Below are 121,896 nucleotides of genomic sequence, written 5' to 3' on the forward strand. Positions count from 1 at the left end.
ACCGCCCGAGGGCTCTTGTCATTGGTTACTTCCGGCACGTGACCTCATCTGGCCAATCAGGTGCTGGGAAGTGTCACGACGCTTTGGCGGGGAAACAGAATATGGCCCGTCGCCATCTTGTGTCTCAAAAGGGGTTAATCCAGCTTGCATATTTAAACTTAAATGGCAATTTTACAGCCAGCCTGAGAATGCTCCACATTCTCACACATAACATAAGAACATAAGAACAAAGGTAACTGCAGAAGGCCTATTGGCCCATACGAGGCAGCTCCTATTCTATAACCACCCAATCCCACTCATATACTTGTCCAACCCGTGCTTGAAACAATCGAGGGACCCCACCTCCACAATGTTACGCGGCAATTGGTTCCACAAATCAACAACCCTGTTACTGAACCAGTATTTACCCAAGTCTTTCCTAAATCTAAACTTATCCAATTTATATCCATTGTTTCGTGTTCTGTCCTGTGTTGATACTTTTAATACCCTATTAATATCCCCCCGGTTATGTCCATTCATCCACTTGTAAACCTCTATCATGTCACCCCTAACTCTTCGCCTTTCCAGTGAATGCAACTTAAGCTTTGTTAATCTTTCTTCATATGAAAGATTTCTAATTTGGGGAATTAACTTAGTCATCCTACGCTGGACACGTTCAAGTGAATTTATATCCATTCTATAATATGGCGACCAAAACTGAACTGCATAATCTAAATGGGGCCTAACTAGAGCAAGATATAGCTTGAGAACCACACCAGGTGTCTTGTTACTAACGCTGCGATTAATAAATCCAAGTGTCCGATTTGCCTTATTACGAACATTTATGCATTGATCCTTTTGTTTTAAATTCTTACTAATCATAACTCCCAGATCCCTTTCGCAATCCGACTTCGCAATCACAACACCATCTAGCTCGTATCTTGTAACTCTATCATCATTACCTAACCTCAGAACTTTACATTTATCAGCATTAAACTGCATCTGCCAATCCTTTGACCATTTCAAAACCCTATCTAGATCAACTTGAAGTGATAGTGAGTCCTCCTCCGAATTAATTTCCCTACCGATTTTCGTATCATCGGCAAATTTGCAAATGTTGCTACTCAAACCTGAATCTAAATCATTTATATATATTATAAACAACAGAGGTCCCAGGACAGAGCCTTGAGGCACTCCACTTACAACATTTTCCCACTCTGACTTGATTCCATTTATACTAACTCTCTGTTTCCTTTGGTATAGCCATGCCCTAATCCAGCTTAATATAGCACCCCCAATACCATGAGACTCTATTTTTTTAATCAGTCTTTCATGTGGCACTGTATCAAAAGCTTTGCTAAAGTCAAGGTATACAACATCGCAATCCTTACCACTATCAACTGCCTCAACAATGCTAGAATAAAAAGATAACAAATTTGTTAAACATGAACGGCCATTTATAAAACCATGTTGCGACTCAATTATTAATTTATGTTTTTCAAGATGAAGACGAATTTTATTTGCTATTATAGATTCGAGTAACTTTCCCACAATAGACGTTAGGCTAATTGGTCGATAGTTAGACGCAAGTGATCTATCTCCTTTCTTAAAAACTGGTATCACATTAGCAACTTTCCAAAACTCTGGCACTCTGCCTGACTCTATTGATTTATTAAATATGGTTGACAGTGGGTCACAAAGCTCCTCTTTGCATTCTTTAAGCACCCTAGCAAACACTTCATCCGGCCCTGGGGATTTGTTTGGTTTGAGTTTTACTATTTGTTTAAGAACATCCTCCCTGGTAACTGCTAAACTCGTCAACCTGTCCTCGTCCCCACCCACATAGACTTGTTCGGCTGAAGGCATATTGTTAAGTTCCTCTTTAGTAAATACAGATACAAAATATTTATTAAAAATACTACTCATCTCTTCATCACTATCTGTTATTTGACCTGTCTCAGTTTTTAATGGACCTATCCTTTCCCTAGTCTTAGTACGATATAACTGAAAAAACCCTTTAGGATTTGTCTTTGCTTGCCCTGCTATGCGAACTTCATAGTTTCTTTTTGCTTTCCTTATCTCTTTTTTAACATTTCTAACCAGTTGTACGAATTCCTGTTCTAAAGTGACCTCCCCATTTTTAATCCTTTTGTACCAAGCTCTCTTTTTACCTATAAGGTTCTTCAAATTCTTTGTTATCCACTTTGGGTCATTAGTATACGATCTATTCAATTTGTATGGTATACTACGTTCCTGTGCTTTGTTTAGAATATTCTTAAATAAGTTATATATTGAATCCACATCGAAATCCCCATTTAAGTCACCTATCGCTGGGTTCATGTCTCGCTCCAAGACCGGCCCACACCCCATACCCAAGCCTTTCCAATCAATTTGACCCAAAAAATTTCTTAGGCTATTAAACATATGGAAATGTTCCCTGGATATCAGAGAACGCTCAGATTATGGAGATATGACTCTTTAAGCTGGGTTAGGAGAAATATAGGGTGGGACACCGTCACAGCTGATTGGCCCATAGTTTGACGCAAGTGATCTATTTCCTTTTTTGAAAATTTTTGGTACCATATTAGCATGACTGGCACACTATAATGATTTAGAGTTAGAGGCTCACCGTGAACCCTCATCACGGCCCTTGTGGATTTGTTCATTTGATGTATCACGCAATTGTGATTTCTGTGTGTACTAGTTACAAAATTCAACACACATCGTCACATCACATATTCCCAGAGTCAAACTAAATCTGCGCAAACACTCTAGTGTAGCGAGGAAATATTATACTCGCTCCAATCTCTCATTATCTTAATGGCATAACTAATTAGCACTAATTACAGAAGCTACAATCCTTTCCCCAATTACAGGTAATACTCGTTTCTTCCTGTTGGAGGGAGCTGAGGTGTAGTCACCAAATATAAGCAAGCTTGAAGTGAATAGACAACAACCACGGGAGACATCTCCCGTCACGCAGGGTGCAGTCGCACCTCCACAGATCTCCAGTATCAGCTCTTGATACTGGTAATGGCTCAAAAGGGCCACCACTTACGGGCTATCCATGCCCGTGCCACCTTTTTGGTGGCTTAATCTTCATCAATCAATCAATCGAATAGACAACAGTACAATTTCCACAGTCAAGAATGTAACACTCGGCGTATGCAGTTCTAGTCAACCCGAAGACACTACAGCTTCGACACAGCATACTAGGACCGCTTCGAGCTACAACGCTCTCCTCACATAGAGCTACGCGACTCTGGTCTCACTCAGCTCTCTGCTCTGCTCCAAGCTCCGTCTCAACGTCTACGGCACTGCTGTATCCAAGACTACTAAATAAATATGAAAACCCACTAAATACTGTGTATCTAATCCACTCAACAACGTAACAATCATACGTTACAACTCCATGCAAATAAAAAGACCCAGTCTATGGAACTCCCTAACAAATTAAAAAATTGTCCAATCTATGCCTTATTCAAAACTAAAACCAAAAACTACCTAATTTCATCCTCATTTTCCTACATTTTGTAACTAGCTCATCAAGATTGTAACTTGCTTAGCTAAATGAATTGTGGGGTTCAGACCCTGAGTCCATTATGTGCCTCTGTAACCCTTTCCACTACCGCCCACAAGATGGGTATGGGGTGCATAATAAATGAACTAAACTAAAAACATTTTCCTACCTTGTGTATCACACTCACACTGTTGTACTACCCACTACTCCCTGACCTGCAGGTGTGGGGTAAAAAACACTTAGGCTAAAACTTAATAGTAATCAGGATTAGGTATAAATTGTGTTGAAAGAAGGAATAACAAATAAAAAAGGGGGGGAACATAGCAGGAATCAGCAATTTTTACACGTTGGTGAACAAACAGCATTGTTTAAAAAATAGCAAGACATGGGTTGGCATTTAGGAGGTAAGGTAGGTTACAGGGAGTTAATTAGGTAGTACTTGGTTTTACTCTTAAACTGGTTGGCCAGTCTTGTTTTGTGCGTTCGATCATGTTGATGGGCCTCGTTAGTTTAGTTCATTTATTATGCACCTCATACCCATCTTGTGGGCGGTAGTGGAAATGGCACATAATGGGCTTAGGGACTGAACCCCACAATTCATTAGGTAAGCAAGATACACCTAAGAGTTGTAGTGTTCATGTTCCGGCTGGCATTCTTCTTACGAAGGCTGGATTATGAATATCACATCACTTTTCAAAAAAATAAAAATTCAAATTAAAAAAACTTAATTTAATTACAATATTGAACTTCAAATAGAATTGGTTGCCATAATTCTTGCACTCGAGCGCGTATATGAATCCAAAGTTGACACGCTAATTGTAAGTGACTCCTTGACTGCCCTCAGCTCCCCAAGGCATAACTGTGACGTGCTTATCTCTGAAGGTAGACACAGATATAATGAAATAATCAATGATGGAGTCAGAGTTTGTCTCCTGTGGATTCCTTCCCATATTGGTCTCCGAATGCATGATAGAACTGATGAGTTGGCCAAGACTTTTGCTCGTAAAGAAGGAATTGATTACCAACTTGGACTGCCTTTGAGCAGCCTGAGGGCAGCAATATCCCAGGAACATCAACTAAATTTCGGAGACTTGAGGCAAAGTGAAATTCACACCAGTTACTCCATCTATCATCATTCTATTATACAGAAAGAACCGCACGTCTATGGGTCATCCAATAATGTTAGCAGACTTCTAGATGTTACCACTGCTAGGCTTAGGCTCAGCTACAATTAAGTACCTCTGGGAATTTGTAACATCTACTGATGTAGATTTGACTAACAGTAAACTCTGTCAGCAGAACTACTCGCATACTTTGCGTCATTATATAATGGAATGTGAAAAAATCGCGGAATTTAGAGATAACACCATCAATAGTGTCCAAGAAATGTGTAAGTACTTCATTCATAATGATGTTGCTGCCCGAAATCTTAGCGAAGTATCCAAAATTTGCTTACTGTAAGTAATGCATGCACATGACTGCAAAGCTGCCGCCCAGTTGAGTGGGTGTGCAGCACATGACTGTAAAGCTGCCGCCCAGTTGGGTGGGTGTGCAGCACATGACTGTAAAGCTGCCGCCCAGTTGGGTGGGTGTGCAGCACATGACTGTAAAGCTGCCGCCCAGTTGGGTGGGTGTGCAGCAAGACTAGTAACTGTGACTCACCATAGATGTAAAGTGACTGTTGTGAGCCTCTTGTTGATCACTTGTGACACAAAAGATTATTGATGTGTGTATTTGTGTGGGTGATTAGATATGTATGTGTATGTATATATGTATACGTATATATATATATATATATATATATATATATATATATATATATATATATATATATATATATATATATATATATATATATATATGTCGTACCTAGTAGCCAGAACACACTTCTCAGCCTACTATGCAAGGCACGATTTGCCTAATAAGCCAAGTTTTCATGAATTAATTGTTTTTCGACTACCTAACCTACCTAACCTAACCTAACCTAACTTTTTCGGCTACCTAACCTAACCTATAAAGATAGGTTAGGTTAGGTTAGGTAGGGTTGGTTAGGTTCGATCATATATCTACGTTAATTTTAACTCCAATAAAAAAAAAATGACCTCATACATAATGAAATGGGTAGCTTTATCATTTCATAAGAATAAAAATAGAGAAAATATATTAATTCAGGAAAACTTGGCTTATTAGGCAAATCGGGCCTTGCATAGTAGGCTGAGAAGTATATATATATATATATATATATATATATATATATATATATATATATATATATATATATATATATATATATATATACATATATATATATACATATATATATATATATATATATATATATATATATATATATATATATATATATATATATATATACATATATATATATATATATATATATATATATATATATATATATATATATATATATATTCATATATATATATATATATATATATATGTAATATATATATATATATATATATATATATATACATATATATATATATATATATATGTATATATATATATATATATATATATATATATATATATATATATATATATATATATATATATATATATATATATATATATATATTAGTATATTTTGGTAGCAGTCTTTCCTGTAGACATATATTATTAAATATGACCGAAAAAGTAAGATTAATAATTCTAACACGAATTTTCTCAATCTTTCGTACATTACGCTTCACTGTTGGAGGTAAATCAAAAATCACTTCTCCAAAATTCATTTTTTATTTCTAGTCTGACGCGACACGGGCGCGTTTCGTAAAACTTATTACATTTTCAAAGACTTCACAAATACACAACTGATTAGAACTAACGTATCTCTGCTATTATATCTACATTTGAGTGAGGTGGGAAGGATGATGTGGCATATAATGATGTGGCATTAGGGGATATTAATAGGGTATTAAAAGTATCAACACAAGACAGAACAGAAACAATGGGTATTGAATAGAAGTGTTTGTAGAAAGCCTATTGGTCCATATTGGGTGCTGCAAGAAGCCTTTGACAAACTTTAAACAAATAAGTAAACAAAGAAATAAGCCTTAAGACAAACAATTGTTTGTTAAACAATTTATGCTTAACAATTGTCAAACAATTTATGCTTATGCATAAGCAACAGGGCTCCATTAAGGAACATATAATCTCTTCCCATAACCAAACCATCGCCAGAGAAATCCTAGTAAACAACACAGAAATCATCGATAGATACAGCGATAGCAGGCGGCTTGACGTTTGCGAGGCACTACACATCAAGAAGTCAACACCAGCAATCAACAGCCAATTATTGCACAACTATATTCTACCCACCTCAAGACTCCGCTCCAATATAGAAGCATCAAGAAATATGGACCAATAGGCTTTCTACAAACACTTCTATTCAATACCCATTGTTTCTGTTCTGTCTTGTGTTGATACTTTTAATACCCTATTAATATCCCCTAATGCCACATCATTATATGCCACATCATCCTTCCCACCTCACTCAAATGTAGATATAATAGCAGAGATACGTTAGTTCTAATCAGTTGTGTATTTGTGAAGTCTTTGAAAATGTAATAAGTTTTACGAAACGCGCCCGTGTCGCGTCAGACTAGAAATAAAAAATGAATTTTGGAGAAGTGATTTTTGATTTACCTCCAACAGTGAAGCGTAATGTACGAAAGATTGAGAAAATTCGTGTTAGAATTATTAATCTTACTTTTTCGGTCATATTTAATAATATATATATATATATATATATATATATATATATATATATATATATATATATATATATATATATATATATATATATATATATGTGTACATGTATGTATGAGAGTGTGTACATGTATATGTAACATTAATAATTTTGTAACTAGTGTCAAAAATTGTTATTAGCTAAACGAACTAAAGGGTTCAGTTCCTGAACCGATTATGTGCCTCTTTAATCCTTTACACCACCGCCCACGAGATGGGTATGGGGTGCATAATAAAGAAAGAAAATGAACTTCATTTAATAACTATATGCCTGTTAAGTAGAAGATTTTAACTGTTATAATCTGAATTTTTATAAATTTGTATAAATAGTTTATTTTATAAACTGATTTATAACTGAAGATTGTAACAAACACAATATATATTGTGGTTTTAATATTGACCAAGTTAGTTTAGTTCATTTCTTATGCACCCCATACCCATCTTGTGGGCGGTAGTGGAAAGGGTTACAGAGGCACATAATGGGCTCAGGGACTGAACCCCACAATTCATTTAGCTAAGCAAGTTACATTAGGGGGTTAGAAATAGCCTAAGCTACTCTATCCCTTTGAGATGTATTTATTGCTTATCTCAATAAACATACTTGAGCAAGTTACAATCTTGATGAGCTAGTTACAAAATTCAATATAAGTCGTCACATCAACAATGGGTTCGAGATCGACCTTAAGTACAGGTCACACGCTAACTTTTTAATTAAGCATATTGACCAATTATTTATTTTATTTATAATCAATTGACCAATTTGATTTGGATCACTTATAAACGTACAAATTTTGTGTGCGAAACGATAAAAAATGTATGTGTACGATCCGTCTTCTGTCCCAACTGACTAGTATCCCGTAAAAGACACAAAGTTATTAACTACAGCAGCAGCACCCTCGGCCAGCCAGTAGTGACCACACCACCACCCTCGGCCAGCCAGTAGTGACCATCTGACCAGGAGACACTGTGAGAGGTAGGATGGGTTGGTGTTGGGTGTTAATGGGTTGTGTTGGGGAGAGGAAGCGTGTGCATGAAGGTGTCCACCGCTACTGCTCCCTGGAGGCAATAGTCCCAAAACCACTATGCAATCACTGCTATTATCAACTCCCAGCCATGGTTAGGTTTCATTGCGTTTGGTTATGTTACCACTCTGTATGGGTCCGTCTAATTACCACAAGCTTCACAAAGCTTCCTGGCAATACGTTAGTAATGAATAAATATGATATGATAGGTTAGGCTGACCTAACCTAACCTAACCTAACTTACTTAATCAAACCAAACCAAACCTAACCTAACCGAAGCTTGGATCGTCGACCTGACTTGGCGTCGCCAGCTTTTTATTTTCAGCTAATTTCTTTATAAAAAGATATTTTTTCAGATTAAAATTATGTTTTTTCGTGTTGTACATTCAGCACCAACATTATGAGTAAATATATCATATTTATTCATTACTAACGTATTGCCAGGAAACTTTGTGAAGCTTGTGGTAGCTTGTGGTAATTAGACGGACCCCTGTGTATTATTCTCAAACACATGAAATGTGACATTCGAGAAGTGAGTACCCCTAAAAACTCTTTGTGTATATCCATAGGATATGATTTATTTTTATTTATTTATTTATTTATATATATACAAGAAGGTACATTGGGATTGTGAGGATACATAGCTTAGTAATTACGTTTTTGTAAAGCCACTAGTACGCGCAGCGTTTCGGGCAAGTCCTTAATCTATGAAAATTTTAAGTAGGTAAATACTTGCAAAATTTATAAAAATGATAAGTTACATAGCAAGAAAAAAATAAAAGATGAGAGAAAATTGTAGGTATATTAAAGCACATAGGTAGCTCAGATTGATTGCAATGACAGCTTGAATGGTAGTTTAACAAAAATTAGTAGGCACAATACAGCATATTGTGACAAAGCAAGAGTAACGCCAGTTCATAAAGAAGGTAATCCGCAGACATAAACAATTATAGACCAATATCAAACCTACCCATACTATCAAAAATATTTGAAAAAATTATCTACAAACAGCTCTACTCCTATCTCATAAAATTCAACATTCTTAGCCCCTGTCAGTTTGGCTTCCGCTCCCAAAAGAGTACCAACGATGCAATTATTAATCTCTTTGATATAATTTACTCAGCCCTTTACAAAAATGAGTTTCCGATTGGACTCTTAATTGACCTGAGAAAGGCCTTTGATACTGTTAATTACAATTACCTCTTACGTAAACTCCATCATTATGGAATCCGAGGCCATGCACTGGACTATATCCAATCCTATCTTAGTGATAGACACCAATGTGTAACCATCAATAATATAACCTCTCCCACTCTACCAATAACCATTGGAGTGCCACAGGGCAGCATCTTGGGACCTCTCCTATTTCTTACATACATCAATGATCTGCCTAATGTCTCTAACATTCTGAAACCTATTTTGTTCGCTGATGATACTACCCTCTTCTACTCTAACCCCAACCCACATACACTAAATAATGTTGGTAATAATGAACTAAAAAAGTCCACTTATGGATGTCAACCAACAAACTAACACTTAACATAGAAAAGACCTATTACATCTTATTTAGAGGCAAATCTACAAATGCAATTCAGCTTCAGATAGATAATGTAAACATTAGCAATAAAAATGATAGAAAGTTTCTTGGCCTATTATTTTATTTTATTTATTTTATTTTATTTTATTTATATATATACAAGAAGGTACATTGGGTTTGAGAGAATACATTGGATAGTACAGTAATTACATTCTTGTAAAGCCACTAGTACGCGCAGCGTTTCGAGCAGGTCCTTAATCTAGCAGATAATTTTAAATTAAGTAGGTAATTTCAATCAGAATTGATAAATGAAAGATACATTACAAGAGAAAAATGAGATGAGAGAGATAAGTATATTAAAGCACATTGTTATATTAAAGCTCTGATTGATTACATTGACAGCTTGATTAGTAATTTAAACAAGATTAATAGACACCATACAGCAGATTGACAGCACATATAAGACAGCAATGATCACAATGGTAAAGATGTTCAGAATGGGTACATAAAGATTGGGAGACTGGGTGGCAAAAGATACAGATAACAAGATTTATAAACACCATACAACAGATTGGCAGCACATATAAGAAAACAGCAATGATCTCAATGGTAAAGATGTTCAAATTGGGAACATAAAGGTTGGGAGATTGGGTAGCAATAGATACAGTGCAATTTTAAGGCAAAAAGTGAAAAACTATGAAGATGAAATTAGGTACTTTTTAGTATTGATTTTGAATGATGTAAAAGTTGGACAGGTTTTCAATTCAGTAGGGAGTGAGTTCCATAAACTGGGTCCCTTTATTTGCATAGAGTGTTTACACAGATTAAGTTTTACTCTGGGGATATCGAAGAGATATTTATTTCTGGTGTGGTGATAATGGGTCCTATTACATCTGTCCAGGAAGAGTTTCAGACAAGGATTTGCATTTAAGAACAGGGTTTTGTAAATGTAGTTGACACAGGAGAATTTGTGGAGTGAGATTATGTTTAGCATGTTTAGGGAGTTAAACAAGGGGGCTGTGTGTTGTCTGAAAGCAGAATTTGATATTATTCTGATAGCAGATTTTTGCTGGGTGATGATGGACTTGAGGTGGTTTGCAGTGGTTGAACCCCATGCACAGATACCATAGTTGAGATAGGGATAGATTAGTGCATAATATAGAGAGATGAGAGCAGAGTTAGGAACATAATATCTGATTTTGGAGAGTATACCAACTGTTTTAGAGACTTTCTTAGTTATGTGTTGTATGTGGGTACTGAAGTTGAGTCTCTTGTCTAGGAATATGCCAAGAAACTTTCCATCATTTTTATTGCTAATGTTTACATTGTCAATCTGAAGCTGAATTGCATTTGTAGATTTGCTTCCAAATAGGATGTAGTAGGTCTTTTCTATGTTAAGTGTTAGTTTGTTGGTTGACATCCAATAAGTGGACTTTTTTTAGTTCATTATTAACAACATCATTTAGTGTATGTGGGTTGGGGTTGGAGTAAATGAGGGTAGTATCATCAGCAAACAAAATAGGTTTCAGAATGTTAGAGACATTAGGCAGATCATTAATGTATATAAGAAATAGTAGGGTCCCAAGATGCTGCCCTGTGGCACTCCAACGGTTATTGGTAGAATGGGAGAGATTATATTATTGATGGCTACACATTGGTGTCTATCACTAAGATAGGATTGGATATAGTCCAGTGCATGGCCTCGGATTCCATAATGAAGGAGTTTACATAAGAGGTAATTGTGATTAACAGTATCAAAGGCCTTTCTCAGGTCAATGAAGAGTCCAATTGGAAACTCATTTTTGTCAAGGGCTGAGTAAATTATATCAAGGAGACTAATAATTGCATCGTTGGTACTCTTTTGAGAGCGGAAGCCAAACTGACAGGGGCTAAGAATGTCGAATTTTACGAGATAGGAGTAGAGCTGTTTGTAGATAATTTTTTCAAATATTTTTGATAGTATGGGTAGGTTCGATATTGGTCTGTAGTTGTTTATGTCTGACGGATTACCTCCTTTATGAACTGGCGTTACTCTTGCGCTTTTAAGGATATCAGGGAAGGTATGACACTCGAGGGATTTGTTGAACAGCAGAGCTATAGGTGGTGCAAGGGCATGGGAGGCGCTCTTGTATACAATGGATGGGATTTCACTGATGTTCCCAGCTTTGGTTTTTAGTGAGTGTATGATGGACACAACATCTGACGGGCTGACTGGTGAGAGGAGAAGAGAGTTTGGATAGCTGCCTGAGAGATATGTGTTGATATGTGTCCGAGTCTGTGGGATTTTACTTGCAAGGTTAGCACCAATCGATGAAAAGAAGCTATTAAATTCATTCGCCATTTCTAAGTCAGATGTTGCCTTTTGCTTCTTTGAATCTAGTCTCATAATATGAAAGTTTTGCTTTTCTTATGATACTGGTAAGCACTGATGAGTACCTTTTAACTACATCCATTGAAACTAGGCCACTCCTAAATTTCTTTTCGTATTCATGTTTTTTGTTGATTGATTTAATTATGCCACTTGTGAGCCACGGGTTATTTTTTCTTTTATCAGTTACTTGTTTGGTAAGGAGGGGACAGTGAGTGTTGTAGAGGCTTAGAGTTTTGGAGAGAAAGAGGTTAGTTGATGAGTTTATATCCTGTGAATTATTAAATTCAGATTCCCAGTTAATATTGTGAAGTGCATTAGAGAGATTGCCTAAAGCTGATTCACTATGTAGCCTGAATGAAAGTTTTTTGGTTTCTGGTGGTGATGTGTCAATGTTTGCTATGAGGAAGGTAGGATAGTGGTCAGTTGTTCTGTCATAAATTACCCCAGATGTAAGGGGAGCTGTTATATTAGTCCATAGGTGATCCAGGGTAGTGGCAGATGTTTGAGTGACTCGGGTGGGCTTGGTGATTGTGGGGATTAGCATACAGGAGTGCATGCTGTTACGGAAATAGTCAACTTGAGGGTTGTTTTGAAGACCCAGGTCAATATTGAAATCACCTCCCAGAATGATATGATTTTTGTTGAGATTGTTATTTATGATAAGATTCCTTACATTGTCAGAGAATAAAGCTATGTTGGTATTAGGAAATCTATAGATGGCACCGATTATCAGGGAGGATTTAAGGGATTTACTGGAGAACTTGGCAAAGGTATATTCACAATAGTCGTCTCTATCACTAATGACACTATTGCAAATGAAGGTATCTTTGTAATATATTGCTGTACCGCCACCTTTTTTTATTAGGCCTGCAGTTATGAATGGCTTTATAACCAGCTAAATTGTAGAGTTGGGTATAGTCATTACTTAGCCAAGTTTCTGTTAAAATGATGAAAGATAATTTAGTACCTAGTGCTGTAAGTAGTGCATTTATATCATCAAAATGTTTACCAAGTGACCTAACATTTTGGTTGAAAACTGATAAGCAGGTGCTGTTTAGGAGTTTGTTTTTTGCAAGATTTGCTGTGTAGTACCTGCAATAATGATGATCAATGTGCTGATTAGTGTGGATATGGGACAGAAGATTTCGATCAGGATCAATATCAGTAAGCATATAGATAAGAATGTCACGATACAATAAGATAAGCAATTACAGGAACAGATGAAAACTAAATCTGCTGTAAAATAGAAAGTAATTATAGCAAAACACAGCAATATAATAATATAACAATACAATAAGAGCTTTCAAAGTATTGAGTCTGCTAAAATTAGAGAATAATTATGGCAAAACACAACAATAAATGCAAGTAAACAAAAGAATTGAAACAATTAGAGGTAGAATTAAGGTCACTAGATAGCCATGGAGGATACACAAGTTTGGTGGAGAGAACAAAAAATCAGTAGAGACTGTCAAGATGAATATATAAAAAAAAATTTGACTGATAATTGTAAAGTAAAATAATCTTGAAGATAATAAATTTTATTTAGCTTTAGTTTTAATCTATAATTAGTATGAACTTAATTAAAAGAACAAAAATGAGATCAATAATTGATTTCAATAAATGACATAGATCAATACAATTAAATTTAGAATTTAAATGGAATAGGGTAAGATTAGATTTAAGAGTAAAATTTTACAATGAAACTGAGGTAGATGCTTGCATAAGTGCATGGAGACTTGATGGATTATTTAGGAAATTATATGAATGAGAGAACATTAGGTAAATGGTAAGGCAGAGACAGCACCTTAGACAAAGTTAGATTAAGTTAGGTTAGGCTCAGGCACTGAAAGAGTTATTTTAAGTACTGGCATTGGTCGGGTTCAGGTTTTCAGATATACCACAATCACTAAAGAAGGCCAGTAGTTGTTGGTCACATTTTACTTCATATCTTTTTCCTAGACAAGAGACTCAACTTCAGCACCCACATACAACACATAACTAAAAGTCTCTAAAACAGTTGGTATACTCTCTAAAATCAGATATTATGTACCTAACTCTGCTCTCATCTCTCTATATTATGCACTAATCTATCCCTATCTTTATTATTATTATTATTATTATTAATTATTAATTATGTTTATTCGGGTAAGGTACATACATACAAGAGATTTTACAAAATTGGATAGATTTATAGATAGAGCTAGTACATACAATGCCTAAAGCCACTATTACGCAAAGCGTTTCGGGCAGGAAAAACATTAATGACTAAAAACTTAATACTAATTGAGTATAAAGAATAAAATGTGTTGAGAACAAATAAAAATAAAAAAGGGGGGAACATGACTGAAAAAGCAGCACAATTACAATTAGGTCGACAAACAGAGTTGTTTAAAAAAAAACAGACATGGGTTGACAATAGAGGGTTACAGGGAATTTATTAGGTAGTGCTTCATTTTTATCTTAAACTGGTTGAGAGAGAGGTACAGTCTTTAACATGATTGGGAAGGTCATTCCACATTCTGAGTCCCTTGATCTGTAGAGCATTTCTAGTTTGATTAAGTCGTACTCTTGGAATATCAAAACTGTGTGTTTCTGGTGTGGTGCTCATGGGTTCTGTTACAACCTTCAATGAAGCTTTTGAGGTCAGGATTGGCATTACAGCTCAGCATTTTATATATGTATAATACACATGAGAGAATGTGCAGTGACTTAATATCTAACATATTCAGAGATTTGAGTAGGGGTACCGAGTGATGTCTGGGGCCAGAGTTGGATATTGTCCTAATATGGTATCTGTGCAAGGGGTTCAACCACTGCAAACCACCTCAAGTCCATCATCACCCAGCAAAAATCTGCTATCAGAATAATAACATTCTGCTTTCAAACAACACTCAGCCACATCTAGTATCGGGCCCCTGCGAAAGGGAGATGGAACTTTCACCGATGACAACAAAGAAATGAGCGAGCTACTGAGGACGCAGTACGACTCTGTTTTCAGCGAGCCATTAAACACACTAAAGATTGATAACCCAAATGAATTTTTCATGGATACGATACCAACATCAAATCATATATCAGACGTCACCCTATCCCCACTGGATTTTGAAGAAGCCATAAACAGTATGCCTATGCACTCTGCACCAGGCCCGGATTCTTGGAACAACATATTCATAAAGAACTGTAAAAAACCACTATCGCAGGCCCTCCACATTCTGTGGAGACAAAGCCTAGATACTGGCGTTATTCCTGATATACTAAAACAGCAGAGATAGCACCACTTCATAAAGGAGGAAATAAGGCAGAGGCAAAAAATTACAGACTGATAGCGCTAACATCGCACATCATAAAAATTTTTGAGAGAGTGCTAAGAAGTAAAATCACAAAATACATGGAATCACAGCAACTCCATAACCCCGGACAACATGGTTTCAGAACAGGGCGCTCTTGCCTGTCGCAGTTGCTGGACCACTATGATATGGCATTAGATTCTATGGAAGACAAACATAACGCTGATGTAATATACACAGATTTCGCAAAAGCTTTTGATAAATGTGACCATGGTGTTATTGCACATAAAATGCGTTCAAAAGGAATTACTGGAAAAATAGGCAGATGGATCTACAATTTCCTGACCAACAGAACCCAATGTGTAATAGTCAACAAAATAAAATCCAGCCCATCAACCGTGAAGAGCTCAGTCCCCCAGGGTACTGTGCTTGCTCCAGTACTTTTTCTCATCCTCATTTCGGACATAGACAAGAACACAACCTATAGCACTGTATCATCCTTTGCAGATGACACTAGGATCTTCATGAGAGTAGGCAACATAGAGGACACGGCGAACCTCCAGTTAGATGTAGATCAGGTCTTTCTATGGGCTACAGAAAGTAATATGGTGTTTAACGAAGATAAGTTCCAGCTCATGCGCTATGGAAAAAATGAAAATATAAAAACGGAAACCACGTACAAAACTCAGGCAAATCATAACATAGAACGAAAAGGCAATGTAAAGGATCTGGGTGTACTCATGTCGGAAGACCTTACCTTTTAAAGAACACAATAAAGTAGCCGTCACAACTGCAAGAAAAATTACAGGTTGGATAACAAGAACTTTTCACACTAGAGATGCTATACCGATGATGATACTTTTCAAAACGCTTGTGCTCTCTAGAGTTGAGTACTGCTGCACAATGACAGCACCTTTCAAAGCTGGAGAAATTACTGACCTGGAGAGCGTGCAGAGATCCTTTACTGCTAGAATCCACTCGGTAAAACATCTAAACTATTGGGACCGACTAAAGAGCCTAAAACTGTACTCCCTTGAGCGCAGGCGGGAGAGGTACATAATAATTTACACGTGGAAAATATTAGAGGGGCTGGTCCCAAACCTGCACACAGAAATAACATCACATGAGACCAGAAGACATGGCAGGATGTGCAGAATACCCCCGTTGAAAAAGAGGTGCAACTGGTACTCTGAGAGAGAACTCTATCAACATCAGAGGTCCGAGACTGTTCAACACGCTTCCACTACACATAAGGGGCATAACTGGCCGACCCCTCACAGTGTTCAAGAGAGAACTGGATAAGCACCTCCAAAGGATACCTGATCAACCAGGCTGTGACTCGTACGTCAGGCTGCGAGCAGCCGCGTCCAACAGCCTGGTTGATCAGTCCGGCAACCAGGAGGCCTGGTCGACGACCGGGCCGCGGGGACGCTAAGCCCCGGAAGCACCTCAAGGTAACCTCAAGGTAGCCCCCTTGTTTAACTCCCTAAACATGCTAAACATAATCTCACTCCACAAATTCTCTTGTGTCAATTACATTTACAAAACCCTGTTCTTAAATGCAAATCCTGCTCCGAAACTCTCCCTGGACAGATGCAATAGGACCCATTATCACCACATCGGAAATAAATATCTCTTTGATATCCCCAGAGTCAAACTTAATCTGTGTAAACACTATGCAAATAATGGGACCCAGTCTATGGAACTCGCTCCCTAATGAATTGAAAAGCTGTCCAACTTTTTCATCATTCAAAAACAAAACTAAAAAGTACCTAATTTTATCTTCATAGTCTTCTACCTAGAGCTTTATCTTCACACTGTTTTTAGTGCTACCCAATCTCCCATTATTTGTACCTAAAGCATATTCTTTACCATTGTAATCTTAGATCATCTGATATCATTCTTGTATTGAGAGCCTATTTTACTGAATTATTCCTTGTAATGATCCTCATATTGTGCTTCAGTGAACCAATGTATAACCCTGAGATGTTTTCCTAATTGTACCTAGTAGTCCTTGTTCATTATTGTGTATTGTTATTATTGTGTGTTATTCTAATCTGCTTTTGTGTCAAAATTTCTTGCAATGTACCTGTACACATTTTTTTTCAATTTTACTGTAATTATTCTACTTGACACTTTCGTGCCCCCGGCATGCGCACCGCCAATTTAGAAGTCATGCACCCAGCGTGCGGGCGATCGTGCTTCGATACCGAAATGTGTATACTCGTTTCAGTTTTCTCACCTTAATTCTCGTGCTGTCATTTGTTTTGGTATCATTGTGTTGCAATTAAATTCCTTGCAGGTGTAAATGCATATATTTTCAAAGTCTGTCATGATTCTCCACAGCAAAGCCTAAAGTTACCCATGAACGAGCACCAATTTGCACACCTCAGCCTAATGTGTATACTCGTTCAGTTTGATGACATCAATTTTTTTCGTGTTACGTCTTTCATTTTGGTATCAAATTGTTTGCAATCTAAAGGCGTGCATTTTAAAACTAGTCCCATAATAATAGCACAATAAATAGAATTTTAAGAAATATTTAAAAAAAATTTCCCAAAAATGCATTTATAATCTTTCAAGTGTTCTGACATAAAGTTTCGTGTTACATCTTTCATTTTGGTATCAAATTGTGCGCACTCTACAGGCACTCATTTTGAAACTAGCCCGTAGTCGATCGGATAAAAAATAAATTTTATACAAATATATTTGTATAGGATGCCAAATAGATATTATTGCACTTGCCAAAATGTGGATGAATGTAGAAAATAGAAAACTGTTAGCTGAATATCAAATAAATGAATTTAAACTATTTCACAAAAGCAAAAAAACTATGAAGTTCGCACAGCAGGGCAAGCAGAGACAAATCCTAAAGGGTATTTTCAGTTATATCGAACAAAGATTAGGGAAAGGATAGGTCCATTAAAACTGAGACGGGTCAGATAACGGATAATGACGAGATGAGTAGTATTTTTAATAAATATTTGATATCTGTATTTAGTAAAGAGGAACTTAACAATATGCCTTCAGCTGAACAAATCTATGTGGGTGGGGGCGAGGACAGGTTGACTAATTTAGCAGTTACCAGGGAGGATGTTATTAAACAAATAGTAAAACTCAAACCAAACAAATCCCCAGGGCTGGATGAAGTGTTTGCCAGGGTGCTTAAAGAATGCAAAGAGGAGCTTTGTGAGCCACTGTCTACTATATTTAATAAATCAGTAGTCAGAGTGCCAGAGTCATGGAAGGTTTCTAATATGGTACTAATTTTTAAGAAAGGAGATAGATCACTTGCGTTAAATTATTGGCCAATTAGCCTAACGTCTATTGTGGGAAAGTTACTTGAGTTGATAATTGCAAATAATATTCATCATCATCTTGAAAAACATAAATTAATAAATGATTCGCAACATGGTTTTACAAATGTCCTTTCATGTTTAACAAATTTGCTATCATTTTATTCAAGCATTGTTGAGGCAGTTGATAGGGGTAAGAATTGTGATGTTGTGTACCTTGACTTTAGCAAAGCTTTTGAAAGACTGATTAAAATTTGTGCCACATGAAAGACTGATTAAAAAGATAGAGGCTCATGGTATTGGGGGTGCTATATTAAGTTGGATTAGGGCATGGCTATACCAAAGGAAACAGAGTATAAATCGGGTTAAGTCAGAATGGAAGAATGTTGTTAGTGGAGGGGGGAGACTTTCCAATCTATTTGCCCCCCAAAATTTCTTAGGGTATTGAAATTAGCTTTACGAAAATCTGGCACTTTAACAGAATTTTCTCCTGCAGATCTATTCCACTCTATGCTAAATCTGATTTCTTTGTGATCACTGTTCCCTAGTTCACTCCCGATTTCTATGTCATTAATCTGTGTTTCCCTGTTAGTTAACACTAAATCTAAAATATTATTTTCCCTCGTTGGTTCCTTAATGTGTTGCATAAGAAAACAATCGTCAATTAATTCTATAAAAATCTGCTTCGTTATTCCCTGTTCTGTTAATCCAGTTTATTCCACTAAAGTTAAAGTCACCCATAACACAAATACTTTTAGACCTAGATGCTCTAGATATTTCATCCCATAGATGCTTTGCTTTCATTCTGTCTAAATTTGGTGGCCTATATATAACTCCTATTATAAGATTATTTGCTTTTTCATTTAAGTCTATCCAAATAGTTTGTGTGTGTGGCTCAGTTTTGATTCCCTCTTTGAGACTACATTTCAAATTGTCTCTAACATACTGTATGTGGCTACTCCCCCTCCTCGTCTAATATATCTGTGTGAAATAGTTTAAATCCATTTATTTGATATTCAGCTAATAGTTCTCTATTTTCTACATTCATCCACGTTTCGGTAAGTGCAATAATATCTATTTTTTCTGTACAGACAAGAACATTTAATTCGTTTATTTTGTTTCTTAGACTTGTACTGTCTGTGTAATATACCCTTAGTGTATTATTATTTTGAGGCCCTACTCTTTCCCTGATCATTTTGCCAATTTTTTTTCTCCCACAAACACATACTTTTATTACCTCCTTCCTCCATATCGATTCCCATACCACTATCTGCTAACAGTTTAAACCCAAACAAACGCCTCCAACCACTGGTTCCAACGACTTCGCAACAACAACCACCCCAACCCTCGATAGATGCACCCTATTTCGAGCATACATTTCATTTCTTCCATAGAAGTGTTCCCAGTTATCTATGAAAGATATTGCATTTGGTTTGCAGTATCTCTCCAGCCGGCAATTGACACCAAGTGCCCTTGACATCCATTCATTTCCAACTCCCTTTCTTGTAAGAATGCCACGTATGATCGGGATTCCTCCCTTGCTCCTAACTAGAACTGTAGGCTCCCAGAACAGAAGGTCAAGAGTTACGAGGAGAGGTTAGAGGCATTAAATATGCCAAAACTAGAAGACGGAAGAAAAAGAGGTGATATGATCACTACATACAAAATAGTAACAGGAATTGATAAAATCAATAGGGAAGATTTCCTGAGACCTGGAACTTTAAGAACAAGAGGTCATAGATTTAAACTAGTTAAACACAGATGCCGAAGAAATATAAGAAAATTCACTTTTGCAAACAGAGTGGTAGATGGTTGGAACAAGTTAGGTGAGAAGGTGGTGGAGGCCAAGACCGTCAGTAGTTTCAAAGCGTTATATGACAAAGAGTGCTGGGAAAACAGGACACCACGAGCGTAGCTCTCATCCTGTAACTACACTTAGGTAATTACAGACGAGGCGCGCTTCAGTTTGCCAGTGACTATCGCGCTTGAATTCTTTGTAAAGAATTTCATTTTTTTCTGCATTTTTTTGGTTTTTGAACAAAAAATAATTATTGTATATCATGCCAAGGGTCCCAAGAAAATCAGTGGAAAGGTTCAACCTAAGAAAACAAATGTGAGGATGACGATTGAGGAAAAACGAGATAATTCAATAGTGAATGAATGTGATGTCTCACTACAAACAAGTGTTAACATGTAGGGAAAAACAAGTGTCTTTAGACAGATTCTTAGTAAGACAAGCAAGCAGTGAGCCATAATCAGGCCCTAGTGGTATGCCTGTAAAATGTAGGAGAGCGCGCACTCCAGAAAAGTTATCACTGCCTGATGTTATAATGGAAAGGGACTCCCCTTCCAAACACCTACACCTCCTCCTCCTCCTCCCCCCCCCTCCTCACCGTTTTCCATACGCCAACAAGAGTCATCAATAAAGGTAAAATACAACTTGTACATACTGTAGTTCCATACTGTGGAATGGATTAATTCAATTTACATTATTTCTTATAAGAAATTTCATTTCTTTATACGACCTATTTCAAAGAACGGATTCAATTCTTAAATGAAGGTACCACTGTTCTAATAAAGTTGGTTGCAGCATTCCGCATCCCATACTGGGATCATTGAGGGCAGCGCATCATAGTCTTCTTACCTGATTGCTTTATAACAATCTGATTTTATGCAGAAATATTGGAATAAATTCACATATAAAAGCATACTTTTGCTCAATGGCAACATTCTAGTCTGTCAGGGGCACAGCTGAGGAGCTCGGTGACTGTCTCTCTCGTATCATATATCAGACATCACCCTATCCCCACTGGATTTTGAAGAAGCCATAAGCAGTATGCCTATGCACTCTGCACCAGGCCCAGATTCTTGGAACTCCACATTCATCAAGAACTGTAAAAAACCACTATCGCAGGCCCTCCACATTCTGTGGAGACAAAACCTAGATACTGGCGTTATCCCTGATATACTAAAAACAGCAGAGATAGCACCACTTCATAAAGGAGGAAATAAGGCAGAGGCAAAAAATTACAGACCGATATCACTAACATCGCACATCATAAAATTTTTTGAGAGAGTGCTAAGAAGCAAGATCGCAAAATACATGGAATCACAGCATCTCCATAACTCCGGACACCATGGTTTCAGAACAGGGCGCTCTTGCCTGTCGCAGTTGCTGGACCACTGATATGGCATTAGATGCTATGGATGACAAACAAAACGCTGATGTAATTTACACAGATTTCGCAAACGCTTTTGATAAATGTGACCATGGGGTTATTGCACATAAAATGCGTTCAAAAGGAATTACCGGAAAAATAGGCAGATGGATCTACAATTTTCTGACTAACAGAACCCAATGTGTAATAGTCAACAAAATAAAATCCAGCCCATCAACCGTGAAGAGCTCAGTCCCCCAGGTTACTGTGCTTGCTCCAGTACTTTTTCTCATCCTCATATCGGACATAGACAAGAACACAACCTATAGCACTGTATCATCCTTTGCAGATGACACTAGAATCTTCATGAGAGTAGGCAACATAGAGGACACGGCAAACCTCCAATCAGATGTAGTTCAGGTCTTTCTATGGGCTACAGAAAATAATATGGTGTTTAACGAAGATAAGTTCCAGCTCATGCACTATGGAAAAAATGAAAATATAAAAACGGAAACCACATACAAAACTCGGGCAAATCATAACATAGAACGAAAAGGCAATGTAAAGGATCTGGGTGTACTCGTGTCGGAAGACCTTACCTTTAAAGAACACAATAAAGTAGCAGTCACAACTGCAAGAAAAATGACAGGTTGGATAACAAGAACTTTACACACTAGAGATGCTATACCGATGATGATACTTTTCAAAACGCTTGTGCTCTCTAGAGTGGAGTGCTGCTGCACAATGACAGCCCCTTTCAAAGCTGGAGAAATTGCTGACCTGGAGAGCGTGCAGAGATCCTTTACTGCCAGAATCCACTCAGTAAAACATCTAAACTATTGGGACCGACTAAAGAGCCTAAATCTGTACTCCCTTGAGCGCAGGCGGAAGAGATACATAATAATTTACACGTGGAAAATATTAGAGGGGCTGGTCCCAAACCTGCACACAGAAATAACATCACATGAGACCAGAAGACATGGCAGGATGTGCAGAATACCCCCGTTGAAAAGCAGAGGTGCAACAGGTTATCTTGAGATGATTTCGGGGCTTTAGTGTCCCCGCGGCCCGGTCCTCGACCAGGCCTCCACCCCCAGGAAGCAGCCCGTGACAGCTGACTAACACCCAGGTACCTATTTACTGCTAGGTAACAGGGGCATTCAGGGTGAAAGAAACTTTGCCCATTTGTTTCTGCCTCGTGCGGGAATCGAACCCGCGCCACAGAATTACGAGTCCTGCGCGCTATCCACCAGGCTACGAGACCCCTTGCCCAGGTACTCTGAGAGAGAACTCTATCAACATCAGAGGCCCGAGACTGTTCAACACGCTTCTGCTACACATAAGGGGCATAACTGACAAACCCCTCACAGTGTTCAAGAGAGAACTGGATAAGCACCTCCAAAGGATACCTGATCAACCAGGCTGTGACTCATACATCAGGCTGCGAGCAGCCGCATCCAACAGCCTGGTTGATCAGTCCAGCAACCAGGAGGCCTGGTCGACGACCGGGCCGCGGGGACGCTAAGCCCTGGAAGCACCTCAAGGTAAGGTAGATGGAGTAAAGCTGGGCTGCAACACATTACTGTGTCGAAGTGCGTATCCCATGGGTTATTCGGCCCTTTCACGTTTGTTTCACGATACATTGCCTGTCGAAGAAAGCTAAACATAAGAGGCAAATAATGTTAGAGTGCTGTATAATACGGAGATTTGTGAGTGTACAGAGTGAGGGAGGGAGGGAGGAGGGAAGGCTGCCGTAGGGCTGCACACCGTAGCTGCCTCATGCAACACATCCTTACTTGCCCTGCCACATGCCACACTCTCTGACACTGTCTCAGTGCCACACTCCCTGACACTGTTTCAGTGCTACACAATGCCAACTATTATCACTTACCTATAGGCTATAAAAGTACTGAATGTTATTTGTATTGTACCTAACCCAATGTACTGCAATTTATGTTCACTTGTAATGCCTTTCATTACAACACGGGTAAATACACAATACAGGTGCTAATAAAGTCAGTGGACATCAAAATATACATGTGGAGTGTATTACATATATATAATAACAATTACAGTATATGTACAGTATATATTTAGTAAATACTGTACTTATATATCTACATATATAGATATATATCTATATACTTATATAGCAAATATTATATATTTGCTGCAGTCTCCGTGGCATAGTGGTAAGACGCTCACCTGGCGTTTCGCGAGCGCTTTGTCCTGGGTTCGTATCCTGGCCGGGGGAGGATTTACTGGGCGCAAATCCTTAACTGTAGCCTCTGTTTAACTCAACAGTAAAATGGGTACTAGGTTGTAAAAACGATTCTTTGCGGGGGTTGTATTCCAGGGAACATAGGATTAAGTACTTGCCCTAAATGCTACGCGTACTAGTGGCTGTACAAGGATGTAAGAACTGTTGTATACATAAAAAAAAAAAGTGTGTATAGGGTGTAATAACAGCAATAGGAGTATGTTGTGGGGCAGCCATTTTGCCATTGGGAGCAGGTGGCATTATCTGCATGGTATGTCATGCTGTGTACTGGTGGCCACTATGCTCTTTGGGCACCATACCAGCTTAGTTGTACAGTTATGGTGAATGAAATGTGTACTTGTATATATATATGTCTGTATATAGTGAATAAAAGCAAAAACAGTATGGTGGGAGGAGGGTGTTGGCAAGTGAGGTATTGTTGAGGGAGGGAGTGACAGAGTGGCTGGCTGTCTGGTGTGGCGGCCACTCCTCGTTGCTTTTTGATTCACCATACCAACTTAGTGGTTCGGTATGGTGAACAAAACATACAGAAACGTATACAGGCATACCTCAGAATAAGAGTTTAATCCGTTCCTGGAGACGCCTCGCCTTCCGAAAACTCGCATTCCGAAGTTAATTTCCCCATAAGAAATAAAGGGAAATGAATTAATCCGTTCCTGACTACCCCAAAAACCCCACATCAAACTAAATTTTTATACCTAATTTACCTAATTCATCTAAATAAACCTACAAAACTGTGTTCCAGTTATTACTTACCTTGCTGTCGAGTGCTGTAGGCGTATGGAAGATGGTGAGGAGGAGGGGGGGAGGAGGAGAGGAGTTACTGTTTGGAAGGGGAGTCCCCTTCCATAATCACATCACATAACCCCATGCCTTGTAACACTATGGATACCACTTCTCTTTCTAAATTTTTCAAACCAGCCCCTGCTTGCCTTAAACTCTTTCTTATCTGCATCACTCGTTGCAGGGGTATTCTTTAGAAGGTCTTCGTGCAACACCCTGGCTTTCTCACAAATAATGGCCTCCGAAACACTATCACCCCTCAACTCCTTGTCGTGTATCCAAATTAATAACAACTTTTCCACTTCTTCAAGTATTTGTGGTCTTTGTGCCGTTAATGTTCTTACTCCTTTTGCCACTTTAGCACCCATAATCTTATTTTTCTTCTTAAGTATAGTGCATATTGTTGATGTGGCTTTGTTGTACTGCCTACAAAGTTCAACAACACGTGTACCGTTCTCATGCTTCCGAATGATCTCTTGTTTCTCCTCTGTCATCCTCACATGAGCTTTCTGGCCTTTATCCTTACCACTGGCTTTCTTGGGACCCATGGTGAGATATATAATAACAAATTGTATAGACAAATCACCAAAAATCCAACAAAACACTGAAAATCCGCGAGAAGAATTGATGTGGGGGTAGTCACTGGGCGCGAGACAATAATAAACTGAGGGGCGGAGGGGCGACGATCGCCGAATCACCACGCGCTAGGTCGGCTGTACGCGTATCGACAAACTCGCGTCCAAACTCGCCTCCCGAAGTAACCATCGCCTTCCGAGACAAATTTTTGGAGTAAATACACCTCGCCTTCCGAAAACCTCGCATACAGGGACAATCGCATTCCGAGGTACCACTGTATATCGCCTGTGTATATAGTGTAATAATTGCAAAACTATTTATTTATTGTTTCATGAACATAATAATTGAATCACTAATATGATCAAAATACTTTTGAGTATAGCGAGTATAGCGATGATTCACACGTTTTATTATATAAATACTGTATATCACACTACACACTATTTGAATAATATTACTGCAAAAAAAAAATAGAAAAAATCAATCGGAGATGTTGAAATAATTAGGTAATAATATCTTTGTGGCAATTCCTGCCTGACAGCTCGGGCGAAGCTGACCGCCTCCAGCGCTTGCTCTGTCAACACCTTTGTTTTGCCAGACTTCCTTGTCCTATTGTCCTACTGTGTTTTGTCGCCTGTGGGTGTTGAACACCAAATTGCCCAGAGCAGCTTAGGGGCTAAATTGATTCCATAAATTTGCAAAAAATTCTAATTAGTATTTTTTAATGTACATAATCAATAATTTTTAATTGTCCAAGACCAGCCATTTTACCATAACATATTAATTGTCTTTTGTCTTAAATTAATTAATATTCTCTCCTGTGACATACTTATTGGAATCCTCTTGTATAAAGAATATGTTATCTAACCACAGTTTTCATAGATACTATAAATTGATGCTCTTCTTCCTCTCCCCCCCCCCCCTTTCCTCCTCTACTATCCCTAGCAATTTCAGAATGAAACCCAGCATGGTAGCTGACGAGATGTTTCCCGAGGGTGCTGGCCCATACATGGACTTGGATGAAGCTGGTGGCTCTGGGGGACTTCTAATGGACCTCACTGCAAATGAAAAGGCTGTTCATGCTGATTTTCATAATGACTTTGATGATCTCTTCGATGATGAGGATCTGAATTAAAATTAAATATATTGTGTAATTTATTTCAAAAGCTGCATTGTATCTACCATGAACAGTTGTATTTTTTTCTATTACAGGCCTAATAATAAGTACTGTACAGTTCTGTATTGCAGTACTGGTTATGAAATTTTGTTGTTATAATTCTCCAGGAAAAATTATATAATTTCATAAAGTTTATGGAAATATAAGTACTGTACTGTACATATAATTTTCATTTTTCACCTGGCTAATGACATGATCTTTAGCCCTTATAGTCCAGCCATGACCCATAGTTACCAGATGCCACCTAGAAAAAAAAATCGTGGACAACATTCACGGGTGTGAGAGCCTCAGTACTGAGTGAGCCACCAAGGCTGGCGCACGCAGCATGACCTGAACAGCACCGCTGTTCAGCTTGTGACCACAGCATCGCCTAAAAATGTCAAAATATATATGTACATGCTATTATTTAGCGATGATAGTATTACAGATGATCCCTGACTGATAAAACTGACCAGGATTCTGATAATAGCAGGAGTGTGGTGATATTTAGCACTGTGCTCCATGGTGGGAGGAGTAATGCTGAGGGAGGGAGGAAAGTGACGTCGTCTTCTGACTGTGTGTGTGTGGCCACCTTTTATTGACTGGACTCGCCATACCAACTTAGTGGTTCGCTATGGTGAACACAAATGTAGATACGTATATATAACGTGTGTATAGAGTGTAATAACAGCAAAAGGAGTATGTTGGGAGCTGCCATTTTGGTGAGGGAGGTGCGTCCTCTGCATGACATGTCATGTTGTTTACTGGTGGCCGCTATGGTCTTTGGGCACCATACCAGCTTATTTGTACAAGTATGGTGAATAAAATGTGTAGATACTTGTATATAATGTGTGTATATAGTGTAATAACACCACAAACAGTATTGTTAGAGGAGAAATATTAGTGCATCTGGCCTTGAACCAGTGAGGGCAGCAGCCAGCAGCTGACTGTGTGTGTAGCCATGTCTCTTATTGCCTGAACTTGCCATACAAGCTTAGATGTACAGTTATAGTGAACAAAACATGTAGATACTTATATATAACGTCTGTGTATAGTGAATAAAAGCAAAAACAGTATGGTGGGAGGAGTATGTGGGGTGTGAGGTGGTGAGTAAGGGAGTGGTGACGAGTGGCTGGAGGTCTAGTGAGTGGCGGCCACTCTTCGTTGCTTTTTGACTCGCAATACCAATTTAGTGTTTGTTATGGTGACCAAAACGTGCAGATACTTATAAATAACCTGTGTATATAGTGTAATAACAGCAAAACTATTTGTTTATTATTTTATGAACATAATAATTGAATCGCTAATTTGCACACCATAATTTTGAGTACAGTGATGTTTCACACATTTTATTATATAAATATACTGTATCACAATACACACTATTGAATAATATTACTGTAATGGAAAAAACAAAGGAAAAAGTCAGAGACATTGAAATAATTAGGTAATAATATCTTTGTGACAACTCCCGCCTGACAGCTGGGGCGGAGCAGATCTTGTCTGGCGCCTGCTTCGTTAATGCCTCTTTTTTTTTTTTTTTTTTTCGTACTTCCGAGTCCTATTGTGACCAAAATATGCCACCTACTATTTTTTTTTTATTTTTCCCATGATCAGGGAACACAAATGAACACTTTTTATAAGACGAAAGATTTTTTTGGATTTTTTGTTGTTGTTGCTCCTGTGGGGTGTTGAAGGTAAAAAGTCCTCCAAGGAGTGCCGGACCAACCGGGCTGTGGTGGGTATGTGGGCCTGTGGGCCGCTCCAAGCAACAGCCTAGTGGACCAAACTCTTACAAGTCAAGCCTGGCCTCGGGCCGGGCTTGGGGAGTAGAAGAACTCCCAGAACCCCATCAACCAGGTATCAACCAGGCCCTTAGCGGCCTAAGGGTTAATCTGGGAGTTGAGCCTACCCAGCGATTGTGGCCCCAGGGGGGGAAGCAACACGCTTCTTTGTTGAAGGGACAGTGGTTAAAAAGGGAAGTTCAGTGCAGCAAACATTAACCAATCAGCTTGTTTGGTTAGACCATCTAGTTAGACATTGGGTCAGGTGGGCATTGTAGGGTTGATAACCTTATTGGTCCCTGGGATACCATTCATCCCTGCAGAGGTGACGTGTATACTGTTCTGGCTACCCTTATGCTTGGGCTTCCCATGTGGGTTCTTTGGTTGGTGGGGATGTTGGGCATCAAAGTTTTTCTCTATTACATTATGTTAACTTCAGACTATTTTTCCTCTGACACATGAGGTGGGTGACCAGCCGCCACCACCCCCCCCCCCCCCCAATTAGACCGTGATGGAAGGATAGACTCCGTAGCCTGACTATGTTGGTCCTAGTCTAAGCATCATATCTGACTACCCCTATTGACTTTCTACATTCCTCTCCCACGTCTGTGGCTGGGTTGAGCCCCAAACCCTGCTAGTGACTATGTCATCCTGTGGTGTGGCTCCATTTTCCATTGTGACAAATGCACTATTTATTCCCCCTGCTTCATGGGGGTTTACCATCACCACACTCGCACGCATCCGTTTCCTGCTATCACTGCTACATTTTCAGGGTTTGTTTGGCCCCACACATGGCCTAAGTATTTTGATCTTTGTCACGATGAATATACCCACCCTGATGATGTACCCATTCATAAGCATTTAGTTTATCCTGTGGATTTCCAAGTTACCTTTAACCCAACCTGGACTGGTGCACATGTGGTTGTGGCCCCTTTTCATGAGGCAGCCACCTGCCTAGCTACTTTCTCCTGCATTAGTGAGACCTTGGTTCAGGTGTCCAAAAATACCCTGTGGAATGACAGTTTTAGCACTGTTGTTCTCTCGCATCATGTTGCAACTGGTGATAGAGACCTCAAAGACTATCATGAGGATAATAAATATATCCTCGTGGCCCAGGTCTTTTCTATCATTCAGACTGACTCGTTCACTCATAGTCAATCCCTTCATATTGTTAAGATCACTATTGATGGTAGGAACTCTTCCGACATTCTTGTCGGTACCCAATGCTCCATTCAGGAGTATATGCCTCTGCAATAGGTGTTGGAAATTTGGTCATTATTCTTCTAGGTGCAGTAGCAAGATGTCCCTTTGCCCATTGTATGGTGCTGCTGGATATTCTCACACTGGTTGCTCTTCTTCCCAAGCTCGCTGCATCAACTGTGGTGAAGCCCATCCTGTCTTTATTCTCACATGCTTCCATTATAAGTTCGAACAGAACGTCCTCGCCTTGGAGCATTGCGATCGTATATATTTCCCTGAGGATTGCGTCAGATCCGCCATCTTCACTTTTTCTCAAACATTACTTATTCTCGTGCATTGCGTCGGACTATTCTTCCCCACCTTTCTTCCCTTCCTTCATTCCAAAACTGTTTCCAAAACCTCTTCTAGCACTCCTCAATTATCTTTGGCCACAAGTGTTCCTCTTAGATCTTCGACAGTCGTTTCCAACCTTACCACTCTTCTACCCACTGGGTTAGCACTGCTTCTCTACTTCTCCTTCCTCTGTCTTCCTTCACTTTTCTATCCCATCTTTCTTCTCAGTCTTTCCCTCTGTTTTTTTTATCTTCCCCCACTCCTGTCCATCCTGGTCAATGTCCATCGTCTTCCCATTTAATCCTTAAACCGTGAGGGGTCCAAATGGCTTCAACACCCACAGGCGCAACAAAAAAAAAAATACAAAAAAATATTTTTCTTTTAATTTATTTGTGTTCCCTGAGCACGGGAAAAATAATAAAAAAATTTAACTTGGAACTTGTTCCGAGTAGCTGAATCTATAACAACAACAACAGTGGGTAAGAAACATTCATATTTCAGTAACTTTATTGGCAATATATACATGGTAAGGTCCACATCTGGTCCCCATTTAGCAAAACAATCTAAAAGACAAAGAAAAGAGAGCCAAAATTATAAATTTTCAAGAAAATTCAAACATTATCAATATTGTAATACAAATATGAATCAAATTCTTTATATTTCTCTAAACTATCACAATAGCATCTAATCTTAATGGTGATTACTTTTTTATCTAAAGTAGTTGCAGAAAAATGATCAAATTACCATTTTTGAATATTTATAACTAAAATTTTTTAAGATAATTAAAAACTATGTATGCATACTATAGACCTACAAACATTGAACATAATATGCAGGAATGATGATAATTGCTTTAAAACTTAAACTGTAAATAATTCACATAAAACATAGTCACAAGTTGTGCCACCTGTCGCTGACATACATGTTGACCAAATTTGTTCCAACTTCCCATACTTAGTGATGGGTATGCATATTCTAAGATCCAGAAGCTGCAACAAAATCGCCTGATAAACAAAGGTAAAAAAAGGTAATAAATACAAAAAAAAATGGTTGACAGCTTCTTGTACAAAGGGACATAATAAATATGGCCATATCAAAGTATTAATATGAAATACAGTACAATAAAATACAGCAAAATAACATACTCATTATAATTTGATATGTGAAATTTGTCCCTCTAGGTGGCACTCAGCAATGCTAGAAGGAACCAGCTGCATATCCATTTTGTGGACCCTCCTTACTAGCCCTCATCATCGTGCACCAGACAGGTTCCTGCATCTCTTTAATCCCGAGTTGCAGTAAATAGGTAGTGCTGTAGTTACGAGGAAGCATTCCAATAGCTTCATCCAGGTAAATAGGTAGTGCTGTAGTTACGAGGAAGCATTCCAATAGCTTCATCCAGGTATGCCTTCTCATACCCGCCATTGTATGCACCAGCTGTTGCATACATAACAAAGTCAAGCATTGGTTTTGACACAAATCTGTCTTTTTAAGGAGAGTCTCCAAACTCATTAGGGTTTTGAGTCTTACCCTTCATGCATTTACTCAATTTTTCTATTGTGGTAAGACCGTAGTAAATCTTGAGGACTTTGGTCATGTACTTTTCTGCGAGATGAGATTTAATTTGCATGAGCTCGTGAGACTGAACTGGTTTGTTCTTTGCAACATCGTCTTGATTAAAACACCAAGAATCTTTGCCTTTGGGGCAGTGAGTGTGGATGTGTTTTTCGTCTGTGGATGTTGCATGGAAAAGGTCTGACACACAGGCATTCCTCATAGACATCCAATCTGTATGTATATTGTCACGGTTGGCTTTCCCAAAGTAGCCTGTCAGTCTGTCAGTTTTCCTTTTCCTATGACTTGCGAGTAATGTCTGGTAACACCTCCTTTTATTGTTTTTTCTATAAAAAGTTTTGCCATATTTCTTAGCTGGGTGCCAAATCTCTTACTGTTGATTACCAAGTCTCTTGATTATACTGTTGGTCCAAGAGGTAGGAAGTTCCCCAGTAACATAGCTTACATAATACAGCTCAAGAAGGGGAGTCCCTGGTCCTAAAGGGAGCAGACGCAATATGTCATAAGTGATACCATCCTCTCCGGGGGATGTGGCTTTACCTTTGAGTTGTTTTCGACCCTAAACAAAGGTAAAGCCACATCCCCCGGTGAGGTTGGTATCACTTACGACATATTGCATCTGTTCCCTTTAGTACCAGGGACTCCCCTTCTTGAGCTGTATAATGTGAGCTATGTTACTGGGCATCTTCCTATCTCTTGGACCAACAGTATAATCATTCCAATTCCCAAGCCAAAACAAGAGAATGCTTTTCGCCCAATTTCCCTTACTAGCTGCATTTGCAAAACATTCGAGAGAATGGTCCTAAACCGTCTCCTCCATAGAATAAGAACCGTGATATCCCCCAGATATATGGCTTCATACATGGAAGGAGTGTGCATCATTGCATCACCACCTTTCTTACCCTGCACACTGAAAAGTCGTATACCATCTTCCTAAATCTCAAATCTGCCTTTGATATTACAAATCGACATGTTACCTTGAGTGAGCTTGCAAGAATGAATATTGGTGTTCGGCTTCTTTGTTGGATCAGAGGTTACTTATCCAACAGGAAGTCATCTGTATTGTTCCAGGGGGCATAGGAGTGTAACAAGAGACTTCGAACTAGGTACCTAACAGGGAGGTGTCCTCAGTCCTACCTCATTTAATATCTTTATAAACACGCTGTTAAACTCTGTACCGAGGAAACCCAACGTGCACATCATTAGCTATGCTGATGATATAATGATACCCACCACTGGGTATGCTAACATGCAGAACACTCTTAACTCTATATTATACTCATGTCAGGACCTAGGTTTAGTCATCTCAGCAGAGAAAGTAAAGATACTAAATCGGCGCCCACCCAGGCAGGGAGGAGCTGTTCGCAAGATGCAACTGTGATAGCTCCCAGCTTGACTATGTGAACAGATTCAAATACCTTCTTGGCCTTGAGGTACCACTGTATGGTCCTGTTGTATTCAGACTCTGTCGTCAGTATAGAGACTCGGAGCTCTCAAGGCACAGGAGCTTCACCCCTCCTGTGCCAGGTAAGTTCACTACGGGCTCACCATAGCCCGTGCTACTTGCCCCGCTCCTGTGCCAGGTAAGTTACGGGCTCACCATAGCCCGTGCTACTTGGAACTTGTCCCGAGTAGCTGAATCTATAACAACAACTCTCAAGGCCCGCGCACACAGCACCGCTCCTGTGCCAGGTAAGTCCACTACGGGCTCACCATAGCCCGTGCTAATTGTCCAGCTCCTGTGCCAGGTAAGTTACGGGCACACCATAGCCCGTGCTACTTTGAACTTGTTCCGAGTAGCTGAATCTATAACAACAACAACAACTCTCAAGGCTGTTGCAAGTCATCACTTTGGCTATTGTGCCAATGAAAGAATTGTCAAAATGATATACCTTATATACATCAGATCTTTAGTGGATTATGCTTCACTTCTGCTTGCTTGACTTGCACCATGCCTGCAGCATTTGTAACACAGACAAGGAGCAGCGTTTCAAGCTTAACAATCCACAATTTAGAACTGAAAACATGTTTTTTTCACCCACAGGGTTATAAACCCATAGAAACGCTTACTTGCCGAAGTCGTAAATGCCAAAACTGTTGAATTTTAAAATCCAACTGGAAAACTCATCGGGGTTAATGAGGGGGGGGGGAACCTTTGACAAGCCGCTGGCTTCCTGTCTTCGACGAGGCCACTAGTGTGCTAGTTGCCCTCGGGTAAATTCAGATATGATAAACCACGAACAAATCCACAAGGGCTGTGACGAGGGTTCGAACCTACGTCAGAGAGGACCCAGGCGCTGCCTTAATCGACTGAGCTACAACATGGTAAATGAAAAAGAAGTGCAATGAAGTAAGGGCGAAGAGGAACACCCTATTGACAGCTCAAGTGCATGGAGAAATTGCGTAAAACCCTGGTTTGTGTCTCGGAGTGATTGCAGGATCCGTTGGTCAATCAGGATGATTTCCCGGTTGCAATCTTTTTACCATGTCGTAGCTCAGTCGATTAAACAGCGTCTGGGATCCTCTCGGACATAGGTTCGAAGCCTCGTCACGGCCCTTGTGGATTTGTTCATTTGATGCATCATGCTACTATGATATGTGTGTGTAATGATAAGCATCCTGTGAGATGGAGATATTAGATGAACCTACAGCTTGTTTTTTATTTACACATTGTAATCATTCATATAGAATAGGGCAGCAGCACATTGCTGTGTATAATTAAGCCAGTTATTAAACAAAAACATGTGAGCGGGTGAAGCTTATAATACATTTCTTGATCATGGCTGATAACTTCTAATAGTTAATTGCCTAAATTTTTAGATTTTTCATTCGACTTTTGGCAACAAAGCCATCCAGTGACTAATTTTGTGATTCCCTTTGTAATATTTTGTAGTATTTGTTCTCCTGTTTATTTAATTCTTGTAAGCGATGAGAAAAAATAGTTAGTATGAAATTATCGTATCCCGGCCGTGTCGCCATCTGTTGGTGCATCCGCAGACTATTACAAGTGGGCCACTATCAGTGCTGGCACTGCTAATGATAACGCGTGTGCAGACTAATAAATTATAAATCATTGTCATTATAAGCTTTCATAATAATGGTAAATGCCGTAGGGAGAGCAGATATGAGTTGAGTGAGGTGGGCGGCCGTGGATGAAGCGGGCATCCCTCCTGCCTACGTAATCAGCCCAGCGGCGGCCCGGGCGGCCACAGGTTAACCAGTGTTGTGTTAGCCAGTGAGTGGAGTGTAGTGTACTGTGCTTCTGTGCTGCTATGTGTGCTTATCCATGGAGTTTTTAGCCCCACAAAGGTGCTTGGCGTGTGGAATATGTCAATTATGGATCCTCTAGTTGTGGACGAAGCCCTCAGCGCTTGTTTAGGTAAGTATATAAGGGAAGGGAGAGTAGTTAGGCAACTGGGCCAGGGAGGTCGGCTGCTCTTACCTGGGCAGCATCTTCTTATCGTTGTGAGATGCTGTTAATCTCCTGGGTCCTGTGAGCGGTCATAGACTCGTTAGCCATAAACAGGTGTTGGTATGTAACAGGATTTCTTAACGCTCAACACAGTTGGCTGCATCGTCTGTGCTTTGACACCTTGCCTCACACTGGGCATGGCGTGTTGGATTTTAGCTTCCATGTTTGAGTTAAATCCTGACCATTGTTATATTTAAAGAAAAACTTTCATTGTTGAATCAGTGTGAGGAATCTAGTGCTTAAAAGTGACCAACACAATTCTCATCGTTTTTGGCGAGCTGCCAATGTTAGTGTTTAAGGTACCAACACTATTTTGATGTGTTTATCTCAAGTAGTGCATTTATATTATTATCAACAGCAGTCACGTCAAAGACATGTATCACCTTCAATTTGGTGTGGATATTTTAACGACTGTTCCAAAAAAACTAACATTTTAAAATGTAACAGTTTTGTATCATCTTCCTCGTAATAAGAGTTCTTCCTAGGCTTTAATGACCTGTTTCTAATTAATAACGAGTTTCTTGATATGGCAGTAATATTAAATGACAATTTTTGCTTTTAAAAATTGTTTTCTTTAGAAATTTATTGTTTTTTTTAAAGACAAGGACATCTTCAAATGACCACTCTTCTCTATAAATTGTCTCCTCATAATTGGAAGTCTTCTTAAAATGAAAGCTGTCTTGTCAAAATAACAGTATTTCGTTTTGTAGTTTATTAAATTATAGAACAAAGTAATGGCAGCGTAGAAAGTCGTCTTAGGTTTTACTGACAATAGGAAAAATGTATCCAGTGGGTACATGCAGATGGGAAGGAATCATTCACCATCTCACCGTGAACAATCTAATAAAATCGACGTAATATGGGTTTGTTAAAAATAGAACCTGCCTTACAAACTTGCTCACATTTTTTTGAAAGGGTAACCGCAAACAGTTACTCGGATAAAGGACTTTCGGTAGGTATAGTGTACATGGACTATGTTAGATAAATTTATAGAGCGGCCCAATTTGGAATACTGTATTGGATACAGTGATCTCAAGATAACCTCTCAAGAAGAAGTCCATTATGATGTATGATATATCTTGTATACCCTAGACCAGTACACAACATAGCACTCACGGAATAACATAAACACAGCTAATAATAGCGACATAACTCATTTTGAACTGAAGCATGAAGACCTCGTCTTCAGAAGGACATAGCTGCTCTGGAGAAAGTGCAACAACGGGCTACAAGAATTATTCCAAAACCAAGTCAATTCTTGTACCAGGGATGACAGAGGGGCCGCAGGGCTAACAACACTGCAAACCAGACATGACAGGGCTGATCTCATCGAAACTTAAAATACTGAATAATTTGGAGGATACTGATCCAGGCAATTTCTTCTGAAGGTCAGATGTAACAAACAAAGAGCAACGATTTTAAGCTCAATAAGTCAATATTGGACAAAATATAAGAAACTGGTCGAAAAGAAACTTTTTTGACCGATGGAACTGCCTACCCGCCAAAGCCGTAAATGTCAAAACACTGGTGAATTTGAAAATCCAAGTCGATGATTCAACATTACTTGAGCATATTTGGCTCACCAGGTACCACCACCTGACCAATCCGTTCCTTTATAATGCCTGTCTATATTTGGATTTACATCATAAAGTAAATTACTAGATTAAAAAATATATATTTACTATTTCATTGACTGGATGAAAGGGGGGCCCATAGCCTCAGAGAAAAGTACACACAATGCATTAGAGGGAATTTTGGGTCTCCTCAAATACAGGTTCCTTGTTCTTTTATCCTATCATCCGCCTTTTTGCATTTGTTTTGCTTTATTAGATATTTAAAGGCTACAAGTTATACATTGGTGAAAAAATAGTGAAACAATGAAAGGTTAAAAGTTGTGGATCTCTTGGATCTATAAGTTAATATAATATAAACTTTGTTTATATGTCTATAATATAAACCGTGTTTAATATAAACTTTATATATTTACTTACTTTATATATTTGAAACTTTATATATTTACATGTTCTGCAGAATTTAATCTTCAATAAATTTAAAGCCCCATACTGCCAGTATCTTTCTCCCCCTGATCAGAAAAAGGTGTTTCCCTTCTGGAGCGCCACAATGATGCTCTGAGACAGGAAAATTACAGCTCCTGGCAAAGTCAAAACTTGTTTCAAAAGCTAACTTTGTGGGGACTTGAACAAATGAGTAAGTCCCCACAAAGTTAGTTTAGTTCATTTATTATGCACCCCATACCCATCTTGTGAGCGGTAGTGGAAAGGGTTACAGAGGCACATAATGGGCTCAGGGACTGAACCCCACAATTCATTTAGCTAAGCAAGTTACAATCTTGATGAACTAGTTACAAAATTCGGTATAAGTCGTCACATCAACAATGGGTTCGAGATCGACCAAGTACGGTTTCTAAATTAAGCATCTGCCATATGTAGAGAGCTAGTGTCACAATTGATATGTTTGTCCTGCACACCGCCCCCCATCCAGTGGGCAGCGGTGGATAGGTTACAATCACTTAGTTACTACCTATAGTTAGCAAACTGGGGATGTTTGGCTAAAAAATCTGGTAGCAGATCATTTTGAATGAAATATTTACACATCGTTGGAACATTGGTTATAGAATTGTCTATGAATTCACGTATCTTTTCGCACTCCATCACATAGTGACGGAGGGTGTGCGAATAATTTTGTTGACACAGTTTACATTTGGTCAGCTCTACATCAGCAGATAATGAGAATTCCCAGAGATACTTGTAACCGAGACTAAGCCGAGCAGTAGTAACATCTAGAAGTCTGCTGATTGTATTGGATGATCCATAGATGTGTGGCTCCTCTTGCATGATAGTATGATGATAGATGGAATTACTGGTGTCGATTTCACTTTGCCTCAGATCTACAAGACTTTGTTGAAGTTCTTGGTGTACTGCTGCTCTCAGATTGCTCATTGACAATCAAAGGTTACACTCAACGTCTCCTTTAAAGGCAGATTCTTTGGCTAACTCATCAGCTCTATCATGCATTAGGAGGCCAACATGAGATGGAGACCACATGGAATGGACTGTTACCATCCTTAATAATTTTGTTGTATTTGTGTCTAGCTTCGGACACGAGCATGTTACAATTATGTCTTAAAGAGTTGAGAGCATTTAAGGGAAGATATATAATACTTCACTTAACCACGCGATTTAGAAGTCAAAATATATAAAGATACACAGATAACTTTAAAGACAATCATCCACAAATAATCGTCTTACCTTACCCAGACAATTAATAAAACTGTACATTACAATGGTCTCATCAGAGCACAAGACATTGTGAGAGTCAACTACAACAACAAAGGTTGTTGTAGTTGACTCGACTCCAGTGCCTTCATGGCTCTGGAGTCTTTTAATCCTCTCAATCCTGTGGTCGTCAAAATTAAATATGGGCTGTATCTTATCTCCAGCAGATTTAAGACAGTCAAATTTGCTGGGTTCCCGGTCATATTAGTGTGTCCTTAAATGACGTGCGGATGCTGCCACGAAGGAGGCTATCCGCTCTTGTCCCATTTTCCCTAAAGGTGTTCCTCATTTTGACTTCTACCCTGTTATTCATTCCTCGAAACATGCCCCGCTGGCAGGCTCGCTGATCTTCTGCTACTGTAATAAGCTACATAATCTTAAGGGGTAGTGTGCCCCCATGGCCTTCCTCCTACCACCGTAACCGGCGTGCATATCCTTGTTGACTTGATGTCACTTGTAGGCACATCCTGACTTCCAGGATGTGCCTATGTCTTGCCTCCCGACTGTTCTTCGCGGTCACCTGTCCCTTGATAGTGTCCTTGGTGAATCGGATGCCTTTGATGTTGTTCTCCTGATGCGCTTTTGTTCTTAGTGATATTTAGCGCCTTTGGATATTCCGCACTTTTGACGGTGCCACGTGCATAGCCTCCCCAGCTTGGTGCCTTCTGTTGATAATAACTTATTTACCTCTCCCACACGACGGGTGTGGGGGACCACTACCTCCCACACGACGGGTGTGGGGACCACTATACCTCCCACACGACGGATATGGGATCAATAATAAACTAAAACAACAGAAAACCAAATATGTTTGTAAGGAGGTGGTGTTGATAGCCGGGGCATGAAGGTTGTGGTGGTCGCTGCCCACCTCCACCTCTCCTGCTGCCCGTGGAGGCTCTTGATAACGTCATCACTGAGAATGATGACCTTCCTCTCTCACTCCAGGCAATGTGGAATTTTCCTCTCATCATTACTGAGAAACTTGACAGTGATGCTTTTTTACTCTCCCTAAATTGGAATACCAATGGATAAAAGGGTGTAACGATGCAGATGTAAATGTTTTAAGTATGCCAACCCAAAATAGAACAGGAAAGAGGATATTAATGACTTTACAAATAGGAAGGAACTGGGCAGAACCGGTTTGGAAACTGGGGTGATAATTTCTGAAACTGATTACCGGGTAACATAATTAAGATTAATGATGTATCGCAAAACGGAATGGCCAAGAAATGAAATAAAAGGTGTGGGCAAGGGGTGAGGGAAGTAGTGGGGTGAGGGAAGTAGTGGGGTGAGGGAAGTAGAGGGGTGAGGTGCAAGGACTGTAGGTTTAGGTACAGAGCGTTCAGCTGTTCTTGGACTTGATTTTATGTGGTTGACTGCTATTCTTTGTGTTCTGTTCGACAGAAAACTGAGTATCTACCGTCCTACGTTACTGGTTATTCCCACTGACCTCATTTTGTGTGCTATCACTCCATGGTCACATTTATTGAATGCCTTTGCGAAGTCCATTTATACCACATCTGCGTTCTGTTTTTCTTCTTATGCCTCGGTGACTTTGTCATAGTGGTCAAGTAGCTGTGAGAGGCACGATCTTCCCGCTCTAAGTCCACGTTGACCTGGGTTGTGAAGGTCATTGGTCTCCATGAAACTAATGACCCCTCCTGACTGGCACTGTTGGGACCCCCTGACTGGCACTGTTGGGACCCCCTGACTGGCAGTGTTGGGACCCCCTGACTGGCAGTGTTGGGACCCCCTGACTGGCACTGTTGGGACCCCTGACTGGCAGTGTTGGGACCCCCCTGACTGGCACTGTTGGGACCCCCTGACTGGCACTGTTGGGACCCCCTGACTGGCACTGTTGGGACCCCTGACTGGCACTGTTGGGACCCCTGACTGGCACTGTTGGGACCCCCTGACTGGCACTGTTGGGACCCCTGACTGGCACTGTTGGGACTCCCTGACTGGTCAGCTTGAGGCCGTAGAGTCTGGTACAGACAAAAATGGCTGACAGCAGGTGGCCGGAGCTATGTTTACTGAGCAACTTTTAATGGTCTCATCAGTAGAGATATGAGAAGGGTGAACCATTGTTAGCTGGCCTGAGCGGCCTTGACTGACCTCACTACCTGCTACACAACAACACGGAGCGTGTCATGATTGAATGGGCGACAGCTGTGAACCTGGAGTGGCTGTGGTGGTCCTGGACGGGTGGCTGTGGTGGTCCTGGACGGGTGGCTGTGTTGGTCCTGGACGGGTGGCTGTGGTGGTCCTGGACGGGTGGCAGTGGTGGTCCTGGACGGGTGGCTGTGGTGGTCCTGGACGGGTGGCTGTGGTGGTCCTGGACGGGTGGCTGTGGTGGTCCTGGACGGGTGGCTGTGTTGGGCCTGGACGGGTGGCTGTGGTGGTCCTGGACGGGTGGCTGTGTTGGGCCTGGACGGGTGGCTGTGGTGGTTCTGGACGGGTGGCTGTGGTGGTCCTGGACGGGTGGCTGTGGTGGTCCTGGACGGGTGGCTGTGGTGGTCCTGGACGGGTGGCTGTGGTGGTTCTGGACGGGTGGCTGTGGTGGTCCTGGACGGGTGGCTGTGGTGGTCCTGGACGGGTGGCTGTGGTGGTCCTGGACGGGTGGCTGTGGTGGTTCTGGACGGGTGGCTGTGGTGGTCCTGGACGGGTGGCTGTGGTGGTCCTGGACGGGTGGCTGTGGTGGTCCTGGACGGGTGGCTGTGGTGGTCCTGGACGGGTGGCTGTGGTGGTCCTGGACGGGTGGCTGTGGTGGTCCTGAACGGGTGGCTGTGTTGGGCCTGGACGGGTGGCTGTGGTGGTCCTGGACGGGTGGCTGTGTTGGTCCTGGACGGGTGGCTGTGGTGGTCCTGGACGGGTGGCTGTGTTGGGCCTGGACGGGTGGCTGTGGTGGTCCTGGACGGGTGGCTGTGTTGGGCCTGGACGGGTGGCTGTGTTGGGCCTGGACGGGTGGCTGTGGTGGTCCTGGACGGGTGGCTGTGGTGGTCCTGGACGGGTGGCTGTGGTGGTCCTGGACGGGTGGCTGTGGTGGTCCTGGACGGGTGGCTGTGGTGGTCCTGGACGGGTGGCTGTGTTGGGCCTGGACGGGTGGCTGTGGTGGTCCTGGACGGGTGGCTGGGGTGGTCCTGGACGGGTGGCTGTGTTGGGCCTGGACGGGTGGCTGTGGTGGTCATGGACGGGTGGCTGTGTTGGGCCTGGACGGGTGGCTGTGGTGGTCCTGGACGGGTGGCTGTGGTGGTCCTGGACGGGTGGCTGTGGTGGTCCTGGACGGGTGGCTGTGGTGGTCCTGGACGGGTGGCTGTGGTGGGCCTGGACGGGTGGCTGTGGTGGTCCTGGACGGGTGGCTGTGGTGGTCCTGGACGGGTGGCTGTGTTGGGCCTGGACGGGTGGCTGTGTTGGGCCTGGACGGGTGGCTGTGTTGGGCCTGGACGGGTGGCTGTGGTGGTCCTGGACGGGTGGCTGTGGTGGTCCTGGACGGGTGGCTGTGGTGGGCCTGGACGGGTGGCTGTGGTGGTCCTGGACGGGTGGCTGTGGTGGTCCTGGACGGGTGGGAAGGGTGTGGGGAGAGGTGAGTTGTAGGGAAGGGTGGGTGGGTGGGGGGGGGGATGGAGGAGGAGGAATGGAAGACGGTGAAACACCACAATATTACTGGGTCAGCCGGACATTGGTCACTTGTTCCTGGTGGAGAATGATGGTGGGACGCCAGTTTTTGGTGGGGGTGAGAGTAACTCTTGGAGGGCGTGAGAGTAACTCTTGGAGGGCGTGAGAGTAACTCTTGGAGGGCGTTAGAGTAACTCTTGGAGGGAACCTATACTGTTTCTGATTTATGTAAATGATCTCCCAGAGGGAATAGACTCGTTCCTCTCAAAGTTTGCTGATGATGGAAAAAATTATGAGGAGGATTAAGACAGGAAGATAGCATGAGGCTAGAAGATGACCTAGACAAACCAAAGGAATGGTCCAACAAATGGCTACTAAAGTTCAACCGCAGTAAATGTAAAGTAATGAAACTAGGAGGAGGAAATAGGAGGCCAGACACTGAGTACCGAATGGGAGATGAAGTCCTTCACGAAACGGACGGAGAGAAAGATCTAGGAATTGATATCACGCCAAACCTGTCTCCTGGAGCCCACATGTAAAGAACAACATCAGCGGCGTATGGTGGGACATAGAGTTAAAGCTCACTCTCCCAGAGGCACTAATAGGTAAATAATGATAGGAAAGTTGTGAGAGACAAGTGCCGCCAGCGCCCCGGGCAACGCTGCCGTTACCCGCACTCACCTGCCACGCGTTGTTGTCCTCACTATACTGTTGTGGCATCAGATCCCAGACCCGGTACACTGCGGGTGCTGCACGGGGGTCACTATGGTACACTGTGGATGCTGCGAGGGGGTCACTATGGTACACTGCGGGTGCTGCACGGGGGTCACTATGGTACACTGTGGGTGCTGCGAGGGGGTCACTATGACACACTGCGGGTGCTGCACGGGGGTCACTATGGTACATTGCAGGTGCTGCAAGAGGGACCCTATGGTACACTGTGGGTGCTGCAAGAGGTACCCTATGGTACACTGCAGGTGCTGCAAGAGGTACCCTATGGTACACTGCAGGTGCTGCAAGAGGGACCCTATGGTACACTGCGGGTGCTGCAAGAGGGAGCTACCTAACCGCTGTTCAAGACTGAACAACACTCCAGCAGTACACACCCTCACCAGTGCTCCAGTAATGCGGTCCTCCCCAAAGACGAATTCGTAAATTTTAACCATATTTTCTCGAATATGCAATACAGTATATTAATAAATATTAATGTTTATTGTAATTTTGTGTATAATTAGGCCAATGATAGATTTGGTTAGTTCTTTTGGTTCTGTTGGCAATAATGAGTATGTGTCGTACTTGGGCAACACTTTCAGAGAAGTGTAATTCGAACACAGGAAGAGAGCGAAACACTGTTTGAGAACATAATTAGTAGTGGAGCCATTCCATCCAGGGGGTCAACCCCATGAACACATTCCTCAGTTTTAACATGCTGTTCGTTCAAAAACAGGATTTTTCAGAAACATATATTAATATCGTAGCATATTGTGCATATTTAGGCATTGGTTCTGTTGACGATTATATGTTTTGAACCCCGTCCTCACACTAGGCTGGTTAAAGCAGCGGCCGTTCTCCCCAGGCGTATTCATCAAGTTAAACATACCGTGTATTAAAACTTAGTTTGTTCTCATATATACATTAATATTATGCAATATTAATATTATGCAATATTAATATTATGCAATATTAATGTATATAACAATTCAATTCTAAGTATAGTTAGGTTTAGGTATTTAGATTCTGCTGACAATTATTTGTATTTGAAGTACGTGTATGAAGCATTTATACAACCCGTCCTCGACTCAAGTCCATTACATCCAGCGGTCGACCCCACAGATGCATTCATAAATTTTTACATGCTATTCATTCAAAACAGGAATTTTCTCAAATATAAATTAAAATGATAATATATTAGCATATTGTGCATATATAGGCATAGGTTAGGTGTTTAGGTTCTTTTGGCGATTATTTGTATTTGTAGTGCGTGGGTGAAGCATTTACAGCGTTGTGGTTCGAACAAAATTCGTCAGTAAAGCACTTGGTCCGGAAGTGTTCGGACGTCAACAGTTGTGAGTCGTGTGTAAACCGCTTTCCATTCGTAAACAGTGGGTTTGTCGGCTGGGTTAACAAGTATTTTGCATTGTTTATTTGTCAGCCCGTCCTCCAAACAAAGACCCAAAAGTGATTCCATGCACCCGCCAAACCCCCTGTTTATGAATGAAAAACGGTTTACACACGACTCACAGCTGATTTCGTTCGAACACTTCCGGAACAAGTGCTTCACTGACGAATTTTATTCGAACCACAACGCTGTAAATGCTTCACCCACGTACTACAAATACAAATAATCGCCAACAGAACCTAAACACCTAACCTAATCTATGCATATATATGCACAATATGCTAATATATTATAATATTAATTTATATTTGAAAAAAATCCCGTTTTGAATGTAAAACAGTATGTAAAAATGTATGAATACGTTTTGTTCCGGAAGTGTTCAAACGAAATCAGTTGTGAGTCGTGTGTAAACCGTTTTTCATTCATAAACAGGGGGTTTGGCGGGTGCATGGAATCACTTGGAGGACGGACTGTAATTTATTTTTGATAACATTCCAATTTTGAGTGAACAACATGTTAAAACTTATTAATGCGTCTTTGGAGTCGACCGCTGGAAGGAATGGACTTGGTTTGAGGCCGGGTTGACTACTTAATTAAGTAATAAGTCTTACCATCAAGACGACTAATCGATGACTCTAATCCTGAAACAGATTCGTTATACGATATATTAACAGGTGCGAGTAGTGTTATAAGCTTGGCTGTGATTGGTGGAGGAAGGCGTGTTGTGAGGCCGAGCAGCCACTGGGAACTGGTGTGTGTGAGGAAGTTTGGTGGCGAGGGGCGGAGCCAACAGACAGACATGTACACTCCCCCACTCTGCTGGAGCGGGAGGTAAGAACACCACATTGTTCTTACTTGACCGCGAGGTGCACTAACTGGAGCAGCGGTGTCCTCTGTGTGTGTGTGTCGGTGTAGGAGTCTGTGTAGTCGGTGTTGATGTGATAACTTGGGTGTACCGGGGCCTGGCACACATACTGAAACTCATTGGTGTTTGTGTCCATTGTTTTGGATATAACTCATCATTTAAACAATTAAACGATCACAATATCTTGGAGTGGAAAATATAAATTATGGTGAAGGTATATGATATGACAAGGATCGGGATCCATATAGAGGCGAGCAAAGAACGGGTTGTATCAGCACAGCGGTGAAACTCTTCCCTGACCAGCAAACATTTAACCCAAGAGTCCCATTTAACATTGTGTACGTGTACCCTGTGCCTACACTACACAGTACACGAGTGCTTACAGTACACGAGTGCTTACACTACACAGTACACGAGTGCCTACACTACACAGTACACGAGTGCCTACACTACACAGTACACGAGTGCCTACACTACACAGTACACGAGTGCCTACACTACACAGTACACGAGTGCCTACACTACACAGTACACGAGTGCCTACACTACACAGTACACGAGTGCCTACACTACACAGTACACGAGTGCCTACACTACACAGTACACGAGTGCCTACACTACACAGTACACGAGTGCCTACACTACACAGTACACGAGTGCCTACACTACACAGTACACGAGTGCCTACACTACACAGTACACGAGTGCCTACACTACACAGTACACGAGTGCCTACACTACACAGTACACGAGTGCCTACACTACACAGTACACGAGTGCCTACACTACACAGTACACGAGTGCCTACACTACACAGTACACGAGTGCCTACACTACACAGTACACGAGTGCCTACACTACACAGTACACGAGTGCCTACACTACACAGTATAAGTGCCTACACTACACAGTACACCTGTATGCAGAGAGTGTGAACACGGCACACGTGTACGAACAACGTACAGGTGAGCGTATACCGTTGGGACTCTTGGCTCAGGAACTCCTTGGCCCGCGCCGTGACACAGGCTCACAGAGATAAGGGTGAAGGGGAGCATAATATGAGTGTGTAGTGGAGCTATGGTGGTTGTCCCCGCCTGTTGGAGGTCACCTGATACTCCTCGTGACACCTGATCCTCTGGTACCTGCAGGGCACGTGGCACTTCCCGGGGGCCAGCCAGTGCCACCAGGGCCACCAGGGCCATCCAGCGGCACCAGGGCCACCAAGACTGGTGATTATACTCCCATGCTGAGGGCGGGAGTACACAAAGGTGGTGATCTGTAGATGTGATCACTACTATACCATACTCGTTGGTGTCACTCACGGGTCGTTAACAGTCATCCCGGTCATGCAAGGCGCGGCTAGTTAGACGAGTCTGGGAGCCTGGCAGAGTGTGTGTTGGAGACTGAGTAAGGAAGAGCTGAGGTGGTCGTGAGGGAGAGCTGAGACACAGCAACAACTCTGATTAAGACAGTTAAGAAGACAAAGTATCGTCTTACAATCGAGGATGGAACACACTTATGAGCTGAGGCAGTTCTGTGGCGGAGATCTGCAACCAGGCGACAGACACTTCCAGTCTCAAGGTAAGTCTACAACACGGCCAGTCCGTCCCAGTGATCTGTCAGTTCCTGGGCGAGTCCGTCCCAGCGGTCTGTCAGTTCCTGGGCGAGTCCGTCCCAGCGGTCTGTCAGTTCCTGGGCGAGTCCGTCCCAGCGGTCTGTCAGTTCCTGGGCGAGTCCGTCCCAGCGGTCTGTCAGTTCCTGGGCGAGTCCGTCCCAGCGGTCTGTCAGTTCCTGGGCGAGTCCGTCCCAGCGGTCTGTCAGTTCCTGGGCGAGTCAGTCCCAGAGTGGGTCTCAGGGCGAGTCAGTCCCAGAGTATAGAAATAACGATTTCAATTTCAAATGCTAGTCAGTCCCAGGAGGATTATATAACAGGGTGAGTCTGTAACAGTCAATCCTAGGGTCTGTCAGTCACAGGGTCTGTCAGTCACAGGGTCTGTCAGTCACAGGGTCTGTCAGTCACAGGGTCTGTCAGTCACAGGGTCTGTCAGTCACAGGGTCTGTCAGTCACAGGGTCCGTCAGTCCCAGGGTAAGTCAGTCCCAGGATGAGTAATAGCATGGATCAGTCCCAGGGATGAATGTGTAACATTATGAGTTAGCCATTGGCTAACTCATAATGAGAGTTATCACTCGGCCCCCAATTTGGGATGAGATAACAGAAGTCGTGAGGATGCAGTACAGTGTGTGGCTGCAGACTATAAGCCCGGGGCAGTTGTTGTTGTTGTTTTAGATTCAGCTTCTCGGAACAAAAGTTACAAGTAGCACGGGCTATGGTGAGCCCATAGTGGACTTACCTGGCACGGGAGCGAGGCTGTAGGTGCTCGGGGCAATAGACTGAACATTATATACAGCTAACTCGGGCAAAATAATTCCTGGAAGTGGCGGAAGGCTTCCTGACAGTTTGTTACAGAGTTTCACAGAAGAAATAATATTCTGTATTTAGTCCTGGCAAATAAAGGTACAAATATTAACAAAATGGAAATAAGTAACGAACTGAGTAATAATGATCATAGAGAAATTAAATTTAACAAGGCATGAAAAAGGAGGATGACAAACTGTGCCAGATTTCCGTAAAGTTGATTTTGAAGTATTAAGAAGTTTCTTGGGAAAGTTAGATTGTGCAAACGTGACCATGGACGGTGGACTGTCCCCGGGACGTGCCGGACTGGACTAGTGGTTTGGTGATATTTAAATTGGATTGAGATGTAGATTCAAATAATAACTTTTTAAAAGCCCTATTTAGGTAAGCCCAGGAACATAGTATACTATAAAAATTCATTAGATCGAATAACAGCTTCATAATAGTTACAAATGTTAACAAAATAGAAATAAGAAAAGCTGAAGAAACTATGAAGCACATACAGCAGGGCAGCAGTCAAACCCTAAAGGGATTTTTCAGATATATCAGAGATTAGGGAGAAGACTGGGCCATTGAACATGTGTATTAAGGTAACTACAGACGGCCTATTGACCCATACGAGGCAGCTCTAATTTATTTTCACCCAAACTCATTCATATATATGTCTAACCTACGCTTGAAACAAGCTAGCGATCCGATATCTATTACATTACATAGTAATTTGTTCCATAAATCTGCAATCCTTTTCCAAACTAATATTTACCCAGATCTTTCTTGAATCTAAACTTATAAAAGTTATATCTATTTCGTGTTTCTGTTTTGTGTTGATTTATTTAAAAGCTTATTTATGCAGGCGAGGAGTCACAATAACGTGGCTGAAGTATGTTGACCAGACCACACACTAGAAGTTGAAGGGACGACGACGTTTCGGTCCGTCCTGGACCATTCTCAAGTCGATTGTGGACCATTCTCACAATCGACTTGAGAATGGTCCAGGACGGACCGAAACGTCGTCGTCCTTTCAACTTCTAGTGTGTGGTCTGGTCAACAAGCTTATTTACATTCTCTTTCTTACACTCTATGTATACTTAAAGTGTGTCACCCCTTACTCTTCGTCTTTCTAAAAGATGTAAATTAAGCTTTTTTAATCTCAACATAATACAGATATCTAATTTCTGAGATTAATTTTGTCATCCTTCTGTGAAAGTGTTTAAGATAATTTATATTCGTGCTATAGTACAGAAACCAAAATTGAACTGCATATTCTAAATGGGCACTAAGGCAAGATGAAAAGCTGAAGAATAAGTATGTTTCAGTGAGTGCTATGATGCCTTAAGATTTACAATATACACCATTCTTGTGAGGTCATCCATCATGTTCCCCTGACTGACAAAGTTAGTATTCTATACCTCCAGATATCTCTTCTGTGCTCTCACATCATTACGTCTAGTATTATTATTACAAAATGGTTTGTTATTGCTTTACAACATATGCTTTCTTCTTTTTTTCTTCTAATTTTGTCATTATTTCCACCAATATCACCACCCACCGACTCCTTAAAGTGTTACATGCTGAGCTCTCTTCACTCTGTAAGGCTACCACCACATCTGTCGAGAAGTGAACCACTACCACTATTGTCACACCTGCCACCACCACTGTTGTCACACCTGCCACCACCACTGTTGTCACACCTGCCACCACCACTGTTGTTACACCTGCCACCACCACTGTTGTCACACCTGCCACCACCACTGTTGTCACACCTGCCACCACCACTGTTGTCACACCTGCCACCACCACTGTTGTCACACCTGCCACCACCACTGTTGTCACTCCACCTCCTCCTCCAAGCGGACAACCGCCTGCCAGTGACCTCAGACCATTGTAAAGACTGGCTCGTTTTTTTCTTGTGTGAATTCTATTAAATCTGAAGTGAATGAATGTGACACTGTCGCCCAAGTGCGTGTGTGTGTGCGCGCGCGCGTGCGTGCGTATGTGTGTCCTCACCTATTTGTACTCACCTATTTGTGCTTGCAGGATCGAGCATTGGCTCTTGGATCCCGCCTTTCCAGTCATCGGTTGTTTACAGCAATGACTCCTGTCCCATTTCCATATGATACCTAATTTTAAAATTATGAATAGAGTTTGCTTCCACAACCTGTTCCCCAAGTGCATTCCATTTTTCCACTACTCTCACGCTAAAAGAAAACTTCCTAACATCTCTGAGACTCATCTGAGTTTCCAGTTTCCACCCATGTCCCCCTCGTTCTGTTATTATTACGTGTGAACATTTCATCTATTTCCACTTTGTCAATTCCCCTGAGTATTTTATATGTTCCTATCATATCTCCTCTCTACCTTCTTTTCTCTAGTGTCGTAAGGTTCAGTTCCCTAAGACGTTCTTCATATCCCATCCCTCGTAACTCTGGGACAAGCCTCGTCGCAAACCTCTGAACCTTCTCTAGTTTCCTTATGTGTTTCTTCAGGTGGGGGCTCCATGATGGCGCGGCATACTCTAAGACTGGTCTCACGTAGGCAGTGTAAAGCCCCCTAAAAGCCTCCTCACTTAGGTTTCTGAATGAAGTTCTAATTTTCGCCAGTGTAGAGTACGCTGCTGTCGTTATCCTATTTATATGTGCCTCAGGAGTTAGATTAGGTGTCACATCTACTCCCAGGTCTCTTTCTCGAATCGTTACAGGTGTGTGTGTGTGTGTGTGTGTGTGTGTGTGTGTGTGTGTGTGTGTGTGTGTGTGTGTGTGTGTGTGTGTGTGTGTGTACTCACCTAGTTGTGTTTGCGGGGGTTGAGCTCTGGCTCTTTGGTCCCGCCTCTCAACCGTCAATCAACAGGTGAACAGATTCCTGAGCCTATTGGGCGCTATCATATCTACACTTGAAACTGTGTATGGAGTCAGCCTCCACCACATCAGTTCTTAATGCATTCCATTTGTCAACTACTCTGACACTAAAAAAGTTCTTTCTAATATCTCTGTGGGTCATTTGGGCACTCGGTTTCCATCTGTGATCCCTTGTGCGTGTGCCCCTTGTGTTAAATAGCCTGTCTTTATCTACCCTATCAATTCCCTTCAGAATCTTGAATGTGGTGATCATGTCCCCCCTAACTCTTCTGTCTTCCAGTGAAGTGAGGTTTAATTCCCGTAGTCTCTCCTCGTAGCTCATACCTCTCAGCTCGGGTGTTACGGCCCTCTCGGGTCGCAACTGGGTTCGTACTCTGATGTCGGTAGAGGAAGGGTATCCGGCCCCAAGCCAGTAGTGGCTTTCAAGGGATGAGATCCGTGACGCAAGTAACTTAAAGGGGAAGGGAAATAAAGTCAAGAACTTAATACTATAATTATTTCCATCACCAATAAATAATATATAAAAAGATTACACGGGGGGAGGGGTATTAACACTGTACAGGGGAAGTATATATACGGTCGTCTTCTCCTGAAGACGCTGGATCCTTTCAGTGCCAAGTCCTCGGTGCTCTCGTGGTCTCCTGACGAATCCTTCGATCAAGCTGAGTCTACCCCTGACACAGGCCAGCCAAAACACAGTTCCACTGGGGCACCGCCGTGGAGGCCGTCAACCACAAGTCCAACAAGCTGCTGGCAGGTTCCAGATCAGCAACGCTGTTCAGGCCACTCCACGAGCGATACTAGGGTAGCGCCCTAGTCAGGAGCCTCGTGTGATACCACAGATCACTCTCCTGTCCAGAATACCCCGGTGGTCAATCGTCTCCAGCAGTCGGTCCCGGGTACGACAATCCTTCAACTGCCACTTCACTGGCAGGGTAACACCACCAACCCGTTCTCGCAAATTCGTAAAGTCAATATTGACTTATTAACTACGTGCATAGGTGATATACTAAACATAATAGATACCCTTAAAAAGATTCATAGAAAACACCGACCTTACCTAACCTTGTTAGTATCTTAAGATAAGCATCTTATTGCTTCGTAATTACAATTATTACTTAACCTATACCTATTATAGGTTAGGTAATAATTGTAATTACGAAGCAATAAGATGCTTATCTTAAGATACTAACAAGGTTAGGTAAGGTCGGTGTTTTCTATGAATCTTTTTAAGGGTATCTATTATGTTAAGTATGTCACCTATGCACATATTTAATAAGTCAATATTGACTTATTAAATTTGCGAGAACGGGTTGAACACCACAGTGTTCTTCCGGGAGCCGACTCGCAGCTGCTGCAGCAAAGCACAAGGTATGGGGACGGCTGCCTTGGGTAGACTGACTCGACTTCCCTTACAGCAGTCTCAGGTCGACTCTGTAAGCAGACACGTCATCAATAGCAGGGACACACTAAAGCACCTCACTTACAGGCTCAGACACAAACGCCCACCTATCCACTCCATAGATGGCGCTGTTGTCTGAGCACCACCTCACCAGAGGTCAGCAGCGGCTGTGTTGTGAGCTGAACAGGACTGGAAACCGGCCCTTGTGGCCAGTACACGTCGTCCTCACCAGGTGTCGTCGTCCGTTTGGAGGGGGTTTCGGGAGCTGACCCACAGATGGCGCGGTGGTCACTGCTCCGTGCTCGGACGCTGGATCCGGGTTCGTAACATCGGGTACTAGTCTGGTGGCAAACCTTTGAACCTTTTCCAGTTTAGTCTTATCCTTGACTAGATATGGACTCCATGCTGGGGCTGCATACTCCAGGATTGGCCTGACATATGTGGTATACAAAGTTCTGAATGATTCTTTACACAAGTTTCTGAATGCCGTTCGTATGTTGGCCATCCTGGCATATGCCGCTGATGTTATCCTCTTGATATGTGCTGCAGGAGACAGGTCTGGCGTGATATCAACCCCCAAGTCTTTTTCTTTCTCTGACTCCTGAAGAATTTCCTTTCCCAGATGATACCTTGTATCTGGCCTCCTGCTCCCTACACCTATCTTCATTACATTTGGTTGGGTTAAACTCTAACAACCATTTGTTCGACCATTCCTTCAGCTTGTCTAGGTCTTCTTGAAGCCTCAAACAGTCCTCTCCTGTTTTAATCCTTCTCATAATTTTGGCATCGTCCGCAAACATTGAGAGAAATGAATCTATACCCTCCGGGAGATCATTTACATATATCAGAAACAAGATAGAATCGAGTACAGAGCCCTGTGGGACTCCACTGGTGACTTCACGCCAATCGGAGGTCTCACCCCTCACCGTAACTCTCTGCTTCCTATTGCTTAGGTACTCCCTTATCCACTGGAGCACCTTACCAGCTACACCTGCCTGTCTCTCCAGCTTATGTACCAGCCTCTTATGCGGTACTGTGTCAAAGGCTTTCCGACAATCCAAGAAAATGCAGTCCGCCCAGCCCTTTCTTTCTTGCTTAATCTTTGTCACCTGATCGTAGAATTCTATTAAGCCAGTCAGGCAAGATTTACCCTCCCTGAACCCATGCTGGCGATTTGTCACGAAGTCCCTTCTCTCCAGATGTGTTACCAGGTTTTTTCTCACGATCTTCTCCATCACCTTGCATGGTATACAAGTCAAGGACACTGGCCAAGACACACACACACACACACACACACACACACACACACACACACACACACACACCAGTGTGTGTGTGTGTGTGTGTGGTGTGAAATAAAAATAGTAGTAGAAACAGTTGATTGATAGTTGAGAGGCGGGCTGAAAGAGCAGAGCTCAATCCCCGCAAGCACAACTAGGTGAATACACACACACACACACACACACACACACACACACACACACACACACACACACACACACACACACACACACACACATACACACACACACACACACACACACACAGGAAGCAGCCATCAGGGTGAAAGAAACTGCCTATCTGTTTCCGCAAGCGCCGGGAATCGAACCCCGGTCTACAGGACTACGTATCCAGCGTGCTGTCCATTCAGCCACCAGTGCAGATTACAGCAAGTGTGTGTGTATATATATATGTGTGTATATGTATGTATATATATATGTGTATGTGTGTTTTCTCATTCCGCGTGTGCGTACTGCCATTACGTCACTCTCTCACAAATACCAGACACAAAAGCGAAAGCTTTCATTTGTGCTTCAAGCTTGACTAAGTTTGAGAGGCAGGAAAAGTGTGGCGCGAATGGTGTGAGACCTTGTTCACAAGACGCGCCCTCACTGGAAACTGGAGCAGGTTGTAGCCTAATTCTATGAAATTAGGTTAGTGTTGATGTTTTGCTTAATTCAGGTGTAAACGACATTGAAAACTGAGGTTGGGAAATATGTCAGATCAGAGATTGCTTCAGTCTTCGGTTATTGTTAGTTGTGGTGACTTGGTGTTAAGCCTACTGGGCTCTGTCATATCTACATTTGAAACTGTGTATGGAGTCAGCCTCCACCACATCACTGTCTAATGCATTCCACCTGTTAACTACTCTGATATTGAAAAAGTTCTTTCTAATGTCCCTGTGGCTCATTTGGGTACTAAGTTTCCACCTGTGTCCCCTTGTTCGTGTCCTACCCGTGCTGAAGAGTCTGTTTTTGTCCACCCTGTCAATTCCCCTGAGAATTTTGTAGGTGGTTATCATGTCTCCCCTTACTCTTCTGTTTTCCTGGGATGTGAGGTTCAGCTCCTTTAGCCTTTCCTCGTAGCTCATTCCCACACAATGTGTGTGTGTGTGTGTGTGTGTGTGTGTGTGTGTGTGTGTGTGTGTGACAACTTCTGGTCTGTCGTGTTGACTCACGTTCCGTATTGGTTTTAAATTATTTATTTCGTAACACCTGACTTTCTTAGTCTCTTGCCAAGTGTAATATTTCTCACTTTCTCATTCACTGAGGCGGCACGTGTGTTTGAAAGTCAGAGAGAAGGAGATGCCCGGTGTTACCTGGTGTTGTTGGGTGTTACCTGTGTTGTGGGGTGTTACCTGGTGTTGTGGGGTGTTACCTGGTGTTGTGGGGTGTTACCTGGTGTTGTGGGGTGTTACCTGGTGTTGTGGGGTGTTACCTGGTGTTGTGGGGTGTTACCTGGTGTTGTGGGGTGTTACCTGGTGTTGTGGGGTGTTACCTGGTGTTGTGGGGTGTTACCTGGTGTTGTGGGGGTGTTATCTGTGTTGTGTTACTTGTGTTGTGGGGTGTTACTTGACTTGTGTTACCCGGTGTTGCGAGACGACTGTGAAGGCTGGTGTTGTGTGAGGGAAGGATGCAACTTGCACTGTTTAATTTTCCCCAAGGTTGGTGCTTGTATTAGAACATCATCTGCATATCTCACTTGCGTTTCTTCCGGAAAATCAATATGTGCCATGGCGTTCATAAGTACATTGAATAGTGTGGGGCTTAAGACTCCTCCTTGGGGGGGGGGAAATCTTGAGTTCCATATTCATTGGTCTCAAGACAGCTTCGTTGGAGCAGACCTTGGCTCTCCTCCCTGTGAATCCATTTCACGAGTCTCCTTTTGGCATGCAAGCTCGTCCAGGATCGCAATCCCTTGTGCTTTGTCGAAGGCTCCTTTGATGTCAACAAATACAGAGTATTTGGCTGTGTCATTAGCCAAGTAATTAACTATGCAATTTGCCTTGCTCCATCCTTTAACAAATCCATTGACCCTCTCCCCTAACCTGCCTATTTTGTGCAACAGTCGGTTTTGGATGATCCTTTCAAGCATCTTACACGTGCATGACATGAGACTGATAGGTCTTTAATTACCAGGGTCATTGGGCTTCGATATGGGTACGATTATTGCATGTTTCCATTGCGCGGGCAACTCTCCACTTGGGAATGATTTGTTGAACAGGTGGAGTAGTGGATTCCCAGACACTTCACACAGTGCATTGAGTATGTTGTAGATGACGCCATATTCTCCATGTGCAGTACTTTTACCCTTTTTCATAGCGCCCCTTACTTCCTGGGCTGTGATTGGTTGCCCTTACTCTTCAACACTAGACTGTGCTCTTGTTATCCTAATCTTTCTGTCATTATATCATATGAGCTGTTCCCTGCTTACTTCTGGAGGGAGGGAGGAGGAGGATGCTGCATCACACCACTTGTGTATTAGTTCCTCAGCCTTACCCTGGGGGTCTTTGTGAGCCGCAGGCCGGGCTCTGCCACCCTTAACATCTGAATTGTCTCCCACACTTGTCTTGCAGATGTTTCTCTTCCAATGGAGCTAGTGAAGCCAAGTCTTTGTCTTTCCCGCTCTTTAATCTTCTCTTCCCTGGCTACTTGACACACACTTTTAAACAGCTCTTGGTTGCTGTCAGTGGGATGTCTCCGGTACTCTCTACTCATGCTTCTTACATTTGCATTGAGCATTTTTATGTAATCGTTCACATACCATATTATTTTCTTCTGAGGGTTACTTCGCCAAGTCGTGCGGCGCGGAACTCTGAGACAGTGCTCAATTTGGTTATTAAGGTCATCAACAAATTTATCAATGTCTTCTGGGATTTGGTATTCCGTGAACCAGTCACTCATCCTGTTTATGAAGTGCGGCCTCATATCAGGTCCGAGTGATAACCTTTTCCCTGTATTTGTCTCTTTCCTTCTCTTGCTCATGTCGACGGTGGTAATCAGTGCCCAATGGTCACTACATAAACTGTGCACAATGTGTGTACAACATGCTCAGAGTGAGCAGTGAGGGATGCCCACTATGTATCGCCAGTGTTAACAAGTGTGTATGTGTAGCCAGTGTTAACACGTGTGTGTGTGTCGCCAGTGTTAACACTGGCTACACACACACTCTAGTTAACTAGAGTGTGTGTGTCGCCAGTGTTAACAAGACCCTCCACCCTTGTGTACCGTTTAAGGTGAGCGTCCCATTGCCCTCTTGTGGCGGGAAAGGAAGTTCACTTTTCGCGTCTTCAGAATGGAAACTTGCCCGCGGGAACACGTCAAGCCTCGCCTACCGCCCGCGTCCCCCCCCCCCTCAACCCCACAGTGCCGCAAGCGGCAATAAGAGCCATGGGGATCAGACTTGCTCGCGGAAACACGTCATTGTCCCCCCCCCCCTCAGTACCGCAAGCGGCTTTTCTTGAGGGATGAGTGTTATCCCTGGGAAGACGTCAATGTCCCCCCCAAGAGCCGCAAGCGGCAGCACCCACCGGCCTCCTGGCTCCAGGGACGCTACAGTTATGACCCGAGACATTGTTTCCGCCTGAGTGTTTCCCTCAGGTCATTGTTAATGTTGTTAATGACTCAAATGTTTCCCCGTCTCAAGGCCTAAGGTAGGTAAGATTTGGCTTGGTATTTTGGTACTGTTAACAATTAATTGTACTTACACAACCCACTCACACACATTCAGCAATTTCAATGTTACCGTTGATACCTGGTTGATGGGGTTCTGTGATGAAGCAATTGAAGCAAAATATCTTGAAGCAATTCACATAAGAATAGAACAACCTACCATGAACACCCAAATCACGGAACTATTTACTCTACCCACCATGAGAGTAAGGACAAGACCAGAACATAACGATGCCAACACAGAAGACACTGTTCAACATAACAGGCCAATTACACCTGATTAATCTTTGTATGTAGATAGGAGCTGCCTCGTATGGGCCAATAGGCCTTCCGCAGTTACCTCTATTCTTATGTTCTTATGTTTCACCCCCCACCCCCTTTATCCCTTATGTATCCCCCATGTTTTCACCTTTATTGTCTTATCACCTGACGCAGTGCGGGTATAAATCAACCAGTTCTGAAAAATCTTTTTACTTGAGAATGAACCATGGAGGTTCGAAACATTGTGAAAATTGTATAAATAAGTGTAATACATTCTATAGTAATTCACTTCTTTTCTTCACCTTGAAATTACGAAAATGAGTTTTGGAGAACTCCTCCTTCAGCTAAGCCCTGATGCTAAGAAAATAGAGGGATAGAAGCCCTATGCAGGCGATGAGTCACAATAACGTGGCTGAAGCCCTAAATCAGAAGATAGTAAATACAGAATATGCGGTCATATTCAATGAGACATGTTTAAAAGAAAACCTGCTGCCAGTATTATTATTATATATAAACCCCCATTATTATTATTATTATTATTATATATATATATATATATATATATATATATATATATATATATATATATATACACACACACACACACATACATATTGCACCCGTTTTAGCTGCTTGTGTTGAGTGGGCCGGGGGGGGGGGCTGGGAGGTGGTCAGCGGCACGGGGCGCCCCCGAGGGTGATAACAGGATGTAGTAGGTAAAGTTGGTGTTGCCTGGAGACCTGCAGGTGAGGCCTCAACGGTACCTCACCCGGGGAACAGTTAAGCCAGGGAGCCCTAGTGACCCGGCCACCAGAGGCAGGAAGCCGGGTCATATGGTGGTGTAGAGGGACATTACCGCTAACCTCGCCTGCACACTCCCGCGGGCCATAATGCTGCCGCTCAACCCAACACGGCAGGAGGAGCCTCTACCAGTATTACACACCCAACCCAACACGGCAGGAGGAGCCTCTACCAGTATTATGCACCCAACCCAACAGGACAGGAGCCTCTACCAGTATTACGCAGCCAACCAAACAGGGCAGGAGGAGCCTCTACTAGTATTACGCAGCCAACCAAACAGGGCAGGAGGAGCCTCTACCAGTATTACGCAGCCAACCCAACAGGACAGGAGGAGCCTCTACCAGTATTACGCAGCCAACCCAACAGGACAGGAGGAGCCTCTACCAGTATTACGCAGCCAACCCAACAGGACAGGAGGAGCCTCTACCAGTATTACGCAGCCAACCCAACAGGACAGGAGGAGCCTCTACCAGTATTACGCAGCCAACCCAACAGGGCAGGAGGAGCCTCTACCAGTATTACGCAGCCAACCCAACAGGACAGGAGGAGCCTCTACCAGTATTACGCAGCCAACCCAACAGGGCAGGAGGAGCCTCTACCAGTATTACGCAGCCAACCCAACAGGACAGGAGGAGCCTCTACCAGTATTACGCAGCCAACCCAACACGGCAGGAGCCTCTATCAGTATTACACACCCAACCCAACACGGCAGGAGGAGCCTCTACCAGTATTACGCACCCAACCCAACAGGGCAGGAGAAGCCTCTACCAGTATTACGCACCCAACCCAACACGGCAGGTGGAGCCTCTATTACGCACCCAACCCAACAGGGCAGGAGAAGCCTCTACCAGTATTATGCACCCAACTCAACAGGGCAGGAGGAGCCTCTATTACGCACCCAATCCAACAGGGCAGGAGGAGCCTCTACCAGTATTACGCAGCCAACCCAACAGGGCAGGAGGAGCCTCTACCAGTATTACGCACCCAACCCAACACGGCAGGAGGAGCATCTACCAGTATTACGCACCCAACCCAACAGGGCAGGAGGAGCCTCTATTACGCACCCAACCCAACAGGGCAGGAGGAGCCTCTATTACGCACCCAACCCAACAGGGCAGGAGGAGCCTCTACCAGTATTACGCAGCCAACCCAACAGGGCAGGAGGAGCCTCTACCAGTATTACGCACCCAACCCATACATCTGAAAATGAAAGAGAATGGTGACGTTTCGGTCCATCCTGATCTGTTATAAAGTTGTGTACAGAAGGAGACTTTAATTATCATATTGGTCTTCTTTTAAAATAATCTTTCCTGTCTTTGCTCTTCACAGACGCTGTCCTGTTGAATCTTCTCTGATACACAGCATGTCAAACATGAACCTCAGTCCTGGCTGTGTTGCTGTTGACTCTGCCTTTCTTAGCACATACTTAAATGTTCTAACCGTCTTAAACGTGATCTGACTTAGGTTTAGCTCCTCTAAGCTCCTTGTCTCTCTCTTATGTACTCATCTCTTTTGTCCTGTGTTGTTGTTGTTGTTTTAGATTTAGCTACTCAGAACGAAATGTCCATGTAGCACGGGCTATGGTGAACCCGTAATTGAGTTCGGTTATTCGCGATAACCTTGTTACTATGAGATCTTTTGTCCCTATTTCACCTCTTTATGTACCCATCTCTTTTGTCTCTGTCACCTCGTTTTCTTTGCCCATAGGCCTTCTGCAAATTTCTTTATTCCTATTATCTCATAATGTATACTTTAACCTTCTCGCCTTTCACCTCACGTTCTTAATTTACTGTGTCGGGGGACATGTAGCCAGTGTACATATACATGTTAGGCTTATATCGAGGACCCCTAGGTCGCAGAACGCCCCCCCCCCCCATCTGTCCCATCTGTTTGATAGTCATCTCAGACTATCTGTCCCGCCCGGGATTCGACTTGATAATGGACCGACACGTCGTCTGTTTATTATTTTCAGATGTGTGGGTTGTGTTCAGCCCCGTTGTTGTTACTTGCTGTCTGCATGTGTACTAATTAGTATTAGTTACTATGCTCAGTAAGAGGAGGGAGCCTGGACTAGTGTTAGTTACTGTATCTAGTGAGACGGAGGGAGACTCAAATAGCGTTAGTTTACACCAGACATCAGGGACATAACACAATATACATATAGTACATCATAGACTCCCAGCACAATCAGGGACATAACACGTTATAAAGCCACTTACTCAGGTCTGGTAACACGTAACTTGTGTAAACAGTTTACTTGAAACATGAATATTTTAGTCACCGATAATCCCGGATGGATGGATCCATCCGGGATTACATCCCACCGTCATCAACCCGTCCTCTTAAAAATAACGTCACTTTTGGCTGGTATGCGCGGCGCTATGGCCAAATTTGGACGTAATTTGAAATGAAATCGACTGACAAAAGTGACGTACTGTTCCGTTTTCTGTTTGAGTCGTCCGGCTTACTCTGCCAGCTTAGAAAAGAAAACTTTCCATTAACGTTTTTCATACCGTTTTGAAACTTTCTGAGAATTTCCTGCCCACCTAACCTATCAGAGGACCCTTAACTTACTGTTGTTGAAAAAAAAATCCCAAATTTATTTTCATTTTTTTTTTAATTTTCAAATTACGTCCATATTCGGCCATACGGGCAAACGGCCAAAAGCGACGTTCTTTTTAAGAGGACAGGTTGATGTGTATGGTGTTGGTAGGTGAGTGTGGAGGTTATGTTGACTGTTGCGCAGTGTATGTGCCATGTTGCGGTGAAAACTTAAATGTTGTTTTAATATTGGGTGTGAAGGTTGATACATGCTTGATGGGGTTCTGAGAATTCTTCTACTCTCCAAGCCTGGCCCGAGCCCAGGCTAAACTTGTGAGAGCTTGGTCCACTAGGTTGTTGCTTGGAGCGGCCCGCAGGCCCACATATCCACCACAGACAGTCCGGTTGGTCCGGCACTCCTTGGAGAAAATTATCTAGTTTTCTCTTGAAGTTGTCCACGGTTGTTCCGGCAATATTTCTTATACTCGCTGGGAGGGTGTTGAGCAACCGTGGACCTCTGATATTTATACAGTGTTCTCTGATTGTGCCTATGGCACCTCTGCTCTCCACTGGTTTGTATTTAGGTGTTTTATCGCATCTATGTATGCCGTTTATGTTCTCTGTATTTCCATTATTTTAGCAATCTCTCTTGCGTTGAAGGTGTTTGAAGGAAAGTGAGTACTGAGCAGTACTCGAGACGGGACAACACAAGTTACTTGTATAGTACAACCATTGTGATGAGATCCCTGGATTTGAAAGTTCTCGTAGTCTATCCTGTTATTGGCTGACGCAGTAACATATGTTATTGCATGTTTATATATATACATTTCTTTATTTATACATGCATACACGCGCACACAATTAAAACCTGATATCTGTAGGTAATGAGCCTTGGAATGTGTGCCAAGGATATGCGCCTTTAGAGTAATAAAGAGAGCTCCAATACAGTACATGCTGGGAGTGAAATATTACTCTTGACTTAAGAGTTAACACAAGACAAACTGCTGACCCCATGAACACAACATTCTATAACATATCTCCACTCTTGAAGTACCTACGGGCTCACCATAGCCCGTGCTACTTGGAACTTTGTTCTAGGTAGCAAATCTTTAACAACAACAACATCCACTCTTGTCAAGTGTTAAGATACTTCCCTCTGGCCAACTGGGAGTGTCCGCACATAAATACTTCCTTACACATTAATTACAAAGATAATGAAGAATATGTCTCGGTATTAAAGCAGGAGACACTCCATCACAGTGTTCCAGTCAGCTAGGCTCAGTAGGACGTCTGTGAAACTACGAGTTGCTAGCACCAACAGTGCTGCTGATCAGGCTGGGGAGTCAGAGAGACTTTGCCGCGGTGATGAAACACTAGAACAACTTCAAGGTAACTTCTAGATTCCAGTCCGGAAGGGTATAACTTCCAGTAGTACTGGTAACTACCAGTACACCCACACCAGTACTGGTAACAACCAGTACACCCCCGCCAGTACTGGTAACAACCAGTACACCCCCGCCAGTACCGGTAACAACCAGTACACCCCCGCCAGTACCGGTAACAACCAGTACACCCCCGCCAGTACCGGTAACAACCAGTACACCCCCGCCAGTACCGGTAACAACCAGTACACCCCCGCCAGTACTGGTAACAACCAGTACACCCCGCCAGTACTGGTAACCAGTACACCCCCGCCAGTACTGGTAACCAGTACACCCCCGCCAGTACTGGTAACAACCAGTACACCCCCGCCAGTACTGGTAACTACCAGTACTGGTAACAACCAGTACACCCCGCCAGTACCGGTAACAACCAGTACACCCCCGCCAGTACCGGTAACAACCAGTACACACCCCCCCCCAGTACCGGTAACAACCAGTACACCCCCGCCAGTACTGGTAACAACCAGTACACCCCCCCAGTACCGGTAACAACCAGTACACCCCGCCAGTACCGGCCACCAGGGGACTGGACAACACTGGTAATGGGTGCTTGTGGGGGCGGTGACTGGCAGTGCGCGGGAAAGCCTGTTGTTGGTCAGCGGTCAACACCTGAAATTGTGGTTCTTGTAACCGGAGGAAATCTGGGCCAATGGGAACACGTGGCGGTTATCATGTGAAATATGAATGGTTGTTGACCCAACTGACTCCAGGAAGCAGTGACCGTTAACTCTATAGTTTTATTGCTTATTAATTGTTGTGTGGGTTAATATTGTCTTCTGTAAGGTCTTCCGGCATTATTACTCCTAGATCTTTTACATTACTTTTTTCTTTTTTTAGTGTTTTGATTCCCTTTAATATGGTTTCCGTTTTTTATATTTTCGTCTTTTTTCCATAGCATGGGAGCCGGAACTTATTATCATTAAACATCATATTATTATCTGTGTCCCACTGACGTAAATCTGGTCTTTGGGACCAGATTTACGTCAGATACGGTCTGCCGTATCCTTTATATTGTCTACTAGCATGATAATCCTTGTGCCATCTACAAATGATGATAGTGATGTAGTTTGTATCATTGTCTATGTCTGATATTAGGATGAGAAAAGATTCCGGAGCAAGTACGGTGCCTTGGGGGGGACTGAGCTTTTCACAGTAGATGATCCGGATTTTACTGTGTTCACTGTTACACTCTTGAGTTTCTGTTCGTTAGGAAGTTGAAGGTGTGTGGGTGGTGGGGAGTGGGAAGGCCAGTGTGGGTGGTGGGAGTGGGAAGGCCAGTGTGGGTGGTGGGAGTGGGAAGGCCAGTGTGGGTGGTGGGAGTGGGAAGGCCAGTGTGGGTGGTGGGAGTGGGAAGGCCAGTGTGGGTGGTGGGAGTGGGAAGGCCAGTGTGGGTGGTGGGAGTGGGAAGGCCAGTGTGGGTGGTGGGGAGTGGGAAGGCCAGTGTGGGTGGTGGGAGTGGGAAGGCCAGTGTGGGTGGTGGGAGTGGGAAGGCCAGTGTGGGTGTGGGGAGTGGGAAGGCCAGTGTGGGTGGTGGGAGTGGGAAGGCCAGTGTGGGTGGTGGGGAGTGGGAAGGCCAGTGTGGGTGGTGGGAGTGGGAAGGCCAGTGTGGGTGTGGGGAGTGGGAAGGCCAGTGTGGGTGGTGGGAGTGGGAAGGCCAGTGTGGGTGGTGGGGAGTGGGAAGGCCAGTGTGGTGGTGGGAGTGGGAAGGCCTGTGTGGGTGGTGGGAGTGGGAAGGCCAGTGTGGGTGGTGGGGAGTGTGGGTGTGGGGAGTGGGAAGGCCAGTGTGGGTGGTGGGAGTGGGAAGGCCAGTGTGGGTGGTGGGAGTGGGAAGGCCAGTGTGGGTGGTGGGAGTGGGAAGGCCAGTGTGGGTGGTGGGAGTGGGAAGGCCAGTGTGGGTGGCGGGAGTGGGAAGGCCAGTGTGGGTGGCGGGAGTGGGAAGGCCAGTGTGGGTGGTGGGAGTGGGAAGGCCAGTGTGGGTGGTGGGAGTGGGAAGGCCAGTGTGGGTGGTGGGAGTGGGAAGGCCAGTGTGGGTGGTGGTAGTGGGAAGGCCAGTGTGGGTGGTGGGAGTGGGAAGGCCAGTGTGGGTGTGGGGAGTGGGAAGGCCAGTGTGGGTGTGGGGAATGGGAAGGCCAGTGTGGGTGGCGGGAGTGGGAAGGCCAGTGTGGGTGGCGGGAGTGGGAAGGCCAGTGTGGGTGGTGGGAGTGGGAAGGCCAGTGTGGGTGGTGGGAGTGGGAAGGCCAGTGTGGGTGGTGGGAGTGGGAAGGCCAGTGTGGGTGTGGGGAGTGGGAAGGCCAGTGTGGGTGTGGGGAGTGGGAAGGCCAGTGTGGGTGTGGGGAGTGGGAAGGCCAGTGTGGGTGTGGGGAGTGGGAAGGCCAGTGTGGGTGTGGGGAGTGGGAAGGCCAGTGTGGGTGTGGGGAGTGGGAAGGCCAGTGTGGGTGTGGGGAGTGGGAAGGCCAGTGTGTGTGGCGGGAGTGGGAAGGCCAGTGTGGGTGGGGGATGGCACAGTGAGGCAGTGGGTCAGCAAGCTTCCTGTTGTCAGGTTACGCCTGCTGGCTGTGGTCACTTTGGCTGGTCATTGTTCCTGCCAGCCGCCTCTCCACTGCTCACTACGTTCAACAATGTTTTATTTCACTAAATGACGCCTCCCACTTCCTTCTATTGGTCTCGTTAAGTTCCAGATGTTCGTCCAGTTCTTGAGTCGGCTCCTGTTGTTCTTCAAGTAGTATTATATGTAATAAAATATATACCATTTATCCGTTATCAGTAATCGACACCTGAATTTTTCCAAATTCTGCATTCCAGAAGGCTAGGCTTTACATGCTAGCGGGGTCCTTCCAGTACTAACACTCTTCTCGCTAAGCGGTTCCATTACTTAGCAAGTACTAAAATTTCTATCCCATAATATATATGTTAAAATCAATATTGAGATTTTTAAATTAGGACCATGATTGTAGAAATGTATTATCTGTTTGTACGTACCTATGTTTTATGAGAGCTGGAACCAAGATGAGAGGTGACAGAGGGTGTTCCTTACTATTGTGGATGAGTAATTGTAAAAGACTGGATCTTCCTACTCTAACTCCTCGTTGACGTTGGCTGTGGAGGTCATTGTGTGTGGTGTTAGTTCGATCGTTTTGTAGAGTTTAGCCAACGCTAGGCTGCCTCTAGACTGCCTCTCAGGTTGAGTAGAGCGATATCTGCTCTTCTTAATGTTTGTGGCATCCCGCCAGTATCTGAGCGTATCTATATATTACTCAGTGCTCTAGTTACAATTATGGAGTTGCAGGAGTCAGGACCAGGGACTGAGTGCATGGCCATATTCTCAATTTCTCTTTCAAAGTTTGCTGTGCTCATGTTAATAGGTTATGTTGTCCGGGATGTGGATATCATTCATGAAGAAGCTGTCTGGATCTTCCACTTTTATATTGTTTATTGGAGTGCTAAACAGTCTCATACCGTTCTTTAATGATTTCACAAATTTCTTTGTCATTTTCTGAGTGTGAACCTTCACATATATGTATAGGTCCAAATACTGATAGAGGTTTTCTATTTTGATTTTGCGCATGTGAAAAAGAATTTAGTTTGTATTTTCATATTACTTGTAGGGCTTTCTATTTTATTTGTATTTCTTCAGACTGACATCATGATTTCAGCATCTGCTCAGTTTCACCAATCTCAAATTATATTACATTTTCTTATTTGGGATAATGGTGTTTGTTTAAATATCTCTTGTCATTATTTTCCTTCTTATGTAGTGTCGTCAGCACTTCTTTTCTAAGCTGGCTATCTTTTTAATCTTCCACAAACAGGTTGTCAGTTAGACCAACGGGTTGTTACTTAGACCAATGGATTGGGAGTCAGACCAGTGGACTGGGAGTGGCCAATGGGCTGACAGATCAGTGGGCTGGGAATGGCCATAAACAGCTTTCATGCTGTTTAGCACTATTTTACCTCAAGTTCCACATAAACATTAAGATAAGCTATCAGCGTTTCACCGCAGATACCAGCAGATAACACATTAACTCTTCAGTAGCCTGTTCTAGTACTCTGGTCCTGTCTTTGTCTCTCTCTCTCTCTCTGTATACATCTAAACATTAACACTTATATTGTAACCTAAAAGTTGTTATCCTCATTAGTTTATCAGAAATTTGACCTCAGAAGCTGATCTATTTATATATATATATATATATATATATATATATATATATATATATATATATATATATATATATTGGGAGATATTTTTTATTTTTCCAATTACGTATAAAGTTTAATGTTGTTATAATTATGTCAGGGTATGGGGCCAACCGCCTGTGTCAAGGTTCACTTATGTTTGGTTGTCTTCATGTCAAGAGTAACTGATGGCTGAGAGAACTTTTTCAATATACGAGTCGGCCGAGTTGTGAATGACGGCTGATGGAGTGATATGTTCTTGAGAATAGTGCGGGCAACAAGTGACGGTTGATGGCTGAGCGCCTTGCGTTGTAGTTCCCACCTTCTGGCTGTCCACGAAGTTGGGTCCGGTGGAGATCCTTGAGACCAGGAACTGGTTGGTACCTTGACTGGTACTGAGCAGTCCCGCCAGGTCATGTCAGGAGTAGAGATGAGTCGTCTTGCATGGTTGTATACGTCGCCCAGAAGTCAGAAAAGGGAAGTAAGCCATTATATACAAAACAAAGCTTGGAAGACTCTGAAGCACTGTCTGGCTACCTACCTTGTGGCGGTTCCATGGATCAACGTCCCCACGGTCCGGTCTCTGACCAGGCCTCCTGGTTGGTCGTCTGGTCAACCAGGATCTAGCCTGGTCAACCAGATCTAGTCTGGTCCGGTCTAGTCTAGTCTGGTCTGGTCTGGTGGGGCCAACTAGTCTGGTCTGTGTCACAGAATATTCAAGAACTCCAAGATACCATTGAGAATGCCAATACGAGAGCAGAAAGATATATGACGAGCGATGAGATTCATCGATTCGTTTAAGGAGGGAGATATGGCAAGCACATCTCAAGATGGGATGTACTTGTGCCTCACTTGGGGTTTTGTATCAATACTGTCGTGAAGGTGTGTGATAAGTTTCTTGGCTGCGTTCCTTGTTAGCTTCGGTATAGGCCTCCTTGTTGTCATTTAGCAATCAAACTTCAACCCCAAAATGTTAACCTCATTGCAAAGTGAGACGAACCACAGCGCCATCTATGTTTCGTGTACAGAGTTGAGTAAGGTTTCCCCTCCCATTAATAATGTTTTCGATCATTTTAGTCCTGTGTTCTGGGAGGACCAGAGGTGATGAGGTACCGGTGAACGGACTCAGAGCCAGAGATCCGGCGACAAGGTCGACCATTGACGTCTGTTAGAGCGTGCTAGTGATGGTGCTAGTGGCGCGCTGGAAAACTTTACCATTGGGGCGTACTAGCAAGGGTGTTAGTATACCCCATACCCTTCCCGTGAGTGGTAGTGGAACCCATACTCATCCTGTCAGTGGTAGTGGACCCCATACCCATCCTGTGAGTGGTAGTGGGCCCCATACCCATCCTGTGAGTGGTAGTGGACCCCATCCCCATCCTGTGAGTGGTAGTGGACCCCATACCCATCCTGTGAGTGGTAGTGGGCCCCATACCCATCCTGTGAGTGGTAGTGGACCCCATACCCATCCTGTGAGTGGTAGTGGACCCCGTACCCATCCTGTGAGTGGTAGTGGGCCCCATACCCATCCTGTGAGTGGTAGTGGACCCCATACCCATCCTGTGAGTGGTAGTGGGCCCCATACCCATCCTGTGAGTGGTAGTGGGCCCCATACCCATCCTGTGAGTGGTAGTGGACCCCATACTCATCCTGTCAGTGGTAGTGGACCCCATACCCATCCTGTGAGTGGTAGTGGGCCCCATACCCATCCTGTGAGTGGTAGGGGACCCCATACCCATCCTGTGAGTGGTAGTGGGCCCCATACCCATCCTGTGAGTGGTAGTGGGCCCCATACCCATCCTGTGAGTGGTAGTGGACCCCATACCCATCCTGTGAGTGGTAGTGGACCCCATATCCATCCTGTGAGTGGTAGTGGACCCCATATCCATCCTGTGAGTGGTAGTGGACCCCATACCCATCCTGTGAGTGGTAGTGGACCCCATACCCATCCTGTGAGTGGTAGTGGACCCCATGCCCATCCTGTGAGTGGTAGTGGACCCCATACCCATCCTGTGAGTGGTGGTGGACCCCATATCCATCCTGTGAGTGGTGGTGGGCCCCATACCCATCCTGTGAGTGGTAGTGGACCCCATACCCATCCTGTGAGTGGTAGTGGACCCCATACCCATCCTGTGAGTGGTAGTGGACCCCATACCCATCCTGTGAGTGGTAGTGGACCCCATACCCATCCTGTGAGTGGTAGTGGGCCCCATACCCATCCTGTGAGTGGTAGTGGACCCCATACCCATCCTGTGAGTGGTAGTGGACCCCATACCCATCCTGTGAGTGGTAGTGGACCCTATACCCATCCTGTGAGTGGTAGTGGGCCCCATACCCATCCTGTGAGTGGTAGTGGACCCCATACCCATCCTGTGAGTGGTAGTGGGCCCTACCATTAAATGTTTCCGATAAACTAATGCGTGTGTATTGTTTCTGGGGTTTGAACAATTTCCTGTATGTTGTCTGAAAGCGTAATTTGCATTAGCCTGTGTTTCGATGGTTGATTTGTATTTAATGGTGACGTATTTGAGGTGGTGAGTGTGTTGATTATACCGCCCGTCCTCACCGCTTGCCACATCGGCCAGAAAATAGTGCATTGAAACACCTGAACCTAACCGCGCCTCCACGCATAGAAAACGAGAATATTTTTGTGCCGCTATTCTTTGCCATATTTTGCCCGTTTAGAATTTTTTATTATTATGAAATGCGATGTATTATGTGATAGGACAAGCTGTTATACCTCGGCAAGTTTCATATAACGATCAGACGCCATGATTTAGTACCCTGGGACAACATTCAGAAATGGTTGGGCATAAGGGGCACTTTAGGCGGGAGATATTAGTGACCTTGTGGTCATTATCTCACACAAGAATAATCTGTTCACTCCGGACCGCCAGATAAATTATACGCTCTTAATAATAAGTTCATCAAATTATTGCTTCATGATGTCTCATCGGTCGTTGGCCTAAAGGAGTTCTTGATAAGCCTAAGAAGGTGCCTCCCCCCCCTCCCCGGGGGTGACCACTCTCCAGGTGCTGAACTTCCCACAGCTTGTATGACTCACCATCCTGAGAGATAGGAGTAATACTTGAACCTATAGCTAGTTCTTGATCTACACTGTAATGGCTCCTATATAATAGGGCACCAGCCTATAGTTGTATTCACCTAGTTGTGCTTGCGGGGGTTGAGCAACCTCTCTCGGCCCGCCTCTCAACTGTTACTAACTACTAATGTTTCTTTCTCCATCACACACACACACACACACACACACACACACACACACACACACACACACACACACACACACACACACACACACACACACACAGTTTCCCTCATAGGGAAACTATGAGGGGATAAGAAAATTCCTAACAGATATAGCATGGGAAACAGAGCTCAGGGGAAAGACGGCCCAAGATATGATGGATTACATCACGCAGAAGTGCAAGGACGCAGCAAACAAGTTTGTCCCAGTCCAAAAGGAAAACAGAGAAATGAAGATGAGAAACCCATGGTTTAATCAGAGATGTAGGCTAGCTAAGCAGCAAAGTAAAAGGGCATGGAGAAACTATAGGAATAACAGGACACTGGAGAGCAGAGAAAGATACCAGAATGCCAGGAATGAATATGTCAGGATGAGAAGAGAGGCAGAAAGACAATACGAAAATGACATCGCAAGCAAGGCAAAGACTCGGCCTAAATTGTTGCATAGCCACATTAGGAGAAAAACAACAGTAAAGGAACAGGTTATGAGATTAAGGATAGGGGCGGAAGGATTCACTACAAATGACAAGGAAGTGTGTGAGGAATTGAATAAGAAATTCCAGGAGGTCTTCACCTTAGAGCAAGGAGAAATTCCAGAGGTAAGTGAGGGAATAGCTAACCAGGAACCACTGGAAGAGTTTGAGATTACCAGTGGGGAAGTAAGGAAGTGTTTACTAGAGTTGGACGTGACGAAGGCTATAGGCCCAGATGGAATCTCCCCTTGGGTTCTAAAGGAAGGAGCAAGAGAACTGTGCCTACCACTCTCCATAGTGTATAACAAATCACTGGCAACAGGGGAACTGCCAGATATTTGGAAAGCAGCTAACGTAGTCCCGATATACAAGAAAGGGGATAGACAGGAGGCACTGAACTACAGGCCAGTGTCCCTAACCTGCATACCATGCAAGCTGATGGAGAAGATTGTGCGAAAAAAACTAGTGGAGCATCTGGAGCGAAGGAACTTTGTAACACAGCATCAACATGGGTTCAGGGATGGCAGGTCCTGCCTCACAGGGGTTACTTGAATTCTACGACCAGGCAACAAAAATAAGGCAAGAAAGAGAAGGGTGGGCAGACTGCATATTTTTGGATTGTCAGAAAGCCTTTGATACAGTGCCACACAAGAGGCTAGTGCGAAAGTTGGAGATGCAGGCTGGAGTGAGAGGGAAGGTACTCCGGTGGATAGAGGAGTACCTAAGCAACATGAGACAACGAGTCTGTGTGAGGGGTGAGGTCTCAGATTGGCGAGACGTCACAAGTGGAGTCCCGCAGGGGTCAGTCCTTGGACCTATACTGTTTCTGGTATATGTAAATGATCTCCCAGAGGGTATAGATTCGTTCCTCTCAATGTTTGCCGACGATGCAAAAATTATGAGGAGGCTTGAAACAGAGGATGATAGTAGGAGGCTACAAGATGACCTGGATAGACTGAGTGAATGGTCCAACAAATGGCTGTTGAAGTTCAACCCGAGTAAATGCAAAGTAATGAAACTAGGCAGTGGAAACAGGAGGCCAGGCACAGGATACAGAATAGGAGATGAAGTACTTAATGAAACAGACAGAGAGAAAGATCTAGGAGTTGATATCACACCAAACCTGTTTCCTGAAGCCCACATAAAGAGAATAACGTCTGCGGCATATGCGAGGCTGGCTAACATCAGAACGGCGTTCAGGAACCTGTGTAAGGAATCATTCAGAATCTTGTACACCACATATGTAAGACCAATCCTGGAGTATGCGGCCCCAGCATGGAGCCCGTACCTTGTCAAGCACAAGACGAAGCTGGAAAAAGTCCAAAGGTATGCTACTAGACTAGTCCCAGAACTAAGAGGCATGAGTTATGAGGAAAGGTTGCGGGAAATGCACCTTACGACACTGGAAGACAGAAGAGTAAGGGGGGACATGATCACAACCTACAAAATCCTCAGGGGAATCGACCGGGTAAACAAGGATGAACTATTCAACACTGGTGGGACGCGAACAAGGGGACACAGGTGGAAGCTGAGTACCCAAATGAGCCACAGAGACATTAGAAAGAACTTTTTTAGTGTCAGGGTAGTTAGTAAATGGAATGCATTAGGCAGTGATGTGGTGGAGGCTGACTCCATACACAGTTTCAAATGTAGATATGATAGAGCCCAATAGGCTCAGGAATCTGTACACCTGTTGATTGACGGTTGAGAGGCGGGACCAAAGAGCCAGAGCTCAACCCCCGCAAGCACAATTAGGTGAGTACAATTAGGTGAGTACACACACACACACACACACACACACACACACACACACACACACACACACACACACACACACACACACACACACACACATGAGGGGATAAGAAAATTCCTAACAGATATAGCATGGGAAACAGAGCTCAGGGGAAAGACGGCCCAAGATATGATGGATTACATCACGCAGAAGTGCAAGGACGCAGCAAACAAGTTTGTCCCAGTCCAAAAGGAAAACAGAGAAATGAAGATGAGAAACCCATGGTTTAATCGAAGATGTAGGCTAGCTAAGCAGCAAAGTAAAAGGGCATGGAGAAACTATAGGAATAACAGGACACTGGAGAGCAGAGAAAGATACCAGAATGCCAGGAATGAATATGTCAGGATGAGAAGAGAGGCAGAAAGACAATACGAAAATGACATCGCAAGCAAGGCAAAGACTCAGCCTAAATTGTTGCATAGCCACATTAGGAGAAAAACAACAGTAAAGGAACAGGTTATGAGATTAAGGATAGGGGCGGAAGGATTCACTACAAATGACAAGGAAGTGTGTGAGGAATTGAATAAGAAATTCCAGGAGGTCTTCACCTTAGAACAAGGAGAAATTCCAGAGGTAAGTGAGGGAATAGCTAACCAGGAACCACTGGAAGAGTTTGAGATTACCAGTGGGGAAGTAAGGAAGTGTTTACTAGAGTTGGACGTGACGAAGGCTATAGGCCCAGATGGAATCTCCCCTTGGGTTCTAAAGGAAGGAGCAAGAGAACTGAGCCTACCACTCTCCATAGTGTATAACAAATCACTGGCAACAGGGGAACTGCCAGATACTTGGAAAGCAGCAAACGTAGTCCCGATATACAAGAAAGGGGATAGACAGGAGGCACTGAACTACAGGCCAGTGTCCCTAACCTGCATACCATGCAAGCTGATGGAGAAGATTGTGCGAAAAAAACTAGTGGAGCATCTGGAGCGAAGGAACTTTGTAACACAGCATCAACATGGGTTCAGGGATGGCAGGTCCTGCCTCACAGGGTTACTTGAATTCTACGACCAGGCAACAAAAATAAGGCAAGAAAGAGAAGGGTGGGCAGACTGCATATTTTTGGATTGTCAGAAAGCCTTTGATACAGTGCCACACAAGAGGCTAGTGCGAAAGTTGGAGATGCAGGCTGGAGTGAGAGGGAAGGTACTCCGGTGGATAGAGGAATACCTAAGCAACAGGAGACAACGAGTCTGTGTGAGGGGTGAGGTCTCAGATTGGCGAGACGTCACAAGTGGAGTCCCGCAGGGGTCAGTCCTTGGACCTATACTGTTTCTGGTATATGTAAATGATCTCCCAGAGGGTATAGATTCGTTCCTCTCAATGTTTGCCGACGATGCAAAAATTATGAGGAGGATTGAAACAGAGGATGATAGTAGGAGGCTACAAGATGACCTGGATAGACTGAGTGAATGGTCCAACAAATGGCTGTTGAAGTTCAACCCGAGTAAATGCAAAGTAATGAAACTAGGCAGTGGAAACAGGAGGCCAGGCACAGGATACAGAATAGGAGATGAAGTACTTAATGAAACAGACAGAGAGAAAGATCTAGGAGTTGATATCACACCAAACCTGTCTCCTGAAGCCCACATAAAGAGAATAACGTCTGCGGCATATGCGAGGCTGGCTAACATCAGAACGGCGTTCAGGAACCTGTGTAAGGAATCATTCAGAATCTTGTACACCACATATGTAAGACCAATCCTGGAGTATGCGGCCCCAGCATGGAGCCCGTACCTTGTCAAGCACAAGACGAAGCTGGAAAAAGTCCAAAGGTATGCTACTAGACTAGTCCCAGAACTAAGAGGCATGAGTTATGAGGAAAGGCTGCGGGAAATGCACCTCACGACACTGGAAGACAGAAGAGTAAGGGGGGACATGATCACAACCTACAAAATCCTCAGGGGAATCGACCGGGTAAACAAGGACGAACTTTTCAACACTGGTGGGACGCGAACAAGGGGACACAGGTGGAAGCTGAGTACCCAAATGAGCCACAGAGACGTTAGAAAGAACTTTTTCAGTGTCAGAGTAGTTAGCAAATGGAATGCATTAGGAAGTGATGTGGTGGAGGCTGACTCCATTCACAGTTTCAAATGTAGATATGATAGAGCCCAATAGGCTCAGGAATCTGTACACCAGTTGATTGACGGTTGAGAGGCGGGACCAAAGAGCCAGAGCTCAACCCCCGCAAGCACAATTAGGTGAGTACAATTAGGTGAGTACACACACACACACACACACACAGAGGAAGCAACCCGTACCAACTGTCTAACTCCCAGGTACCTATTTACCGCTAACTAACAGGGGCATCAGGATGACGGAAACTCTGCCCATTTGTTTTTCTGCCGGGATCAAACCCTGATCCCTAGGTCCACGAGTCTAGAGCGCTGTCCACTCAGCCAGCCAGCCCCCTGTGTATACCTAATTTTGCTAAAAAAAATAAAATAAACTGTACCGCTGGAAAGTATTTTGGGGAACATATGATTTTGTTTGTATTTCTTGACAACGAGATGTATATTGTTTAACTAATGTAGTGTTGTTGTGTTGGCAGAGCGCGACTGGGAGGGTGGCGTTGACAACGATGGCCTGGACATTAGTCAGCTGGAGAGTTACATCAACGATGACAACACTGACACTATGTGAGTACCGCCGTCATCTACCTCTACTCTGGCTCATATTACCCGCCGTCATCTACCTCTACTCTGGCTCATATTACCCGCCGTCATCTACCTCTACTCTGGCTCATATTACCCGCCGTCATCTACCTCTGCTTTGGCTCATATTACCCGCCATCATCTACCTCTACTCTGGCTCATATTACCCGCCATCATCTACCTCTACTCTGGTTCATATTACCCGCCGTCATCTACCTCTACTCTGGTTCATATTACCCGCCATCATCTACCTCTACTCTGGCTCATATTACCCGCCGTCATCTACCTCTACTCTGGCTCATATTACCCGCCGTCATCTACCTCTACTCTAGCTCATATTCCCCGCCATCATCTACCTCTACTCTGGCTCATATCTCCCGCCATTTGTATTCAATATACAGTCTTCTATGGGCGTTACATCTGTAAGACTTCGCATATTACTGACTCAGTTTTAAAAAAACATATCCTCATATACTGCCTTCACCACTAACTGCTAGTGTCATTGTTATCTTGTGTCTTTGTCATTATAACCCAACATAACATGACAACATAACAACCTAACTGAGCATTGTTGTTAAAGATTCGCTACCTGGAACAAAGTTCCAAGTAGCACAGGCTATGGTGAGCCCGTAGTGCCTTGTAACTGAGCAGTGTGTGGATAATATTGGGCAGCTTACAGGAGTTGTGGGGAGAAGCAGTGAGTGAGACTGTGTATATTCACCTAGTTGTGCTTGCGGGGATTGAGCTCTGCTCTTTCGGCCCGCCTCTTAACTGTCAATCAATCAACTGTTACTAACTACTAACTAATTTTTTTTTCACATACACACATCCCCAGGAAGCAACCCGTAACAGCTGTCTAGCTCCCAGGTACCTATTTACTGCTAGGTAACAGGGGCATCAGGGTGAAAGAAACTCTGTCCATTTTGTTTTCTCACCGGCGCTGGGAATCGAATCCGGGCCATAGGATTACATGTCCAGCGTGTTGTCCATACAGCCACCGGCCCCTAGTGTGAGCAAGTGAGGCTGTGTGTGTGTGAGTAATTAAGTCTTCTTCCTACGTCACTATAAATACCCTCCTCTAGCTAGTGTATAGATCCATATTCCACATAGCATCTTAACTTTTTATGGAGCGAAGACAAGAACACAAGTTGGTAGAGTGTGAGGGTGCCCGTGGGACACACGTGTCATTGGTACGTCCAGTATAATAGGGCAGCCTGGGTCCAGCCTTCCCTCGAGGCCTCGACCTACGTCCAGCCTTCCCTCGAGGCCTGGAACTACGTCCAGCCTTCCCTCGAGGCCTGGAACTAGAGTATAACAGAGGGAAGGACAAAGATGCATCGTCATCATAATCCCACATCAGTGCCTGTCGGTGGGTCCCAGGAGACCAAGTCCGTCACCGCCTTGTTGAAAGACTTGTTATTCTCGAATTTATCTGAGGGTCATTAACACTAGCGGCCTCGACGAAGATAGGAAGCTGGCGGCTTGTCAAAGGTCCCCATTTGTCTTGATAATTTTTTCAAACTGGATCTTAGAATTCATCAGTGTTTGGGCATGTACAGCTTTGGCGGGTAGGCGGTTCCAAGGGCTTATAACCCTGTGGGTGAAAAAGCATCTCCGGTTTTCAGTCCTACAGACAATATGAATCCCAGAGCACATAGAGGTGTCTAGAGACGAAGGGGAAAATTTTCAAGGAACTTTTTTCCTTTGAAATTTTTCAGTCATTTCTGTGTACAGGAACCTTGGCAGATATATGGGAAAAGGTTAAGATGGTTCCAGTCTACAATAGTGACAGCAAAGCACACCCTCTTAATTATAGACCTGTATTGTTGACAAGTGTAGCAGTCAAAATGTTGGAAACAAATGACACCAAATTGGTAGATCTGGAAAGAAATTATATAATAACAGACAGTATGGTTTTTGGTCAGGAAAATCCTGTGTAACAAATCTACTTAATTTTGTGTGATAAAGCTACAGAGATTCTACAGGAAAGAGATACTTGGGTTGACTGCATTTATCTGGACCTAAAAAGAAAAAATGTTTTTACAGAGTCCCACATAAAAGGTTGTTCTGGAAACTGGAACAAACTGGAGGAGCGACAGGTAGGCTTCTAACATGGGTGAAAAATTTTCTGACAGAAAAATGAGAGCAGTAATCAGAGGCAATGTATCGGACTGGAGAAACGTCACGAGTGGAGTACCACAGGGTTCAGTTCTTGCACCAGTAATGTTCATTGTCTACATAAACGACCTACAAGAAAGAATACAGAATTATTCCTACCAGAGAGCAGCACCTTTCCTGTGCCAGGTAAGTCCACAACAGGCTCACCATAGCCCGTGCTACTTGCCCCGCTCCTGTGCCAGGTAATCTACGGGCTCACTATAGCCCGTGCTACTTGGAACTTGTTCCGAGTAGCTGAATCTATAACATACCAGAGAGCTGACGTAGTCCCAATATACAAAAATGGGGATAGGCAGGCGGCCCTAAACTACAGGCCGGTGTACTTAACTTATATACCATGTAAAGTGATGTAGAAGATCGCGAGAAAAAAAAACTTAACTTTTTTCCATATCATACTTTTTTGTAAGAATCTTTCAAAAACTTTTCTTCACTTTGTGAGAGAAATCTTTAAGGTCATATCTTTGAACAACATTTTTTTTTAAGCTTCGGTATACATATCAATGTGCTGCTGCCCTATTGTATGTGGAAAATTCAAAATTCAAATGTTTATTCAGGTAAAGTATATACATACATACACGGGGTGATACAAATATTGTTGAATTTATAGATAGAGCTAATACATACAATGCCTAAAGCCACTATTACGCAAAGCGATTTTACCTGCAATTAACTTGTGAGAACTTTGGAGCAACTATGTTACTTTTAACACAGTTACTATAGAGTTAAAACAACTGATTTTAAACTTCTCTCTTTCTCAGCACACGCCCACATATTTCTAAACATATTTATTATATTCTTCATATTGTCCATACAAACTTTCATCTCGCCTAGGTCTTAAAATTTCCAATACTTGGTCATAACAAAAGAGTCCATTTCGATCTAAGATCTTGTAGGTTTTACCTGTATTTTCCTCATTCTTGGAGGATGCTGTTATTTCAATACTAGGACACGTTATCAAAGGATCAGTTTCCAACATCTGGTTCTTGTAGCTTGATTGGTTTTGCCAGTCAATCAAACTGTCCGCATCAGCCGTGACAAGGTATAGTGTTAAACTATAAGGAAATGCCGTTATTTCACATACGTTAAGAAACTCTACCGAGCCTAACCTGTTCTAGTAAGATTCAAACATCCTGTGGTTGGTCTCAAAACCTAAGTGTGTCATAATTTATTGGTAAAAGAGCAGTTTAGTCAACGCATATCAGAATGTTCGGTAATATGTTTATTGTTTGTGATGTGTGTCTATATATGTATGAACACGTTGTACTGAACGGGGTGAGAATAACTTGAGCTACCTCATCCCTTTGTGTGTATTGTACCTCAATAAACTTATTTCAATTTCAATTTAGTCAACTGTTTCCATACAGGATTTTATACAGGAATATATATAATTAAGGTATATATATATATATAATATATATATATATATATATATATATATATATATATATATATATACCTTACTTACCTTGCGGTTCCCTTGCGATGATTTCGGGTCTCAACGTCCCCCGTGGCCCGGTCCTGGACCAGCCCTCCTGGTTACTGGACTGGTCAACCGGGTTATTGGATACGGCTGCTCGCAGCCTGATTGATCTGGGGCCAGATTCACGAAGCAGTTACGCAAGCACTTACAAACCTGTACATCTTTTCTCAATCTTTGGCGGCTTTGTTTACAATTCTTAACCAGTTAATGAGCTCCGAAGTACCAGGAGGCTGTTTATAACAGTGACAACAATTGACTGGGAAGTTTTCATGCTAGTAATCTGCTTAATAAATGTAACCAAAGCCGTCAAAGATTGAGAAAAGATGTACACGTTCGTAAGTACTTGCGTAACCGCTTCGTGAATCTGGCCCCAGGTCCATATCAGCGAACGAGTATTTCCTTACGTTCCTTCCGCTCACTTGTGCTTCCAGCTTCTCCCTATCTCCTTTTTTTTATCCTGCTTTCTCTCAATTTGAAGAAGCTATCCTTGTCCGTCTTATCTAATCCCCTTAATATCTAATAGGCTGTGATCATATTCCTTCTGCCCTCTAGGGTTGTGAAATTTAGTTCCCTTAGCCTATGTTCATAGATTAACCCTTTCAACTCTTGCACTAATATTGTTGCAAACGTGTGTACTTTTGTAATTTTGGCTTTTTGCTCCACAAGTGCAGGTTCCATACTGGTGTTGCATTCCAGTATTGGTCTAACAAATGTGGTGTAAATTTAGGTTTCTAAACGATGTTCTTATATTTGGCAGTACGCCATAGCTGCCCATGTTACGGTGTGTGTGTGTGTGTGTGTGTGTGTGTGTGTGTGTGTGTGTGTGTGTGTGTGTGTGTGTGTGTGTGTGTGTGTGTGCGCGCGCGCGCGCGTGTGTGCGTATGTGTGTGTGTGTGTGTGTGTGCATGGTTTAGCCTTCCCAGAAGCAGGAGAACCAACTGTCGAGGCCGTTGGTTGTGTCTTATGAAGCGTCATTATCCGAGTGTGTTCATTATACTAAACCCCAGATATTGAGAGTTTGGGGGTCTACAGCGTACACATGTGAGTATATGAAGTAAGAGGAGAGGTTATAATGAGTGGACCTCTGCACACACAGGTACTTCGGTGACCTACAGGGCGGCCTGGCCGACATGAAGGGTCTTGGGAGTGGCACACCAAGGGACTCTCCTTCACGTTTCCTGCACCATCACCACCACCACCATCACCACCACGCCAACCTCCAGCACCAGTGAGTTAATACACACTATAATGTTCCTCAACTCTTCGTCTACCCTCTACTTCTACCACCTTTATCATCATTCTCCATTATGGAAATTCCCTTTCACCCTAGCTTCAGTTATTACTTACATGTATCATGCACACGCTGCCAAAGCCACCTCCATCCACAACTTTAAGGCCAGACTCGACAAAGAGTTTGAGCGTCACAACAGTTAAGTTGTACACAACAGGTACAACAAGGCCAGCAGGTGAGGTATGAAGAGCTAGACCTCTCTCCCTCCTAGGTGTACCTCCTTACCTATCAGGTACTGATAGGTAAGTACTTTTAGGTCACCACACCTGCCAAGATACTGTGTTCCAGCTCTACATGTCGCCCCTGTGTGACACTATATGACACCCTTCATGTCTGAGACTATATGACACCCTTCCCCAGTGAAAGACTACATGACACAGAAGAAGTCTTAAGACTATGTGACAGAAGGCGTCAAAGACCACATGATAGAGGGAGCCTATCATTACTGAAAGAAGAAGACTTTCACTACACGACACAGAGGGAGTATGGGACTACGAATCTCTAAATAGCATTTCTAATGTTTACTATTTTAGTTGTGTGTAATTGTTGATGAGTGTTGGTAAGACTGGTTGTTGAGAGGTGCTACGGACCAGTTGGAGCTGGTGTGGCCTGCCCCGGTGCTGGGACACGGCGGGCGCCGCGCTCCCTGCACCTTGCCTCCCCCTCCCCCTTGCCTCCCCCTCCCCCTCCACCTCTCACCTGTATATACTACACTCTGATGATCCCTACTAATGCACTCCCCTTATTTAAAGCGTAAACATTATACAGTAATGACATAAGATGGTTGTTATCGAGCGGTGACACAAGAGCAGCTGAGGGAGAGAGCGGACTCGTACCTATGACACGTGTATTAACGGGTCCTTCCTCCTTGGTACACCTTCCCACTCTCACCAGTCCCAACACCTGCAGCCTTGTACCCCGTCTTTGTACCTCCTGTACCCCGTCTTTGTACCTCCTGTACCCCGTCTTTGTACCTCCTGTACCCCTCGTCGTACCTCCAGTACCACTCGTTGTACTTTCTGTATCTCTCGCTGTTCCTCATGTACTCCTCCTAGTACCGCCTGTACCCATCCTTGTAACTCCTGTACTTATCCTAGTATCACTTGTACCTCTCCTTGTACCTACTGTACCACTCCTAATACATTCTGTACCTCCTCTACTGCTCCCCCTTGTACCTACTTAGAATGAGTCTAAGAATACATGATAGAATGAGGCTAAGACTATATGACAGAATGAGGCTAAGACTATATGACAGAATGAGGCTAAGACTATATGACAGAATAAGGCTACGACTATATGATAGGAGTCTCGTACTAACGACTCAGGAGTTTAAGACATGATTCAGATGGAGTATGTGTGTCAGAAGGAATTAAGTGTCATGCAGAATAGAGCCAGTGAAGGGTAGAGGTGCCATAGACACAATCAGAGAACACTGAACATCAGAGGTCCACAATTGTTCAATACCATCCCAGCATGAATAAGAAATATTGCCGGTACAAAAGTGGACATTTTCTAGAAAAAAATGAATAGTTTTCTTCAAGAAGTGCCGGACAAACTGGGCTGTAAAGGATATGTGGGCCTGTGGGCCGCTCCAAGCAACAGCCTGTTGGACCAAGCTCTCAGAAATCAAGCGTGGCGCCGGGCCGGGCTGAGAGAGTAAACGAACTCCCTAAAGCTCATGCAGGTACACCCCTCCTATCACTACAAGCCCTCCTAGTACCTCCTACACTCCTCCTATCACTACAAGCCCTCCTAGTACCTCCTACACCCCTCCTATCACTACAAGCCCTCCTAGTACCTCCTACACCCCTCCTATCACTACAAGCCCTCCTAGTACCTCCTACACTCCTCCTATCACTACAAGCTCTAGTAGTTAAGCTCACGTTGCTGCATGATGCACTATGCATTGCAAAGAATATATTGTACCAAAATTTCTTGCATCTATATAGTTATTAGCTTCTTGCTGCTGACGTATTTATAAGAACTTTTTACATTTAAGTTTTCATAATAGCTAACACTAGAATTCTTCGTAATGCTTTCCTAAATGTGTTTAATGTATGGTTTTTGTATTGAAGCTTCACTACTGTGTTCACCGGTCAGATGTTTACCACGTAGTCTTCTCCAGCACGGGAACCTTCTCTACTTCTTCTAAAATTTATATAGCAAGCATATTTTTGCCTTAAACCAAATTTCCTTATCAGAAACCATTAATCTTCATTAGAACCCCCCTTATGTTAATAAGAAACCACTTCTCTTAATTAGAAACCACATATGTTAATTAGAGAACACTTCTCTTAATTATAAGTTATTTTTTTTAAACATAAACCACTTATCTTGATTAGAAACCTATTCTTTTAATTAGAAACCACATATAATTATGTCATCTCCTAATTAGAAACCACTCCTGTTGATTACAAACCACATATCAGAAAGCATATTAATTCTAAATCAACTCTATAATTAGAAATTACATCTAATTAGAAACTACTGTTAATTAAAAACCATTCTCCTTATTAGAAAGCATTTACTTAAGTAGGAACCACCTGCTTATATAGTAATCCATATATTAGGAACTAATATCTATTAGAGGATATCCTCCTGAAATGATAGTCCTTATAATAACTACAGTATTTGGTTGATAGTACCAATATGTAGTGATGAACCAACAAAAAATTTAAGTTTTGTAGTAATGAAATTGGTCAAATGGGAAACTTGTTTAACTGTACCATAAATATAGAACCCTACCTAACCTCTCCTAGCAGTCCTAGGCCTAATATAATAATATATGTGCTATACTAGGTCTAGGAATGTTTAAGTTTGGTGTTTAGCTGCATTTTTTATAGATTCTATAAAATTTAAATTACAAAACGTCAACTTTTGGGTGGTCAATCACTCCATATTGGTACTTACACCAAATAGTTAATAACAGTACTGTCATTTCAGGAGAAGATATTGCTATATTACCTACCACTTACACTCAGTGAAAATATTCTTATAATAAGAAACCATTTTTGTTGATTATAAATTATTCCTAACAATAAGCATCTTTTGTTGGCTAGAAGCCACAGTTCTTAATTAGAAGCAACTCAGTTAGAAACGACTTCTCTTAGTTAAAAACAACTTCTGTTAATTAGAAACAACTTCTGTTAATTGTAAACCATTGCTTGTTTAGAAACCATTATCTTAATTAAAAAAAAAACTACTTATCTTAGCTTGAAACCAGTTTATTTTGTACCACCTATTTTTATTACAAACGCCTTCTAATTATTAATCATTTACTTGAATTAGAAACCACTTTTCTTAATAAGAAAGTGATTTTTTGAGTTTAAAACTGTTAGATTTCATTAGAAACGATCAATCTTATATAGAAGCCACTTTGCTTAATTAAATGTCACTTTAATTATAGACTACTTGTCTTATTACAAACCACTTCTCTTGATTAGCAACTGCTTATCTAAATTAGAAACCATTGTTTGCATCTTTGTAGTAACCCTATTTTTACTAGTTTCTCTTCTGTCTGCCCTCGAACTGGAAACAAGAAACCTATTTTGCATTAAAGCTCTCTTGCTATTGTTTCCATGTAGAAGAGTTTGCTGAGTGCACCTTTCACTGCAGCTCGGCCCCCTCGCAGCTGGTCATGGCTCAGCCTCACCTAAGTTCTAGTGGCTCTTCCACTACCACCAGCATGAGTGGCCCTCCACCTCCCTCCAGTATGGACAGTAGGCCCAGGCTGAGTGGCCCTCCACCTCCCTCCAGTATGGACAGTAGGGCCAGGCAATCCCAGGCCACAGGGGCCAGGGGCACTACGCCTATTGGCTACTACAACCCTTATCACAGCTATAACTCCGCCTACACTGGTTATCGGTGGGTCCTGCATGCTACCTTATCACTTTTCGTTGCCTCTTTTATGCATTACATGTAGTTATGTATTTCCATTTTACATTGCTTTTTGGTGGTTGGTCACTTTAGGCAATACATTTTCAATATGTTTGAACAAAATTGTAAGGGTAAATCATATGTATAAATATTTCAGCATATATTTTCGTATTATGTCCAAAAAATTATCAGGTAAGAGGTGTTATTCAATAAATTAAATTTTAATACTAAGTGGATTGACTTGGAAAAAATAAACGTGGAACCTGCATGCATTCATTGAGGAAACTGTCTTAAGTAACAAATCTCCTATGCAAGAAATAGAACAACTGACTGCTGAAGCATACAAAGTCTACTTGAAATGTTTCCCTTCACATAAGGTCATAAAGAGGACCAGCTAAGGAAGAGAACGCAGACGACAATACAGAAGACGGAACAAATTAATGGAACTGCTTTAGCAAACACGACTATCCCAACAGACAAAAATTAAACAGGGAGATTAAAGAAACACAGCAGAATCTGACACAATCATACCAGACTGAAGAAGGGAAATTTGGAACAAAAAATCACACGTGAGATGAAGAACAATCCAAAATATTTCTTCACATATGCGAAATCAAAATATTAAACCTCCACCAGCATTGAACCTATACTCACAAGTGAAGGTTCGTACATAGAGCACAAGGAAATAGGTAGAATCCTCAAAGACCAGTATAAGGCTAAATTTAGCTCCCAATGAAAGTGGAAGAGCTTCTTTATGAACGATATTCAAACCTCTAACAATATAACTGATCTCAACACAAACAGTTCATATTTTGAAAGATAAATTTACAACCTGCTCATGCACTCAGACCCAAGTCCAGATTCTTGGAATTCAATATTTATAAAGAAATGCGAAGTGCCAGTAGCACACGCACTCAAGTGTAGTGTGGAGGAAAAGCTTGGACACGGGTGAAAACCAGAAGTGCTTAAATCAGCAGATATAATTCCCCGACACAAGGGAGGGAGCTAAGCATTGGATAAGTAACTATTGGATTACATAGTGACGCAAAGTCTGCTGACAGACTTAAATAAGGTTAGATGAATAGGAACATTGTAGCACAATTTTAGTTCAAGATAATAACTACAATATAAATTGACGGAGATGATTACAATGATGAAGATGCATGTCTTAAGTATTAATATTGAGGAAGTGGATGGCACAAGATACAGTATGAGTTTGAAGCACAAGGTAGGAAACTGTACGGTTGAAATTAGGTACTTTTTTTATCTTACCTTTGACTAAGGCATAGGTTGGACAATTTTTTATTCATTAGGAAGTAAGTTTCATAGACTTGGGCCCTTTATTTGCATGGAGTGTTAGTTTGACTCTGGGGATATCAAAGAGATTTATTTCTAGTGTGGTGCTCATGGGTTCTATTACGCCTATCAAGAAAAGTTTCAGATGAAGATTAGTATTTAGGAACAAGGTTTTATACATGCAAATAGCACATGAGAATGTGTGAAGTGAATGTATGTTTAGTATGATGACCAGACCACACACTAGAATGTGAAGGGACGACGACGTTTCGGTCCGTCCTGGACCATTATCAAGTCGATAGAGAATGTTTAGTATGTTTAACAGATGGGCTGTGTCTGTCTGAAGACAGAGTTCGTTATACAGTGGTTCTGATACTAGATTTGACTGGATGATGATGATGATGATGATGAGCTTGAGATAATTTGCAGTGGTTGAACCCCCATGCACAGATACCGTATCCCTACCCACTGATAGCAATAGATTAGCGACGGCAAATCTCCCGTGATTGTGTTCGTTACAGAAACGACCAAAGACACATTCATTAATTTTAACATTGTGTATTAAAAATGTATTTCTTCTTATATATGTCAATATTATTATATATTAAATTTCTATTTATAGTTATAGAAATATAATATTATATATTACATTTCTACCTAGGTTAGGTTAGGTTCTGTTGGAGATTATTTGTATTTGAAGAGCGTGGATGAAGCATTTAAAGCGTTTTGGTTCGAACAGAGGTCGTCAACGAAACACTGTTCGAACGTCATCAGTCGTTTGTAAAACGGTGTTCATTCATAAACAGCAGGGGGGGGGGGGCTTGTTTAACGAGGATTTGGCCTTTGTTTATAAGGGCAGGCTAGAGTCTTAGTGGATCCTTTACCCATCCTGTGAGTCGTAGTGGACGCCATATCCATCCTGTGAGTCGTAGTGGAAAATGTTATAAGAGGCACATAATGGGCTCAGGAACTGTACCCTAATGTTAGTTTACTTAAACAAGTTTGAACAGTGATAAACTAGTTAGTTATGCTGTACATGAACAGTTTACTCAGGTTTGGTTAGTTTAGGTTAATTAACAGGCAGGTTACACAGGTTCTGGCGTAACATCTGTTAATTCTGATCACACTTCATTTATTACGCTAGATTGACGTATAATCTTTGGGAAAACATAAACATACGAACATAGCTAGTTTTTTAACATTATTTTCTCCAGCATTGTTGTAAACTTTTAGAACTGTTAAGATTTGAGCGTAGCCGCCACGCTGCCAGGCCTCCACCCCCAGGAAGCAGCCCGTGACAGCTGACTAACACCTAGGTACCTATTTTACTACTAGGTAACAGGGGGCATAGGGTGAAAGAAACTTTGCCCATTGTTTCTCGCCGGCGCCCGGGATCGAACCCGGGACCACAGGATCACACGTCTAGCGTGCTGTCCGCTCGGCCGACCAGCTCCCATACATGGGTATGCGATGGGTAGTCTGCACTGGCAAGTGTGTGGATGGATTACGAGGATATCCTCAAGAACATTGAGTTGATAAGTAATTAGAGAGGTGCAGGTGCCTGATACAACAGGAGTGAAGGTCCACCCAGCACGCAGGAATATCATGAGAGAAAGCCTCACCTAGTTCCTCTCAACACTAATACTACCTCACAAATATTTACTCTCCACTAGTTGACTTAAAACATTAATAACTTGGTTTAAATAATTAGTTTTTGTGTTTAATTTTAGTTTATTGGTGAGCAATTATTGTAATATTATGGTTGTGGTGTACTGACATGACAGGTCAATTGTCAGGTAGAATGTAATCACTATAAGTCGGTGGGTCTGTGTCTTGTTGTCCAGAGTGTAAAATAACAGGACACCGTTGGGTAGTCCTGGGTGTAACAGGACACCATTGGGTAGTCCAGGGTGTAACAGGACACCATTGGGTAGTCCTGGGTGTAACAGGACACACGTTGGGTAGTCCTGGGTGTAACAGGACACACGTTGGGTAGTCCTGGGTGTAACAGGACACACGTTGGGTAGTCCTGGGTGTAACAGGACACCGTTGGGTAGTCCTGGGTGTAACAGGACACCGTTGGGTAGTCCTGGGTGTAACAGGACACCGTGGGGTAGTCCTGGGTGTAACAGGACACACGTTGGGTAGTCCTGGGAGTAACAGGACACACGTTGGGTAGTCCTGGGAGTAACAGGACACACGTTGGGTAGTCCTGGGTGTAACAGGACACACGTTGGGTAGTCCTGGGTGTAACAGGACACACGTTGGGTAGTCCTGGGTGTAACAGGACACACGTTGGGTAGTCCTGGGTGTAACAGGACACACGTTGGGTAGTCCTGGGTGTAACAGGACACACGTTGGGTAGTCCTGGGTGTAACAGGACACCGTTGGGTAGTCCTGGGTGTAACAGGACACCGTTGGGTAGTCCTGGGTGTAACAGGACACCGTTGGGTAGTCCTGGGTGTAACAGGACACACGTTGGGTAGTCCTGGGAGTAACAGGACACACGTTGGGTAGTCCTGGGTGTAACAGGACACACGTTGGGTAGTCCTGGGTGTAACAGGACACACGTTGGGTAGTCCTGGGTGTAACAGGACACCGTTGGGTAGTCCTGGGTGTAACAGGACACCGTTGGGTAGTCCTGGGTGTAACAGGACACCGTTGGGTAGTCCTGGGTGTAACAGGACACACGTTGGGTAGTCCTGGGTGTAACAGGACACACGTTGGGTAGTCCTGGGAGTAACAGGACACACGTTGGGTAGTCCTGGGTGTAACAGGACACCGTGGGGTAGTCCTGGGAGTAACAGGACACCGTGGGGTAGTCCTGGGAGTAACAGGACACACGTTGGGTAGTCCTGGGTGTAACAGGACACACGTTGGGTAGTCCTGGGTGTAACAGGACACACGTTGGGTAGTCCTGGGTGTAACAGGACACACGTTGGGTAGTCCTGGGTGTAACAGGACACACGTTGGGTAGTCCTGGGTGTAACAGGACACACGTTGGGTAGTCCTGGGTGTAACAGGACACCGTGGGGTAGTCCTGGGTGTAACAGGACACCGTTGGGTAGTCCTGGGTGTAACAGGACACCGTTGGGTAGTCCTGGGAGTAACAGGACACGTTGGGTAGTCCTGGGTGTAACATGAGATATTTACTGCCTCAAGACTTGATCCAAACACTAATATGCCGCCCCGCCCTCCTCCTCCACACAGGCACCACCTTCCTGATAGTCCGCCTGACTCTGGCTCCGAGCCCTACTCCCCCCTCGACCACCCAAACCTCTCTCCACGTGAGTATACATCCCCCCACCTGAGTATACCTCTCTCCACCTGAGTATACCTCTTCCCACTCTTCCCAAACCTTAATATGTCAGCCCGTCCACCTAAGGTTTCACAGCGTCACGAAAACGGTTCATTTTGTGTCCTCTACTCACCCATCAGAGTAAGTATCAAGCAAGTAAACTCTCTCCTCACCCACCAGAGTAAGTATCAAGCAAGTAAACTCTCTCCTCACCCACCAGAGTAAGTATCAAGCAAGTAAACTCTCTCCTCACCCACCAGAGTAAGTATCAAGCAAGTAAACTCTCTCCTCACCCACCAGAGTAAGTATCAAGCAAGTAAACTCTCTCCTGACCTGAACATGCCTCTCCAAAAAGGCAGTAAACTGCCAACAAAGGTGAATATCGCCGTGGCCAAGCGAGCAGTGTTCCGGTAACATACACAAGAGGAGAGGCCAGTAGAGCCCAGCCTCGCCGGCCCACTGCTCACTCTTTATAAATATTTTTCCTCATTACTCCCGTGGCCTTTGTGGTAATTATTTTCTCCTCCCACGCCACCTTTCCCTTGAGTCTCTCCCTCCCTCCTTTCCCTTCCTATCTCTTTCTCCTTTCCTTTCTCCCTCTCTTCCTCCCACTCTCCCTCCTTCCCCTTCCTACCTCTCTCTCTCTCTCTCTCTCTCCATCTCTTCCTTTCTCCCCCCCCCCAATCTCTCCCTCCCTCCTTCCTTCCCTCCCTCCCTCCCTTAGTATTTCCGAGGGCACCTTGTGAATACGGTGGAGGAGTTGATATGCTGTGCACGAGGTCTGGCTAGAGAGACAACCCTCGCCTCCAACACTTCTCCTCTTCTTCAACTCTACTTACTCAATGGGCAGCTTTTTGAACGTATATTTAGCACTCGAAATATAATGGGGCACATATGTTGATATATATTTTAGATCCTAATTGTTTTTTGGAGGAGGGAGGGGGGCGTTACTAAATATAGCTGTTATTCCAACACTGTGGAGACTATTTCTGTCAAGTGGTGATTGTGTGTTCTCGTGGCTTACAGACCAGAAGGTTGGTGGTATTGTCGACCTGTACAGCAGCGCCCCTGGCGGCAATATGATGGCCTTCTCCTCGTACCCCGTGTTACAGGCTACGCAGGCCCTCCCCAACCCCACCTCACACAACCCCATGCATGGCAACAACAGCCTGGGATATCAGCAGCCAATAATGCTGGGAGGGTCTCATCTGAGCGGGTCGTCAGTGCCTGCCGCAGGACTGGGGTCTACGTCTACGGCAGTCTACGGCGGGCCGCAGAGTGTAGTGAGCCAGGGGCCTGCTTCTGGCGGCGCTGCTAATGCTGCAGCCTCTCCTGCCGCACCTCCAGGGGCGGCGGCGGTGGCTGCGGCTAAGAAGAGAAAGATGAATGATTCTGGCGGTATGGGTCCCATGGTTAACATTAAGCAAGAGCCAGGTGAGGATACACACTCAAGCATAAACCTTCAAATGTTGACATTATGCCACACACACTATGAGAGATGTTTATGCCACACACACTATGAGAGATGTTAAACACGACGACGAGGTGTCACTGAATTACTTACCTGAGGGCCAGTAACACTAATGTTCTCGACGATGACAGGAAGCCAGCGACTTGTCGAAGAAGGTTCTCCCCCCCCCCCATTTGCCTTGATCTTTTCCAGTTGGAATTTAATATTTAAGTTTTTTGGCATTTATGTCTTCGACAGGTATGAGGTTCCATGGGTTTATAGCCATGTGGGTGAAGCAGCATCTGGTGTTCCCAGACCAACATTGTGGGTGTTGAACCTGAACCCGTTGGTCCTTGGTGGTGTTACACCTGACCTGAACACCTTGTCGTCTCCATCAACAACCTCCAAATTGTTCAGTATTTTAAGTCTTGTATATGAATCCAGCCAGCTATATATATGAATGTGCAGAACTTAGTTATCCATATCCACTTTAGATCATCTTCAAGCGTGGCTCCTTGAGGGCAAGCTAGCAGTGGAGAGGACGGGGGACGGTTAACAATTGGGGGACTGCCCCTCCCCCCCCCCCCCCCAATTGTTAACAACCAGTGGAGAGTTTAGTGTAATATGTATAGAGGACGATGGTTAGTCTCCTCTACCCAAGAACTGGAGCTCATTCTCCTGAACCCCAAGAGCTGGAGCTCAACCCACACAAACACTCGTGTCACATTCCTAATTGAACACAATCTTAGAATCCTTCGGTTTAAATATATTTGTTTCCAATTTCCGTAACGTCATTCACCAACATGCAGGTAACTCGTATACCTGGATATTTACGCCGTGATAAGTGTATAATTAATTATACTCTCGGCTTCCCTCACCGATACCTGCTCATCAACTTCCACCTCACGATAAATGATTCACAGTTCTGGCTTAACCATGTCTTCCAACTCTAAGACTGTTTTGATACCTAAATCGTCCATAATGCTTCAGTATTTGTCCTGGCCCCTTGGGCGAGCTCGGACCCTCGCTATATTTAGCGACTCTTGACACTCGCAGATATTTGTAATAAGAATTTGTGGTGCGTGTAGCTGAGCTATGATGAATGCTCGCCTGCCTCTCTCATTATGTGCCCAGGTTACACCGCCTCGACACCGGTTACCAATCACCTGCTACACTACCTTGACACCATTTGCTAGTCGCCGATATTACACCGCCTTGGCACCTGTTACGTCACATTAATAGATTGGTTTGGCAACACTGTAGAGATTTGAAAGGTTGCTCCCTGGTAACACTGCAGGCATTTGGAAGTAATTATCAAAAGAAGGCACCAAACTGGGAAGGCTATTATCAGAGATTTGGAAGGTTGATCGGGAAACACTATGGGTTCTGTCGTGCATTAAGTAACCCAGAAATATTTTGTAAGATGCACTGGAGCGCCAGTACGTTGAGTTGATCAGCCGTCAGGGGCCTGAAGGCTCAGTGAACAGCGCTCGGGATTCGTAGTCCTAAGGGTCCGGGTTTGATCCCCGGTGGAGGCGGAAAGTAATGGGCAGAGTTTCTTTCACCCTGATGCTCCTGTTCACCCAGCAGTAAATCTGAGTTGTACAGATGCTACGGGTTGCTTCCTGAAGATGTGTGTACGTGAAAATTAGGATTAAGGACTTGCCCAAAACGCTATGCGTGCTAGTAGCTGCACACGAATATAAGAATTCTTGTATATATAAAATACATAAAAAATAAAATACAAATATGATGGCCATCCCATCATGCGCTGGTCGCCGTAGCTCAGGGCGTGCTGCACCCTACCCTGGGTCCGTATTAATTACCCAAAGTCTAATTACCCAAAGCTTCCTACCATTATGTAACTAATGAAGAAATATCATATATTTACTCACTATAATGTTGGTGCTGAATGTAGAACATGAAAAAAACACATTTTTTTCTCTGAAACAATATAATTTTATAACTAAATTAGATGAAAGTAAGTGACGCCATGGGAAGTCGACGATCCAAGCGACATTGTTGTGGCTTTGGATAATTAGATGGACCCAATTTCGTTATATAGTGATATTATTTCAGAGTAAAAACGTTTTTTTTTTCATGTTCTACATTCAGCACCATTATTATAGGGAGTAAATTTATCATATGTTTTCGTTACTTACATAAGCTCTATACTTACATACTATACTTATAACTATATACTTAAGTATATTATAACTATATACTTATATATATATACTTATAACTATACTTATATATATATACTTATAACTATACTTATAAGCTCTATACTTATACATAAGCTCTTATACTTACTAGCTCTATCTATTAACCCAACAAACTTTGTAAAATCTCTTTATGTATGTACCTTACCTAAATAAAGATTTATTTATTATTTATTTATAATGCTAGGAAGCTTTGGGTAACTTTTGGTTATTAGACGGACCACTGCAAACCAGGCATGACAGGCCAGATCTCACTGGAACTTTTAAAATACTGAACAACTTGGAGGATGTTGATCCAGACAATTTCTTCAGGTCAGATGTAACACAAACAATGAGCAAAGGGTTCAGGCTCAACAAACTACAATGTTGGTCTGAGAATAGGGAGATGCTGCTTCACCCACAGGGCTATAAAAAAGGGTCTTGGTAGTACAGTCGGGTTCATTCTCGACACACAATTGAAAATTTAGGCTTCGAGTCCCGGGCGGGACAGAAATAGTAGGGCGCATTTCCTATCACCCAATGTTCCTGTTCACCTAGCAGTAAGTAGGTACCCAGGAGTTCGTCAACTTCTTGTGGGGTTGCATGCTGGGGGAGGGTCAGTAATTCAAGCTTTGGATGACCTTTATATAAGCCTATAATGTACGAATACACTCTGGCTTCCTGTCCCCCGACACAATGAATTATTATTATTATTATATTTATTATTATTATTATTATTATTATTATTATTATTATTATTATTAAACCCATGGAACCACCTACCCGCCGAAGCCATAAATGCCAAAACTGTTAAATTTTAAAATTCAACTGAAACAGATCATCAAGGCAAATTTGACAAGCCACCACCTTCCTGTCCTCGTCGAGGTTAGTAGTATTAGTGGTCCTCAGGTAAATTCAGGTAATCCTTTATATCCTCCACAGACCAAGGTATAACATCCTCCAACCGTTCTCGCACTTGCTTACAGTCAATATTGGCTTATTTAATAAGTGCATGTGTGACATACTAATTGATTGTGAATATTTTAGTTTACCTTGAAAAGCTTCATAGAAAACACCGACCTCACTTAACCTCCTTAGTAATTAAGATAAGCATCTTATTGCTTCTTGATTACAATTATTACTTAACCTATACCATTGATAGGTTAAGTAATAATTGTAAATAAGAAGCAATAAGATGCTTATCTTAACATACTAAGGAGGTTAGGTGAGGTCGGTGTTTTCTATGAAGCTTTTCAAGGTAAACTAAAATATTCACAATCAATTAGTATGTCACATATGCACTTATTAAATAAGCCAATATATACTAAAAGCAAGTGCTAGAACGGGTTGCATCCTCTACACCCTCCACAGACCAGGAAATAACATCATTCAATACCCCCAACAGACCAGGGAATAACGTCATTCAATACCCTCCACAGACCAGGGAATAACGTCATTCAATACCTTCCACAGACCAGGGAGTAACGTCATTCAATACCCTCCACAGACCAGGGAATAACATCCTTCAATACCCTCTACAGACCAGGGAATAACATCCTTCAATACCCTCTACAGACCAGGAAATAACGTCATTCAATACCTTCCACAGACCAGGGAGTAACGTCATTCAATACCCTCCACAGACCAGGGAATAACATCCTTCAATACCCTCTACAGACCAGGGAATAACATCCTTCAATACCCTCTACAGACCAGGAAATAACGTCCTTCAATACTCGCTACAGACCACAGAGTAACGTCCTTCCAAACCCTTCCATAAACTAGAGAGTAACATCCTATATACCCTCCCCAGACCAAGGAGTAACGAGCCATCTTGGACCTAACGTGGCAGTTACGTCGTACTCAGAAGAGGATGAGTACACCATGGATTCAACTGGTGGACCCTTCATGGATTCCTCCTACCAGTGCATCCGGTTCCACAACTTCCAGCAGCACTCCTGGGCTGCCCTCTGTGATTCTGCCTTGAAAGAGCTGTGAGTTACACATGCCTTCAGTAGCTACACCTACAATTCTGAAGTATATTAGAATATGATTAATTTTGGTTCACTAACAAATTGTTTTATATACAAACAGACCACTGCCAACTTTCCGTGTGGATGCTGATAAAGGCTTCAACTTCTCTAACCCAGATGAAGCTTTTGTCTGCCAGAAGAAAAATCACTTCCAGGTCACTGTTCATGTCCAGGTCAGTAACTTTCAGATTACTTCATGTCCAGGTCAGTTCCCTCCAGGGCCCTGTTAATGTTTGGGTCATCATCCATAAGAACAACAGAATAAATAAAACTACAGAAGACCATTTGGCCTGTACAAGGCAGCTCATATTTATACCAAACCAAATTCAGCAAAAAAAAAAAGGTCCAGCTGGTACAGCCCAATGGAAGGCAATAGCTGAGGCCATGCTACAATGTCACCACAGGAAAAAGCCTGATTTAGAGAAATGAGTGGGCCCCATTCATGTAGGGGATTTTCTTTTAGCAATACCTATGTCTGCAAGAGAAACATATCTACATCCAGAGACCTTATACAGTGCGGTGGCCCTACACTCCGTACTGCAATTTGCATTAAGTGCAAGTGTATTGTATTTGCAACAAGTTGGAAGCCAACTAATATTTATCACACATGGGGAGGTAGTGTGTCCCAGACCACACAAGGGGGGGGGGTAGTGTGTCCCAGACCACACAAGGGGGGGGGGTAGTGTGTCCCAGACCACACAAGGGGGGGGGGGGATTGTGTGTCTCAGACCCACACATGCGAGGGTACTTTGTGAATCTATAACTTCTTAGATCCCAGTTTGTGTATCACATAACAATTGATTAATTTCTTTTGAATTCTTCAATAACATTAACTCCTCTAATGGTCCTTCAGCAACAAAATAATTTCTGCTTAAGGTTCATCATCATAACTGTTGCTCCATATTCTTTATCACAAAAACTTAATTGAATACTGTAGCAACAAAATAGATCCTATGTCAATTCTCCAATGACGGCAGCTTCTGCATCTCTTGACAGGCATCTGGTGAACCTGTGTTTGTGAAGAGTCCAGATGGCCTGCAAAAAGTGGACCGCTTCTATGTGCACTTTTTTGGTGTCAAAACAGAGTCTCCATCACAAATGATACGCGTGGAACAGAGCCAAAGTGACAGGAGTAAGAAGGCCTTCCACCCAGTACCGTAAGCATCTACAGTATTTTAAAAATTAAATAAATTAAAAAATTATATACATATAACTAAAAATTAGATTACAGTACATAGTGATACATAGAGTTCTTCCTTTTGAATGATTTCATGAATTAAGTTACAGTAATTTAAATTATGACTGCTAAGGATTCTTAATGAGAATGTGTACTATTTTTTTAAATATTTTTCAGTTGAACATCTTACTTCTTAAAAGTCCCTACAAAAATATTTCTTGTTTGTTCACTTTCTCAAAAATATACAGATAGTTTATTCATCCCTTCAAACCTCAGTTTTTTGTTTTTTTTTTACCAAAATAAACCTTTATGATAAGTGCCTCCACTGATCATGAGTATATTTTCCCCTCTGTACCTGCCCCTACTGCTCTGCCCACAGTGTTGACCTGAAGAATGACCAGATGAGCAAGATCACAGTGGGTCGTCTGCATTTCTCTGAAACCACAAGCAACAATATGCGTAAGAAGGGCAAGCCCAACCCGGATCAACGCTACTTCTATTTGGTGGTGGCTCTTAAAGCTCACTGTGGAGACAATGCCTACCCCATTGCTGCCCATGCCTCAGAAAAGATCATCGTCAGAGTGAGTGCTAGTAAAGCAGGACTTATCAACCTGGGTTATGAAAAGGGAATATTTGGGGGGATATGCATCAATTCCAAAAATGCTGCTTATTTGGAGTTTGAGCAAAATCAAATTATTAAAAAGCATGCCAAACTGCCTGAGGTATGTATAACCTAGTGCTTATAAGGGTATGTGAGTCCCAGGTTGAAAACCATTATAATAGGGAGATCTTCACATCTAAAGAAATGCATTTTATTTGGAATTTTTATGGGTCTATGCAAAGCATTTGGATTTAAATTAGTTTTGGGGTTCTGATTATGGCACATTTCTAGGAAATTAGTTTTTTAGAAAGAACTTCTGGAGAAGGAGGCTTCATCTTTGATGTGCTTCTTGAGGAGAAAGTTCTGATCTAGAACAGTTTCTATAAGATATTGATTTATGGCAAGCTTCTAGAGATAGAGGTTCTAAAAATTAAGGTTACCTTCTAGAAGAAGCAAGTTATGATTAAGTTTGGATTCCTAGAGAAAAAGGAATTGCCTATTGCTGCTTATCTGTGTTGTTTGAAGGTTATTTTTTGGGGTATTCCATGGTGTTATGTCCATGTTTACTATGAGGAAGGTAGTATAGTGGTCATTTATTCTGTCAGTGATTATACCAGAGGAAATAGTTCTCCCACTGTAAATATATTGTTGTGCATGTGTAGGGCTAGCTACTGCTTTGACAGGAGTATTGAAAGTACACTTTACAGCACAATCATTATTTAAATATACTACAAAGCTCTCTTCCTTACAGCAGACGTCTTTCAAGCTTGGGTCCTCTTGGAGGGACTCGCTGGGAAGCTTCATGAGGATGTGGCTTTGCTTGGTACCATCCTTGGTGTGGAGGCCTTGAAGTCTTCAGTTTCTGCCTTGGCAGCATTGTCCAAAATGTTCACCCCCTCTCCTTTTTTTGCCTAATCAGTCCTCTTTGCATGTCATGGGCCATGTTAGCACTTTCTGTGATTTGCTTGGTCCTTTCCCTTTTGTCCACCATTCTCTAGATTCGCTTGGCCCCTTTCCCTTTTGTCCACCTCTCCTTTCTTGCCTCTTCTTTCCAGAGGATGCCATATCCCAAAGTCTGCAGTGGTTTTTTTCTGTCGGCCTATTGATCATTTGTTGTGTTCTCGAGGTTCTGTCCCTATTCAGAGGTAGACTGGTAGGGTTGGAACCTCACCTGCTGTTGGTCAAGGTAGGTCTTTGGGAGAGTCAGATTCCCAGATCATTACACTTACTGCTGCAAGTTCTTTTTTGTTAGACATTACAACTATATGTCGTGGAAGGATGGTTCTACTCATGGTATGCTGAATCTTTTGTGGTTTGCCCCATTAATGATGCCAAAGGGAGGCATCTGGCTGATTTTACCAGCTCCTGGTCTCATTATTCATGGGCATTTTGGGTTGTCTCCCATGGCCTGCAGTAGAGTTGGTTGGTCTCTTCCCCTTTCTTGGGGTCGGGGCTTTCAGATCATGTTTCTTCCCTGCCTTTGAGTCTGGTCATTGTGGGGTGGTTGGCCTCAGGCATGGTCAAAGTTAACCTCATCCCTTCGGTGAGTGTCCTTGTTGTTCCTGGTCCATAAGTGGGACTCTGAGAACCTTGTAAGAGTGTTGCAGTTGATGAGTCAGGTCAGGTCTTTCTCAATATTCTTAATATTGTTTGCATTGTAATATATAGAATGTTAGCATAAAGAATCATCGTTCCCTTCCTTAGTCACTCTATTAAAAAAAAATTATCTTAATATTTTTTAAATTAACTGTTCTTCATAAATAATGCAGCCAATATATTTTTTCAGGCATCAAATCCAGGTCAGTTTGAAAGTGATGTCGAGTACACATTCCAGCGAGGAACATACCCTGAATCTATATACCACATGGGCCGTGTGGGTATTAATACAGACCGACCTGATGAGGCACTTGTAATTCATGGCAACCTCAAGATCACCGGACAATTACTTCAGCCTTCAGATAAACGTGCCAAGAAGGATGTGGCCGAGGTAAATGCTGTTGCAGTTGATGAGTCCCAATAACGTATCTGAAGAAGTAGTTCTCCATCTTCTAGTGTGTGGTTTGGTTAAATGTTGGTGTCTGTGCCACTTTCTGGTTGAAGCCCCTTGTAGCTCCCAGAAGCAATATACTGTAGTGAGATGGTTCCCATCTACTAGGTCGCATCAGCCACCCTCCTGTTTAGATAGTACTTATAATAACTATGTGGACCACCATACATATATTGATGCAATAGAAAATAGAGTTTGGTAATATTGAATTTGAACAAACCAGAAAAGATTTTGTAATTATGTTGCTAATAAAACCTAACCTAACCATCCTAGGCCTAATATAATGCATATACAGTATAGTACCTAGTGTACTATACATAGTGGTACTTTTGTTTACGATCCTAATCCATTCCCAGACACACGTTGTACACCAAAAATTTGTAAACCAAAACAAATATTCCCATAAGAAATAATATTAATTTAATTAATCCGTTCCACATCCCAAAAATATTAACTTAACACTTTAGTGCGCGCGGCACTCCCTGGAAAAAAAAGCGGGTTGTGCGCGCGGCGTTCTGTGCGCTCAAGCGTGAGCACAAAAAAGTTTATCATCTTTTCACGCTCCTAACATCAATTCTCGAGCTACGTTTTTCATTTTGGTATCAATGCGTTGGCAATAAAATTCTCTACAGGATCATATGCATAAAATGTCACCCAAGCATTTGCTATCCCACCACGAAGTAAATAAACACGAAGATGACTCGCCGTGACACCCAAACAGGAAGTAAATGTTCATATTCTTTCGTTTGTTGCCAGCCTCATAGTCATCCTACAGCGCTTATTTTGATATCACTGAACTCGCAATAAAATTCCCCACCCAGACATATGCCTATCAATGTCTAATTATGTTCCGCAAGAGTGTGGGAACTGGGCGAAGCGTTAGCCGTGATTTCAGCAGCGACGACACTGTTGTGATGCAGCGCTTTAAAAGTTTATACTTATTTCACTGTCATGACATTATTTCTTGAGCTACGTATTTCATTTTTATAGGAATGTGTTTGCAATAGAAAGTTCTATAAGAACGTGGGTAGAATTGGCCAACAGAGCGTCAAATAAATTTGCGGCGAATAAAATCTTACGCGAATCTTACGCGTGTTTGTACCCGTGAGCGTAAAAAGTTTTTACTTTGCTCATGTTTTTTCAAGTTTATACTTGATTCACTCCGTTTTTTTTGTTTGTATAGTGTTCGGAATAAAATTCTCTACACAGACATATGCATATAAATGTTGAATCATGATCGCGGCCAACACAAGAGTGTGTGGAGTGCGCGATTACCCTCGTTGTGACACCAATTCAATAGTCTCTCCTCTAAGTTACAATACATTGCTGTTTTCTCAAATAGGCACAGTGCCTATTAGAGAAAACAAAAATTTAATGGCAAACATATTCATACAAACCCCAAGTCGATCGAGTAGTAAATACCCAATATAAAACACGGTCCGTAAATTTACGTCGTGATCCGACAAGCGGTTAGGGAAACCGCCCGTAAGTCCAAGTCGAAAATCCAGGAAAGTGTTAAAAAACCAGCATGGAATGTAATGAAATGCCATTTTCTGGGTGAGACCCGGAGGCTTCCCAGAGCTATCCAGGCTGATATGAATGTATTAGACCCTGACATCAGTCAAAGTGAATGGAGTTCTTAGGCCTACCGGGGACCATGAACCATAACCTGGCCCTCTCAGAGAGGCATGAGGAGCAATGGCCTATAGGATTCCCCATGTGGTTGGAAGCATTCTATGTCTGCCATCGACTGGGTCTGCCACCCAGAAAGTTAGGCCCCCAAAACAAACCCTATCTGGTTAAAATATTGTTACTGAAAGTCGAACTGTTGGACAGGACTGCCCCAAACAAAAACAAACGAGCATGACGTCACAACCGCCACCACAGTCTACACAGCTTCCCTCTCCCCAGGAGGGGGAGGGGGAGCTCCAGACCCCCGCACCAGCTATCTGAGGCTGGATATCAAAACCCATGAAAGCTGCTGACTGGAGGGAGGGAGGGTTGCCGAGGAGGTTCCGGGTCTCACCCAGAAAATGGTGTTTCATTACATTCAACACTGGTTTTCTGGGGGGAGCCCCTTCGGCTCCCCGAAGCTAAATAGGTAAATACCGAACTCATTGGGATTTCCAGGGCTCAAAGGGTAAATGAAGCAGTACATCCAAGCACCAGGCCACTATGCTGGACCTAAAAGTAAGCTGACACAGCCCGGGCTACATGGTTGTGAAGGCACCAACCTCTGAACACCATAAATGTTAAAAATACAAGTTACCAGTGTGCTCCTCCAACCAGTGTTGCTCACGACCCAGGCCAAAACAGAGGGGCCACAAGACTCCTGACTCACCCTAGGCAAGGGCCTCTAAGGCCCTTGCCTCCAAATGTACTCACTAGAAAGAAGACGAGAGAGATATCAAATAATATACACCTGGAAGATACTGGAGGGCCAAGTACCAAATCTACACATTAAAATAACAACGTACTGGAGTGAACGACATGGAAGAAAATGTAGAATAGAACCAGTGAAGAGCAGAGGTGCCATAGGCACAATCAGAGAACACAGTATAAACATCAGAGGTCCGCGGTTGTTCAACGTCCTCCCAGCAAGCATAAGAAATATTGCCGGAACAACCGTGGACATTTTCAAGAGGAAACTAGATTTATTCCTCCAAGGAGTGCCGGACCAACCGGGCTGTGGTGGGTATGTGGGCCTGCGGGCCACTCCAAGCAACAGCCTGGTGGACCAAACTCTCACAAGTCGAGCCTGGCCTCGGGCCGGGCTTGGGGAGTAGAAGAACTCCCAGAACCCCATCAACCAGGTATCAACCTGGTAAGGAAATCTGTCAGTGCAAGGGCAGTGCTAGGAAGCACCTAGGGAAGAGAGACCTGAGCACATGCAGCTCCAAACACACTACAGTGTACACAGAAGGCAAAGTCCCAAAAGCACTTAGCTGAAAAACAGTGGAGCCTTGCACAGCAGAGTAGCAACCCTACTTGACCTTACTGCAGTCAAGTGCACATCAGAGTAAGAACGACTCTGGTGTAGAACAACAGTATCTCATTCAACAGAGTAAGAACTGATGGGGTAAGAACTACATCATTGTAAGAACAAGCAGACAAGCAAATACTAGTTTTGAGAGATTTAATTGTTTGTTTGCATCATTTGGGAGGTCATTAGGCAGGTTGCTAGTCTTTGATCTACTTTGAATCCAGCTGTTGTCTGTTTTGGTTCGCTGACTTTCTGGTTGCCTTTCCCAGTGAGGTTACGGATTGTCATCTTCTCCCAGCGCCTCTTTAAGGGAGGCCAGGTTCTGGCTCTGGTCCCTGGTATCCCTAAGAACTCCATGGCTGATGCAAGCTAGAAGTTGGGAGCCATCTTGGAGAGATAACTCCCAACTAGCTCCCAGGTAGACATAAGGGGGGGTCTCTCAGACACTAATGCTCACATTAGTTTCACATACTCAATGCATGAGTATGTAGTTCACAATAAATTACCATTAACAGGATGCATATTGGGTGTACAGTAAACTATCACTATAGAATGAATAGGTACATACTGAACTATCATCATAGGATAAATAGGTGCATATTGAACTTTCACCATAGGATGAATATGTGCATAATGAACTACTGTATTACCCCTAGGATAAATGTATAATGAACTTTCACCATAGGATAGATGCATAATGAACTGTCACCATTGGATAAACAGGTGCATAATGAACTGCCACCATAGGATGAGTAATGAATAGAAAATAAATTAGATGCTGTTAGTGTTAACAGTCATATTATATTTCAGATAGATACAAAGGAGCAGCTAAAAAATGTACAAAATTTAAGAGTGGTGAAATATGCATACAGAGAAGAGTTTGCAGACCAGGCTGGCATGACAGGTGACGATGTGTATGACACCGGTGTCATAGCCCAAGAGGTCAGTATATATTTACAACTTGTTTGGCACACATGTTAAATGGTTGCAATTTTGAGCACTGCTGAATATGATCAGCGCCCTTTTTTTAATTGTCTGCAGTTGCTTCCATTAATGTTGCACCAATCATAAAGCTGTTCTTCATGCAATATTGGTACAGTAATTATTTTAGAATTATTGTGAACACGGTATATAATGATTGCAGTAATGTTACAGTAAAAAATGCAAGATTCTATGTCTTATACTCCATTCATTTGGTAATTAAGAAAGTTTAAAACAAGTGTTCAACATTTGTTACTAATATTAAACATTCTTCCTTCAGGTAAAAGAAGTTATTCCAGATGCAGTCAAAACAACTGGTGACATCACTTTATCTAATGGAGAAAAAATTGAGAACTTTCTATTGGTTAACAAGGTAATGAAGTTATTTATTTGATATATACTGTACAGTGTATATATATATTACAGTAGTATATATTGGTAGGAGTCTTTCCTGCAGGCATATACTGTATTATTGAATGTGACTGAAAGGGTGAGATCAATGATTCTTGCACGAATCTTCTCTATTTTCCTTACATTTTTTCTTCACTTTAGAAGGAAGTTTAAAAATTAACTCATCAAAAGTCCATTTTTAGTTTTTTTTGGCATGACACTAAGAGTTGTGTTTCATTAACCCTTATGCTGCTAAGGGTCTTAAGGGCTTCAACACCGTCAGGCGCAACAACAATAAAGTCCCTCAAAAATTGTCTTCTTATAAAAGTGTTCATTTGTGTTCTTTGAGCACAGGAAAAATAAAAATAAAAATTAACTGTACTTACCAATGAAGTAAATGAGGTGAGAAGTTCGCCGATGACATCATCCAGCCTGCTCGCTCAAGCATGCTGCGTCGGGGAGGCGTCGCGCGGGTCATTCAAGCCGCCCGAGTTACCGCAAATTTATTTCTGCGGCATTATTTACAGTAGCTACGGCATATTTTACAAAAACAAAATTTTCCCAGTATTGTTGTATATATTGCCACTTGATGTTGTATTATAATACAACTGTCATAAATTCAATACACACTCATATATTAGTCTCATCCACACTTTATAGAGCTTCGGCCTCTATTGGAGTCCACGGTTCGAGACCCATACAGCCCAGGCGAATGGAATGTTTATTTCCATGGAAGTGTGGATGACAATTTATATCTCTTATTTCCTGTCCTACATTGTGGCCTGTTTAGCTTGAAACCATTGATCCTTGTTTGTGTTAACATCTGACCTTTTGAGGAAGTTGTCTGGATCAGAGAGAGGTGATAATGAGTAAGATGATGATAGTGAGGAAGGTGATGATAATGATTAAGGTAATTACCTAAGTGTAATTACGTGTACCTGAATCATTACATCACTTTCCTCAGTGTTACTGTCTTACTCATTATCATCACCTTACTCTGATCCAGACGACTTTGTAAACCTCGTTTTGATAATGATGAGGGGGATGATAATAGTGACGTGATGATAATAAGTAAGATGATGATAGTAAGGTGGTAACAATGAGTGTGTTGATGATAGATAGTAAGGTAGTGATAATGAACAAGGTGGTCATAGTAAGATAGTGATAATGAGTAAGGTGATAATAGTGAGTAAGGTGGTGGTGGTAGTAAATATGATAGTGATAATGAGTAAGGTGATAATAGTGAGTAAGGTGGTGGTAGTAAATATGATAGTGATAATGAGTAAGGTGATAATAGTGAGTAAGGTGGTGGTAGTAAATATGATAGTGATAATGAATAAGACCAATAGTTGCTGTAAGTACTATAATTTTGGGAGGATGGGTTTTTTCTCAACATGAATTCAGCATTACTACTTATTTATATTTTCTTTCTAGGAGCGCATATTCATGGAGAATGTTGGGGCAGTGAAGGAACTGTGCAAGGTGACGGGAAATTTAGAAAACCGAATTGGAGAACTTGAAATAATGAATAAGAAAATATCACAGCTTCGAAGATTTGAATCCTTCAAGTCAACATCATCATCTGTATCGACCCGCACTTCAGGTGAGGGGCCAGATAATTTAATGATGTTATGTGAATTAAACAGCCAGATATCGACGACACTCATGGATCCATTTGGGTACAGTTTTTCCATCAAATTCTGGAGCATGCACGGGCCTCACTGAGTTTAACATGTGTGAGAAAGGCCGCTGCTTTTGAATCGTACAATATACTGTACCCATGAAAGCACTGAGGCGCGTTGCACACCACTGACCGAGAGCCTCATGGTGCGTTGCGCAGTGCAGTGGTTGAACCAATTTTAATATTTAATGTTTACTTCATGCTGCACTGTAGCACTGTATGAGTTTAAAAAAAAAAAAGTAGGATTAATTGTGTAACTATTATGAAGTTTTGGAAAATAAATATTTCATACACGTGTAAGTTAACTGGTCTAAATATATGAAACAAATAAGTAAAAAAATTTTTTTAATATTATAGCTACATCCCGAGTATCATCAGTGTGTCACCGAAATCGTGGCTGTTCCAAGCGTCACAAGCACATGGGCAGTGCACATGATGATGGTATTTGCAGCAATAAGACACTTCAAGTTACCACAATTACTCTCGTGTGCATAATGGCATTTTGGTAAGACATACAAAATATTATCATGCAGCTTAAGCATGCCACCCTTACTGCAATTTGCTTAATTTAATATTGATATTGTATGTGAATTTACATTTCCATTGTTTATCAGAAGTGTAATTACTAATATTATTTTAAAATAATGTATCTTATTTGGACAGTCTGATGGCAATGGCAACTATCTATATTCTGGATTACCAAGAAAGACGCAAAGAGCTAACCATGACCACAGCAATGTAAGTTACCATTTTATTTTGAGTTTCTCTCATTATGCTTTTATATTCTGTATACCTAAATATTGTATGCTTTGTTCCTTTGGGAACTTTACTGATTACAGCAAGGCTCTGCATATATATGCAACACAGCAACTTCCTCTTCGCTTTGGCCTTCTCTGTCAAAGGACAGGAGGATGGCATGCAAGACATGGTGAGGTCAATGACATTATTAAAAAAAGCCTTACTACAGCCGGTTGTCCAGCAGAGAGAGCACTCCGTTTCCTAATGCCCCGTAACTCTGATGAGCCTGTCGGTCGCTCAGACGGGATCACGGTGAACCCCTGGAAGAATGGTAGACAGTTAGTGTGGGACTACACTTGCATTTCAACTCTAGCCAACACCTATGTTAACTTCTACACAGACAGGAGGTGCTGCCAATCATCGTGAAGCAGCCAAGTCGCATAAATACAGAGATCTTGATCACCACTACAATTTTGTCTCCATTGCCTCAGAGACACTTGGTGCCTGGGGTAAAAGTACTGCTAGTTTTTTGAAGGAGCTGGGTTCCAAGCTAATTGAAACAAGTAGAGACCCTAGAGCCGCTGGTGGTAGGATGAATGTTGGCATGTGAAGTGTTAGTGAGGGAGGGAAGGAGGTGGCATTTGCTAGCTGGTGTGCGGTGGTCACTCGTTGTTTTGACTCCCCATACCAACTTTGTTATGTGAACAAAACATGCAGATACTTATATATAATGTGTGTATTTAGTGTAATAACAGAAAAAAACTATTTGTTTATTGTTTTATGAACATAATTGAATCACTAATATGCACACCATACTTTTGAGTATAGCAATTATTCATACATTATACAAATATATCACACTTCACACTATTGAATAATATTAATGCAAAAAAGGTAAGAAAAAATAAATCAGAAACATTGAAATAATTAGGTAATATCTTTGTGGCAACTCTCACCAGACAGCTCGGGCGGAGCTGACCGCCTCCGATGTTTGCTGTCAACGCCTACATTTTGTCAGATTTCCTCGCCCTATTGCGGCCAAAATATGTCACCTGCGTTTCCCCCCCTCTCTCCCACCCCTGTGGTCAGGAAACACAAATGAACACTTTTATAAGACAAAAACAACTTCACCATTCTTTTTTTATTTCTGGTGCACAGCAGTGTTGACAGCTATTAAGGGCATAATAGTCTAAGGGTTAGACATGGCCAAAACATTGAAAATAATGTACAGGTAATAGTCTGTAGAAATTTTACAAATTATTTTTCTTTTTTCAAAAGTTATGGCATTATGTGTTGTCATTTCAGGACAACGACAGCCACCACTATATTCCTGTCATCCTCTATGGTGACGCCAACTTTGCGGCCAGCTTCAACAGAAAGAACTTCCTTATCTAGTGATGATGGCACTCTTACATCCGTTGTATTTACCACCAAACCAACCTTCGGGAGCACTACACAAAGCCCATCCATTCCAAAACCACCTGTCATTGGGAAACCTGAAGATTGTCAAGAAACTGTTCCTAATGAAGATCCAGTATGCCAGGTATGTACCATATAGTAATTACAATACCATATGTTAATGAGGTTTATGACTATGCTACTAACTCACCTAGTATTTTACAATCAAGCGACATAATTATTGTACTGTATATCAAATATAATTTATCACCACCATATATTGATACAGTAATACTGTATGTGAATTCAATTATGTTACTGTATTATATATCTGTCATTACATTATGTTCTGTGGAGAGCCCCTTTGGCTCTCAGCCCCGGAGCTATTCCGGGCTTATACGTATATGTTAGACCGTGGCAACAGTCAATCAGTGGAGTTCTAGCCTACCGGGGACCACATGCCAGAACGTGACCCACTCTGAAAAACATGAAGAGCAATGGCCTATAGACACCCTCGCCCATGTAGTTGGAAGCAGTCTATGTCTGCCATCTACCAGGTCAGGCACCAGAAAGGTAGGAATCCCAAAACAAACTACAGCTAGTTAAAAATTACAAACCAAAAGCTGAACGAGCAAGCAGACTCCCCAATCAGAAAACAAGTAAACAAGCATGACGTCACGACAGCTGTTGTGCCGCTGTCTACGCAGCTTCCCCCTCCCCAAGAGGTGGTAGGAGGGGCCCCAGACCTCCCGTGCCAGCTACCTAACCCCAGTTCTGAGCTGTTGTGTTGAGTGGCGGTTGATCGACTCTGGTTCCATCCTTTGAGCAGTGCTGTGCCTTACGGTGTTCTTCTGCTGTGTGGTGATGTACGAGCCAGGTGTACTTTGCCTAGGGTCACCTTCCCTAGGTGCCCTGTAAGTACTGCCCTTGCAGCTTGGGGTTACCTTCCACAAACTGTTTGGGGACTACCTCCGCAGGGTTCTTTTGCTGTTCGATGATTGCTCGCCCTCCAGCAGCATTGCTGCGGCTGCAGTCCCGCTATCGGCTGATTTTGGAGAACACTAGGGTCACTCGTCGGTTGTTGGAGCAGCTGTGCAGGAGCCTGAACTTCGCCTTGCTGGTTTACCCATTGGGTCGGATCTGACTTTGGCACATTCTGGCACATTTTGCCTGCATACCACTAGGTCCTGGTTGTGGCTCACTTCTTCATTTTCTCACAGGGAAACGTTCCATTGAAGATTGTTTTTCTCTTCTTTGTAACACTTGTCTGTAGTGAGGCATCACTACAGGCGAGATATATAATAACAACTTTTATGCTCAAATGGCCAAAAATCCGACAAAAAACTGGAAATTCTTGTGAAGAATTCAGGTGGGATAGTCACTGGGTGCGAGGCACTGTTAAACTGAGGCGCGATTGCCGTGCCACCACGAGCTAGGTCAGCCGTATGTGTATCAAGAAACTCGTATTCCGACGCAAAGTTTGTATCCCAATTCAAATTTTCTGAACACATCAAGCTTGTAACCCAAAAAGTTCATAAACAGGGACATTCGTAACCTGAGGTACTATTGTATTCTGATTGGGGAGTTCTGCTTGCTCGTTCGGTTTTCTGTTTGCTAATTTTTAACCAGCCGGAGTTTGTTTTGGAATTCCTACCTTTCTGGTGCCTGACCTGGTAGATGGCAGACATAGACTGCATCCAACTATATGGGGGTGTCTATAGGCCATTGCTCCTCGTGTCTGAGGGGGTCAGGTTCTGGCATTTGGTCCCCAGTAGACTAGAACTCCATCGATTGACTGTTGCTATGTTCTAATATATACACATCAGCCCAGTATAGCTCCGGGAAGCCTCCGGGTCTCACCCAGAAAATGGGCGTTTCATTACATTCAACACTGTTTTTTTACTCAAATTTGACTACTTCACCTTCTAATTTTAAATTCATTGCAAATTCTGTATATAACTTTAGAACCTGCATGACTGTACCACTTAATCACCAGCATATTATCATACATATTTATATATTTGTATTTATATATACAGGAAGATACAGCATGCTATATAAGTACATATATTTTGAATTTTATGTACCTTTACAGCCTATTGTACCTTCCTGTATATAAAAATACAAATATATAAAAATTGGTTTTGTACGAGAGATGGCAGAAAGATATTAACCTTTACAACATCAAACTGTTATAATAACAGGTATACTGCTGCCCTGCAAGTAATCTATGGATGGGTGTCATAACACCTGTTCATCCCAGCCCGAGCACTGCAGCCACCGCCATTACCATCACTCGTCGCATCATACATTATGGTCAGTAAAAGGCAAAACGATGACTTGGTAAAGTCGCCGGCTATTCCTTAAGTTAAGCTATTTGAAATATAAACACAAAGTGTAATACTGTACTGTACACTGATGTTAGAGATGGATGTATAAACTTTTGGCCCTCAGTAAATTAGCAGCACGCTAATATTATGGTAGAACAGTTTAGTATTTCATTAAGAGTAACCTTTAAAAGCAAAAAACTCACAATATGACAACAGATATACAAAGAAACCACCAGGAGCCATAATTTATTTAGATAAAAGCACTTGTATTAAAATCTTTAGATTCTCTACATGAATATATATATATATAATAATATAATATTCTCTGTTCTCTGTTCAGTGAGAAACCACAAGGTCTCCTCTGAATACTTTTTATTTTCTTCTCCGAGGCTATGGGTCCCCACATTGGCACCAGAGGTGGTACCCATAATATAATATATATAATAATATAATATAATATTTATTATAATAACTATACTGCCTGATTCACAAATAAATTGAAATGTTAGAAAGGACGATTTTTTAACTCGTGCAATATTTGCATATATTTATGTTTTGTATTTCATTATTTGTTAGTTTATTTTTTATTTTAGGTATTATATTTGTGTTCTTTTCTTTGACAGGTACTACAACAGTTCCTGCAACAATGTCACGCTATGGTGAAGTCATTACTAACAAGCTCTCGACTAGTGATCCTAACACAGTTAATGATTCAACAACTCACTCTGAAACACCACGGTTTAAGGTATGTTCAGAGATGTATATATGTGTATATTGAAGTCTTGTTCAAACAGAATGATTCTTTCGGGATACATTTGTTATGAAAAGACTTATATTGCAGCCAAACTTGAATTTATATTAATTTTATGTCCAGAATTGTTATGTTTTTATTAGTGCAAATGAATGAAGAAATATTTGCATATCTTTCAATACCAAAATCATTAATACAAAGTACAATTGTTACCTGACCAAAAGCGGCAACTGGACTATTTAATAGAGGTGCAGGGAATCTGGGAATATTATATCAACCATAGGTCACCATAAAGGTAGAGCGTAATGAGAAACATTAGCAAGATCCCTGTTTACTTGGTAAACAATCATTAGCCAATTACCACCACTAGTTAATTGAACCTCCCTACAAAGATATCTCACCATGTAGAACGGCACAAAATAGGATCTTACCAGGGAAAAGAGGAGAGCAACAGCCAGTAACCCCTGAAGAAAAGACAAGTAGCACAGGGGTAATCTACCCAACGAAATGCAAGCCCGGCATAGCCAAGGAATATTCTCCAAAAATTATACCAACTGGATCCCAGTAGATTAGTAGATTTCCAAACCCCCCTGAGCTTGAAACACCAAGACAAAATAGTAAAGAAGGCAGAGCCAAAACTATTACCTAAGTGTAGTTACAGGATGAGAGCTACACTCGTGGTGTCCCATCGTCCCAGTATTCTTTGTCATATAACACTTTGAAACTACTGATGGTTTTGGCATCTCACCTAATTTGTTCCAACCATCTACCACTCTGTTTGCAAAAGTGAACTTTCTAATTTGTGCCAGCTTTGTTTCTATAGCTTAAAACTATAACCTATTGTTCTTGAAGTTCCAGATTCCAAGACTAATTTGTTATCAATTTTGTTGATTCCCATTACTATTTTATGCATAGAAAAGGAAAGGGAAATGGGAAAGAAGGTAATGATTCAACTGTATAAATCTCTGGTGTGCCCCCACTTAGATTACTGTATCAAGCATGAAGACTTTATTTTCAAAAGGACATAGCTGCTCTAGAGAAGGTGCAACACCGGGCAACAAAGGTCATTCCAGAGCTAAGTCATCTCTCATATCAGGAATGCTTGAAGGCCACAGGGTTAACAACACTGTAAACCAGGTATGACAAGGCGGATCTCATTGAAACTTTTAAAATGCTGAACAAGTTAGAGGATGTTGATCCAGATATTTTCTTCAGGTCAGATGTGACACTATAAAGGAGCAACAGTTTCAAGCTCAAAAAGACACACTGTAGAACTGAAAAGAGATGTTTTTTCACCCACAGGGTTATTAACCAATGAAACCACCTACCCACTGAAGCCATAACTGTTAGTCTCCGTGGTAAGACACTCGCCTGGCGTTCCGCGAGCGCTATGTCATGGGTTCGTATCCTGGCCGGGGAGGATTTACTGGACGCAAATCCTTAACTGTAGCCTCTGTTTAACGCAACAGTAAAATGTGTACTTGGATGAAAAAACGATTCTTCGCGGCAGGGGATCGTATTCCAGGGACCTGCCCGAAACGCTATGCGTACTAGTGGCTGTACAAGAATGTAACAACTCTTGTATATATCTTAAAAAAAAAAAAAAAAAAAAAAAAAAAAAAAAAAAAAAAAAAAAAAAAAAAAAAACTGCTAAAACTGTGCTGAATTTCAAAATATACCCTGGAAAAGATCAAGTCAAATGGGGGGACCTTCAACAAGCTGCCAGCTTCCTGTCTTCGTTGAGGCCACTAGGGTTAGTGGCCCTTAGATAAATCAGGAAAAACTTACAAATTATGTGAAAAAACTTTATCTTTCTGATAAAGAAAGAAAAACAGATTTAGGGGTGGTTCTGGATAAAAAAAACTGTCACCCTAGGACCACATAAAGAGCATTGCACAAGAAGCCTATGCTATACTTTCCAACTAAAAGAACCACTTTTAAATACGTGGATGGAAAAATATTGAAGAAATTGTTCACAACCTTTTTGAGACCAAAATTTAAATATGCTGTGGTTGTATGGTGACCATATCTAAAAAGCACATCAATAAACTGGAAAAGGTGCAAAGACATGCAATTAGATGACTCCCAGAACTGAAAAATAAGAGCTATGAGTTAGTTGTGTTAAATACTGTATACCAATACTAGAAGATAGAAGAAAAAGAGGTGATATGATCACCATGTGCAAGACAGTGACAGGAATCAACAAAATTTTACAAGAATTTTTGAAAACTACAACTTCAAGAACAAGAGAACATGTTCAAACAAAGGAAACAAAGCTGCCAAAATTACATTAGAAAGTTTTGCAAAGTTGGAACAAGTTATATGAGACGGTGGTGGAGGCCAAAACCATCAGCAGATTCAAAGCATCATACGACAAAGAATTCTGGGAAGATGGGACACCACGAGCATAGCTCTCATCCTGTAACTACACTTGGTATAATTACTGACCACTGCAATAAAGGACACTTCAGACATGACACTGACTACTACACTATTGAACACACTAGATAGAATATTGACTTAAGGACACTCCAGATACAACATTGACCAGTGTACTAGAGGACACTCCAAATACAGCACACACAACATACGTTGTCTACATTAGAGTAAACTTGACTATATTGTACTGCTTTCAAAAACATCTTTTAACTGTTTTTGGTGGTTTGTGCTTTAACAGTTTTCTCACTTACCGAGCACATAACATTTAAAACTTTACTTCACTTCATATGTTATGTATAAATTGCTCCACAGCCCATGCCAAGCAAGAAATCTGGCACTCTTGATCAAATGGCCCGTTTGGCTCGTCACAGGGCCCAACTGAGTCGACCTTCCAGTTCTCGCAGTATCAAGCAAACCCTTAGTAAGCGCTCAATTCACTCCAAACGGTCTACTGAGAGCACTTCATCATATTATAAGTCACAAATGAGTAAGTGTAGCCTATAATGTGTTCTTTTCTGTGGAGAGCCCCTTCGGCTTACCGGAGCTATACTGGGCTGATGTGTATATACCGTATATTAGACCGTGGCAACAGTCAGTTGATGGAGTTCTAGACCTACCGGGGACCAGTGCCGGAACTTGGCCCCCCTCAGAGGCACAAGAAACAATGGCATATAGACATCCCCGTGTAATTGGAAGCAGTCAGTCTATGTCTGCTATCTACCAATTCAGGCACCCAGAAAGGTAGGAATTCCAAAACAAACTACAGCTGGTTAAAAACTGCAAACCAAAAGCCGAACTAGCAAGCAGAACTCCCCAATCGAAAACAAGCATGACGTCACCACAGCTGCCTCGCTGCTGTCTGTGCAACTTCCCCCCCTCCCCGGGAGGGCAAAGGGGGGTCCCAGACCTCCTGTGCCAGCTACCCAACCGCAGTTCAGAGGGTGTCGTGTTTGGTGGCAGTTGATCGCTTCAAGTCCAATCCTTGAGCAGTGCTGCACCTTGTAGTGTTGTGTTGCGGTTATGTTCGAGCCAGGAGCAGTGTGGTGGTGTGCGAGTCAGGAGCAGTGTGGTGGTGTACGAGCCATTACTTCTGGAGTAATTTCTGAAGTACTGGGGCTGCATGCACCTAGGCTTCCCTTTCCTAGGTGCCCTGTAAGTATTGCTCTTGCAGTTTGGGGTTACCTTCCACAAACTGTTCGGGGGCGACCTCCACGGGGTTCTTTTACTGTTTGGTGATTGACCGCCCTTGGGGTTTTTCCTACCTGTTTGGCCTTGGGTAGGAGGTAGCATTGTCGCTGGAAGGGGCACAATGTACTGTGCAGCTGTCTTCTAATACACATAGCGGCCAGTTCTGTTCCTCCTGGAGACGTTGTTCTTTTGTGGGGTGTTTATTTTCTTTTGTTTTGTTTTGCTTGGTGGGGGTTCTGTTTGGTGTGGCTGTAGAACCACTTGTGTTCGATGTGCTCCTTGGCTCTTTGGGGCTGGTCGCTTCAGGTGACTCGTCTGCCGAGTTCTCGAGGTTTGGCTCTCCTGGTGGTTCATACCCAAGGGGTGTCCAACGTCCTGGTGGTCTATCCCATTTCATTTCCCTGTCCACAGAATGGATGATCGACAACACCTCATTCCTTTGGCTCTGCCAGATGTTTGGGCACCCGGAGGTGGACCTCTTTGAGTGGCATGGTTCCCGGTTGGCCTAGAACTCCATCAATTGACTGTTGCCACGGTCTAATATATACTACACAGCACAATATAGCTCCGGCGAGCCTCCGGGTCTTACCCAGAAAATGGTGTTTCATTACATTCAATGCTGGTTTTTTATTTTTTTTTATCATTATCAATTACACTTTATCCAAGCTTAATCTTGTCAGCAGAAAACTACTGACCAACAAGCCTAATCTCACATAAAGTGGACCTTTGGTTTACAAATTTAATCCATTCCAAGAGACAGTTCGTACATCAAAAATTCATAAACTGAAACATTTTCCCATAATAAATAATGTAAATTGAATTAATCCATTCCACACACTCAAAAATATTAATTTAAAAATACATTTTTTATACAGAATACTACTCAGATTTGCCAAACACTGGCATTTCCTTCTTGTGTAGCTTGACAGTGTGACCTACACCAGTATTTTAGTCCAGGAGGAATGTGGTCAGCAAGGGTCTGGTATAGTAGTTGTCTGTGTCCGGGATAAGAACCCGTGTGGATCTTGACCTGGTATGTCAACAGCCTTACCAGAATACAGTATCATGTCCATGACCATACCAGTTTCACAGTCACATAATACAAAGAACTTTACTCCTAACCTGTGTCGCTTTGATGGTATGTACTGCTTGAACACAGTCGTCGCTTGAGAGAACAAGTGTTCATCAATCACAACATTCATTCCTGGTACAAAATAGTCAGAGTCATGGGTTCATGCCATCTCACAGCCCTAGGGAATTTTCTCATTGATATACAGTATATCACATTAGTGTGATTTCTGTGTTTCTGAAGTTGGGGCAAAAGGTATGGGACCACATTGCCCTTCCTCCCAAGTGCTTGTGGGTCATACGTAAAATTTGGACTGGCTTCAGTAGGAGCATCCAGACTTCCTGTGAAGTCTGTAAACGAGATGTATGGCTTTTACAAGTCAACGGTAGTTTAGTGGTAGAGTATGAGGCTAGCAATGCCGAGGTCATAGGTTCGCACCACCTCACAGCCCTAGTGGATTTTCTCAGTGAGATGACTGATATCAGGTAAATGAAATTAAGATTATTAATTTATATAAAATAATAATAATATTAATGCCATGGTTGCAGGTACAAATGCCCAGATCCCAACAATAGATATTGTGGAACTGAACACAACCATCAGTCACTTGTATTGTCTCAACTCATCTGACACCTATCAAGATTGCTTTGCCAATACAGCCAAAAACTACACCTATGGCCTACCTATCTCAAGATTCATGCCACACACCAATCTCACATTGCACTTCAGGTAAGTGCTCCATTTTGCATTTGGGTCACAGGTGAAAGTTCCCTGGTTAACTTCCTGCCACAGGACAGAAGCATTGGGTAACATTTCTTTTCATTTGATATAACTATTCACCAAGCAGTAAATAGATACCTAGGAACCACTGAGTTGCAGTCTGGAGAGGGTCAGTAATTGAACTAGAGGGATCTCAATAAGCCTAGCAGTGTTCTTATCCACAACTACAGGACGCTTAATTATTTTTATTTTGGATACCACGATTCAATTTATAATTTTATTTACCTATACGTCTCAATATGTTTTGAAAGGAATGCTATCTTTCTATATAAAGCACTATGCACTAAACAAAAAAAGGTGCATAAATATATATGATACCTTGCTAAAATGGACTAATTGGGACCAGACCTGATTTGTTTTACCAAGGATTGTGGTGCACCAAACCTTTCATAATTTTTCACTACAGCACTGTAAAAACCTAGCATTGAACGTAATGAAGTGCAAATTTTTGAGTCAACCCCAATGGCTTCCTGAAGCTACAATGCTGATACAGTGCCAAACTACTAGGTGCCATCAGTTTTGGAGTTCTTTTTTTTTTTTTTTTTTTTTTTTTTTGAGATATATACAAGAGTTGTTACATTCTTGTACAGCCACTAGTACGCGTAGCGTTTCGGGCAAGTCCTTAATCCTATGGTCCCTGGAATACGATCCCCTGCCGCGAAGAATCGTTTTTTCATCCAAGTACACATTTTACTGTTGCGTTAAACAGAGGCTACAGTTAAGGAATTGCGCCCAGTAAATCCTCCCCGGCCAGGATACGAACCCATGACATAGCGCTCGCGGAACGCCAGGCGAGTGTTTTAGGCTTACCAGGAACCACAAGCCAAAACTAGCCCCCTCTAAAGAGACAGAGAGCAGTGGCACTATGATTAAATTGTCAGTATATTTGAAACATACTCGCCACCACTGAGGACGCACCCATAAAGTCTGAGAGACAAAGCAGACACTGCTGGTTACAAGGAAATATCAAAGCCTCAAACTTGCCAAAAGAACTCCCCCAACAATGTAAACAAACGATTTAAAGTTATAAAACTAGCGCAAGCTCATTCGCCCAATAGACATGAGTCCCTGAAAAAAAATTGAAGAACTGACCTAAGGAAGTGGAAGCGGCCCTGCAACTGGCTCCAAAACTGGCCACCCCGACAAAAACAGGCGATATCCTAGCTCCACTAACTACCTGAAGTCAAGTACTGTCCTTACAGTATTGAAAAACAAGTCAGTGGCACTGAAATAAAGTAGTATCAAAATATATTCACTGCAATGCCCGATACCTGCCTGGCTCGAGCAACTTTCACCGAATATCTCGTCTGTCAGTGCTTGTGAATCAGTGATGTCATTGTGATTTTCTTCTCTCCACCACAGCCAAAATAAGCTTCATTAAATTTTTTCTTGTAATCAGGGAACGCATTTTAACAAACGAGTATTAAAAAGAAAATTAACGTTTATTTTTTTTTTTGCGCACTGTGGAGTTGCATTTATTAAACGGGTGCACAGTGCAGTGGTTAAAAAAAAAATTCTCCGTTTCAGATTCATGGAAGATGATTTTGCCAGGCAGCCATCCTTTTGTGCCAACTGCAGTGACAGCATTCCTTCATTTCCATTTGAGCAGTGTTCAGATACTGTCAATGTACTTTCTCCTTATGAAGTGGTGGAAAGTAATGGGGAAAGTCCACGTGATCATTACGTTACACTTCTCAATGTTGGAATGTGGCATCAGGTTGCATACAAGTTTCGTATACCAGTTGGCGGGGGAAATGAGGTTAGTTGATTTATCACCATTATTATATTTTATACATCATAAATTAAATTTTTGGCATCTTCATTGCTGCCTTATAATTTATATTACATCTTTATGGTCCTCCATAACTACCAAGTTCTCTTCGCTTTCCTTATTACTACTGCAAATCATGCTGCAATATATCATTTACAGTGACACCTCAACTTATGATTGCCCCGACTTACGATGTAAACTTGGTCGGAAAATGGGACTCAACTTACGATAGTGTCGTCGACTAACGATATTCACTGATACGCGTTCGGGTCGACCGAGCGCATGGTTCCTTGTCGCACAGGCCAACCTATAGAAATAGAAATGACCTGTAGAAATCCCCCCCCCCCACACTCAGGTTCTTCTTTAATACTATCATGGCTAAATAATACCAGTTATATATATATTTTGACATTATTAGGCGATACTGTGGTCACAAGCTGAACAGCAGTGCTGTGAGCTCATGCTGCGTGTGCCAGCCTTGGTTGCTCACTCAGTACTGACGTGTTCTCACCCAGGAATGTTGCCCACGATTTTTTTTTTAATGGCATCTGTTTACAAGAGCCTTGAGGAAGCTGATGTGAACCTCATGTAGGCATGGGAGTTTTGAATCATACGCTAAAAATAAAAATACCCAAAGGCACACTGCGCACCCCCTGTCGAGGGCCTGCAAGCACATTGCGCAGTTCAGTGGTTAAATACAGTATAGTGTAAACCTGTTGAATAATTATAATGCTTCATTTTAACACTTTGGCGCTTTCCAGCAGACCGTCGTTGTCACCAATATTATTAATCACACCGCACGCGTGCCCCTCTCGGGAGTCACGAGCAAAAATATTTGTATAAAATCCATTTATTATCCGATCAACTTGGGAATAGTTTACAAATGTTTGCCATGAAATTTACGTTTTCTCTAATAGCCGAACAGCTTATTAAAGAGAACGGCGTGGCAGTGAATCACCGTGGTAAAACAATTGTATTATTGACACGACAAGTATAATCGACGTAGTTTTATATATGTTGCCGGTCGAACGCATCCTTATGTGACCTTTAATACTTATGTTCTTATAGAACATTCTATTGCGAGCACATTGGTACAAAAATGAAATACATACATCGACAAATAATGTCAGGACAGTGAATTGAATATACACTTTTCAAAGCGAGTTTCGCCGATATGCCGCCGCGGGTAACACTTCGGCCACTTCTCACACTGTTTTGGGTGGGCTACGACATTGAATCTATATTTATATGCATATGTCCGTGTAGAGAATTTTATTGCAATTCCAATGATACCACAATTAGCGATGTAGGACAACTGTAGGCTTCGCAACCAATAAGAGAGTGGAAACATTTTGTTGCTGTTTGGCACTCTCGGCTAGTGATCTGAATAGTTTTTTTATTTGGTGTTGATAATCCTTATGCTTTGGCGGCATTTTATAGATATGTTCTTATAGACAATTTTATTGCGAACACAGTGATACCAAATTTAAATACGTGCACCTTCAAATATTGTCAGGACAGTCAAAAGAGTGTACACTTTTTCGGTCTTACCGCGTAGGCGCGCGAAGCGCCGAAAGCATCTAGGGTATGATTTTTTTTTGAACGCCGAGAGCGCGAAAGTGTTAATATTAATATTTGTATATAAGATATTGATGTAAAACTTTTATTTTCAGGATCCCTGCAACCTGACACCAGAGTACATTGGGGAAAAATATTATGAATTAAACTTCATATTTCAACGTATTTGTACCGATTGAAGGAAACAAATTTATTATAAGCACATTCTAAATTAAATTTTTCATCAAACACTTAGGTAAGATAATGCATCAATGGTCAAATTGTTTTTTGTTTCCATGATTATGCTCTTGGCTATACCTTGCAGTTCTGGCTGTAAGTATTTGTGCCAAAAATGCATCATTCAGTATTTTATTTTCGTGAACATTTCTGTTTTTGTTTTTTATAAGACTTATGGACTAAACCTAATTTGGTGGATTTTCATTACATTTGTAAAATTTAAACCAATGTTTTAATTTAGCTTATATGAATAATGTTGGTGGGCAATTATTTGTAGGATATGACCTGTTATAGGTAAAAAGAGTGTGTAGGATGGCTTGTTGAAGATATGGTCATGTTTAATATGGCCTGTTACAGAGATAGCCACATGCAAGATGTGGCTTATTACAGATATGAACTTATTACAGTCATATATATATGGGATATGAACTCTTAGAGGCAATCATATCAAGGATCTGATTAGGTGTAGTTTATGATAAATATGTATATATTTTGTAAATAGTTAAATTAATATTACATGCTTCAGTTAAAATATATTTGCCTATATCTACTGGATGATAGATAATGGCAGATAGAATAACCAGGTATAAACATAGTTGATTATTTAATGATTTTATAAAATGATGACAAGTTAATGATGTACAAAAGTAATATTTACCACAATATTATTAAGTGAAGTGTCTACCATGTTAAAGATGTCTTCATACTACTGTATTTGTTAGAATTGCAACCCATTCTCCAAAATTATAGTAGTGTATCTATAGTATAGTATGATGGTGGCTGGAACGTACAAAATGTAAATGTGCCCCCCAAAAATGTTCACATTTTGTACTATGATTTTGTAAAGGACCTGAAAAAGAAGCCAACCAAATTTTCTGTAAGCCTAGTATAGTACACAAATAATAAATCAGGCCTGATATTGCATACATTAGGCCTAGCATCACTTATTTAGGCCAAGAATAAGTTAGGTCAAGAGTTAACCTGTAAGTTATGTTGTCAACATAACATAGTTTTTATAGTTTTTTTAACATAAAACTATGTCAACATAACATAGTTTTTTGTACTGGTTATTATACCCATAGAACATTGACTTATTTTAGGATGCAACAGTCCATATTTTGTACATTCCATCCAGAGTCACTATAGGTACAGTAATATTTTTGAGGATGGTACATCCTCAAAACATGTACATGGACATGATGGTACATGTACCATCATTTTGGTACATCCACATTTTATGAGGATGGATTTCAGAATTGTTATGGAAATTCTGGCAGAGATAAGCACTGCCACTGATGAGCATTTAGCATCATTAGATCATCATGCTTCATCACCCCAAACTTGTGCTTTTTAATTTTTTATAATAATCATTTTAACAACAAACTCAAGTTGTACAAAGTCACATACATATACTATTGTATACTATACAGTATGCTATAGTATACAATTTTGTATGCCACAATATACAATACGGTATGTCATAGAACATCAATATACCATAGAGTTGTCAGGTCACAACCGATAGGTTCTGGGTTTAATTCCCACAGCACGACAAAATTACTCGGGCAACATTTCCTTTCACCTGATGTCTCTGTCCACCTAGCAGTAAACAGGTACCCAGGAGTTGGGCAACTGTTGTGGGTTGCATCCTGGGAAAGGTCAGTACTTGGTTTAGGGTGACTACAATAGACTTAACAGGCTTCCGGTAAATGACTATGTAATACCACATGATATCCCATAGTACAGTATGTACAGTATTGCATAGTATACTAAAGTATACCACAATATACTAAAGTGTACAATAGTATGCTAAAGTATACCATAGTACGCTAAAGTATACCATATTATACTAAAGTATACCATAGTATACTAAAGTATACCATAGTATACTAAAGTATACCATAGTATACTAAAGTATACCATAGTATACTAAAGTATACCATAGTATACTAAAGTATACCATAGTATACGAAAGTATACCATAGTATACTAAAGTATACCATAGTATACTACATTATACAGTAAAATTTTGTGTACAATAATATAATATACAGTACACTTTAGTGTACAATATGTATATTATATACAGTAGTTAATTTTACTGTGTACAATAGTATATCATAGTTCTGCTGTTTAAATTGCCTGTTGTCTCATCTGGGGTCCCACAGTTGATGTTAATAAGGAAAAGGCGTCCTCTAATTTGACAATTTACCTGAGGGGCCGCTATCTCTCTCTAGATGCCTCGAGGACAGGAGGCCAGCAGCTTGTCAAAAGGTCCCCCATCCCATTTGTCCTTACCAGTCTGCTTTTTATACTATAAATTCTATATTGTAGTTTATCATATTATACCATGCTTTAAATAGCTCACTCTGGGACAAACAGGAAAGTTTCTTAAAATAAGAGTAAAGTAAAAAGTTGGTTAGCATGAGTATTTTTTCTCCATTCACTGCAAGTGTTGCTGATTGTGAAAGGAAGGAGATATATACCGAGTTATACCAAGAGGTGTACCCTGCTTCTTAAGTGTATATACAGTGACTTTACTTGACTTCTGAGCCATGTTCAGAACTAAAGTATATATGCTGGTGGACCAGTAAGCTCTTGTGGTGGCCTTAGTAACCCTCCCATGGTTGATTAGCTACACCAAACCAATTGCTTACTGAATCAATTTAGAATTTTGTTTTATCATATGACACCCAGTGTCGTCGGGTGGCTGAGGCTGATCTATCCTGAAGCCATCCTCAAATGCCTTTTAACAGTAGTCAGCTCAGTCAGAACACACCCCAAAGGTCCAGGTTCAATTGCTGGTCAAAATGAGACATGTGGTCATGTTTTCTTACACCTGATGCCTCTATTCACCCATCACTAAAGTGTTACCAGGGAGTTTGGAAACTGTTTTGAGTTGCATCCTGAGGAAGATCAGTCCCATTGGGACCTCTAAAAGCCTAAAAGGCTTCCTATTCCCAGTAATGACAAATCATTACAGACAATGTGCATCTATAGCTTGCTTCAAATGTATTTGAATTTAATGCTGTGCTATGTATCACTTTGGATATTGGAGCAAACTGTTAACTGACTATCACCTCTGTGGCACTATTTGTAATCTTAATTATAATGAATAGTGTGTGCCTGTTTCAAGGCATGGTCTATCACACTGTACAGTCTAAGTATTGCTGTCACCTTCATTCACAGATATTAGCATACTTTGTGGAGTATTTTGTGTTTACAAGTGTAATTGGGGTTTCTTGGTTGGGCAAACAATTACAAGTTTTGTAAAGTTTTCTTTGTTATCACCGTTTTATGTCAAAATGAGTTCAAGCTAATATATTCTAAATGCAGGATACAGTGGTTATGGATACAGTATCTGAAATTTAAATAATAATTACCTTTTACAGTAGAGGTAGTGTGAAGTGTATTACCTTACAGTAGGGTACTATGGGGTTGTAATAAAATGTCTATGATCTCACTTGATACTTTAGCCAATACTTAATTTGTATTATGATTTACTGGTTAAGCTTAAGAAGAAATAAAGGTAATTATGCCTCTACAGACATTATTATATTATTTTCATACTTTATCACTATACATATTTGAAAATTTTAAGAAAAATGATTTAAAATTACCTTGAACTCAGACTTTTCACTTTTCTCAGACTAGGCAACATTTCTAACACAAATTTTTGATATTAGGACGTATGTATTAATTCCTTTGATTAAGTCATTATTGATTGTGACATATGTGATATTTGTAACTTCACACACACATTCCAAGAGTATAATATACAATTTTACAAATTTAATACATTGCAGAATGGTACTTTCTAGTTTTGTAAATATGGGCCAAGCTTGTACAGAAGAACATATGATTGACATTTAACATTTAATAAATGTACTTAAGTTATCCTATTGTTTCTTTCATAAACACCTCAAAAATATTTTGAAATATTTTATTAACTATTAAGTTTTTTGCTTACAAGTTTCAATTCCTCTTCAAATACCGAGATATTATTTTATATAATACAGTATACTATAAAGTATACCACAGCATATTATACAGTAGTAAGCATCCTTCAGTCTCGGGAGACTATGGAGTTGGGCTCTGGTTATCAATCCTGGTGCAGCGTCTGGTGTGACTGATGAAGCCAATCCAAGAATGGCAATCCATCCCTCACTGAGCACAAGCGAAGTCTGATTCTGGTCTGTCTTCCTGGCTACTGACTCCTTCTCAGTCTCTTTGCCTCTAATTGCTTGGCAAGTGTCTCCTCAAACCTGTAGAGACCTTTCTGAACAGACCGTCTCCAGGCTGATCGTCTGTGACTAGTGTTCCCACTCGGCAAGATCAACATCAATGGCTTTCGGGTCCCTCTTGCACGTCTTTGTACAGTAATTGGGATTTGCCTGTTGGATGTTTTCCCTGCATCAGCTATCCGTACAGGAGATCCTTGGGGATCCTGCCGTCGTCCATTCACACCACGTGCCCAAGCCAGAGCATTCGTCTCTGCTTCAGCATTTGTGTACATGCTGGGGATTCTAGCTCTCCCCAGGACACTTGTTTGTCACCTTATCCTGTCAGGTGATGTCCAAGATGTGTCAAGAGGCAGCACATGTGGTAGGCGTTCAGCTTTCTTTCCTGTCGGGCGCAGAGTG

General features: G+C 42.2%; 1 protein-coding gene across 5 annotated transcripts; it reads left to right on the plus strand.

Moving 5' to 3' along the window:
• The first annotated feature begins 34,818 nt into the window (after positions 1-34,818).
• On the plus strand, positions 34,819-121,150 carry LOC123760383 (myelin regulatory factor-like protein). Of its 5 annotated transcripts, none has more exons than XM_045746050.2 (23): positions 34,819-35,011; positions 73,927-74,014; positions 78,784-78,915; positions 82,594-82,842; positions 87,361-87,437; positions 88,475-88,882; positions 92,916-93,096; positions 93,197-93,308; positions 94,132-94,292; positions 94,692-94,893; positions 96,700-96,900; positions 100,754-100,885; positions 101,205-101,297; positions 102,749-102,917; positions 103,353-103,500; positions 103,659-103,733; positions 105,039-105,276; positions 107,336-107,447; positions 108,085-108,206; positions 110,964-111,138; positions 113,457-113,637; positions 115,216-115,447; positions 117,133-121,150. In XM_045746050.2, the coding sequence occupies exons 1-23, from the start codon at positions 34,960-34,962 to the stop codon at positions 117,214-117,216; spliced, it is 3,624 nt and encodes a 1,207-aa protein (XP_045602006.1). In that variant the 5' UTR covers positions 34,819-34,959; the 3' UTR covers positions 117,217-121,150. The 5 variants fall into 5 exon arrangements, with proteins under 5 accessions (XP_045602006.1, XP_069194340.1, XP_069194339.1 ...); XM_069338238.1 differs by lacking the exon at positions 34,819-35,011 and adding an exon at positions 46,393-46,580 and having other exon boundaries at positions 82,663-82,842; positions 117,133-119,197; XM_045746049.2 differs by lacking the exon at positions 34,819-35,011 and adding an exon at positions 46,394-46,580 and having other exon boundaries at positions 117,133-119,197.
• Positions 121,151-121,896: the final 746 nt, after the last annotated feature.

Source organism: Procambarus clarkii, chromosome 39 (genome assembly GCF_040958095.1).
Source record: "Procambarus clarkii isolate CNS0578487 chromosome 39, FALCON_Pclarkii_2.0, whole genome shotgun sequence".
Taxonomy (NCBI): domain Eukaryota; kingdom Metazoa; phylum Arthropoda; class Malacostraca; order Decapoda; family Cambaridae; genus Procambarus; species Procambarus clarkii.

What these genes read in the sequence shown, in the direction of transcription:
- LOC123760383 (XM_045746049.2), top strand. Translation starts at nt 46,505, where the DNA reads ATGGAACACACTTATGAGCTGAGGCAGTTCTGTGGCGGAGATCTGCAA. An exon ending in CCACCCAAACCTCTCTCCAC is followed by an intron (nt 87,438 to 88,474) that starts GTGAGTATACAT and finishes CGTGGCTTACAG; the next exon opens with ACCAGAAGGTTGGTGGTATT. An exon ending in AAGGCCTTCCACCCAGTACC is followed by an intron (nt 94,293 to 94,691) that starts GTAAGCATCTAC and finishes CTCTGCCCACAG; the next exon opens with TGTTGACCTGAAGAATGACC.